The sequence below is a fragment of the Aquila chrysaetos genome, chromosome 17 (genome assembly GCF_900496995.4).
Source record: "Aquila chrysaetos chrysaetos chromosome 17, bAquChr1.4, whole genome shotgun sequence".
NCBI lineage: Eukaryota > Metazoa > Chordata > Aves > Accipitriformes > Accipitridae > Aquila > Aquila chrysaetos.
In genome coordinates, this window is record NC_044020.1 from 22,346,864 (window position 1) to 22,449,331 (window position 102,468).

General features: G+C 40.1%; 3 protein-coding genes across 10 annotated transcripts; 1 reads left to right on the forward strand and 2 right to left on the reverse strand.

Annotated features, from left to right (window-relative positions):
- Positions 1-344: 344 nt before the first annotated feature.
- On the reverse strand, positions 345-42,047 carry DYRK4 (dual specificity tyrosine phosphorylation regulated kinase 4). Of its 4 annotated transcripts, XM_041129511.1 has the most exons (15): positions 41,995-42,047; positions 41,802-41,904; positions 22,783-22,866; positions 21,287-21,436; positions 16,090-16,225; positions 14,725-14,888; positions 14,205-14,341; positions 13,146-13,286; positions 11,297-11,435; positions 8,912-8,993; positions 6,943-7,115; positions 5,721-5,781; positions 5,029-5,158; positions 1,280-1,434; positions 345-828 (listed from the first exon to the last, which is right to left on the reverse strand). In XM_041129511.1, exons 2-15 carry the CDS (start codon positions 41,820-41,822, stop codon positions 593-595), a joined length of 1,809 nt encoding a protein of 602 aa, XP_040985445.1. In that variant the 5' UTR covers positions 41,823-41,904; positions 41,995-42,047; the 3' UTR covers positions 345-592. The 4 variants fall into 4 exon arrangements, with proteins under 4 accessions (XP_040985445.1, XP_029896356.2, XP_029896358.1 ...); XM_030040496.2 differs by lacking the exons at positions 41,802-41,904; positions 41,995-42,047 and adding an exon at positions 31,499-31,543; XM_030040498.2 differs by lacking the exons at positions 41,802-41,904; positions 41,995-42,047 and adding an exon at positions 26,743-26,901.
- A 5,172-nt stretch (positions 42,048-47,219) lies between these two features.
- On the reverse strand, positions 47,220-55,468 carry RAD51AP1 (RAD51 associated protein 1). 3 transcript variants are annotated; one of them, XR_003927133.2, is made up of 10 exons: positions 55,378-55,465; positions 54,673-54,722; positions 53,135-53,276; positions 52,239-52,348; positions 51,836-51,910; positions 51,020-51,169; positions 49,712-49,867; positions 48,791-48,934; positions 48,087-48,265; positions 47,809-47,923 (listed from the first exon to the last, which is right to left on the reverse strand). XR_003927133.2 is itself a non-coding variant. In XM_041129514.1 (9 exons), exons 1-9 carry the CDS (start codon positions 55,395-55,397, stop codon positions 47,796-47,798), a joined length of 963 nt encoding a protein of 320 aa, XP_040985448.1. In that variant the 5' UTR covers positions 55,398-55,468; the 3' UTR covers positions 47,220-47,795. The 3 variants fall into 3 exon arrangements, 2 of the variants coding, with proteins under 2 accessions (XP_040985448.1, XP_029896373.1); XM_041129514.1 differs by lacking the exon at positions 48,087-48,265 and having other exon boundaries at positions 47,220-47,923; positions 48,791-48,922; positions 55,378-55,468; XM_030040513.2 differs by lacking the exon at positions 48,087-48,265 and having other exon boundaries at positions 47,220-47,923; positions 55,378-55,463.
- A 34-nt stretch (positions 55,469-55,502) lies between these two features.
- C17H12orf4 (chromosome 17 C12orf4 homolog) lies at positions 55,503-78,352 on the forward strand. Of its 3 annotated transcripts, none has more exons than XM_030040502.2 (14): positions 55,503-55,612; positions 57,046-57,240; positions 57,518-57,663; positions 59,048-59,229; positions 60,878-60,977; positions 61,067-61,188; positions 63,438-63,544; positions 64,289-64,486; positions 67,664-67,792; positions 68,895-68,963; positions 70,528-70,730; positions 75,770-75,827; positions 77,051-77,118; positions 78,102-78,352. In XM_030040502.2, the coding sequence occupies exons 2-14, from the start codon at positions 57,063-57,065 to the stop codon at positions 78,192-78,194; spliced, it is 1,653 nt and encodes a 550-aa protein (XP_029896362.1). In that variant the 5' UTR covers positions 55,503-55,612; positions 57,046-57,062; the 3' UTR covers positions 78,195-78,352. The 3 variants fall into 3 exon arrangements, with proteins under 3 accessions (XP_029896362.1, XP_029896363.1, XP_040985446.1); XM_030040503.2 differs by having other exon boundaries at positions 67,664-67,771; XM_041129512.1 differs by lacking the exons at positions 55,503-55,612; positions 57,518-57,663; positions 59,048-59,229 and having other exon boundaries at positions 57,044-57,240.
- Positions 78,353-102,468: the final 24,116 nt, after the last annotated feature.

Below are 102,468 nucleotides of genomic sequence, written 5' to 3' on the forward strand. Positions count from 1 at the left end.
AAGTGGGCCCAGAATACCACTCTTCTCTGTTGCTGCTAAAGAGCTAAAGAACATAATTTACATTTCTAAATCTGCTAGAAGGTGTGACAATGGTTTCCATCTAGTGCTTCACTATAAAGAAGAGGGAGATAGAGAAGGAGGAAAGTGAAGATGCTGGGTTTGATTTCTCTTATTTTTTATACAGAAATAAATCCAGTAATCCTATCCATGAATTATTCCTGATTTGTGCTGATATAAGTGAAAGGATTCAGATTCTTCAGTCAGTGCATTTGTTCTTTTAGATCCAGGAAAATCTACAATTCAGAAGTCTATTATAACATCAAGAATAAGTCACTCTCCACCTCTACAGTCTCCATTTTATTGCTGCTGGTTGTGAAGGATCTCTGATCACAAGGATGTAGGTGAGGCAAAGGAATGGTTTACATATTCTGTTTTGGTTGCCTGGACTATTTCAGGGTAAAATGAAAATTAAATATACTTACAATGTGCACAGCCCAAGTACAGACAGATAGAGCTTATATTCCTGAGTACAAATAATACCTACAAAATATACCAGGTATGTAACTGAATCAATCATCGCTTGTGCTCTGTATTACTTAATTGGTGGGAAAAAAAGAGAATTTTTTGGAAGACCTGTTTCACCACTGTGTTCTGCTTGATCATTTTTTATAGGCTTTTCCATTTGGGTTTCCAAATGTTTCTCTGGAATAACATGTTTCCTTGTGTTCTGCACATCATTTTCTGTTGTGCCTGTGGAGGGCACAGTGGGAGTCAGTCTTTCAGCCAGTTCGCTTTTCACTTTGTCAGCCGTATCTTTCCAGATATTTTCTGCAATAATAAATAAATAAAATGATACGGTAAGACTGCAGACTCTTAGCAGCAGATAAACACATGATGACCACAAATTCACAAAATATCAGTTGAAAATTTTGTCTGGGATCTTACAACCACCATTGATGCATTATTTTGCTCTGAAAGGGAAGTGCACTATGGCCTGGTGTCAGACACCATAACTATTTTGCTGTCAGTAGGGAAAAGATATTTCTATGTGAATCTTTACTACTGCCAGTCTTCTTGCTGGCAGCTGCTATAAAACACAAGTAATGCATTTCTAGAGAAGTGAGAAATAGTGGCTCTATCCAGCACATTCCAGTGACCATCCGTTATCTGCACACTGTGTACTATCACCTCACCTTACTTCAGACAGATGATATTAAATATAAAGAAATACCAAACACTGATATAACTGCACTTAGTTCTCCGGGTAGCACATGCTTACGAATATTCTCTTTTTTCTTTTCTGGTGTAGATAAAAAGCCATCACTCAGCTTCCTTGAAGTCTGTGTTTTCTGTTTTGCTCTGTATATTTTTGGTTCCTGGATCCATGCATGCTTCATTGCTTCATCGGGAGTCATGCGCAGGGCAGGTTCCCACCTTAAATCCATGGTAGACAAATAGTTATTCAACTGTTTCTAGCTGAAAATTAGTTTAAGTCAAAAGTTTCAGTATTGTCTTCTGAAAGTCAGGTCATGAGGATATTTTTTGAAACAAAAGAATTTTAATTGAAAGCAAGGAAAAATCTTACGTGATCTTCTCCTTCCTTCAAAACTTTTTATTTACTTCAGCACTGTGTGCTTTGCTGATCAAACCCTCTGCAGCATCAAACCATTTTTAATATGCAGTTCACGGTGTTATTTGAATATTTGTTTCAAGGTTTTCACATTCTGACAATGCAAGCTCCAAGAAAAGAAACATAAATGGGACATAGGGTAATTCACTAAAAGATATGTCTTCCCTAATTTAACTGCACCTGAAACTACTGTAGAGACTTTGTGTAACAAAACTCAAGTGAGATCTTATTATGGAAATGAAAGGTGATTTTTTTTTTTTTTTTTTTTTTTTTTTGCAAAATCTCTACAATGACTTTATCCTCTCACAGGTTTCATTCACTCAGTTCTCGCACCCACATACTAACAAGTACCAAGTGTTCTGGCCAAGACCACTTGTGTGTCATGCAAAGGACAAGGGTTGTCAGCTACTGAGTCATCATCACATCTCTGGAGTTCGTCTTGATCGGTGATGACATACTAGTCTTTGGACAGATCTTTTACATCCTTTAGGAGTCACCTGCTGTTTGGGCACGGTTCTTCAGATCAGAACCTTGCTGACTTCAGCCTCCATAAACGTTAGGCAAGGTAGCTATTCATGGTCTGGTTTAACTTGTATTTTGGAATATATGTTTGTTTTCCTTTCAGGCTAACAGGAAACTGAAGGGCATATGTGATATTCTGCAACCTTGTTGCCATGCAATTGAGATTTTTCAGTGCTGGTCACCTGTGCTGAGGTCTCACCAGTGTACAGCTTTCCTGGCTGTGACGCAGACAACACACTCCCCGGTTTTACAGGTGGAAGCAGTGCCCTTTGTTACCAATACGTACCGTTCCTTCCACCCCTGTTCTGCTTTGTCTTTCAGTGCTCAAACACACGTACATTTCCATTCGTACTGCATTCATATCAAACCTAGTATTTCTGTTACTAATTTCTATATCAGTTGCAGACTATTTCATTCTGATTTGTCTAATCTCAGTGCTGTCCAGGAATAATGTAGGAAAACAAGCAGATTCTTGTCACCACAAGAGCGGAGTGAATTATTTTTTTGTCTGATGTTTTCATCCACAAAACAGGTCTCTACAAGTTGAACAAAACTATTTGTGACATCATGGCAAACATATCAGGCTGCTTTGGACAGACACAGATTGGCAAATGAAAAAGACAAAATTCTTTTTGTCTCAAAATGAGTTTTCATTTCAAACCTTACTTCATTCCTTTGAAAATTTAAACAATCCCAACATAAAACATTTTTTCCTGTGTGACCTGAAATGACTTGTTTACATTTTTTTTTTGCTTCACTGAAATTATTTTCTAAATGTTCTGATTCAGCCAGTGAACCAAAATGGATCAATGGTTCATACAGATTTAGCAAGCAGAGAACATTAAAAGCAACCTTCTTGTGAAACAGAGAGGGGTGATTTTTTTTTTTTTTTTTTTCATGTAACTACAAGTTAGCATGGATTTCTTTAGGAAAGTACTACTGAACTGTTAGAAAGAAACTTACAGTCAGCTCTAAATAAGACACAAAATATTAGCCTTGCATAAGATACAGGTAACACTGGAAAAAGTATGGAACCAGCTTCTGCTGCCATAACATGGTACACATTAGGATCCAAGCTCACCCCGACAGCATTACTGCACCTATTGAAGAGTATTAAAGTATTTCAAGCAACCAGACAAAAGTTTGTTCCTGCATGCTCAGTCTCTTAGTTTCATGGATGAATAAAACCTCTTTAGTAACCATCTCCCAAGCAAAAAGACCTATTAGTAAAACAACACCTCACATCAGCAGGGTCCATGGAGTCCCACCCTGTAAAATCCTTAGTGACCTGACCGCCTTGGAAAAGACATATGATCATGTTTGAGCCATGAAATAGTTTGCTTCTCCCACAGTACTTCATTTATTAAAAAGTGCCATTTACTTTGTGATCACAGATGATACGCTGGTGACACTAAATCACGTCTGTCTTCCCCCACACAAACACACAGACACTTTGCCGCTGACGCTCTCACCGTGAGTGTGGTTTGCTGTTGGACCAGGTTGTCCCAAGAGGCTGTGGATCTTCCTCTTTGGAGATACTCAGAACCCGACCAGACAAGGTCCTGAGTAATCTGCTCCAAGTTTGCTCTGCTTTGAGTGGGAGGGTGTGCTAGATGACTTCCAGAGGTCCCTTCCAACCTAAATTATTCTGTGATACTAGGTAAAAAGTTCCTGGCATAGAGGAACTGTGGGTTTTCTACCTTGTGTGAAGACAGTTAACAATTACATGTTATTTGCATTTAGCAGTTTACAAAAAACGTGCAAATCATCAATTTCCTTTAAGAAAACAGCTGTGGGCCACTTGTCATGATAGCAAAATCCTTGACTGGAGTAAAGTCAACAATTTATCCTAGAAATGACAGGATCTGAGACATATTAGACCCTTCTGGCCTTCTGATGTCCGGTGATTTATAAAAATCTATTCCAATCAAGAAAAATACTGTCTATCAAATAATTCTTGAAATGTGCAATGTGACTGCTGTCAATGAAAAATAAGTATAACTATGATAAAGAGAAAAAGGGCTTAAATCAGCATGTAATCTACAAGGTAACACTCTGGTAACTGTGCTAAGTAATTCTCCATGCTAACCACCACAGTCAAGGAGAAGCAAGGAAACAATACCATTGGTTCTGGGGTGGAGACATGGCTGAACGTACTTTGCCTTTTCATCCTCTGCTAAGGGGGAGGCGTATGGTGTATTGGAACTAAAAAGAGCCTAATCTCATCCGAGGGAATGTGCATGCAGAGAGCAAATCTTTGTAAGCAGATATCCAAATAAGCAGAACTGTTTTCATACATATACCACAGTGTATTGCCTGTTTCCCATTTCCAAGGCCTAGCACAGAAAATACACTCAAGACATTCAAGCCAGCTAAGTCAGCTCCAAATACAACTCCTGCTGGAGGAAATTGGAAGACTTTCTTCCCACCAGAGTGGGAGTTAGATTTAAGTACAAAACCAAACTTTGATCTCCAGATATGCACTGCCTTGGGACAGTGCATTGCCATTACCTATGTTATCTGAATGAACCTTTATCTGATAAAACAGGAAGGATTTCATACAAAGGCCTCAATGGGTAAAAAACATTTAGAGTTTAGTCTCCAGCATCAGAAGAAGATCTGGTTTTAGATATGATGATGTCAGCTTTCTTTTGTACCTTGGACTAATCCCATATAGTCTTTCTGTGCATTGATTTCTACCTGCAATAAGCTATGAATAATAGTAATAGTTATCCAAGTGCTATCATGTGGAAAAAACAAACAAACAAACAAACTAAAAAAAAAACCCCAACAGATACAAAGATTTTAAAGGCACAAGAGAATGAAAGCAAAGCCCAAACTAGCCTGCTGCATATAAGTCAAAACTATGAACTCACATTAGACATCCTTTCAGAAAGTCCAAGAAACCAGCATCATGGGTTTTCAGCACTGTGCTTAGATCCTTGGAGTCTGGGCATCTCTTTTTTCCCTTGCTGTTAGTTATGGATTTAGGAAAACCTTTGGAATCTTAAAAAAAAGAAAGATATGCTCAAAAAATTACTTTAAAAATCCTCACCAAATATTTAAGAGAATTGCAAAACCAGTACCATATCCATCCCACTAACTCCGGTTTTGCCCTGTTGGACTGATAGTCTGCCAGCGTTGTGGCAAACAATATTGGTTACATCCTGGCGACTGCATCCTACACTGTGTTTTTTTGTTCATTTTGTGTAATTTCCAAAACCACATTATACACAGAGGAATGAACTTAATGTAAATTAGTTCCCAAAGCCCACTGCGTCACTTTTAGCAATAATATTTTTTAAGAAGTGACGGTGGAATGGATTTCCCAATCCCTTTGCTATCACCTTGGCAATGAGAGGCCCATAAGATATGAAGAGCATAGCACCAGGTTCATTTGTAGGCCTCATGTCACCCTTCTGCTTCTCCTCAATACCTCTTCCTGAAAGAAGTTTTGTCAGCTAAGAAGCAGCTAAGGTTCTCTGGCCCTACTCTCTACCAGTGCTATTAACTAGTGATTAACTAGCAGGAAGGAATCCGGCAAGGACAAACAATCTGAAGCAGTTACCAAAGAATGTTCGCTTCCTTGATGCAGCCTGGATAAAATCAGCTGGTGGAAGACCCAATACCTTCAACATAGAAAATGAATTCATGGAGTTACTCCTCATTTCATAAACATACATAACAACTATCAGGAGATCTGTGGTATTTCACCCTCCATTTGAAAAGAAGTTGAATGTCGCAATTCACTGTGAAATGTCTACAAACCATTTCCTCTTGTGCTATTTATTGTGGAAGGAATGGAGGGATTCCTTAGAGCTGTCTGCACACACAAAATGTGATCTTATAAAGGATGACACGGGGATCTTCTTCACTACCACAGAAGCCTCTAAGAACAAGCATCTCTGTTAATGACAGCTGTTTAGGAGGTCACACGGAGAGATTCTGACTTTGAAAAATCTTATACAAACTAGCATGGCACTAGAAGGATCAGAACCTGGGCCTGAGTTCAACGTCAGGTTGCAGTTTAGTGATTGGTATGGAGTGAGTAAGTAACTTGCTTTCATAGGTCAGTTTTGCACCTACTCTAACATTTGCACTGGGTAGATGATCCAGGGCTGGCGATATCACAGTACATTCCCAAAACTCTTTGAAAAACATTTACAAAGATGATAGAGCCAAACTCTTTTGTAGGGGCAGACAGTATAAGAAGGGGCAACATCCACAAGTTGTGGCTTGAGAAGCGCAGGGTGACTATTAGGAAAAACTTTTTCACCAGGAGAGTAGAGCAGCACTTGAGCAGGTCACCCAGTGGGTTTGTACTCAAGCCTTTGAGGTTTTCCAGATTTGCTGGACAAAGCCACAGCTGACTCCTCAAATGTTAGAAAAATCTCTCTCTCAGCAAGAGTTTGGACTAAAGAGAACCAATTTGACCAACGCATATTTGATTTCTAAGAGAAGAGGAGCCTGTTATAATTTGGATTGTTTTTCCTTCCCCTTAGACATGCTTCTGTTCTAACTTCTCTATACAAATTCTGACCAGTTTAAAATATGTTTCCTTCAGAAGGCAGACAGTGAGTGTACAAAGCAGTGTTTGGCACATAAAATGAAAATAACATTTTTGCATTAGGACCCATCCTCTCAAAGAGTCCTTTGGCTGTAATAAACCTCCCTCTAAAAAGCCAGCCCATAGCCAATTATATTTCATTATCTCTTGAGATTTCTCTTTGTTGCTGGCAGTGTAGTTTATCAAATGAGTATGCAATTCAAAAGACAATCCCCAAAGTTACCTCCATGATGCAGGCAAGTTGGTCAACTTCATTTTCCCCTGGAAACAGTGGGTAGCCTGTGTAAAGCTCAGCTATGATACAGCCTAAGCTCCACATATCAACAGCCATAGCATAAGGATGACCAAGAATCACTTCAGGAGAGCGATAAAACCGGCTCTGAACATAGGTGTACACTATATCAAAAGAGAAAATTAGACAAGAAACAAAATATCATAATTGGGACAGAAATGTGGATTCCAGATTTCACAGAAAAGTGAAATACATGTTCAGGCATCATATATCTACTCTATCCATTAGCTGACATTAAGGGATTGCTCACAGAGGCTCTGAAAACCTTTTCTAATCCCATCCTAAAATCAATGGGTGATATGCTTTCCACTATTCCATTTGGAAATTGTTCTTCAACAAGCTTCCCTGAAAGAAATAATTCTACTAAAGCTGTGATTCAGCTTACTCCATGTTCATTTTCCGATTTGGAGGGCTTCCCCTTGCATCAGTCAATAGTTCTTCATTATCACAGGCTTGCACTGTAGGAAATACTGGTTTCACTGACACCTAGGGAAAATCTCCTACTGCCTTCCGATTTCCCTGTTAATGCATTATAGCCCCACAGCAGATGTCAAAAGATCTCAGTCCAAGATTGGGACTTAGCATAGTGAGTAGACAAATTCTTTCACCTCTTGTCATTCAGACAACTGAACAAGGTTACAGCATGCAAGCTCTTTTATTTTCTTATTCCTTATCTCTCTGATGGTCACTTTGTTTATATTTCTGCACTTCTTTGCATCCCCACATATTCAACATCTTTCTGGAAGGAAAGTGCCCTGAAAACTAAAAGTGCTGCACAGTATGTGATCTCACCAAATCTGTACAGTTAGAGTACCGTGGTGGCAATCTGTGCCCTTGTGCATTTGACCAACTGCATAACTGTTGTCTGCTTTTTGTCATTCTTGTCACAAATAAATAGCTGACTTCTTGTTTTCTACTCTCTAATCCTGTACCACTTTAAGGATTGTACCAATTCTTGTTTCAGCTGACAGACTCTCCTCAGTCATGCTCCATCTTTCTTTTCACTTGTTTTGTGTTTCAATTTGTTATTCTCCGCAAATATTTCAGGCTGCATCTCAGATTACATTCTATTCAAACATGGGCAAACCTAAAGTGATTATGCACTCCTACAAAACTAGGATGTAAATCTAATAGTCTGAATCCCAAAATGTAGATGAACAGGTTTGGCTCAGCTTAAATAACAATCTTCCATAGGAAAAATATGAGCCATTTAAGACTAGTTTTGTTTTTCTAAGTTAATAAAATGTAGTGCAGGTTTCTTTCTTGCTTTTTGGTTTTTTGTTGTTGTGTTTGGGTTTTTTAACAGATGATATTTATGTTCCTGATGATGATATCATTCTTGCTTTACAATATGTCTATTAATGTTAAGTTTTATTGTTAGGTGGATTTTTATACATTCATTTCTCCTTTACAAATTTTGTTCTTGTTATCTCCTGCACATTCTACTTAAATCCTCAATAGAAAAAAAATAAAACTGACCTTAGACTTTCTAAACTAGAAGCATAGTTCCCATTTCCCCTGTTGTAGTCAACCAAAAAGTACCTATTATAATTTAACCATCCCACTGAGAAAGGCTCTCTGGACCAGATAAACCCCTTGTTAAGTGAAGTATTGGGATTATTCTCATAGGCCTACTTCAGCTAACCACTCTTGCAAACGCAATTCTGATTTCAACAGGAGTAGAGGAGCTGATCAGGCTTGGGACAAAGAAAAAGCACGGTAATACCTTACTTGTCTCCTACCAGTATTTGTTCCACAACCAGTGGCTGAACAGTTCGTCAGATTCTAATTAGGGGCATAGGTCACTATATTAGCTCAATCAAAGAAATAGTTTTTCCACATTATTTAAAATTAAGAAAGCTTATTAAGAAAATTACATCAACTTGACTTTTCTGCAAACCTCTTTGGTGTTCATAGCAGCTTGATCCAAAATCAATAACTTTAACTGAACCTTGGCCTTTGTGGTATAATAATATGTTCTCCTAAAGAGAAAAAAAAAAAAATCACAGGGAAAAAAGGGGTTTAACACCACATTAGGTTAGCGAACACTTTGGAAAACAAGCAATGCATAACAACATTGGGTTTACAATTATCTGCATAATAAAAGCTTCAAAATACAACTTCCTTGGGAATGCATTTGCTAACACGAGTAGGCATCCGATAATGTGCAATTAACCAAAGCAGAGGGGAGATTTGTAAAGACACCCAGTTTGAAGGTTAGCTAGACAGGGACACCAGCGCCTCACATACAAGCCAAGCCACTGCGCTGGGCAGCGTGTGGTGCTGTCAAGGCAGCAGCCAGTGAGAACTCGTGCCGTGTGAGCGGAGCGAGTTCCCCGTACTCATTGTGGTTAAGCTAGTAAAAGGCAAACTGCATCTGGTTGCATGCTCTGCTAAATTAACCAGAACCATCCTTTTGCAACCACAGAAAGCCCCTGCCTCACGAGCGAGTCGTACTTCACAGTTCCTCCTTCCACTGCTTTCAACTCTCTCCAGACTGTCTGTAAGCATCTACCTCTCTCCACCTCACAGCTGTGCGATGCAGAGATCCCAAGGTAGTGATGAACAGAAATGGTAGGGTCCTATGGATTATTAGCTGGGTGCAGATGGGCACAGCACTGTGTGCCTACAATTCCAGCTTGAGAAGTGATCCTTAAACAGCTCGTTCAGGCATATTTGCACTGATGAGTAAACATAGACTATTAGCTCTCTTCTGCAGAGTTGTATCCTCATTAAAAATCTATCTAAATCAAAGATTTCCTTTGATTTCCTTTCTGATCATACAGTCTTCTCTACTTCTCAGCAGAGAGATGGCTACCTTTATCAACCAGTTTTAAAGTGATTATACATCAAAGCTTTGAAGGACTGGGCAGTTCCCAGGTTGATGCCAGATAATGACAAAGTAGTTTCTTGGGTAATTAGTGGACTCAAAAGGAAATACTGTGCGTGACAGGAGGGAGAAGCTGCTGCTGCTGAAAGTCAAGGCAAGGTCTGACTTCCACTACCCAGGTGCTCTTGGTTCTGTTATGGGAAGAAACATCCTCTCTCTGCAGCTAGCTATCCCTTCATGCTCAAGATAGGACTCTGTCACTAATACCGAATCTCTCACAATGCAAGGGAGCGAATTAACTGCAAAACCAGGTGCTGGGGGTAGTGATTACCTAGCATTAAGTCCAGACAAACTCCATACTCTACCTTATGTTGAGAAATATCATAGGAGGCAGATGGAATAATAGATGCAAGTTTCAGGCAACATAAATTAAATTCATGAAACTGTACAATTGTAGAATGAGAACAAAATTCTCTCTTAGTTAACTCACTAAATGTTCACTAATACGTTACTCCATTTAAATACAGACTGCACTCATTCATCTTGCCAACCTCATTCCTTGTCAGTGGCTGCCTGGAAACAGATTTCCCATTGGGCTAATTGTTTCTGATTAAGATATTTTGATTATCTGGCAAACCTCACTTCTCACTGCAAATTGGTCTGGCAAAGATGTTGGCAAGACAATAGGTACAGACAGTATGTGACTCTTCAGACTTCTGAGTCAAGATACATTACACAGTCAGAGCAGAATTTCATCCTTAGCATTTTTATTTGAGAGCTTATTTATTTATTGGTTCATTTGCAGTTTTGAAAAAGAAATCAAGAGAAACATTCACCTGAAATGAAAACAGAATTAAAATACTTCAGAAATCTCAGAAAATTGCAAAAAAAATTAATACCGGGGCTTAAGGAGAATGGAAATATTTCACCTAGCATGAATGATTAGCAGATATAGCAGCAGGAACTGGATCACATGTGTTCCTCCAGAAACAGGTGAGCACCCTAAATACTGTACTATAGAATTGCTTTGTCATTTGTTAGGCTACTTAAGTTTATCGTTATGCATATGAAATTAGATAGACTTAACAGGATAACCTGAAACAGGCTGCCTTGTGAATATCTCCTTGCATTATAATGCCCCCCATATTGAAATACTTAATTTCACAAGTACTTTTTTCTTTCTCTAAGCAAAAAGTCATTACCTGAAATTGATTCATACTTGCATAGGTTTTGGCAACCAGATAATCTCGTATAATACTGCAGTGAATGAACTGAATCAATGGAAAGAATCACTCGACTCTAGTACTGACACAGTCTGAAATAAATGATAGCTTCTGTACAAATACCCCACTGGGTTTTAAGGATTCTTCTGAGAGTTCCTCTCAATCAATAAAAAATAGGATGAAGCTAATGTATTCTGTACAGAATAACAGGTTATGAAATGACTGTACTTACAGGCTTCAGATCACAGTGAATGATTCTTTCCTGGTAGAGCACTTGTAAACATCTGAGCACACACTGAGTGAAGTGTCGAATTAAAGACAAACTGAAACCTTGGAAATTGTTCTTTTTGATCAACTCATACAAATTTATTCTGCGGGGGTTGTGGGGGTGGAAGAAGAAGAAGACAGAATGCAAAAAAGAGATTAGGGAACTTACTTTTAAAGGCATGATTAGTTTATAGTGTATTTAGCCTGTCTTCCTACATGAGGGAGGACGCATGCAGAAGAAAATGACTTAGCCGTTTTCCTCCTTGAGAATGCCGTTCTGCATGTAATCTGCACAAACATCTCCCCGAGCCTCCAGATCTAAAGAAGTCGTACCGTCAGTGGACGTGCTTGCTTGCTAAACTCTGTGCTATGTTACGCAGCTGTGCTGATTTTCACCAAGAACAACTATCATCCAGGAACTGCGAGAAATAAATGTTCTTCAGTCTCCTTTCGCTCTCGTTTGCCTTTGCTTTGGCACCTTGTGTAAATCCTTTTCATCTAAAGAGTCTTTAATCAGCAGTAAGTCTTTCTAGATAAACACCCCCACAAATTCAGGTCTCGTTAGGTTTTTATGTCCCTCCTGCCACCATCGCCTCCTACCTCCTCCCAGCAGGGCATTACCCCACGTTGCTAACTTCTGCCAAGCGCCGCTGGCAACACGCGAACGCTGCCCTGAGACCCCCAGGGACCCCCATCTACCCACGGCCCAGCACCCCACCTCAGCCCCCCCAGGGCTTCAGCCCCCCCAGGCCAGTGCCGAGCGCGGTCGTTCTTCGGAGGAGGGAAGGGCCACGGAAGGGACGCACGCGCGCGTCCTCAGCGGCGCGACCTCAGGTGTCCTCGGCAGGACCGCAGGCGCCTGCGAGGACACGGACGACGGCAGCTTTCTGCCCTCGCTGCTTGTGCGGCCGCTGCTGTCAGGCACGGCCCATTCCTTCAGAAGTAAATGAAGTTACCAGGACTTGATGGGGAAGAGAGTTCACAAATTAAGGGGTTTTCACTGTATTTTAGAAGCAATGCAAATTTCACCAGGCAATGAACTTTATATGACAACCTGTCTTCAACCCTTCTGTAAAGAGCTGAACACGGTGGCTATCCCGTGAACATTTTCCTATGAGTTTCCATAGAGGCTTTCTGAAAAGACTGGTCTGTGCCTTCTCTGGAGAGGAGTCAACTCTTATCCCTGTGTGTCTGTGAGCGACAGACTCACGTGCAGCAACACGATGAATTTAGGTCTCTTTGAGGTCAAGCCTTCCATATGATGATGAATCTTCGGCAAGGGCTACAACACGTGCAGCAGCAGGGGGCTTTACTTTAAAGGATGGGGAACTGTGGGTAACCTCCATAATTCCAGTTTGATGCCCTGATTACAAGGAGGCTGGTGAATAAAATGATCTGACTTCTATAAAATTTCTCCAAAATTCCTCCTAAGATGTGTCCTGCAGCACAGGTTCATAGAAAGCAAGAAGAAGCTATCTTTTTAAGTTATTTAATATTATTCGTATTTATATACCCTGAAGTTGACCAGTCCTGAATACATTGTTTTACTCTTTTCCCCATAGGTCTTTGACTTCAACACAAAGCACAGAAAATAAGGGTGGATCATGTCATTGTCTGTGTGAAGTCTGAATGGGGCCCTTTTCAGTTCACCTTTGCTGATCAAAAGCTAAGTTATGCAGTCTTTATTTAGACAGTATTCCTTTCTTCTAACATTGAGCTGCAAATTCTTCCGAAGAAGACATAAAAATTAAAGCTTGTAAGGCACAAGATCTACAATGCTCCTTAAGATTTGTGTAAAGGAAAATATACTTTACCCCAGCAGTTCAAAGGAAATACAGAAGTGATTGCGAAAGTAGAAGTATTCCTTCATGTGGATGATATTGTGAGTGTCGTCTTTGTCCTTCTTCAGGAGAGCATCAAGGATCTTCACTTCTACCAAAGCCTGGCTGTGAAATCTAAAACATCACATGACGTAGGAATAGTAACATTAACACAGTCTAGCGTTTGTAGAAATGCAAATGCTATAAACACCACAATCTTACTGTAAACTCACCATGTGGTACAACGATTAAAAATTTACCATTCACCCCTGTTAGCTACTGTAACTTTGATTCATTATGTTGTTTCCTAGTCTAAATATACTGGCCTTACATAACTCTTAAGAGTATAATTTTGACTTGTCTGAAAAAACGTTTTAATGAAAAAGTTTCAAATGAGAATCCAGAGTAAAATCCTAGTGCTCTCAAAGTCCATAGGAGTGCTTCTGTTTACTCAAACAGGGCCATATTTCACAACTACCACAGTAAGACAGTCAGTTTTGAAGAGCATCTTTACATTTAGCGTTCACTGAGGGGAAAACTGAACAGCTGAAACTCTGTTTCTGGAGTCAACAGCATCATTCTCATCTGCTTCATTGACTCTGGTTCAAACTAAACTCAACTGAAAATTTGTAACCGGTCACATAACAAGAAGAGGTTGCTTAGGACCATAGCGTAGAATTTTTCATGTTAAAATGAGAGACTGGAGCCTCCCAGCATATTCCTGTGGTTTTGGAGTCTTGTGGGGGAATGTAGGCTCTCAGCTCTCAGTCATGCAGGGCTGGTTACCAGGGCTGTGTATTATCGGTGTCGCTGATACAGAGACCTCCTTGGAAGTCCGGAAAAACTGCGCCTGCTTTCATAGACTGTGTCTCCACTGGGTCCAGGCCAATTCTGAGTCCCTGACATCACCTTTCCTCACTCTGTTCCCACTGTGTTTAATGAAAGTCTGACGTACAGGGGCTTTGATTTTGCTTTGTTCACGTTATCCCAGATTGTCACTGCCTATATAACAAAGAGCTGACTGTACTGCTTTAAAGTCAACAGATGTCTTACCTTTTCTTATTTCTTATTATTTTCAGTGCCACTAATTCATTGGTTTTATGATCCAAGCATTTAGCCACCTGCCCAAATGACCCTTTCCCAATGACCTCCAACACTTCATATCGGTATGCAATATGGTCATGTAAAACCTTCAAAAGGAAACAAATAGGTCAGATTCAAATAGTACAACAACGATCAGGCTTTGAAGCAGTTCATGTGAGTGTGAGTTTACTGTCTATGAAAGATGTTGGACTGGTAGCAAGTGAAGTCCACATTAAACAAGGGCGACAGAAAACAACAAGTGCTTGCTTCATTAATCCACCTACCTTGCATCAGTCCTGAATGAGATGCAGAATGGGTCTCCCTTTAGGATTCTCTGCTGAGCTTTAAAGTGATTGGTACTAATGTTTTCACCATGTGAATATTTATCTTCTAGAAACAACATTTATCTCACATAGATCACTTAAGAGTTGGCAGACAGTCACTACAAACTTATTGAGCTGAAAATGAATACCATAATTTTTCCACTTACCTTTAAGTAGGAGCCATGCTCATCATCGTAACAATTATTATTCTGGGTTTCAGGCAAACCTTCAATCTTTTTAGCTTCCAGCCCAAGAAACCATAGCTCTGTATAATTGAAAATTTCTTTTTGCTCATAGACTGTTAACTGGTTTCTAAAATTTTTCAAGGCTTCTAAATCAGAAAACAAGAATATAAAACCAAAAATCAATAAAATGTCAGAAACCTGATGGCGGACTGCTTTTACAATGGAACATTTTACAGTAGACCATGCCACTTCAAGCAGGAGACCGAGTAGCTGGCTGTTAGAGGTCCCTTCCAACCAACACTTCTGTGATTCTACAATGTTGACATTTTGCACACATTTATGTTTCTTCTTTCTTTCTCTGACTTACAGTATTATGTTCAACAAAGCATTCATCATCTGTTAGCAAGACTTTTAAGAGAGCTTAGGTAAAAATTATTTCATTCTGAGCAAAGTTATGTACCTAGATGTTTTTGAAAATCCCATCTGTTGTCTATCTGCTTCAGCAAGCTTCATAGCTTACATAAAAAAATTGTATGTTTTAATTGGTTTGATTGTCATGTTTATAAAATGGCAGTAATCTTTAGTTAACCAAAGCTTTCAAGTACTTGTTTTTCTGATAGAAAATGTCAAGTTTAGATGCATGAGATTAGGAATTAAATGGGGCCCAAATCTGCTGTTCTCCTAGTTCTGATTCTTCCTGCATAGAAATATTTCAGCTACCCTAACACCTCCACTTATATCATTTAAATCTAGATAAATAATCAGACGGTAGCATTACAAATCAACGTGTTCTCTAGGCGCACATGTGGGTGTTTTGTTGAGCGGTGGCAGATCTTCATCCACTAATGCAGGGATGCTAAATCACTTCAAAGCAAAAGGCCACTACTTTTTTTTTTTTTCCTAGACTCCTTCTAAAAATAGATTAACTCTGCCAGAAACTTTCTAGATCTGAGAACTCCCAAAATGCAATTTAGCCCACATAGATAAAATGTGACACAGCTACAAGCAAGTGGGAAAAGTGTTTTATCACTGTAATAGAATATTGCTGTCACCTACCTAACCTGTCACAAGTCTTAGACAAATATACATTCTTTTGTATAAGGCATACTTCTCTTATTTATACATTTGTGTTAGTCTGTTCATTCTCCTATTGCGTACGTCCCCAAGTAGGACTTTTAGAAATCACTGAGCCCATCCATATTGCTGTCCTCCAAATTGTTTGTTAAATGTTTCAGTGACCATTTAGCATGGGACCTCTGGTCACCGAGTATCCTGACTGCATACACTCCTTATCTGTGCAGGCAGCCTGTCACTCCAGTCTTTTCAGCATGTTCTGTTATATTCTACCTGAAGCTGTCATAGGCAGTTTGACACTGATGCTGGTGCTTTCCAGTTCTGATGGTTTTGTCTGGGCTCTGCTATCACTTTCAGGAAGACTGTCTGGAAGGTTAAATCGGGAAAAATTGCCTTGAGTTCCGTTTTCCTGCCAAGCAAAAAAAAAAAAAAAAAAAAAAAAAAAAAAAAAAGGTAAGTTTTGTTTCCAGGTATTTTCATGAACATTCAGCTGACCTGCAATTATATAAATATATACAAAAAATATATTAAAAAATGCTACATTCCCAAAGACAAAGCTGCAAGATATTGATTTTGGATTTCTTGAGTAATCTCTATGTCAATTATGTGCTGAGACAGAACAAGCATGCTTGGGGACTAGAATGCCCTACTTACCCAGAGAGCAAATTCTGCCAATAGCACTAGATGCTATTGGACCATGGAAAGATAAATCTCTAAATAAGAAAAGGAAGTTCATCTTCCAGGTTCATACAATACATGGGCTCTCACTTTCTATAAATGCTACAAACTGCCATGGTTTGGTTAAGTTGCAGTAACTCGCATGAGCTAGTACAGAGGGCAGGAAGGATAGTATAATAGGCATTATCTATCTCGGACTTCTACATGGGCACATCGCTGGAGAGTTGTGCTAGAAACCTTGAGATTGCTTGTGCAGCCTGCAGAACTGCAGGGACACCAGCTTGGGTCTGCACACATACACATGTACAACAGAAACATCAAGTTTGCTATGAATGGGGAATGAATAAGCCTATGTGGGTGCAGACGCACTAGAAGGAAGAAATTGCAGAAGAAAGGATATAAAGATGTCACCTATATCAGCAGGTGATCAAGATCCCAGCACATGTAGATTCTGAGCGCTCCCAGAATGGGAAAACAAAGGACAGAGCACAGAATCAAGCCATGAAGACATGATGGAGGGTTGGAGATAAAAAAGCACCAGCTAAGGAGACAGAAGACAATGTGCTCTGGGATAAGGATGTAGAGTGTGGGGGCCCAGGCCATGTTCTCCTCAATCCCTTCATTGAGGGGAAAAGACTCAGCTGGAGATGATGCATCCAGTGGATCCATACCTGGCTGAAGCTACAGAGTGAGCTACGGCTTCTACGAGTGTAGGATGAGGAACAAGAACTGCTGAGCAGAAACAGGATCCATCTGATGAAGCAGCGCAAAAGTGTTTGCAAAGAGCTTTGCTAACGTAGTGAAGAGGGGTTTTAATTAGGTACAGCAGAGAAGAGTCATCATAACCTGATACTCATGGGGTAATTCAGTCACCTCAGCACCTGTTGAAGTGGCAAAAGCATTCTGGAAGATTTCTGGACTGTGTTCTTAATGCAGGTGATCTGAGATGCGCCGCTGGACCTGTTACTCACACACAAGGAACAATTGGTTGAGGATGTGAAGGTCAAGGAGAGGGCAGCTTTGGCTGCAGTGACCATGTGACTGTTGGGTTTAAAATCCTCACAGAAGTGAGTGAGACAAGCAGAGTTACAAACCCCAGTCTTCAGGAAAGCACCTTTTGGCTTGTTCAGGATCTTCTCATCATAAACCCACGGAAGACTGCCCTGGAGGGCAAAGGAAATCAGGAGAGCTCATAGAGCTTCAAAGTCAATCTCCTGAAAGCACAAGAATAGTCCATTCTGACATGCAGAAAGTTGAGCAAACATTGCTGAAGTCCAGCATGGATGAAAAGGGAACTTCTGACCGGGCGCAAACACAGTAAGGAGCACAAAAAAGGTAGAAGCAGGGATGGGTTATTTGGGCAAGAGACACTACCTGAACATGCAGGCATGATTGGGAAAGCCAAAGCTCAGCTGGAATTGCAGCTAGCAAGGGATATGAAAGTCAGTAAGAAGAGTTTCTATGAGTACATCACCAGCAAAAAGGGAAGGCTAAGGGAAATGTGAACCCACTGCCCAGTGGCGTTTGGGACCTAGTGACCAAGGATTTGGAAAAGAACCAAGGTACTCAGTGCTTTTCATTGGTAAGTTTTGCCCTCAGGCTTCCCAAGTCCCTGAGTCTGGAAGTAGCGTTTGTGCAAAGAAGCATCACCTGCAGTACACAAAGATAGTTAGGGACCGCTTAAGTAGCTGGATGTACCTCAGTCTGCAGGACCAGATGGGTGTGGAAGGAGCTGGCCAATGTCATTGCAAGGCAGGTCTCTATCATCTTTGAAAGTCGACGGCAATCAGGAGCAGTTCCTGACCATTCTGAAAAGGCAAACATCACACCTACCTTCAAAAAGGGCAAGAAAAAGGCTTCAGGGAACTACAGGCTGTTCAGCCTTAGCTCAGTCCCTGGCAGAGCTATGGAACAATTCCTCTTGGAAACCATTTCCAACCAAATGAAAGACAAGAGGTTGATTTGGAACAGCCGGTATGGATTTGCCAACATAAGTTGTGAGCAAATGGTGTCTGAACAACTCAATTGCCTTCTCTGATGAAGTGATTTGCTTGGCCAATGAGAGAAAAGCGGTGGACATTGAATACTTTGACTTCAGCAGGGCCTGTGACACTGTCTCCCACTGTATGCTCGAAGCCCAAAGAGTGAGACATGAACTGGATAAATGGATCAGAATGTGAGTGGAAAATCGGCTGGATGGTCAGGTTCCAAGGACTGTGATCAGTGGCAACTGGTTACTAGTGACATCCCTCAGGGATCAGTACTAAGGCCAGTACAGTTTAGTGTCTTTATTAATGACACGGACAATGGATGAGTTCACTCTCTCAAATTTGCAGACCACAGCAGGGTTGCTGTCCGAAGGGACTTCAGCAGCCTGGAAAAATGGGCTACGGGTATCTTCTAAAGTTGAATGAAGACAAATGTTAAGTCCTGCACCTGGAACAGTATATACCCGTGCAACAGGACAGGTTGGGGCACAACTGAGAGGATGCAGCTTTGCAGGGAAGGGCCTGACAACAACCTGAACGTTACGGATGCACGCAGGTCGGCGCGGGGGGGGTGTACTGCCACACCGATGTAGCAGCGTGCTCTTACAGTAAACACAACCCGGGTTGTACTAGCAAGAGGAAAGCCAGCAGGGTGGGAGAAGTGATCTCCCCCTCTGTTCAGCATTTGTTAGACCACACTGGGAGTACTGTGTCTAGTCTGGGGTTTCCCAGTACAAGAAAGACATTGACCAACTGGAGAGAATTCAGGGGAGAGGTCAGGGGATGGTCAGGAGCCTGGAGCCCGTGATGTGCAAGGAGAGGCTGCAGGAGGTACATTTGTTCAGCCTGCAGAAGAGGAAGCTTTAGGAGTGATCTTACTGAGCTGTAGTTACTTGGCAGGATGGTATAGAGAAAGCAAAGCCAGACTGTTCTCAGAGGTGCATGGTTCTTGGACAAGATGGGTATGTGGCTAATGGATACAAGTTGCAGCACAGGAAATGCTGATTAGATATTAGGAGAGACATTTTCTACCATGAGAGTGGTTCACTAGTGCAACAGGTTGCCCTGAGAAGCTGTGGACTCTCCAACATTTGAGATATTCAGAACCCAGCTGGACAAGGCCCTGAGCAACCTGCTCCAAGTTTGCTCCGCTTGTAGTGGGAGGTTGGGCTAGATGTCTTCCAAAGTCCCTTCCAACCTAAATTATTCCTTAATTTCTTTATAATTTCTCATGCCTTGAGAAAGTCCTGATGACTCACAGAAGTGGGACAGGATGGAGACACAAAAGATCAGTCTCTTTCAGTGTCAGAAGGGTACAAAAGCCATATTCAATAACCAGCACATGGTTGCCAAGACAAGAACCTAGGTGATGTGATATGGACTAACCAGTGGGCAATCCCAGTCCACCATGTCCTTGCAAGAAGTCCTGTCTGGTACCACTTGGATACATGCATCTTGGTGCTTGTGAGTTTTGGGTTAAGAATACGTTAGCACGAGTGAAAATAGGTCTGTTTTAAAATGAAATCGTCTTCCCATACCTGCCTCTAACCTTGCTACCTTTTTTTGCAATATTAACTGCTACAAAAGCAGGGCAAACAGGTGTGAGGGGCACTACTTGAACAGCTCAAGTACAGGTCTGTGCTGACACAGGTCAGACCTACTGCTATCCTGCTGAGCCCCAGCTTGAGAACTCGGCTCTGCCTATCCCAATACACACTCCCTCCATTCAGCAGTGCTGTGTTATTTCTAAGGAAGGGTAAACGAAGAAGGTCTCCAAAACAGACAGCACATAATCATGCTTTCTAGATTGAAATATTTATTGTCCCCTGGCATTTCTAAGCCAAGCAAAAGGCTTTCTTATCGGTGTTTACACAGCTTCTTATATAAGTATATACATTACATTTAAAGAATAATAATAATAATAAAAAAACCCTCTGTAAAATGCTTGGCTTTAATCTTTTCACAGAAAATAAAACAGAGGGATGGTTCATTTTCAGATGCAAAGCTTAATCATTGGCTTTTGTAGGAGTCGAGTGCAGGTTTGACTTATGAAGGCCACAGAATTAAGCTTTAAAGAAAATTTAAATTATTTTGGGGACTAACCCATTCCACCTCATCATTCATGCTATTTTGCATCTTGTAGCTTTGCCCAATGATACACCCCTCACCCAAATTAAATAATTTGTAGTAGTAGCAAGCTGCCAATTTCAAAGTCAAAGTACTTGAGAAGACTCTTGACTTCCCAAATAAAATGCTTTAGGTGGGGACTGCCAGCGCAAGAGATCTGAAAAGACTTCATATCAGAGCCCTATAGAACCTGTCAAATCTCTCAATAAAGCAATTTCATTGAAGAAGAAGAAAGGCGAAAAAGGCAGTGATCAGAGTAGTGGTGGTGAGTAGTGTAGGTCCCTCATTTGTTGGGGAGAGAAACAGCAAAGGAAGAAGAGTACAGACAGGGGATGGACACAGGATTTGGGAAAAAATGAGAAAGAAGGAATGCCAGAAGTGAAGATGACTTCAAAAACTTCCTGTGATGTTGGGTGTCCATTAAAATATCTGGAGATATACACAACCATGCTGGTAAGTAATTTGTCTATTTAACTGCTTACAGTTCTTCCTATTTTTTTTTCTCTTTAACTATGGCAGAAAACAGAAACTGATGCAAATGCTGACACTAAATTATTTCTCTCTTCCCACACACAAACACACTCGTGACACTTTGCCACTGACACTCTCTTAGCAGTGCTTAGAGAGAAGCTGATTAACCAGGCAAAAATGAGATGTCTAAGAGCTTTATAACTCACCTGAAGAGAGGGGAGGACATTCTGCAAGCTCTTATTTGTTATCTGAGGCAGGCTGCTTTCAAGGGGGAGAGGGTTTGCAGCATCTGCAACCAAACCATGCTTTGCTTGACCTTCCAGAGGTGGGAGGGAAAGAACACCACGACTGACTTTCTAAATAGAAAGCACAAGCAAATATTACGTAACGACCTAGCAAGCAATTCTGTGTAACACCTTCGAAAAACAGAGGGATTGAAAACCTTGGAAAATGTGTATGCTTCACTTCTGACACCTAATGGCGAAGGGGAAAAGAGCAGATACTCAACGGCAGCTCCTAGTTGTACTAATGGGCAGGAGGAGTTTGTCCAGGCAATCGGGCAGCCGGGCACATTTCAGGGCATGAAAGTTTCCCCACAAGAACACCTCCATCCAGCATGAGGGCACTGACTGCTTCAGCTGGAAAAGGTGGATGGGCTTGGAAACCAAACAGCCGTTCCAGGCAGCAGGACTCCTTTGAGTGGGGAAAATAAAGCATATGTAGGGTAATAAGCAGGCAGGAATTATAAATGGCAGGGAACATCATTAGCTATTCCCAGTGGTAGAAGAGAAATTGGGACTGGGCTGCTGCCAAACACCAGGGGTGGAGGCAGTGGGAGGGTCTTCCCTGCACTGGTTTCCCAATATCCCTCCCCATTTCCCATGGAGTTCACTTTGACCGGGGCCCTTTTTGCACTCCGTGTTAATGAGGAAAAGGCAAGCTCTGTGCAAATGTTACTGAAAAATAAATGCTTATACTCATTTGAAAACTCCAGGATTATTAGTCCTTTCTTTAGACTTCTCCCATTTGTTATTTGAAAAACATTTCTGTGCCACTCAAACTCAGTCATTTAAGGATGTGGTTTTATGAATGTTTGGACCTCTAATATTCTTGGATATCTAAAGTGAGAGAAATCACACTCTTAGCAGCAAAGAAAATTTTCAAGGTAGACTATTTCTTTGGCAAATAATAAAAAAATTATTTGAAATAGATCAACTATGCACTATCAATTGCAGAACAAGGTCCAGACAGTTAAGGCTGCAACCCATAGAAGCCTGTGAAATTTTTGTCATGGGGGAAGGATAGAAACATATTTGTCAAGCTTTTGACAACAAAGGAAAGGTTTGATATTTTCTCAAAAAGTAAAGAAGCAAAGCTCTCAATCCAGCCAACTTGACTGAATAAGTTTTCTTTTCCAATACTACGGAAAAGTCTTTAAAACCTTAGAACAGAGATTCCAGTGGACTTTCTATGAAAGCTTCAGGAAAGAAAAGTGGCTAGGCAGAAGAAATGCCTCAAATGCTACTGAAGAGCTAGCAAAAACAAAATACTCGCAGGCACTTGGGACAGTCATACAGCTACAGTGGAAATGGAAGAAGACAGGGAGTAAAGGACTTCCCTCTGCTCAGGTTCATTTATTATAAGGGGTCTCTTAGAAGACAAACATTCAGATATTTTTAAAGTCAGCTAAAGAGTCACGTACCTGATGGAAGACTCTGTTGGATCCCAGATGATCTCTCTCTTGAACAGTCAGTTGAGACTGAGAAAATGCATCCACGTGGGAAGACTGCAAACATGAAATGATGCTTTAATAAAAATTATTCTGAAAAAAAAAAAATCCTGAAATCTCTGTATGGTTTCTGTGTTTCTTTCCTTTGCAGCAACGTCTGTGCCAACACGGCGTATGAGAGGGGACCACAAAAGCTGTTGAAAATGCGCTACGCTCTAGCAATTCCTCTCCCAGTTGAACAGCTGTTTTGTGGGCAGGTGCAGAGAGAGCTTGCTTTGCCTATTATGCCTCTCAGCATGCTTGATATGCCCATGTGGTCAGCGGAGGGGAAGGGGGGGCCTTTGCTCTCCCTAAATATGTGCTCGAAAGCTGACAGTGAGTGTGCTTGGAAGGACAGCTTTAAACTGCCTCATGCGGTAGATTGAGAGCCCATCCATTGTTAATAGCAGCATTAAACTGGTTCAACTTGTGGCACAGACTTTATAAAAACACAAATCAATGTTTAACTTTTTACTGAGATACAGAAAAAAATCCATTGGTTCCAGTGGACAGATAATATTAGCAACAAATACAAAAAAAGAAACATGGGGAAAGTGCTAAAGGGCTCATAATTTTTAGGATTTTGCTGGTGCTTTCAGCAGTTTTTTTATAAAGATAAACATGATAAGTAGCACTGTACATTTCTGTCCAAAAACAGACCTTAGGGAATTCCAGCAATCTTTACAATAATTTAGATACTGAAAACTCTGTGGCTAAAGCAGCTTGGAGCTCTGCTCTATAGGCTGGAGTGAACCCCACTGGGTTTGGTCAAAAGTGCTCCCTGGTCCCTGGGCTCTGAGACACAGTGTCGTTCCACTCGTAGTCAAAAAAATTCTTTATCCAAGTGGAGACATCAGTTCCACTATAGAAGTTCTGAAGTTGTAGAACAGCGATATTTTTCTCTAGAAGCAGAGGAACTTGGAGCAGGGAATTTCAGAGTTTCAAAATAACAAATTTGCAGCCAAAATTATCTTATGGATGTGAGCTGCAGATTAAAAATACTTAAATAAAGCAGCATGGCGTTCCTCATTATCTGTTTTGCAGCCAGGGCTTCCATGGCCTGTACGTATCACACAGTCTTAAACGGGCAGAGCACCTGCTGATGGTAAAGTCTTTGCTCTTTGCAATGACTTTTAGCCTATGTAGTGTCAGTATCAGTGCCAGGGGAATCACTTTTTAAAGGCCTTCATCATGGACTTCAGTTAGTCCACATGAAAATATGTCTGCATACTGGAGGAGTATGCTTAATGTGTTTTGTACTGGCTAGTGCCATAAAAATCTGCCGGGATGCAGCCTAGCCGCACTGGAAGGGCCTCTCTCCGCGCCTGGAAGAAGGGACAACTCAGATTAGACTGCTGCCTCTGTGCCCATACACTGCATATATATGGAGGAGCTGTAGTGGGTGAGGTTTGTGTACAAACTGCTCCATGCATATATAGTGACCTCGATATATCCAGGGCACATCGGCATTGCTACAAAGGTGCAGCTCAAGCTGAAGATACCTGTACAATGGCTCTGAGACATTCTGCTCTGTGAGTGTGGAATAGGTGCTCAGGGAGGCTGTGGGATCTCCATCCTTGGAGGTGAGGTTACATTAGAGACCTCTAGAAGACACTTCCAATCTAAAGATGGAGAGAAAACTCTATGTGCAAATCTACCTGATCACATGAAGGAAATGCTGCCCTTTTGACATACAGGTTCAACTGTCCCACCGTCAACCATGAAGACACCCTAAAGCTGGGCAGACCAGCTACAAACTGCCCGTTGGACAACTGTGCTGTTAGTGCCCATGGCAGGTATTTTCTCTTTCTTTTCATTTGAAAAGTCGGGAGAAAAAAAAACCCCACAAATAAATAAGTCCTTCTGCAAGCTTAAAGGGTAAACTTCAGATTCAGAACAAGCTGAGAACAACAGCTCTAGGTTTAGCCTTATTATGCTAATTGGGTGCAGTTTCAGAGGAAAGGTCATGGATATCTGTGGAGCAGAGGACAATATTAGGAAAGGGAAAGGTACTAAGACCTGTCTTTGCAGGACATAGTAATTCCCATCTTTGGAACTGGAGATCAGCTGCCTAGGGGTAAGGGATTATGTGCTGTAAATCCAAAACATCCCCAGAGCCACCACAACAAATGCTCCCAGAAGACAACCACTGGATTACTTCATGTTACACATGACTGTCCTAAAGCGTGATGTACTTTGCCCAGTGCACCATATATCCTTGTGGTCACTGTCCTTCAGTATGAATTTGCATAGATGATCTATGGAAAACCCAGTGCCAGAGTATTTTTGCAGACAAACACTTCACATGTAAACTATGTATCCTGCATTTCAAGGGAGAATCACGTTTGTTATGAAGGTGAGTCTGGGATCCACATTCGTAACTCTACTAGATATATCAACCCAGCTCTTAATAAGACTATTAATTTTAGTGCATGCTATACTTTTTCTCACACTTCATCTACACTTTACTCCCAGCTACTTCTATTTTTCAGTTTCTGAAACAGATTAAAACATTATACTCCATTTAAAGGCAGTTTCTTAACCACTTTGTGCTTTTCTAACCACAAGCCAATATAAAGCCGGGATTTTAGAGACAGCTATCACTGAAAACCAATGAAACAGTGGACTTCCCATACCTGTACAGACGGCAGTCTTCACTCCAAAATGTCGTTTTCTTAGCAATACTTTTAAAAGGCTATGCAATGATGTTTATATTACTAAATATCAATTTCAAAATATATTGTATTTGCTAATAGAGTATGGACCATTCCCCATATGTCTTTAAAACTCAGCAAGACCTAAGGAAGCAGGTGAGTGAGCTCCACGATGTGCTGCCAGAATCTGGAATCCATTTAATTTCCATTCACTGGGGAAAGATTAACAAGATTCTGAGATGGGCATTTCTCCTTTTACACTGCAAAAGCAAAATCAGTCCACCAGCCCATGGCTGTGCCTTTTTTTAATCACGGAAATTTGTGATTCTCTTTGTCTCTCTTTCTAATAACCTACTTATTAAGGGTTTATAGTTCTTCAGTGGTCTTTGGGAAATTTATTCAAAACACCTTAAAATCAATAACTGATCAACCCTCATAACATTCCCCCAAATAGGTAGATACCATAATCTGTTGTCCATGAAAAATGATCTGTGCCTACAACAGTCCTGCTGGTGGCTGAATGGGGAGCAGGTGGACTGATCAGTTAGTCCACAACAGTGACTTATTTGACGGTCTTGATCCAGATGACCCATCAGCTGCTACTCTAGCAAAATCCTGTACATCTAGTATGGGAACTACAGCTGAGCTGTTGTGACTGGTTTAATTCTGGCAGATGCACTCTAAAGAAAAACTGCAGCAACTGTTACTATTCCACTCCATCTCACTCCTGGCTGTCCCACTCCTATAGCACTCAGCCTGTCCTACAGCTCCAATATTGCACTTCAATCCCAAACTATCATGTCCTGCTATTCCAGCCCTTCGAATCATGCATTACCTTGCTAATTCCCATTATCACTCAAGAAACAGAGCAATGTCCTCATTTACTACCTGGTCTGCAGTCATAAGGAGTTTTAGATACTGAGCATACAGCATTCTGCAAAATCAGAAATTGTGACACATTTTCACAATTCCCCAAATGTCAGCTTATTTTTTTCCAGTTCCCATAGGAATCAGAAATGAGTTAGAATTTTAGAAATGACAAAATACACAACTATATAACACATAGATTCCATTGTCTCCTCATTTAAATGGGCACTTTCTTCTCTCTCTCCTCTATCAAAACTGAATAAAGCCTGTAGAATGCAATGTAGGTGTTAAATCATGCAATATATTAAAAAGCCATAGCAAATGCAGTCTCACTCTCTCAAAATACAGTAGGAACATAAAACATTTTCCCCACCTTGTCAACTATTTCTGTCAGCATAACTGCAAGAGCCGTTAACTGCAGGATGAAGGTTGTTTATTCCATTCGGTGAATGCATTTCAGGAAGCCCACCTTCATCTAGTCAGAGCATAGCAGGATCAGTTTCATACACAGTACCCTGATCAGAAAAAAATGGATAACCCTTCTGCTTGGCTTCAGATTTAAATTTTTATCCCGGAAATATGCCAGTGACTATTAGCTGCTCTAGTATTCTTTTGGTGGCCATCTGTTCCCTTTCTCAGCCTCCTTCTAGCCAAATATAATTTTCCATATTTATCATGGCAAGTCAGTAATAAGAAAGACAAATATAACAGGATTGGCTGTTCTCCTTGCCGGCTCAGTCTGTTCTTTCTCACTGAGCTCATGTGCTTGTGAAACCAAAAAACACTTGAACTTGTATTTTTTCAAAACCTGTCACGCTGACCTTGCTATACAGTGAGTAAAATCTATTCACCAAGACTGCCCGCCTGGAAAATGAAAATAAATTACTACCTCAAGGGTTGATTTCTCATTGGACATTACGTGTCATTTACTGAGAACCAAACTGTGGCACCTTGGTCTGTGGTTCTTGTTGGCAGGAGTGCAGAGCTGCTCTGCCCTGTGAGATACTGAGGCTTTCTTTTTGGTGAGGATAGCGAGAGAGAGCTTAGCTGCCGGCCTCTCTTTCCTTTTCCTCTTCTGGGTGTTGTGCATGTGTGGTGGAGCACTGATGGAGGCGTCCCTATCCCCCCACCATCTTAGGGGAATATCTAAAACCGAAAATAAAGTGTGCTCTCCTCCTTCATACAGCCAAGGAATGGCATGTTCCTGCTGGTCTTAAATCTGTCGACAACCCAGAATAGTTCTACTTTCACTCAGAAACCAGGGTTTTCAAAGAAGAAATACACGCTCACCCCCAGAAGCTATTCTAGAAGGCCATCACTTTTACTGATGCTCCTGGAATGAGCACCACTTTTCACAGTGTGGTCACAGGACAAACAGCCATTCTTTGGCATTCATGCTGGGCCACGCAATAGGTCCCTTGCCTAATATAATTGCCGAGGCGCACCATCCAAAAAGGCACATCACTCCCATTTCCATCACTCCCCCTTTTCCATTCTTTCAAGCGTGGCAACTCTCTAGTCAACAAATCCTCCCCAGTATTACACCTCACATACAAGAGGAACTTCTCATTTTCTAGCCAAATAACCACTCAGGCTGTCATGCCAGCAGGGCTGGTTCAGCCCTGGGAATGCATGGAGATGCCGTGTGCATCTCCATGCAATTTAATACAAATTAAACAGCACAAACACGCATCAATTGTATTTAAGTTAAATCACTCCCCCACAAACATATACAGACAAATGAGCATGTGCGAGCACATACAGCTAGTTACACTCCAACTCTTCTCTCCTACAAGTATATTAAGCATTTCTGAGCAATCTTCACCAAGGTCCACAAGAAGGGATTTAACTAAGGTAGTGCGTGGCATATATTCTAACTGTGAATATCTAGATTTGTGATACTGGAAATTATCAGCGCAGTTCACTCTTGATATTACATTTATGTACTACATAGATGAGGAAGGACTGCGATCACTACTGGCACTTGCTAATAGCACTCAGCGTTCTTCTTTCGACCAGCTGTGCTAGGTATATGAGGTGGGGTACGTGACAGAAAGCTGCACGCTGCATTCCCTCTGGCTTGTTGTCATGCAGCCATTCTTTTAATTAGAAGCTTTATAATACAGCTTTATGTAGCTCCACAAGCCTCTGGGCCATACCTTTCCTTCTCAGGTTTTGACTCTTGTTGAGAAACTATTAGCATTCCCAGGACAGCCTACACAGAAAGGAGCGAAGGACAGATCTGACCACGCACTCAGCTGTCCTCTACTTTTTTTTCTTTGATTTATTTCTGTTCTTTGTAATGATATCTGTTCTCCTCATTTTATTTTATTACATTCTTGTAAGCATATTCAAATTTGCTGTGCTAAGTCATGCAGGAATAAAAACAATCTTCAGGATGATTCTTTTCTCATACCTGAAGAGGACCAACTAATTTTTGACAACACAAGAAACTGTATAAAGTTTTCTCCTACATTTCTCAACAATAGTCTCAAGGCAAGAGAAATCTGCCAGGATTACTACTAAGTTTCAGTCATGATACACTGAAGTAAAAAGCAGTGCATAAAATGTTTCAGCTATAAATTACAAAGCAGTTTTGTTAAGTTTGTTAAGTTTGAAGGAAATATTTATGGTCTTTGTAACTGTTTTTTAAAAAAATACCTGTTTCTGAAAGATATTTAATTAAAGGAGCTAAGTGCAATGGTAGATAAATTCCTCGTGGATGTGATCACTGGCTGTGATCATCACATAGACAAAAACTTAATTACAAATATATTGAGTTTGGCAACATCTCTGTGAAGTAGAATAGTATTAGAAGTAAAGGAAGTTAAAGAACTTCCCCTGCAAAGGAAAAGGCATTCTGGAGTGGGAAGAGGATTCATTCCACCTTAGCCTAAATCTTCAAAGTAAACAGATTTCCCTGTGGAAGTGCCCCTGTCTTTTTATCGGTTTGGCCTGAGAAGGAGCCTATGCAAATAATGTAGACTAGCTATCCCAAATTTTTATATCCCTAAAATTAGATTAGATTAATTCTACTCTTTATACCATTTACTGTGCTCTTCCTGCACTTCAGCCCTCTTGATTTGAGCGAGGACAAAAGACACAGAGGAACAATGAACTGAACACTGTCTCCAGCCCTGTGGCATACGTACAGGCTTGACTAGTGCCATGGAGAGAGTCAAATGCTGCCACTGCAGGCTGAAGCAGGGAAGGTGAATACCAAAAGCCCCTAAAGAATAACGTGAGTGCAGTTGCCAGAAAACTTCTTAAATCACTCCTGCTCTATTTGCTGTAATAAAGCATATGAACTATGTCAATAAGACTATTGCAAAATCCCTGCAAAAGGAATGGGTAATTTAAGGTTTTGCATACATTTACTTGGGCAAAGATCCCACCAGATGAACCAATTAGTCCAAGTCTGCTGGAAATGGAAAAGCCAGTCACACAGTTTCTGACTTCTTTAGAATGTGTCTTCCACAGAAGACTGCAAAAGCTTGGGATATGATAAAGTCGAGTTTCTAACATTTAAATTATCTGCTAGCAAGTTGGCTTTTTAAAGTTTATTAACAATTCCTATCACGGTTAGGATCTGCTCTTTCTCCTAGCAAACAAGAAAAGCAAATTAATAATGCTGTTCAGTTCTAAAAGGGCTCAAAAGCTAGATAAGAGTCATGAATGTCATTTTACATAGGAGGAAATCAAGGCATTGTGTAGCTAAGGATGCAATTACCATAACCTTGGGAGCTAATTCCTAATGTCTGAGCAAGGGTCCATGACTGAATTCAAATAGAATTTGGGTACATGGGGATTTTCCAAACAGCTGTTTGACTGTATAAAGCCAGCACGACCTTAGCAGCAGCATCATTTCTAGGAAACAGACTGGGCAAACAAAGGACAGCCTAGAAATCAGTGCTCAAACAGGTTTTTCTAAAGCATCAATCTGTTCTTAGGACTATTCCAAGAACAGACAATATGGTTATTCCTGGACTTACAAACTGAAGAGGAATCACATGAGAAGGAGGAATTGGACATGGACCAGATAAGCTGATTTAAATCGAGTGGGGTGCACAGATGAAACATAGCTTTAGATATGTTGAAAAGTCATAGGCAAAAAAAAGTTGATAGGCAAATAAGATCATTATCATGATGGAAAAGAATTTTTAGCTTTCCTATCAAGCCCTGAAAGCCTTGCAAGATCCTCCTTTCAAGAAAGAACTCCAGATGTTTCTACCAATCTGCAGGTCAAACTTGGGAAACGCCTGGGTCACCCCCGTGATGACTGGAAGTGGAAGCTGGAGAGGCTAGTCCAGAAGAACCAAGGCCTCCCAGTCCTTGTAGAGTTCATAACTACACTTACTAAATACCTTCACAAATACTACTGACATCAGACATTCACCTGTGCATTCAGATAGACTTCCTAAATAGTGCCATCTGGGGAGGAAAACCAGGGGCATCATTTCACAACTTCATTACTTCAGAGGGGTTATACTAGTATAAAAGTAGCAGCTCATCAAGAAATGACCCCTCACATTGAGTTTCCTGTAGAAGGTCAGTTTAAACAAAATGATCAAATGTCAGGTTTAAACTTAGAAACACACATTTTTAAAAAGGCAGAACTTTTGATTTCAGATTGATACAACTCACTGGGATTTCTATAGAGCATCTTTTTTTTCTCTAAAATAAAAAATAGACCAGCTGTCTACAAGATACATATATTTTTAATAAACCACAAAGCCTCTCACATAAACCTAAAGGTCAATCTGAAACCTTTTGCAGAACCCTAGGTACTCTGGGATTCTACAAATTAATTATTTGCTCACCATTTATGCAGAAACCTATAAGATACTCCTGTAACTTAAAAATGTTAACAGTTCTTAACTTTGCAGCATTAATAATGTTAATGTTTTCATTAAAAATTGTCATCTTAATTCCACTTCTCCAAACAAATTTAAACAATGATTAATCCCATAAAAATATCATATGGAATTGATGGTAGATGGTACAACTGATCAAACTGTCTTCTTTCTGTTTTCTCGTAGTTATTTTCCATTCCTCACAACAGGTATGTCATAAGCCTAATACAGACATTTGTACATCAAACAATAAAAAAAAATACCAACCACTATTACCTTAGGCTGGATTCTTCTATTTCTTCTCATTCGTAAACAAGAGCTATTGAAGAAGCTGAAATCACAGCAGCTCTCGCTGCGTCTTTCTTTCCCCATAATGACAAAGCTCCATGTTTTAAATCTGCCTCCATTAAATTGTTCTCCTCGTAATTGAAACCTGACACTACTGTTCACCTCATCCAACCCGGCCACACAGGTGCCCCTCTATGAATAACAGCATGGGCTGATTGATGATTTTGATGGGGGAGCGGGCTGGAATCCAATCTCACATGTTTTACCACAGTTCCCCAGCACTGACACAAACCAAGTAACATCAAACCGAACTGCGAATAGTAGCATATTTGCTGACGTGCTATGAAATCTTTGAGGACTTAGCGCAAGCACAACATGTTCGTCAATTAGGCTCAGCGTGATTGCAAAACCCTCCCTCGAGGCACCACAAGGTGCATCATTTGCTTTCCTTTTCTTTCTTTTTTTTTTTTTTTTTCTTTTTCAAAGACACAGCCATAGCTTTAGCTCCCCTGCTACAAACATAAACTGTCTAATGAAGGTAATTCAAAGGTAATTCAGAGTTTTACTGAGAGTGCCCCCAAGCATTTCACTCACAGCTTCCTCTTAGCCCTCAAAACTACTTGCAGTCTTGGAATGACTGTTTCTAGGTAGTCCTGCCTCTGCTTAAATTTTAATCCTCTATGCGCCCTGACAGCCTTTTAGATATTCCATCAGCAAAACAAATGCTTGCAGAAGGAGCAGCCTTAGCTTGGAATATTAAGGGAACAGACTTCAGTGATCTTTTATTCAGCACGCCATAATCTATTTTTGTACTCCTGACAGGCTCCAAGGGGGAATAGCTAACACTTAGTCTCAATTCATTATTTTCTTTACTTTTCTTCTGAGAACGGTAAAGCAATTCACGTTTCATAAAAAGCAGAAAAATGCAGACACAATCTTTGTCAAAGTGAAAGAAAGATTTAAAAAAGCAGAAGAGCAACACAAGCTTTATGACAATAAAGCCATAGTGGGTTTGGAATAAAAAAAGAGAAAAGAAATCTCCAGATAGGCTTTTTGGAAAAGACTGAAATTAATACCAGTTAAATTTCTTATATTTTTAATGTTAAAAAAACATTTTACAAACACTAACATTATTTGATCCTTATTTCAAAATGTTTTCATGGAAAAAAAAAAGATTCAGGACCTCACAGACATTGAAATTATATTCTCTCATTATTCACTTTTTATTTCCTTTGGAAATCTGAAAAAAAAAATGGGAGGGAAGGAAAGAGAAGGATGAGAAAAAAGACAATTGGATGACAAAATAGAAATGCCAAGAAGTCAAAACCCAAAACTGTTTTAATTTTAAAAACCCAAAGAAACAAACAATAAAATCTGAAGACCACAACTTTTCTTACAAAACAAATAGAATCTCAAAGCTTGAGAAAGACTTTAGAGAATCAGAAAAGAGTTTGTTCCACATGGCAGGAGATACAGCAATAAATTAATAAATGGGAGGGCTTGCGCTATAATGTCTATAACGAAAAATTTCTGCCTTTGCCTTCATATCCTGCTCCAATTCACATCAGTGAAGTGTTCCTCTGTTTCTGGGAATCAAATTTAGAGCTTGAAAGGAGGCAAGGGAAGTGATGGAAAATGGAGAAACTGTAAGTCAAATAAGTTTTTTGTGAAGTCTAGTGGAAGATGGATCATTCCGCAGATCCTGAACTACAGCTGCTATGAACTGAGCAAGTCAACATGAGAAATGTGAGCTTTCATTCAAGCATTGAGAAACCTGTCATGACTCCCCTAGTTTTCACAAACACAATGCTTATGAACCTGACAAACAAAAGGTGCCAAATAACTCTGAACATTTTAGTGTAGCTTACGATACATGCCAAATTAATTTGGAGGTGTTGGGAGGGGCCAAAGGGACTCTCTTCTCAGATACTTGAAAAAGTTAAGTCGATTTGAGGGAAAAGACAGCTAAATGAATCTGCACCAGCTTCTTTTAGAGCTCAAAAAGTGCCAGTGCACGGCAGTGACTTAACATCAGTATACGGCTAGAGCAAATATTATTGACGTGTGCAAAATAACAGATATTAAGAGGTTTAAATACCATCCCTCGAGGTATTTAAAAGATGTGTAGATGTGGCGCTTAAGGACATCATTTAGTGGTAGACTTGGCAATGTTAGGTTTATGGTTGGACTTGATGATCTCAAGGGTCTTTTCTAACCTAAATGATTCTGTAGCTCCACGATTCCCAGTTTCCCAGTGCGGATCTCCCAACCAGGCACATCCCAGACCCTTGAGAGCTGAACCACCCTCCTGCAAGTTCAAACTCACAGTGCTCTCTGCCATCGCAGCTTCTACTTCAGTGGTTACTTGTTTGCCCACCCTACTGCAGATATCTCCTGCCTCTGCTGAATAGACCTCAGGCCTCTTCAAGCAACAATGCCACTGACATTACTTGTCTTCCCCTAATTTTCCCATTTACATTACACTAAAATTTTCTTGTCAGTCTTGCAAATCGTTTCCTGTTGTATTTCCCTAAAAGTTTCTAGAGACCTGCTGCTAATCATAGGCCACGTCTCTTCTACTGTCATCAGATAGAATCACTTCATTTCTTCATAGAGCGCTCAAAGTAAAATAAAATCATTGGTTTATTAAAACCATACATGTAACAGTTCAAGACCCTCCTCTACGCTTGCACACAGCTTCACTACACCTCTGATTCTCGCAGCTACCTGTATGGAGCAAGACTCTTTGCTACACGCAACAACCCTATATACAAAAACTACAAAGCAAATTAATGCATACTAATCAATATAGATGCCTGTAATTAATTACATTTGTTTGCTGCCCAGGTTTGGTGTTCCTTGAGGAATTTTTATTTAATGAATCTTTTTTGGTTAATGTTTTTATAGATTATTTGACTGGAGTTATCAGTCAGGCGTCAGGACAACTTTGTGCTGTTAATGATATATAACACTGCTAGGTGGGGACTGACCCACAAAATGTGGTCTCAGGTAAAGCTGACATCAGTGGTCATAGCCCACGGGAAGGTAGAAAAGGAGGAAAGATGATCAGATCACTGCAGAACAATGAAGTGTTACACGCAGAGAGGCAATCAATCACAGGCGTCTGCAGCTAAATAGCAGAGGTTGATAGTAGGTAATCTGGGAAGACTGTTGGAAGAAGGGACAATTTAAGAAAAAGAGAAAACACTTTCAAAACTGGACAGTTCAATTCTGAATGCAAAATACAAGTAAAGCAGATAACTGAATTAAAAAAAAAAATAAAAAAAATAAGGGCAGCTGTATATGCAATCACCTGAAAATCTTCTATGACTCCTAAACTGAGAGAAATCAAGTCCCAGTCAACAAAATAGATGGCCACAGTTTTTATGGGCAACTGCATCATGGCTGCCAATGAACGGTTTGATGGAAAAAGTGTATGGCAAATGTAATCTGAACGAGTGGATAAGCACAGGAACAAACTTCGGCTCTGCAGATGAACTGTCTAATTATTATCAGAAAACAGAACCCAAATTAAAAAGGAAAAAAACCCCAAACAATAACAACAACCAAAAAAAGAAGTGTGACTTTCCAACATTCTCAATTAGGCTGATGAAGGAAATTACCTCTCTCTCCAAACCTTACTTCACTTATATACTTAGTCATCACAATTGCAATTACAAAGGTCCTACTAAAAAATAAAGACAGCCTTGTTCATATATTTTTGATTAGGAATAAAAACAGATCTAATGATCAGGTGGAAGTATGTAAAGGCAGGATGAAACTTCCAGGCACATCCCTCTGCCTACATTTTGCTTTTGACTAGCTCTGGGTGACTTTTCTGGGTGTTTTGAATGGTTCTGCCTTCCTGCAAGGGCTGTCTGTGAAGCCCAGGGACCTTATTTAGGGAGGCTGGACCGTCTACTGCTGGTATCTACTTTTAGCTATTGCAAGAAGTCTACATTTAGCCGCACCGGTTCCAGTGGCCAAAAGCCACTTTTCAGAAATGCCGTAGGCACTTAGGCATATCCGAAATGCAGGTGCATGCTGAGTGCAGGGGTTCGCTGGTGTCCACCCCCTCCTGCCCCCATCCAGTGCTCGCCTCATTAGGGGGTCCATGCCCACCTCCCTCCCCAGAGCCGCAGCAACGCTGAGCCCCCGCAGAGGCACGGTGCTACGGCTGCAGCCAGCGCTACAGACGTGCTGTAGCATCAGGAGGAAGGGGCTCCAGACACGAGAAGGGTCCGAACCGCCTGCCGTACTAGCAGCACCGCCGTCCTCGCTGCAGCCCGCTCAGGGTGTTAACAGCTCCCGGCAGCGCTGCGTTCGGCTGCGGGGCCAAGTGAGCGAGCCTGGCAGACCTCCTTGACTCCCCTCTGATGTTGGTGTGCGTCACCGACTGGCGACCGCTGGCCTAGCGAGATGTTTCTCAGTGCCTGGACACCACGAGAAACCCCTGGGATTCAGACTGCAGTCTGCATTTCACGTGCTGTCATTGAACCGAGCCGTCGACTATGACTCGAGTAACACGTGGTTAAGGCAACACCTCTCTGGGGGAGATGTGAGTTAATTAACAGTCTGAGGCACTGAGTCGGTAAGATATTTCAGCACACAGTTAATTTGAAGTATGCAAGCGCTTCTATGAACTTCAAAGGTGACTTCTTACAGTCTTTGCTGGATCCAGGTACTGACGCAATCTCAGCACACATGCTGGATTTTAATACATTAATCTCACTGTATTAAAGACAGATGTGCCAAAAAGTCTATGCCTGGCACACGAGTGTTGCTACCGTTAATTTAAATAAAAGATTTTAAGTATATGTTTTGCCTCAGTTTCTCTTTGGAGAGGAGGAAAGTGTTACAAATCATGCCCCAGTGGGATTCCAGGAGAAATATGTATTTAATAAAGGAGCTTTCCTATTATTTCGGGAAAATACTTTAATAATACTCTCTTCACATGAATTATAAATACACAGAATATTAGGGAGTTTTCAGACGAGAACTATTTCCTTAACCATTACGTATTATTGTACAAAGAATAATTGGGGTTGAAGTAGATGATCTCAAGAGGTGCCTTCCAACCTAAACAGCTCTGTGACGGTAATACTGCAGTATCACTGCTCACCATACACACAAAGGCTGTATTGACCTGTCTTTTCACTGGTCTTACCATAGTCTTGTCTCACACTTTGGACAATAACAGTCATTTTCTTACCCTGTGTCAAAGACAGCCCCTGCATTTCAACTACAGAGTGTAAAATGTCATAATCAGACCAGTAATAAATCATATCACATGTTAACGAAAACAAAGTTTGCTCACAAATCCTTTTTCCCTTTCAGGGAGATGCACAGAAAGCATGAAGAGCATACAGAGGAGCTACTGCAGTATGTACTGGGTAACATGGCTCAGGAATGACAGCGATCAAAATTTGGGAGTTAGGCAGAGTTCCTGCTTAGAAACAGGCTGGCTGTGATGTGTGGAGGACAGAATGCTTCACGTCACTTTAATAACATACTTCCCCACTCTTTCAGGAGCAGCTGGAAAAATCTGCCTCCAAATTTCTTTGGCAAGAAAGATGAATCAAAGCAAATGAAAAAAGGGGAAGCAGGAGCCGATCTCATGAGACAAGCTCACTCATGTTCCAAAGTATACACAGTTCAGCAGAGAACATAGACTCTATTATCACTTATTTTTTATTACAACCTCACTAGGGCTAATGAAGATACAGTGCACAAAGGTGATAAATGAGGAGAATCAGACCTTCTATATACAACTGCATAATTAAAGGTGGAAAATATATCCCATACAGACCATGATTTTTCTTTAAATGATGGTCTCAAAACTATTCAGTGCTATATCTATATCTTGCTGATTTAAATGTTCCCAGGAACTTTGGCAGCTCTCCACTTCACATTTACAGTTCCTTTGCAGGTAGCCTAAATTCAGCCAGCTCTTAGTAAATATATCTCATCTGCCTTTGCTTTGTGGGCACACTTCAACTTTCCTAGAAAAGGCTTTGGGCCATCGTGTCTGCCCAACGCTGGCTGCGGGGATCTGTCAGAAGGGCAGATGGAACGGGTGGGGGCAGCCAGGCAAGGCACAAGAGCACCAAGACCCATCCGCACAGCAGGAAAATGAGCTCCGAAGTGTTCACTTAGGGATCTTTTTCTCAAGCATACCAGCTGGGCTGCTTCTCCAAAGCTGGCAGTGGCTTCATGGTTACTTCTGCACAGCCTTGTGAACACAGCCAAAGAGAACATCTTTGTTCTCTTGTTGGGAACTGAGTTCTACCTAAAACCACTACAGAACTACTAGATATTATTAAGATTATTATGACAAACCTGCTATGTCTTCATATACGTGGACACAGAGCTTTAGCATACATCATGTCCTGCAGAAAATCAATGCCTTTGATGTAAGATACACCCAAATTCAATGAATGCTGGAGTGGTCACGGAGAAGTAGAATTTTAAAACTCTAAAGGTTACAGATTATATAAACCTATCATGACGATTTCCATCTTATCTTCAATTTCCTGAAAAGGTTATAACCTTTAACAAGCACTACTCAAAGATTTGTTAAAGCCAGAGTAACCCATAATCAAGCAAACTGTACACTGGAGGCAGTGAATGTAATCAATTTCAGTAGAATTTCTATGGATGAGGTTCTAATATTTTACTATAATTCAAAAACCACTTAAAAGATTTCAGAATATAAGCATTTCCATTGGAGCTCTCCAGCTTATGGGATTGAAATAGAGGTCTGGGAAAGGAAAGATTATTACCAAAATTGTTCTTTTTTAACTTTGGAATCTTATGACCAAGCATAACTAAGTATGAATTGTCACTATAAATGGAAAACGGGGAAACAGAAATGCCTGTGAGTCTTCAACTACTAGTCCTTACGGGCACTATAACAATACTATTTGGACACCGGTACAGGAAGCAAGAAACTCAGCACCTTAAATTGGTATAATTCTATTGTCTTGCTACATTTGAGACTAAAGCAGTTTTCAGTGCTGAAAGCCCTTGTGTCCTCTTGCCATAACCTGATTAAATAAAGACATATTTAATACTCAGCCAAACTCTTGTACATTGAAGAATATATGGCTCAGCCACCCTAAAAGGCAACTCTCTCATTACCTTGGCTCCCTCTTAAAAAGAGATACCCCCCCATACCAGTAGAAATTATCCACCTTGTTAAAAAAAAAAAAGCGACCAAGCGCAAAAGATCACAGGTAAAATTAAGTCTCTATATGCCAAGCAGTGAGCACACAATGATGCCTTTAAGTTCTTCCTAGGGTATCCACCACAGGTCAACTTAGAATTGCTCCATGCAGTGAATTCTGCTGGGCTTTTCCAAGGTCACCAGGAAATAATTTATTAAAAAAAAAAAAAAAAAAAAGAAAAAATTTATTATCTTAGTTATTACTGGGTATTATCCTCAAAAGACCTGACCAAAAGCCTCCTGAAATCATGACTGATCACAGTTTCAGTTGGCTTTGAAGCAAACTTCAAAGTTCTGGACCTGGCGGCCTAAATGATGTTGCTGTTGTTAAGAATGGATTTCCTGAACTGTGTTACTTGAAATTCAAGGTCATATTCTGAGAGGATAAAATGTAGGTAATTAACAGATATCCCTCACATACCATATCTTTTCCTACTGAGATGTGTCATCACAGATAAAATGCCAAATACAGAAGAAAATGCATATATCTAACATTGCTATTGTCTGCCCCCCCCCGGTTTAATTAACACACATTTCAAAAAACATTACTTTTTCATACACAAACCTAAGATTTAGAATTAATAACAGCAGTCTGGATAGGTCCTGACCAAGAACAATTGAGAACTACAAGGAGATGTCCAAGATGTCTTTTCCCGCAGACTGAGACAGAGTACAGCAGGACAGAGAAGAGCACCGTAGTTTCATGAGCATTTCAAACCAACACTGTTGCTAAAAGGGGGCTGGCGAGGCAGGGGGAGAAGTCTGCTTCTCCCTTTGCTATTTATTCTTAATCCTCAGCTGTCCCCTTCTTCATGCCAGCACAAATGTTTCTGAAGTCTTACAATAAATTGGATCAAAAAATAACTCAGGTTAAAATTAAACCAGCAAAGCAAACTCAGCTTAGTTTCAACCTGCATTAGTCCTCTTCCAATTCACCGTACAGTGGCAGAAACATTCCTTGTGGTTAAGGACAAGTGATCAGGGTCAGGGAGGTATTTGAGTGCCTATTTCAGCAGTGGTTGTCAGTTCATGCTGCCTCACCCTGCCCATGGAACTACCCATGTAGCATCTCTGTTGTGCTTTGACACTGCCATTACTGTCTGGCATTTAAACTGGAAGCACAGAAATATCTCAGCAAGCTGTGGCCTCTTTTGCTGGGATTTTTAAAAGTAGAACAATTGATATTTTCAATTAGTAAGAGTTCATGGTCTCAAAGGCAGCCCTACCAGGTGAGAAAAATAGATGTCAGGAGGAAAAGAGAAAAAGAGATGCTGTCTTACAGCTTGTGAATAATTCTTAGCCATGAATTCTGTGTCAACCTAAAAACTTTGTCCACTTTATTATTTTAAAATGGACTTTTATTAAATATTGAAGTGCTATCCCTCTTGTGATTACATTTGAAAGAAAGTAAAAGTGTGTGTCCCTCCTCCACAGAGCTGTGAAACATTAGCTGAGGCAGTGTTAACAATCTTCAGTCTTACTTAATTTTGAAATGACTGTACAGCATGTTATATATAGCAGGAACTTGTTTAACGTCTAGTTTCTTACGTTTTGTTCTTTTCATATTCCATGAAGCGTAGCTATTGAATAGGAAGGTCCACACAAGCATTAATATTTCCAGCAGTCAGTTCTTTGGATCACTGATTTTCCTTGGTAGCACCAAAATAACAGATCAAAATCTATGCCAAAATGTTGATGATAATTAAAAGAATCATTGTCAACACTCAAGCAGAGGTTATTTTTATTGACAAGAATCAACATCATCAGAATTTGAATAATTAATCAGGACTTGACTAATCCAGCCAAAGTGAAAATCACAAGCAGCACCCGAAAGAAATCACAATATCATGAAATCAGCTATGAATTCCACATTTAATGACTAATTATTGAGACTGAATTGACAACATCAGGAGTACTGCAATTACTTGAGTTCATGTACGAGCCAGGCAGCTATTCTGCAGTCTGAGTCTTTCAGACACCTGTGAAACGCTTGATACATGGAAGTTGTCCCTTATGTCAAATTTGATTGGAACAAACATTTAATACAAAAAAGATATGATTTCGAATTTTTTTCTCATTCTTATTCTGTTGCTATCACCACGAGTCTCTCAGTGACTGATTCCCTCACTTTCGTTGATGTCTAGAAGAAAAAAAAAAGACTACTTTCCTCATGTTGCATATGGATTATCACTCCACTCATGGTCCTCCAGGAAAACACAATCCTTCCAATCCTCTTTATAATAAACCAAGACGTGTAACACATGGCACAATATGGCTCGCTTACTAGTGTAGGTTAAAATAGATAAATGATTGTGTAGAGCAACAAATTTATTTTTCTATTATTTGTGCAGCCCTGAGTTAGAAAAAAATATCAATTTTGGAAGAGAAGATTATTTGAGAATTTTGCATTATCACTATCACTTTTTGTTTTCACACAGGGAACCCACAGTTAGCAGTTCCCCCAGTCAATAGACCTCTGGGTCTCCTTCAGCCATCAAGGAGACAGATCAACACATCTTTGAAAACTTTGGACTATCTTTGGGCAACAACGGTAGAAGGTGGTCAAGAATACGTTGGCTGTGTGACAGAGGAAGCTGGGAGGTGCAATGCGCTGAAGAACACGGGGTGCCAGGCTGTGAAGGGGGGTGAGAGCCACCTACTGTGCTCTTCTGAACACCCTACACAGGCAAAATCAGGAGAGAAGTGCCTTCTTGAGACAGCAATCAAATGCATAAGTGGAAAGGAGCAAGGCAAGGTAAGACATGGTCTACCCTGCCACTGTAGGGGCCTTGTTCCTCTCCGACTCCTTAAGAGAGTGGTTTGTCTTAAGGCACAAGAAGACAGATTTCCCTGTACTGCTTCAAGTAAAAGTTCACAATTGCAGCCAGCCTTTGTGAGAGGAGCATAGAGAATGAAGGGGGATTTGAATGACTATATACCATCTGGACCTGGACAAGAGCTGCCAATTGCCACCTAATTTCAATACAGGCAAGCACTATGGCATTCTGAATTACTGGTAAGTTAAATGTATGCCTCCAACTTCTGAGGTCTATGCAGTTCTCTTACCTTTGGTTGCGCTGAATGCATCCCTTTTGCCGACTTAGCTATGCTGGGGAAGATGACAGATCTGCTTATTCTTACATTTTCTGACTTGTAGGTAACTTTGTTCCTATGACATGGTGACAGAGAAACTGAATCAGCTGGACCATACTCACAAAATACATCAATATGATTTTTACCCAGGTAGGGGTTGACTTACCATGCTTGAGAAAAATGATAGCAAACATCTGGAAAAGAACTATACGTTAAAGCTTATAAGTGAATGAAATAATGCAGGAAATACCTACTAACATTATTACTCATTTCATCTATGAAAATGTATTAGAGTAAAACTGTGTTGTTGATATACTTTGACAAAAGGTAAGATGGTTAATACTTATTAAATTTCTATTTGTTTTTCTATTCTAGATATTTTGCATTCAAAAGAAATAGTTCAAAAATAGTCAGAATGCCTTCTGGGTATTTTTTTTCCTGTTCAGCAAACCATATTAGGTGTTTAAAGCTGCAAGATACATTAGGGCACTAGTACTGTAATATAATGTAATATTTTATTTATTAAGTGATAATTGCATTTTTTATAACACACTTGTGTTCAAGGAATCATAGGCATCAAATATGGAAAAAATTTGTAAGTTCATCCTCAAATCAGTGTGTATTTTTTTTTCTATAGGAATTAGAGTCAAATCTTACTTTTCTAAGACTCCCTGTCACTGAATAATCAAATGCTAGGCTGTTGATAACTGAGAAGTGCCAGTCACTCCCGGTGCAAGTACAGTATAGGTATCTGAATGTCTTCATTCTTATTTTGCCTTCTGCCAAAATACTACATACATTCAAAAAATCTACAGCAGACCTGAGGAACAGCTAACTACACTGGCAACTACCACCTAATAGTCCCACTGTCTGTTTTTATCTCTTTTTCCTAATGTCATTGTAGTGCATTATTGCTATTTACATCCTCTAATGCTCACATACGTCATCCAACTCTTTGATATGTGTACACTTTGCAAATACAAATGTTAACCATATAGCTCTACTCTCTGGAATAACAACTTAATGTACTGCCCTCTAATGTTGATTTCCTACATAGTTACAAGCTTCTGTTTGCATTCTAAGAAATGTGCACCTATCTTCTAATGTTTCTGCTGAGATGGGGTTCACAAGGTACTTCTAAAAGAATTACCTGATTATAACTCTTTAGAATCCTTCAGTTTAATGAATCCTGCAAAATTAACAGAATGAAAGCAAGATTTACACAGATTTACTGGAAGTAAAAAAACATGAAATACCCAAGTAAGATCTCTCATCTGTTCAAGGAGGCAAACAGAAAGATAATCTGTCGTCTTTGGCTCTACTTTAAAAGATGGTCTATCTCCAAGCAGATAAATATCATCTGTCTTTTATGTTTGATCAGTTCTATTGTCTCACATGTCAGATGATTTCTTTGTTCGTCAGTCTTATAATTTTTAATGACACCATAAATATGATTGCCTTGGCCCCAAGGACTGTAATTATGAAAAAGAATTTGGTGAGAGAATTGAGATGCCTGAGCATTAAATAGATTGCAGCTTAAATACACTAAGGAACATGTAGATCCTGTCTTTTACACACAGTCCTTTTGTGCTCTTATTCAATCAAGGCTAGGGAAAACTAATCTTTAACTTTTTAGAGATTAGTTATATTCAAAAGCAATTAAAATAAACGGTGGCAAAAAACCCCACAAGATAAGAAACTGAAATTTCAGATTTTCAATATCCCAAATGTATGTGAACAGCGCATGCTCAAAGTCTTTGTTTAAAATGTACATAAGTGTCATGAATATTGGGTGTGTGAGGACTGAAAGATTCAGCACAGCAGAAACAGCCTTAATTCAAATAAGATCTGGTTTTTTTCACAGCTTTTTGGCTATCTCTCAAGAGAACATTGCCACACATGAGTGGAGACAGACCAATAATTCATTGAAGTAGCAGGACAAAGCATTTTAAAATGCAAAGAGCAGTTTCTGAACAGAGGATCACAGGAAGTGGTAACATTGGTTTTTCATCTTTGTGGTTTGCACTGATATGTTACCGGTCTGTTGGGTAAAAGAAAGTTGAGACTACAAAAGTGATCAAATATGAAAGAGAGATTACATTTATCTGCTTAGAGATAGTGCATCTTGTAAATTACACCCAACCCCTCTGTCGAAAATTGAAGAGCAGTTTATGGAATTCCTGATGCAATTGATCTCAGGAAATGGCATTTGGGCATTTTTTTTCCTATTATAAAAATAATGGGAAAAGGTTTGTTTCCTTTATTAAATCCCATGGCTCTGAGTAAGCATTAAGTTACACCTGTATTATTTAGCTACTCAAAAGATACAGAATTTCACATTAACAGAATATCTGAGAATAACTAATACAGACCAGGGAAATGAGGGCTGGGTTCCAGACCTTTTGAATCGTATAATGAATTATTCACAAGCTGAGAACTTCTGAATCAAAAGTAAATTCAGGGTTTTTTTCAGAAATAATGGAAGTTGAAATAGTGGTTTTTGTCTTACGATGGTAGCATGACTGATAATATGTCAACAGCAAATAAACAACAAAATCTGCAAGCAAAAGAGTGAAGCCATTAATGGAACGCTTTGCAAAGGCATGGATTAAGGATGATGGTAGTAGCACATGTATTTGACCAAGTATTTAGTGGCAGCTAGTGATTTTTCATATTTCATAGAGATTTGACACATATCATGCCCTGCACATACCATATTCTATAAGATAATGCTAAAGAACGGAAGTGATTGCTCAGTAAGAATTGCTAGTCAGTTAAGTTGCATTCATTTCTCAGCTGCAAAATTTTGATATTCTTACATGTTGCTTCCCAGACGTGTTACCTGAAACAAGAGGACAAGACGGAGAAAAACAAAGGAAAAACTCAAGACTGATAAAACTGTATTAAGACAATATCCATGAGTTGGTTAACAACGTTTTGAGGAAGAGGAAGAATAATACTTCGTAGAGAGATTCAAACAATGTGACAACATGTCAGCATTAGCATTAACTGTCATTCACGGATCTTAGTGCAGAGACATGTTTTCTCTGAAACTCCCAATCACTATTCTCTAGAGGGGCACAGAGAGTGAAGAGGTGCTGTAGGTGTCCCCAGACACACAGATTGATCCCACCAATCTGCAGTACTTCATTTTAACTTTTGCTTTCTAGGTTTCTGCTGGTCTTGTTTGTCTGGCGATTTTCTCCTCTCTTTTTGTGGCATTATCAGTACTCTCAAAGAGGGTAGGAAGTGAGAGATGCTCCGATGACACTGAATGTCTGGAGGTACGTACATCTGCTTTATGAATATTCAAAGCAATTTCACACTGCTGTGTCCCTGAATTTTAGCCATTTTTCACAGTTTTTTTTAAGCTTGTCTCAGACCAAGCCTATGTATCAGTCTTGGAGCACGGTGTCTTCAGGCTGGTGGAATTCTGCAGTGTTTTTGTGATGCAGCCCTGCTCTGTATAACCAACCTGAGTCCCCGTGGGCATAGCAAACGAACCACTCACACAGCTGCACAAAGGCAGCTTTCAACTACCTCACAGTTGACTCCATCACGAGGAATACTGCATATCCGGAGTGGCAATCAGCACTGGAAAAACCCTCTGCTGTTCTGAAGCAAGAGGTGATCTCTAGATCGGACAGGGCACCTACTAACTGTTGCGACTTTGATGAGTTGGCAGCAAAGTTTGCATCTACAAGTAGTGATCTCTTCTTTAACAATCTTGTTCTTACTTTTTTACTAATACAGGTGCAGTTCTAAAACAGCAACTATGCGAAAACTGTAAACTCTGACATGCAAATCAACACGCTTTCTGATTGCTTTACAAATTGAAATCAAAACACATTTCATGTCGTACCATTGTGCAAGCAGTGGAGAAACAGTGCACGGACAGTTCTATGTAGCGTTGTTTAAAATTAAGAGCAATGACGGATCTGTAAATGTTATTTTCAGCAAAAAAATAATTTTCCAAGGTTGAAGGCAGCTGGAATAACACAGACAACCTCTGTTACTAACAGAAAAAAAAAACCCCTAACAATTACAGCCCCTAAATCAATTTGGCTGCTTTTGACCATGTCCTTTAATGACTTGGGACACAAAAGAAGTCGTCTTTTATAAAAATAATCTCCACCTACCAGCAAGACCTGTTTTCTGCAGGTCAGGTACACAGTAGCTTTGAAACATACAATCAAGAACATTTACAACTTCCCTTTCAAAGACATTTTTTCTAATTGCCTATGTGGAATTTTCACTCAGAAAAAAAAAAGCAGAGAAATACTAGAAAATCCTCATGAACTGGAAACCCATACAGACTTAAGGAGGGGCTCAAGTACAGGTGACGGACTGAAAATTGTGTAAGCCCAAGGCTCTCTGTGCTTCCCGTTTTGCTGCAGCCGCTTATCCACTGTACACTTCAGAAAGGGGCTACGTAAGTAAGCACAAAGAAAGGGAATCAAGGAGAGGAATAATGTAACATATGCATTACAAACTAGTTGTCACAAGCATTATTCTTGGACACCTACCTTTCCTCCTGTGGGTACTCCTGCTTCACCTGTGTTTGGGAGCAGTTTCAAGCTCATCTGATGGCAACATGCTACAAACTTCTGTTTTTTCGACGTGCTGTTTTAGCAAGCTAAGACAACTCACGACCAAGTCAGGCAAGCGCTAGAGGCTGCAGGCACGTGCCTTCTCTCCTCAACTCACTTAGCCCAGCTCACTGGATCACACTTCACTCAGGGCTATGTGATTCCATGCCAGGAATCCCAAATGCGGATGATGTGAGATTATATGTCACAATGCCCATGTTTCCTTGATTCTGAAAAACATTTTCATCCACAGATTTCTTCTCATTCCTTCCATAAGGTAATATGCATATTGTTTTTAATAAACATGCATCTATTAGTATCTTGTTTTAATAATGTAACTACTATACAGTTAAAAAGTAATTTGCCATACCATAGTTTTACTTTAGGCAGCACCATGCTTTTGTCTATGTAATTACTCTCAATAGGGCTATACATTCCTTTGTTAAGGCAGTTCACTCAGTCATGACCAGATCCCTTGAGTAATACAGGGAGAAATGCACCTTCTGTGTCATCTGACATCATCAATATGCTTAGATAAATTATTTACGTTGTGGACTAATAAGTTTGAAAGCTCAGTCTCGTTACTCAGTAACTTACCACTTCAACGCTTTACAAAATCCACTAACTGTACATGGTACCATTGTCTTCAATGAAGACCAAAGAGCTCAAAGCAAAATCCTCACTGTCTGAGCCTGACTAATGCTGCTGACTTCCAGCAACAGTGTGCGCATGCAAAAATATTTGCTGGACTGTAGCCAAAATTTAGAAGTGATTTTCAAAATTAATAAAGTCAATTAATATGACTGATTATATAAAGTATTTTATTTTAGTTTTTTTAAAAATACAACACTCTAAAAAACATTTATACCTATAATACATAAAACTTCATTAAAATACACATACAAGACATGCAAACATTAACAGATTTTGAGAGAGTGGTGACAAATTTTCCATGAAGGGGGTGGAAAGTGATAACTTAACTCTTCCAAGAAATATTTTTTAAACTGTGACTTTCACTTGTGTTAAGAATCCATCTGAGATATCAAATTCTGTAGCTGACATAGTGCTGTCTAGACTATTTTAATGCCAAGAGTTTAGATTATCAGAGAATTAAAATTATCACAAACCCACACCTCTATCATACATCAAAGAGCTGGTGACCCAGATGTCACCTTGATTAAATAATATTATTATTCAGTAGCACTTAAGGATGCCTAGCATTTTGCAGAATAAAAACTCATTCTAGTATTTGACATGTACATAAACAACAGTCCTCCAAAATGGATGATGCCACGAAGCTTTTGGTGCCCACCCTCTATTTACAAGCAAAACACTTTCCATAGTCTTTTCCTTCACGTGGCACCTTGTCACTGACCACTTAACTGCTGGTAGCACTGGGATGCAGTGGTTTGACTCTTGCTAGTCTGGAGAGGCCAAGTCTAAGACACTGAGTAGGTGACTTAACAGAAACATATTTCATAGAGTTATTACTGCTTCCTGATGCAGCTGAAAAAAATTTTAAAACAAAAAAGAAGGTGTAAGAGGTTTAAAGGGGGAAAAAAAAAATCATATATTGTTTTCTTTTTATAGTTTTCATCGCAGAACAAAAACATTCGCAAAAAGGTCTCAACAACATACCACAGAGGCACATGAAAATCAGCACACTCACCGGGAATCAATCTATTTGGGAGCCAATGCAGCAGGTAAGGTGCACAGTTTTAATTAACCAGCAGCACACTGGAGTGACTCTGGACAAGCACATAAAAACTGTTCCCACTGTACTATGCCTTTTCAGGTGCTCCACAGAGAATTACACAACTGAACACAATTCCAAGTGGGAAAATAAGGCTTCAGAGAAAGGAGCCAACAGAAAGAACATGTACAGAAAAGAAGAGTAAATATGAAGGAAAATCAAAGTAAGAGGCAGGAGTCAGCAGCAGCATGCTCAAACACCTTAAGAAAATAAAGCTTCTAAGTATTTGCTTCACTAGAGCAGTTAAAACGCTCCAACATTTTTCTAATATTGTTTAGAATAGATAATAATGCGGCATGTACTAGAGATAAAGAAAGCTCTTAATAAGAGAGAAATGGCCACAAAACAATCTCTTGATTAAGACTTGATCCACACTCTGGAAAATATTTTATTAATGCCCCCACATAAAGGAATTAAGGATAATGCTGTAAGAGGAAAAGAAGCACGGATATAGCTTTGCTTTCTTTTTTTTAAAATCTAAGGTCAAAAGAATTCCTTTCATTATAAGGGGGCAGTCATTTTTCTGAAATACTGTTTATTTGTTTGTTTGCTCTTAGGAGAGTTTGCTAAAAACTTAAGTCAACTAATGTATCCATTTATAGTTATAATCTTACAGGTACCTGGTGGTATCCATTTAGGCTTCTTCTGTGTTACAGGACTTGATGTATGTAGAGGCTTCCCAACTGGTTCTGAAGAACTGGACATCTTTTGTGTTAGATCAGACTTTTCTTCTGTAATCCGTGAAGGAGAAACTACAGGCGATACTTAGTTGGAAAATAAAAGCGACCTTAGAAAGATACTCTTTAGCAGAGAAATCATTACACTGCATAAGATGATAGATCATTGTACAGCACAAGCTCTCTGCGTTAAGTGAAAGGATTAGTTTGTTACTAGATTGTCACATCTTTAACAGTATATACTTAGACAGTCAGTCCTGTTCTACTCCAGAATTTCAATCCTGGTTTGAAAGTAAGCAATGTAACAATTTCTTCTTGAAGACCTATCAAATTTCTAAGAGGGAAGATTCTTCTGTCAGCTACGCAGAGCAAACCACTCCTTGTCATAACTAAAACTAATTTTAAACTAAATTACACATTGTAAACTCAGGCCTGAAATTAAAACACATTACCAAGTCAGACACAAGATTAACACCATGATAAGCATCTTCTTAAGCTATTTAAATAAACTGTGTTAGCAAGACAGTGAACAATTAACTCTGAAGGGCATGCACATTTCATGTTTTTTGCAAAGTGGTTAGTAGAACTAGCATTGTTTAGCTATCCTTGGATTAAAAACTCATAAATGCAACTGCAAGAGGAGGCTCTGAGATTATAATTTTTTTTAAATCCTCAGATCACTCATTGTTATTTAACCTTTTCTTAAAAGCCAGATATAGTTACATACAAAGAAGTGAACTCTGCTTATTTTCATCACAGCCCTGCACAGTCAGTCTGTCAGCCAAATTTATCTATGCCTTCAGTGTAAATAAAAGGGACTTTTATCATAAAGAAGCCTATTTCAAATTCATAGTCCAAACTTACCTGTAGTATTAATCTTGGATTTGGGAGTTAACTTCTCTCTTTCAGCTGGCATCTTTTGTTTGGTTTTCTTTTTATTTCCTTTAGCTTTCTTCTTTTCTATAGCAAAGTCTTCATCATCACCTTCACTATAATCTGAATCTTCTTCTGATTCCTCACCTACAGCAAGGAAAAGGGATGTCATCTCTTTACAGGAAATACAATTTACAATTACTCCAGGGCCTTCTAATCACATTCTGGACATAAAAAACCAGGATAACTTAAGGATACAGTAAACCAAATTTGCATATATTTATATGCTGAACTGAGAAAGAAGTAGCCTCCATAAAACATTCTGTATTTACAGAATTCTTGCTCTGTACTTTAATAACGGAATGTCCTGGTATAAACTCCATACAATAATGATTTTAACAGCAGAATTACCAATATTCCATGTATGCAAGATGAAAAAGTTAAAGTTATTTGACTAAAGTTATTGGCAGGGCTTCCAATTTTTACATATTCTTAGTCATGACTATTTAAAGTGGAAAAACACTATGTCTAATTTCAGCTGTAAGAAAGATTTTATAGATCTATTGTTAAAAAAGCCAGACATTAGCGAATCTTAAAAATAGTTCTCTATCAACAGGAATATCTGGATTATTCCCTTTAAACTTTATTTCACTGACAATTCTAGAAGTATTTTCCAATAAACCTTGCAGTAAGGAATAAAGGAAAGGATACAGACACATCAACCATTGCGGAATGAGAGACGTCTATCATATTCTGCAGACATTCAATACTGGGCTGCTACCAGAAGCAGAGTGTAAGGCTAGACTGACCTCCAATTGGATGCAGCATGGTTTCTGAGTTGAGAATTGGAGGAAGGAAAGAATGGAGGCTGCCTACTTTTTTAAATAAGCTTAAACAAAGCCAATACTGAAAGCACCAACACCTGACGCTACTCCAGAGTCACTGTTTTGATGCAAACCCCAGACAACAACTGGAAAAATGAACGGAGGCTCTTTAAAAGAGAAGAAACTTTCCTAGACAAAGAGGTTAGAAGAAACCTGTTCTGACAGACTGCGGCAAATGCAGAGAAACAGTATCATTTTTGCCAGTTTGGGGAATGTGTATGAATAAGCTTCTGTGTTTAGATTTAGTGTCAAAGTGCAACTGAGATGCCACTAGTATTAAAAGATAATGCTTCAGTAAGGGAGGGAGGGAAGATACAGTAGAAGCAGTATGCATTTAACTGAAAATATAAATTAAATGGAAGGCATCACATTCAAAGCACATCTAAGGAGAGGGTTTTTATAGAGAAGAACTTACTGGGTACACACTCCGGCTCAGAGTCAGTAGCATGCCCTCCGTCATCGCTGTCAACGGTCAGTAACTTCTGATGTGCTGGAACTTTAGATGCTGCTGTCCTTTGCCTACCGTCACCCCTAGGTACGTTATCATCCATAACCTGATTGAGACCTAGAAAGCGGAAGGTGGTCTAATTAATTAAAATTCACAGTAAGTCTATTCTTCTTCTCAAAAAGAAGCAGGTATTTGACTCCCAGAATTCATTTTTGTGACTTTGAAGTATACTATACAGAAGCGTATCATCAGCACTTGTTTTCATGTGATTCTCATTTTACTTTTAACTGACCAAACTGCACTTTTTGGTTGTGAAAGTTATCAACATTCATGTGTAATCAAACTAACAAAAGGGCAGAAGACCAAAAATAAAACTGGAAAAATGAAAAAGTTTCCAATGGCACAGCAAATATTCTGGTCATGTTTATTTGATGCTTAGGCATTACGGACCCATTAAGGAGTTGAGGGTAAGTGTAGCTTCTTGAAGAAGTAAATAAACTCAGCATCTAAAAACATCACGTGTCTGTTGCTTTTTCCAACTAACTTTTAGTGATCTGTAACAATCTCATTCAGCAATCCACAGGTTTTCTCATTTTAAGACTGGGACTGAATTTTTAATGAAAAAATTAATGCATCCTTCATCCTTCAGTCTTTATTTAAGATAAAGACTCTTTTTTCCATGTAAGTGAAAAACAGAAACCAATAGAAACAAAGGAGAGATAAGCTACTTAAATGTATCTTGAAACACTACTTCTGAAAAGACAGAATATGAGAACAACTTACCTAAAAGTTCACTGTCTACACTGCAGTTGGAAAAAAGGGGTCTCCTATGTACATTTTCTGATTCAGTATGCTTACCTGTTTCAGGATCCAGAAAACAAACAAAAAATAATATTAGTATTCAAAACCCACATTACAAAAAGTCAAGATATTAAGAAATGAAAACAGCTAACATTTTTAGCTGTCTCTAATCAAACTATATGTTTGGGAGATCTTACAGAAAGTTATTTTTCTCACAGAAAAAAACAAGAATGTAAGACAACAGGCACTACTTAGAAATTCTCATTTCATTATGACATCTTGAAATAAAACATGACTTTCAACCTATTTCACTGTAAAATAAATTAAGTCATGTTTGAATTCACTACATATAAATAAAGAATGTTGCATTGAACTGAAAAATAACCTTGTTCTTCTGAATTTTGCACATCAAGGATATTTGCAGAATTTTCTTTGACAGATAAGGCTAAGGCAACTTCCAAATCTCTTTGATAAAGTTTGTCATCCAAGGATATCCTGGAAAAAGAAAACAACAAACATGCTAAATAATAAAACAATGACATGAGCGTTACAGATCTACTTCTGACTTGCTGAACTTCTTTAAATTCAAATACTTGTAAAGATATTAATATTTCAATACATACTTTATAGCATATCATGTTATGAATACTACTTCCTGAAAAGACTTAGACAAAGTACGCACTAATATTTAAAGCACACTATACTTAAAAGCATTATAATTGCAAAACATTGTATATATATATGCACTAATAACTGGCATTATCACAGGAAAAGGTGATTAAGTTTATTTGAAATACCACACTGAGATGTGATATTTATACACAACTTTACCACCAAAATAATCAGATTTCTTTTTTCATTGACTTTGTATTTTCTATCAAGCTTTTTCTTCTTCAAGGAGTCAAAGTTGTCTTTATGTTTCTCAGTTTTAGGAGTACATAAGTAACTCAGAACTGTTAGTTATTTTGCACTGTAGAGATATCAAGACAATATCAGACACGCAAACCTGTTTCTGCACCTATGCAGGCCACTTGCCGGCGTTTTTTAGAGGTCTAACAAAAGAGACATAGCTCACTACCGAACTCAGGCAAATTTTCTTGACTCTATGCATAATCACATTATCCCTGATTTACAACAATACCAATAAAGCTGAAAATTGTTATCACATTGCTATGTTAGTTGTTTTTTCTTAGCTGCTTAAAACTCTAGGAAAAAAAACCCCAAATACTATTATTGAAATCCAGCTTTGCACAGAGTTGACCACATTTCAACATTTCTTACCTTTTACTAGGTGTCTGCTTTTGTGATAGAGTCAATTCTTTGTGTGGCTTTTTTTGCTTCTCTTTTTTCTCCTTCTTTGGATCCTTGAGCTGTGTTCTGGATTTTTTGCTTGAATGTACAGCTATACATGCAAAGTCTTCATCTGTTTGGGAAACAGCAACAAGCTTTAATGAGTTTTCATATATTCTTCCATATGGCCAAAAGAAGTCATTCAACTTCATTTCATCACACACTGAAAATGTGCCAAAGATAACCTTTTTGAAATTAATTCTATTTTTAAAGAACACAACAACTATACTATTCTTAAATGTATTTTAAATTAAAATTTAACAAGACCTCTTTTGCATATATTTTTATTCAAGAGGTAATTATTTTAATTTTTATTACCAGCATGGCAATAAAGCTTCAATGTCCAATGTGTTACCAGATTTTCAATAACTAGAAGTTCACGTTCTGATATGCCGAACAGCAATCAATTATAACAGTAATCCCTGTCATTAAACAGTTTTTAGAGCTCTTGGTGTTTCGGGAATTGTTCCCCTTCTTAAAAAATGTCAGCTGCTCCCCTTTTTCTATCATTTTCATATTGCCTCTTACCAAATATAATGCATTTCTCCAATTTTCAAAGAAAATTAGAAGGCATGAAAACTGCCTTTCTTCCAACTGAAGACATTGCAGATCACGGTGTAAAATAAGGAATAAAATAATAATCTTCAGTATTCTCTAAATGATGCAGAACCTTAGATAATCACTAATGTTTCTGAGAATTTACACTTTTCTTTAGTATTACAAGTGGTCACTTGTAAACTGAAAAAAGTCATGTACCACATTTAAATTCCTGAAACCAAGAATCTCCATTAATCCACAAGATTCACAAGAGACCTTCAGTATTATTTACTTTTGCCCTCCCCTTCCCACCAATTCAAACTGTTGCCCGGATCCTGCAAACAGCATTAAAAACCACAAAAAAACAAAAAAACAACCAACCCACCAAAACCCAAGAGAGCAACCAAATTCTGTAAGAAAAATGCGTAACACCCATAGAAGTAAAGGAGGGCTGTCGTGAAAACAAATAGCCTGCAATCTATTTTCCTTATCAATGGAACTCAAAAGTTGAATCCTATGTCCTTAATCCAAAACCCATCAAGATACAGAGCTGTAGGAGAAACACTAGATCTAGGTACAGATGATTCACATCTCCTTTATACTCCCATTTACAACCCTGTGAACTGATAGGCATGTTGGACATGGAGCAACCAATTACCACTGAAAACTGAGGCAGGGAGAGAAATATTCAATTTTCCTGCAACAAGACACAGCGTATTCACCAGTTTCCTGCCATACTGTTGTTATACTCTGGCTTACAGCCATCATGTTCTTGTTGTATTAGGATATTTAACAGTGTGCCCAGATTACATCCCGAGAAAATATTTAACAGCCTTTTCAATGAACTAATTCATTAAAGATACTCTGACGATATTTTGGGTGGTTACATTAGTGTTTGGCACTTTTGTTACGTACAAGAACATGCCACTCACCGTCGTCTTCCAAATCCCCAAACTGAGAATAATCAACTATTTTCTTGTTCCTGTGGCAAAAAACATACACTGTTAATCCTTCCAGATTGAGCACCTTGACTTGCTAACACTCGATTTTGGGGCGACTCATGTTTTACAACAATAAAGCAACACGTGTTCAAACGTAGGTATAACCAGCGCTACTGCATACAATGCAGTCATTAGGAAGAGCTTCTAGGGTTTTTTTTTAAATCTTGAAGTAACAGTGCTTTTTGTTGCGCTCGTTGTGGGAGCACTGTATTCTCCTTACGTACCCACCCCCTCAGAGCCGCTACCGTTCAAGGGAAATTATCTCCTGGGTCACTCTTCGGCACTCGAAACGTGTGTTCCGTGCACTTTCCAGGCCGTTCCCCACCCCTCAGCCAGGGATCCACCCGAGGGTCCCCGTCACCCGCCGCGGCAGCTCTCCGCGGCAGGCACCCGCCCCAGGGGGAGGCCCCAGCTGGAAGGGAAACGGCGCGGGCCCGTCCTCAAGCCCGGCGTTACAACGGCCCGCGGAGAAGCCCGCTGAGGGGAGGCGCGGGGCTCTGCCGGGGCCCGCCGAGAACGGCGGCCGTGAGGGGCGGCGGGGAGCCCGCCCGCTCCCTCAGCGGGTAACGGCCGCCGGCGCTCGCGCGCGAGGCCTTTCTAGGAAACGTCACGCAGCGCCGCCGCCGCCGCACGTACCTCCTCGCCGGCCGCGCCATCCCCGCGCCGGTCCGCGGGGGGGGGGCACGCGGGCCGCTGACGACAGCGCTGCGCCCTCCTCCCCCCGCCCCCGCCCCGGCACATTCGCCACAAAGCGGGCGGGTGCCGAATCTGCGGCTCCGGACGCGAAGGTTCTAACGGGGAGGCGGGAACCGCCCGGCGTCGCCGCCTCCCTCAGCCGCCGCGCCCCGTCACCTGCCCGCCCGGGACCCAGGTGAGCGAACAGGGAGGAGGAGGACGCCGCCGCTCGCTCCGCTCCTGCCCTTCGCGGCGGGGGAAGCGGCTCCGGTCCCTGCGGGCGCTGCCCCATCCGAGCTGAGGGGCTGCGTTTGCCCCGGGGTTTTGGAGCCTTCTGGCGGGGGGTTAAAGGTAGATGGGATCCTGCAGGCCTTTCCCTCCCGCCGCCAGCTTTGCTTCTGCTTTTTCAGTAACGGGAGCTACCGTCGTCTCTCTTGGCGTGGGCCGCCGGTCTGGCGCCCCGCAGCCTGTGGTGGAGCTGAGGGAAGAAGCGCCGGTTTCGGGGAGGGGGTTTGGGCCGCTCTGCCGGGGCTGCGCGGCTGCCGTCCCCTCGTCCCGCCCTTTTCCTCCCCGCTAAACCTTGGTTTGTTGGGGGGTAGCAGAAAGGCGTTCGTCGCTTTCGCGTTTCTGCCTGGTGCCGTTTAAATCCCGCTCCGTGACGGGCCAGGAGACGGCCTCGGTTCAGCTTTGGTTGCCCTGAGATTTTTGTTGTTGTTGTTATCGTGAAGCGATTTGTAACCGATTTGTTTAATCTGTTTCCAAGATGTAGGTTTGTTCACAAAAACAAACAAACCACCCCCAAAAACTATAAACTGGTCCCATGAATCTTGCTGCGGAAAATATACTTCTTTTCCTTTCGTTTTCGGCTTTTTTTCTCCTTGGACTGTGGTTTTTAGCACTGGGGAGGTTTCACTGGGGAGATTTCAGCTGGAGTAATGTGTCCAGCTTTGCAGGTAGTGCTCAAAAAAGAGGAGTGTAAATGAGTGGAGGAGCCCTCACCGAGGGAAAAATTACTGACAGGTATACGTTCCCATCCCGTATTTTCATCCTGTAGACAGTTCTCTTGCTTTCCTTTGGGCTTATTTTTGTTGGTCTTATTTAAATATAATGACAATCTATCCTAAAGCAGGTTACAAAAATGACAAAATAAGTTTTTTCTAAAAATGATTGCAGACTTCCGCCCCCCTCCTCCCCCAAGTCTACCACCTGCAGAAAGGAGGAAGTAAAATCCTAATGCACCGTGAAGGATCTCAGATTTTGAGGCATGCATGGCAGCAGTTCCAGTGTCTCAGTTAAAGTTTGCTATTTATGAGGATTCCTTCTGTCCTGGTTCTGCCTTTAAGTCAGAAGGCTTATACTGTAATTTGTAAGCGTAATTAACCAAATTCATATACCGATACACTCCATTACAGTTTAGAAGCATTCAGTGGTTTGGAAACTGTTATTTACGCTTCAGTTCCAACCTGTGTATTTGGAAGTAAAAATTGAGATGAGTATCTATGAAAAATTTGGGGGGTTAAGTTTTCTTGCCAGAAGCTGTTAATTATTAACAAGCCATGGTTTTAGTTAGGGTTTTTTACTTAGGATTTTACAAGAATATAACTCATGTTATTTTCATTTCTAATGCAGGAAATCAACTCAAGAAGATGAAGCCTAATAAAGGAAAAACCTGCACTAGGGAGCGAGACTATGTTTACAAATTCAATGCTGGAAATCAACATTTAGTGCTTACAGTGCCTCTCAAATTCCCTGTGCAAGAGAATATTAGTCATTTGCATGGACGTCTAATGCTTCTGCACAATCTGCCATGCTTTATAGAAAATGGTAAGGATTGATTTCTTAAATTAGTGTCATATATTCATGTTCACAAGTGTCTTACAACCTGCTTTAAGAAACCAAACGAAGGGTATTTACTACAACAGTCTTAAAAAATTTGGTTTTAAAACAGCAAAACATTAAAGAAAATTACTGTCAGTACTAGCAAGTGAGGTGCCCAAGTAAATGGTCTTCAGAAAAACTTTATTTGTATGTTTCCTAGATGATTACTGATACTTCCACTGACATTTTCTGTTGATGGACCATTCTCTTCTTGTTATAATAGACCTGAAGCAATCTCTTAATAAGTTCATAGAAGAGGAAACTATAAAAGATTATGATAGAGAAGCTGAAATGGCTCTGGAAGCAGTGAAATCAGGAAAAGTAGACATAAACCAGCTGGCAGATACTTGGGCTAAAGCTTATAAAGAGGTAAGATTAAGGCTGAAAAGTTAATATTCAGGACTTGCTTTGTGAGAGTGTGTGTGCATGTACAGACAGAATCACATCTGTGAAGATGCAAAATTACACTGAAATTCACTTTTACTGATCAGTTCTTACAATTTTTTCTTTTTATCTGAAAGTAGTTAAGTCTTCATCCTACAAGTTCTCAGTTAGGTTCTTCCTGAATTTAGTAGTCAGAATATACAAAATTGAGAGGTAGATAGCTAGTGATATTAAAAAAAAATAGATATAAGGGTTACAGTGAGTTAGAATCAAAGCAAGAGATAGTAAAGTGGTACTTCTACCTTAAATCTCAATGATAGCAATGAAGACTCCAAAGAGAAAGCGTATAGTTGGGAGAGACTTTTCAGCTCATGTGACTATTTTACATTATTTAGTGATGATGAGGCTTTAGCTGGAGTAATGTGTCCAGTTTTTCACGTGATCTTCAAAACAGAGGAATGCAAAAGAACTGGAGGAGTCCTAGCGAAGGCAAAAAAAGAATGACAAACTGCAGCATTTGAGGAGAAGTTTATAGGAATTGAATTTGCTTATTGTGGAATATAGAAGAATGTTGTGAAAAATCCCAAAACATGTCAGTTATAAAGAGAATTCGAAACAAATCATCTGCCTTAATGAATGTCAACAAAATGAATTTAGCTTTACCTCTAAGAAGGAAAAATCTGTATTGGGTGAGCATGGGAATGTGATAAAACACTGAAGGAGTTTACAGTCTTCTATGCTACCGGTTTCTGTGAATGGGTTAGCCTGAGTGCAAGGGTTAGGATTAGATCATTTCTTGACACTTCTAACCTACACTTCAACGGTACAGTCTCAGTTCATCAGCTGAATCTGTTAGGAATGTTTGCAAATTTAAGGAGTGTTTCAGTATGAAGGAGCTTGCAAAACTGGCATCTTTGGGCCATTCTTTTTTCAATAAAAATGGCTTTTCTTAAATCAGCGTTGTTGAATAAATTCTAGTGACATCAGAGATTAGTCATCCTTTCTAGCAAAAAGTTTTTGTTTGCACAGCTGGTGTTTTGGGCCCTATCTAAAATTCATCAGTTGCAAATATTGTTGTAGATGTTATTGTTCTTTCCAAGTTGGTGATTGCTGAAAACCAGTAATTCCTCACTGTAGTCAAAACCTTAATGTTTCTGCTGTTAGTTGCTTTGAAAGAGAAAGAATATGGGAAGGGAGAAAATGTTAAAGCAGAATACCAAAAGCTCAAATGAGGAACTGCATGAGGAATTCATGTATGTCGAAGGTTGTGCAACAGTGTGCATGCCGAGTTGGTTTGCCCCACCGTTATGAGTGATCGTTATATGTCCTAAAAGGTACCATATGCTTTAAAATCTCTTATAATTTTTAGACAACATTAGAATATGCAAAACCTGAAGAAACCAGCTGGGATGAAGATTTTGCAGATGTTTATCATGATCTGATACATTCTCCAGCTTCTGAAATGCTGTTAAACCTGGAACACAATTATTTTGTTAGTATCTCAGAATTAATAAGTGAAAGAGATGTGGAACTGAAGAAACTACGGGAAAGGTATTCCTTTTTTTTTTTTTTTTTTTTTTGTCCTATCTTATTAAATAGGGGTGCATGCCACTGGGTGTATACAACTTGCAGGACAACATGTGTCAACTTGTATTTGTCTATGTAAGGCCTATTTTAGTTTTATGTTTCCCTCTTTAAAGTCACATAATACTTAGCTTATATTGTTAGGGTCAGCTATCTTATAATCTCCTCAGTCACTGAAAATAATAAAAGCTAAGGCCATCAAAGTAATATAAGGTTTGACTTCCACTGTTCTATCCATGTTGTAAGTGGTATAGCCTTGTAAAGTGCTTAGGATATCTAGAAAGTAGAGTATATGTACGTACCATGTTTTGCCTTTGTTATGATGTACTTCAAATAAAAAAATGGAAGTTCCATGGGGTGAAAAGGCGAGCAAAAGCTTTGAACCAACTTTAAATCAGAAACTGTTGAATTTGAAGTTTAGGGAAGTCTATGTGGGATCCTGAGTTTCTGACTAAGCTTGAATAGCTGCAGGTGGCTGCTTTGCCCACAAGAGGGAACACATACGATGTGGAGTTTTCTGTTCCCTTTCGAGACTAAATAGGTTAAGGACAATGAATGCGCACAAATACAGGTATAGTATAGGTTCTAAATACTAGGGAATCTTGTGAGATGCCAGAGTATTCTAAGTAGGTCTGTTTTAGCATTCTGAGTGGCAATATTCCTTGAGTTGTGTTTGTTTAAGCTCACATTATACAATGCATACCTGTTTATATAGTTTCTTCTAGAATGAATCTTATATATCTCTAATTTGGGGATAAATGTTGCCAATAATGTGTTAGCAAAACTTTTTGCTGCTTATTGACTCTTCTCAAGTACTCATCTAGAAGAAAGAGCACTTAATCTTAAGAGCAGTAATGTTGTAGAGATCTAGTGTGGTATAGCTGTTTATTTACTCCGGTGGAATTTATCATATCTATTTGTCATAATCAAGAAACTCCATATGTTGGTGGCAGCTGAGACTGTCCCAGATGAGCATAGGTGTTGTTCTATTTACATAGGAGCTGACTTGGAATCCCTGATCCTCAACTCAGATTTGTTTTGTGGATATTCACTGCTAAATCTGTGCTAGGGTAAATTGATGCCTTGCTGAAGAAGGGGCTGACTAAAGAGGGATGAGTTATTGGATGAACTGATGATAGCAGGGCAGCCCTTTAACTCCAGGTGCCCTTGTTGAATGAGCTGGAAGCTCATCTGACTACTAAAAATAGGTGTGTTTAGCCTACTTCCTGGTGTTTACCTGTCTGCATCAACTGTGGTTGGGGTGGGAGGAAGGCAAGAGACCGAGTAGGTCCATTTCAAAAACTCTTCTAACGATAAGCATAGTGAAGTGCTGTATTAGTGTATCTGGAGATACTGTTGTACCTTCGTTTGAGTATCTGTGAGGGCAGACTTTGAATGTATGAATTCCAATTCCAAAATGACCAGGTGGACAAAGTACTGCATGGTGTATCTTTCAGCAATGTGTTCAGTTGTATCTCTGCCTGTGATGAACATTGACCAGCTGACTGGTACAACTGGTCACTGTATCAGTAACTGTATCAACAACAATGGGTGTTCTTTTGCCAGTTTTTTGAAAGTGTTGCTTGTTGTAAATCTACGTTTGCTTCCCTTTCAGACAAGGAGCTGAAATGGATAAGGTGATGCAGGAGCTAGGGAAATCGCTAACGGACCAGGATGTAAATTCATTAGCAGCTCAGCATTTTGAATCTCAGCAGGTAAACTAAGTTCAGTGAACTAGAATATGTTACGCAAATAATTGTCTTAAAAAGAAAATCCAAAACACTCAAATTATCGCTGTCGTTAGGATTTGGAGAACAAATGGACCAATGAATTAAAACAGTCTACTGCTATCCAGAAGCAGGAATATCAGGAATGGGTGATAAAGCTTCATCAGGACCTAAAGAATCCCAACAACAGCTCAATCAGGTATTTAATTCTTCTGTGATACTTACTTCCATCTGTAATAGTTCAAAGGACTTGCTTTTTTATAATCTTTTTCAGATTAGCCATTTAAATAGGGTAATCAAAGCAAATGAAAGACAAATAAACCATCATAATTAAATATTTGCATTTTAGGAGTTTCTTCATTGTGCAACATTATAACGTTTCTGTACCAGAAAGTGTTGTAATGCACTAAACTACACCTTGAGCTGAATGGGGTTTCCTCCTGTTTTGCCTTAATTTACAACATCTGTCTTTTAACACTATTTCACAAAGCTTTCTGTTACCTCTTAAGGATGTTCTGCAGAATAATTGTAGCTTAATAAATGTTAACAGTATCACATGTTTTGAATTAATAAGCCTTTTTTTTATGTACACATCACTGGACAGCTAAAAAAAGTGGAATTTCTTAGTGTGAACACTTGTGGTGAGGGTTGGATGAAAAGCTTTCTGATTGAGGAAATAGCAGGGAAATCAGAATTTGTAACTTGGGGAGATCCTTATTCTTTATCATTAGTAACCACCACCTTTGCTACTAATAGGAAAATAGGAGAAGTAAAACCTGATGCTTTCTCATGCTTCACATTAGTAGAAGAGCCTGTGTGAGTAGATTTAGGCAGCTGCAGTAAGCAATTTATGGGAAACACAACACCTTTGAACAGAGTGGATGCCAGTGATAAGAGGAGACAGGCATGGGTTATAATGCGTGAAATACTTTATCACTTTCTCTTAAGTGTTTCCTGTTGGGATAAGGAAGCTGAGTGTATGGAGCATGAAGGAAGAGAGAGAGGAGGGGAAGTATATTGGAAGATGATGCTGTATTTAGATTTCTCACTACTTTCCTCAGGATTTTGTTGTCTGTGAATTTATGTTTTGGAAGTCTCTTGCAGTTCTCGGGTTAGTCCCAGAAAGTCCTAGGACTGCATAGCTCACAAGCAAGCTGGCTTGTTTCTAACATAGTGACCAGGTAAAACATCACTGCAGTAGTGACAGTAGTAGAGCTCAAGCTCTAAGCCCAATCCTAAAATATTTTTCCACAGAATTTTCATGTTAGCTTTGTTGATTATTTCCGTGAGGCTTTAAAGAGTGAAAGTACAAAGGCTATTCATACTTATCACTTGAACCTCTTCCCATGTTCTGGCCTTCTACTGCTGTAAAATAAGACCAAAGTGAAGTTGATTAGAGCTGAAAGCTGGAAGAAAAGGACTGCTGGAGGTCCAGAGGCAAGGACCTCAGAGAGAGTGAGGATGTTTTGGCTTCATAATCTTGGATGCTTATAACAGATGTAAAGTGATAGTATTTTAATCATTGAGCTCACATACACGAGCAGAAAGTGTCATCTCTCTGTGTTAAATTCTGAAAACTATAGGTCCCTAATGCATTTGAAAATAATGCATAGGAAGCCTATAGTAGGGCAACTAGAAGCTTAAAGAGAGAGAGAGAAAAATGTGTGTTACACATGTATACAGACATAAAAGAGTGATATATACACACACACACATATATCTTTATGCATCTAGTTGCTTATATGTGTGTGTATATATATTTATTAATGGTATATCTCAGTTTTACCTCATCACTAGATGTTTGCAATTAGTGGAATTGTTTGCAAGTTTATAAAACAACTTCGAAGATTAGGCACTTTGAAAACAAATAAACTTTTCATTAATGCAGAAGCAAATTGGAGAGATGTTCATGTTTAAACATGTTACATAAGTAACAAAGTACTTATATCACTTACTACTAGACAGTTGAAGTTAGGAAAAAAATTAAAACTACTATCTGAAATATTTCCTGCTAGTTTGAACACTGTGGAGCATTTTATTTGGCTTTTTCTAACCTCCCATTTTGGGGGGGGGCGGGGGGGAAGAAATGTTTTATCTAGCAACTTCATAAATAAGGTTTTGGCTATTATAAATAGGCTGAGAAGAATTTTTTTTTCCTTTTATTCCAATGTTCTTATTATAACTATGTTATTTCTCAATCTCAAAATGCTTTACAAATGAGCTAGGTAATGTAAATCTAACAGTGGAGTCTACTCTTCCTGCTGGCATGCACCTGGAGTATTGTATGCCAGAAAAGTAAAACCTCAGATGAGTGGAGTTCATTCAAATAGGTTTAGTCTCTTGGTTTCCACAGACTAGCTGAGAAAACTTTGGATAGCTTTAACAAAATATTGTTGGTCTTGAACAAAAATTAGGATAAACTTTTCAGTACATTTCTCATTATTTTAGTGATGAAATTAAGGTTCAGCCCAGCCAACTGAGAGAATCTGTAGAAGGAAATGGAAGAATTTATGAAGAGCAAAGGCTGTTGGAAGAAAGTTTTACTATTCACTTGGGTAAGTAAAGTAAACTGACACCAAACCCAAACATAATAACAGATGCTAATAAATAATGTATCTAAGTCAGGTATCATTTACAGTATTTAACTGTCAATGTATACAATATATAGTTTGTAATTGTTTTGTATTTGTTCTTTACATATGTAAGAGAAGTACAGTATGGTATAAACTGTATCGAACAGTATCTAGCTACCTGAAGTATACTTAATGGAAGACATTGTAGAAGCAAGTTTTTATCCACTCTAGCAAGGTGACTAGTGTAGAAAAGGACACTAACATCAAAACACATAGAGGTTAAAAATTATATTTTAACTTTTCTTATGTTTGGTAAGAAAATGTGGGTATTAAATTCAATTCCCATGATCAATTAACAGAAAAATAGATACTTAAAATTATTTTTACTTTTGTTTATGCAATGGAGACTTCTTACGCTGTCTGTTTTGACTGCATTAGTATTTCATCCATAGCCTTAGAGTAGGGAGCAAGCAATTCAGGTATAGATAAGCCTTGCTTCGTGACAGTATGTGAAAATGTTGCATTTTTCTTCTTACTTTGTAAATTGCTGATATGTATGTAAAACTGAATTTATGGTTAAGAACTTTCTTTTGAGGATTATTGATTGTATTTCCCTTAGATCTTTTTCACAAAACTTAGAGGAGCACTTTGATACCTTGCATTTTAATAACAATGCTGAGTTTGCTCTTTTACTGTATGTATTAAAATCGCTTATATTCTGTACAGGAGCTCAGCTGAAGACCATGCATAACTTGAGATTACTGAGAGCTGATATGCTGGATTTCTGTAAACATAAGCGCAATCATCGAAGTGGAGTAAAACTTCACAGGCTTCAAACTGCAATGTCTCTCTATTCAACTTCTCTCTGTGGCCTGGTTTTGTTGGTAGATAACCGTATCAGTTCGTATAGTGGCATCAAGAGAGGTGAGTCCTCTAATGGGGTATATCGTGTCAGTGAAAACAAGTCTCACTTAAACTTGTTGTCTTCTCTCACAAAAACTATTCTCTGTAAAATTAAAATTTACTGGAGACCCTAATGGTTTGGACATGGTATTGCAAAAGGGTAACAAATGCAAGAGAGATATGGATAAGGATGGGGGACAGACTTGTGCTCTGATATGGTGTTATCCCTCTCATCTCTTTTCTAGGTTTTGTGTTTGAGTAAGCAACATGTTAAAGCGAACGCTTCAGTGTTGATTTACCTGCCTTATACTGACTTGTTACAGGGTCTTCTAACTTTCTGATGTCAGATCAGCATACTGAAACCTATTTGCAAAGATGGAAATGAAATATGCTAGGATTTTAAATTGATAAGTAAATGTATAAAAATACCATGTGCTTTAGATATCTGCAGCACTATGAATTCCATTAAAAATGAACAATAGGAATATTACTTGACTACTCCTGGAAAGCTTGATTAGTAGCCATTTTAAGTACCTGTCTTTTGAGTAACTGGACGCTATGATGAAGGTGTTTTTTATCAAGGTTAACCAATGAAATGTGTGTTTGTTCCTGTTCCAGTTTTGGTCACTGAGGTTTTCTCTGAACCACATTACTGACTCTTGGCTATTGACCAAAATATTTGCACTTGAAATGTTGTTTTGTCGGGAGCCACTATTGTTATTGTTCTAGTGTGCTGTAAAAACAAACAAACAAAAAACTTTGGTGGTTGATATTCTCTGAAAACAGTGTGGAATCAGGCTTGTAGCAAGAAGGAAAGGGAAGTGTACCAGTAAAAATAGCAGTTGCATTTGTCCTGTTTATGGTTTCCAAGTTACTTAATTCTGACAGTATTATTTCATACTTGTACTCATTTTCAGTTACTTTTTTTTTTTTTTTACTGCTTAAATATTTAAATTAATAACAAATAGAGAAGATTTGGTTTTATGCTAAATCTTAGGTGATAAGAGAAGATGGACATTTAAGTAATACTGTTAAACACAAAATTGCATCTTCTAGCCACCAATTAGATCTCGCAGCCACAGCAGAGGGGAAAATAAGGGGCTGTATCACTATCTGTAGAACATAATCCTCAATAAATTTTGATTTCTTTGAGTTCCAAAGGGACTTCGGCGAACTTAACTATGGGCACATCCCACAGCTGTCTGCACCACCATTCTTTTTAAAAATCTTGCACAAATTAATGTGTCTCATGCCTTAGCTCCTCTGACCTAGTCGGATATATTACTTTAAACCATCTGTGAACGTCTGGTTGTACTGAGACCCCAAACCACTATAGGTGGCAACTGGGGTTTGGGCACACTTCTTTAAATCCACTCTGTGGTGACAGTGGTAGCTTCTGGCAGAAGGGTAGTAATAAACACCTTTGAGAGGAGACTTTTGCTCTTAAACTGTTAAAGCTGTTTGTTGCAAGAGCGTTAGCTGGAACCAATTCTCCTTCCTAAAAGGCTCTTTAAGGAATAAATACACTAGGGGTTCAAAGGCTCATAAAATTGCTGTATAGAAGACCTTTAAATGATACATTGATGCTACTGTTTAAATAGAGAGATCCTGGGTTGTGCAGTCTAAATTTCTGCGTTATAAAAGTGCAGAAACAATTTTTAGTGTATTTTGTTAGTTCTGTTGTCTGGCAAACATTTTGATGTTGCATCTTTTGGTAAATCTGTTATGCAAAAATGGTTCCATTTGTCTCAAAATTCAGGATGCACATGAGGTATTTGCAAGACTGGAAACCATGACTGCAATTTTTAATGTGTTTCTTACAATGTGTAAACAGCAACTAACAAAATGTAGCTTTGAAATCAGATTTGGACGCACTTGTAGGAAACAGCCTTGAACAGAAAGCCTTGAACTTTATGTGTGAACTTTCAAGGTGCTAATTCCATTCAGACTATTTTTTCTAAGCTAGATGAATAGTTTCTTTATATACTTTATATTTATGCATTGCCTACCTCAAGTCTCTAATATTAGGACTTTGTAGGGCTACTGTGACTCAGATTTTGAGTAGGTGTAGCACACTCAGACAAACGATAAACTAAAATTAAAGTTAATTTTAATTTAAATAGAAGAGATTTTTCATTTGTTTGTTTCAAATAAAATGTCTTGTGACCTTATTTTATCTTGATACACACAGAAGACACAATCTTTTGGAATATGAGCTTCTTCCTCCCTTGGTGTTGGACACCAGAATTTAATAAAGCCTTTTGAAAATGGATTTTATGATGGAGAGTTTATGTAAAATGATAAAATACATAAAGATTTTTCTCTCTACCCTGCCTGTTCCAGTTGCAGCCTGTTCACAGGAGTATACGGTGCTGTCCAGATAGGCGATCAGAGTACATTAAGAACTTTAAGGAGGATTAGAGCAGGTACCTCAAAACAGGAAGTAAGTAGTAATTGCGTAGTATAGTCCAGCTCCTTGCTAATAGCTTGTTTTGGCTCCCATTGACTTACTTGGAGAGATGGCTGGACATTAGGATGAGGAGCTTAGAATACCAGTCACAGAGGCAGTATTTTATGATCCTAATTATCAGTATAATATTTCCAAGCCTGACATAATACTTCCTTATCAGGAAAAAGAACTTGCAGCTCTTTTCAGCTGATGACACTTTTCCTTAGCTTTCCGATCTATGTTTTGAGAACTAAAAGGAAAGAACTGCAATTCCAGCTTTCCAGATACACTGTTTATGAATGTCATTAGCTCTCATTTTTCAAAACGAACTGGAACACTGTTGTTGCTGTTGGAAGTATCTATTATGTATGTTTTAATAAAGTATCACAGGCTGAAGGACTGTTAGTAATAAGACATCATTTTTAAAGCACAGTTACATTTAATGCACATATACTATTGCTGTTATTCTGGGTTTTTTTTTTTTTTGGTCTGAGTGGTTTTGTTTGAAGAGCAACAACACTCAAGGGCTTTGTTTGGTTTTTTTTTTTCCCAGGCAATTAATTTCTTTCAAAAAATGTTTTGTCTCTGCCATAAATTTTTTAGAATTTAAAGAGGAGTACTGCAAGGTTTTGTCTGGTTTTGCGGGGGGTTGCCTTTGTAACTGGCCTTGCTTGAAGAGTAGAGCAGAATTATGTAATGTTACTAGGCACAGCCTTATGACGTGGATTTTAATCTTATTTTTTTCCTAGATTTTGCAACTGTTTGCCAAGAATGCACAGATTTCCATTTTCCTGGAATTCAAGAACAGCTTGAAATTGTCCAGAAGGTTGTACTTAAGGCCAGAGCACAGCGTAGCAGTAAGTCGAAAAGACATCACGGTCAGTGACAACCAAAATTACTTTCCTTGAAATAGAATAGTGGTCAGCTGAATGTTTATGGTTACGGGCAAGTTGATTTCGCTCTTCTTCAGTTACCTGATCTATAAAATGGAATGTTTCAGTTTATCGATAAACTCTGAGACGTCTGCATGAAACTCTCTCTTCACAGGCAGCATGTTCTCATGATGTCTTTGCTGCCGTAACAGACAGACCTTACCAAAAAAACCCTAGGTCCTTAGGTTCTGATCACACTTCAGCAGCATGAGAAGTGTATAGGGCCATCGTGCTTTTTCCTCTGCAGTTTAAACTGCTTGTAGCAACACAGACTTTATCTGACTTTGCTTTTTTACTTCTATTTAAAGTTTGCAGAAGAGGAGCTATGACTTTTTACCTTCCTTAAAAGTGAATGCTAAAAACTGAATAATAAATTGACTAAATGTGTATACTTTTTTAGTGCTGACCAAATCCCTGTGAGTGGTTTAGTTTGCAGTTATGTTTACAAAAGGCTGTGAAATTTTCTGACCACATGGTGTTAAGGCAGTACTTGTACATGATGAAACTTTGTTTTTCTTGCGGAGAACTACTTATGTGATTTAAATACGTCAGTAACATGAATAGATTCGTAAGAGTACATAGAGAAACAAGTTTTCTTGGGAACCTGCATATTGCTGTAGTCTTAAAGAAAATACTGAAAGCTGTTTTTGTACCGCTGATTTATGTAAATATCTTTAAAATTTTTCTTGTAATACTAGGAACAACTTTGTTTTAAATAGTTACATTGTTTAAAAAGCAATAGCAAGGTACTGTGTAGTTGTGGGCGCAATTTGGAAAGTTTAGTATTATGTCTGAGAATATTATGTTTTCTCCAAATGAAGAGGTATCGTAGGATGATTAAGTAAGAAAGCTAGTGATTTGAGATAGAATTCAGTTCGGTGTCTACTGAAGACGGCAAAAACACTTCCTGTCCATCCTCCTGCTTTTTGGGAACTTTATGGTAACTTTATGGTAAAAATTTGAGCCAAGATATCATCTTAGTATATTCATGCGAAAGCATAATTAATAGATGATATATTTAATATTTGTGCTATGTATTTATATACAGAAAACAAAAGTAGTGGAAATGAAGATAAATTAAAGAATATTGAACGAAACCAGTCAAATATTTTGCCGGGTGAGTTCTGTTGCATTTTCCCCCTCTTCTTAAAGCAAATTGTGTTTTATAGATGCACATTTTTAGCTCTAAAGTCAGAACATAAATTATAAACTAAACCCGAGTTGACCTCAATCAGAGGAGAAGGATGTTCTTGTGGCTAAGGCAGAGAACTGGGTGTTAGGACATCTGGTTTCTATTCCCAGCTTTGCCACTGCATCATGTGACTTGGGGCAAATCACTTAACTTCTCTATGCCTAAAACTTCTTTTCAGAATTTGAGGGTGGAAAAAAAGACCTCTGAGCATCTTGGGAAAAGGTGAAACTTAAATACTAGCAATTAATTTTATTTTTGAAAATAATTATATCTATGTCACTGTTAAGATACAGCAAAGCATTTTAGAATGTATATTTTAACTCTGAAAATGTACAAATCCATTCCTTTCAAAGAGGAAGTATCTTCTGTGTATATTGTGATTCCTAGTAAGGAAAGCTTCTGTGGAATTTGAAGATGAATACACAGTTGGGGGGCGGAGGAGTTAAATCCATGCAACCCATGATTGAATAAGAGGGCTTCTTAAAATTGCTTTCATGATGGTCTTTGATCTTGTTAGTGTAAGTGGATTATAAAATCAAATTGGGTCCTTAACAGATAAATCCAGGCGAATCTTGCTGCAGTGGCTTGTGTATTACTTAGATGGTCATTGCTGGGGATTACTACCTCCTTAGCAGTTATCAGAAAGGAGTACATACCTGTTCTTCAGCTGTCCCAGTACAAAGGTAGTATCTTAACTTAAATGACCAGTGAGAATAGGTTTGAAGAAAGATGTTTATCTGTTGACTGTAACAGTAGGGGTATTGCATACCTGCTTTTCTGTTGACTGTAGTATAAACACTTGATCTCCAGCAGAGAGGTAAGATGGAGAGACTTGCATTTCACTGCCCCTTACTCTTTCTTGACCTTTGGTAAATGAATAACAAGTCTAAAAATACCCCCAATGAGATGTCTTGGTGACATCTTTTTGCAAACAACTGTAACTAATCTTCCCATTACTATGAATTATTTTAAATTCTAATGATCATTGATACCTTTGTCTTCTAGTACGTATCTCGGTTGTTACATAACCTGCTATCTTTTTCCACAGACTTTCTGCATCCTTTATTTTAACCCATCCATTTTTGGTATTTCCGCCTCCCACATCTGTCTGCAATTCAGTGCTTACGTTATATATTTTGAGTATTACACCTCCTCTGTGTTTGTTTTTCTGTTTCGTGCTATATATAGATCATATCCGCCTGTACTGGCACTGTTACGTCTTATTACACCAGGTGTCTGTGATGCCAGTGAAACCCATCAAAGCAGGGAAGTGAGTGTAGGATGAATGTAAAACAATGATATTCCAAGAGATTTTAGATCAGTTGGTTTCTAACTTTTTTTTTCTCTTATGAATGTTTTCTGATCTCTGTTGTGTATTTGTATTTGCCTTTTGTCTTAACTGACCCTATCCTTACATTGCCTAACAATGGTATTTCAGTACAGATCACTACCATAATATCTTGACTTCTTGGTTTATATTATTCTGTAGGAGAATTCTACATCACACGCCATTCAAATCTTTCTGAAATTCATGTTGCTTTTCACCTCTGTGTGGATGATAATGTAAGATCTGGTAATGTAACTGCTCGGGATCCTGCAATCATGGGACTCAGAAACATTCTCAAAGTTTGTTGCACGCACGACATTACTACCATTAGTATTCCTCTGCTGTTGGTGCACGATATGTCAGAAGTAAGTAAATGTAAAGATTTGGTTTGTTTTTCTCTCCTAGGGTGCAACAAAAGTGATTTTTGCAAAGGGTATGTTTCATGCTGGTTTAAGCCAAATGGGACAGTTTATCCCAGTCACACGCTCCTGCTACATCATTGCACCAGCTCCTGCCACATCATTGTGCTGTTACTCGTATCTGTATGGTGACCCAAATTAAGGAACTGAACCAGTTAAAAACATTTCAGCCAGCTCAATCGCTTTTGGTTTTTATTCCCACCCCTCATTTTGGACACTTCACTTCCTTGCTCCAGCTCATTGCACAGTTGTACAAGCATTAATGAAAGATGGAACTACATGCCTGGAAGTCTTCTGGCAACAGCTCTTGCTTAGAAACTGTATCTTCAGTCTCGCTGATGCGATAGTGATACCAAATCCCCAGTTTTAATTGTTGCTAGCTAGAAAACTTTAAAACTAAGTTTTATGAGTGGCAGAACTAGCAAAGCTTAGCTTAGAGTTCTGTATCCCTAAACATCACTCTTTATCACCTCAGCCCTACACAGCAGCAAGCAAATTTCACCTTTGCTCTGAACTGTTTCCTTTTTCACTGCCTAATCCCTTGCACCCCTAATTTCTGTCCCTGTTTTCTCTCTAAGTCCCCCAAATATCAGCTGGGCAAGCAGCAGCATATTGCTGAGGCTCTTTGTAGATGTAAGTATGCTTACTTACTGTGCTGAACTTTTATGTTCTCTTCCTCAGTGGGACACTAATATAGAGCTTGTCTCTTGCTCAACTGTAACTTTTCAGAGTGCATAGTGATTTAATACTGTTGACAAGCTCTTTTCTCTGTCACATCTGGCTCACAAGATACTAGCAGAGAAGAAAAGGGGGTGGGGAGACAGGAAGAGAAGTGGTGGACAGGAAGTACAGCCATGTGCCTCGCCTCCATAGGAGGTGAAAAGTCTACAAACCTAAAGAAATGGGAAAAGTAAGATAATGCTGCCATTATTGATACTCTTGCATGGATAATTATAGTCTGTTGTGGGTTTTTTAAGTAACCCTTTGATTTTTCACTTATAAATTTCAGTACTGCCTTTCCTTCTTTGAAAGTGCCTGACTCATAGCAAGATAAAGGCTCACCAGTGGATTACGTGTAACAGTGACTTTTTTTTATGGCAGAATTTGATTGGAGCAGAGTGTAGACATGGCCCCCTTTTGCAAAATCAGGGTCTTTTACTGGGAAATTGCAAGCAATGCAGAAGTTAAAAATGTCCAATAATGAAGCTTCTAAAGGATATACTTCCATGTATAAAAGTAGACTGTTAGGAACAGATGATATTATTTCTGAAATTTTTCATCTCTGGTATCAAAACCTTTTTTTGGGGCACAAATGCAAGTAATCAACTTGCAGGACAGCAGCCTGGGTTACTCATGGGATCCAGTTACTGTGTTTCTTAAATTCATTGACCTTTTTTCTCAATCAAGTTGCATCTAATGATATTTTTTTTCCTCCTCTTTTTTTTCTTTAAACCTTGTTAATTTTAGCTTTCATTTGCATACCTGTATTTGAAAATACAAATAAAGCACAAGACCAAGTGTTCAATGTGCTTTGAGAGTGTGTGGTTGCTTGGATGTGTGAAACTGAAGAATTATCTTCTTGTCTAGCGCTGGATTCTTAAAAGGTTCTGGTAAAACAATTTATGTTTTGTATTAAGTTTTAAGTCTTTGCAGAGGAAGCAGAAAGTGACCCATATGATAAGTGTATGTTTAGCCAAAACTGCATTGTGTGAATTGCATTAACAGCATTGCTTATTACAGTGCTTTGCAACTGGCTGACCTCATTTGAAACACACATATGTAACTTGTTGAGGGAAAAGTGAATAATAACAGGTTTCTGAAAGTTAACTTGAACTTGGTGCCTTCAGCAGCCCCAGTTTTGAATCTGCATTTACCACCTACGTAAAAACATTTTTGTAAAGTGGTTAACCAGGAGCACAGCTGCAGAGATGTTTGCATGCTTCACTGTGACAGGCATTCATCATGAGTGTTCTCTGCTTTTCCCAAAGGTTTTCTTCTTTTATGGATGGGAAGAGTGGTGTTTATAATCTCACAGAAGTAATAAGCGTATCAGTCCCAATGAAGCCATTACATTTCATTATAATTTCTGTGAAAAAAAGTTAGGAATTCTGTTTTCCTTAGTTTTTCTTACGACAAGAACAACAAAATCACATTTATCTGTTCTGATCATTAAGTTAAACAAGGGAAAGAAACTGGGTTTGATACTTGAGAAAGGCAAAAGCAGACAAGTTCAAATTCAGGACAACGGAGGCGTTACTGTCTGATCACTGTTCTGAATCTAATATAAACTGATATATGAACTGGGGAATGAAATGGCTCTAATAGCATGGCATCGCTAAAAATGCCAGAGCTGGCATGCTTCCTTGGTACTTTCAACATAGGAGCCATTGCTGCTGTCCACACAGCAACACTGAGAAAAATGTGACTCTTCAGGGACCTCGGGCAGCTGTCTCTATTACCATAAGTTAAGACAAAAATGTTTTGAAAAAAAGTAGAAATGAAGGGAGTATAAGCTGTGTAACAAATATTTATGAACATGATTTATATAGAGAGAGAGATTATTGATGGGTGCATTAACCTCAAATATTTCTTGTCTGAGTTTCCTGCCTTTAAATGTATAGCTGATTATACAGTGTTTAGGATTTGCATAGATATACTTTGAGTAAACATCTTGCTAATTCTTAACTTCCTAAAACTAACCATTGAAAGTTGGTTTGAAATCTTTGTCCCACAAGACGTTTATGGACTTTAGTTTTTCATTACCTCGTTATGACATGGTTCTGCAAAGACATAAACCCTTAGCTTTATAAAACGAGCAGTCCCATGTAGTGAGTCTGTCACAAATTTGTTTGAATAAAAAGGTTTGCAGCATATCTTTCTAATCTGTGAAGCTGCCACCCCCTCCCCCCCCCTTTTTTTTTTTTAAATGAGGAGAAGAAATCTTAATTTGACAACAGATCACTGCATCCTAAAAAGGAGTGACGTATAGTCTCTGCTAGTGAACGAAACCAAAAGGCCCAGGTGTTTTACTTGCTTGAATGCTATTAACCAAAACTTGCTGTAGGAGATGGGGTGTTAGCTTGCTTTTTTTTTTCCTGTCCCCTGCACTGTATTTTGAATTGGTACTTAAGCGATCCTTTATCATTTCCACAACTGTTACTTAGTTTGCATACAGAGAAAAATCCTGATAACATGGCAAAATCATGAGAACTTATGTTTTTAAAGATGGATTAGAATTAAACCACTACTGCATCATTTTCAGGTTTTGTGGCTTGTATGGAGTGACATTCTGGATTCAACTTGTTATTTCCCTGAGTGCCCACAAGATTTAACATTTTTCTCCTCTGAAATAGTCCAAGGAATAGTGTCATATCCTGCTGTTTCAATCAGTCCTTTTAAGGCTTAGTTCCCTTTATTGATTACACAAGGTACTCCAGAGTTGCCTTCAGAGTAACAGGACCTTTCTTTTTAGACACTTATTCTTTAACTTAAACCAAAACAGTTATCAAAACTAACAATAAATGCCTATGTTACTTGTGACAGAAAGCACACATAGGCAGATAAACAGTAACAAAGATCCAAGTAGTTCTGGAAGATAGCTTAGAAATTAAAAAAAACATTTTATTTTATTTTATTTTATTATCCAGCATTGTTCTGTCTGATTAATGTGTTGTATACCCTAAAAGCTGCATCTGTTGATGCAGTGATTTACATAATGAAGGAAAGTTTTCTGAAAAGATATTTCTAGCTTATGCTGTTTTTAACATATGTATTTTGGGGATGGCAGGAGATACTCCTACCTAAGGAGGAACTTTGGCTTTCTGTAGCTGTTTAATGCAGCCACGTTCAGTATACTGTTTCAGTGTTATCATTTGGCATTCTTGGATAACCTGGCTTCTCAAATAACTTCTTTTAATCCTGAAATTAAACCTTTTTGATAATGACAGATTGCACAGTGTTTGGCACTGCAAAATAAAGGCTGGCTTTACTGAATAGAAAATTATGTAAAGCTTAAATTTGAAAAGGTACATAGAATGATAAATTTGTTTCCACATCTATGTTCCTGTATTCAGACTAGAAAGTACTCATTTTCATGTTGAAGAGTGCATCAGAACAAATAGGTACTTTTTTCTCCCTGAGAAGTGTTTAGTGACAGTCATTCTGTCTCTGACTAGGAATATTCATCTTGATATAATTCACTTCGTAGCATACAGCCAAAGAATGTTTAATGTACTAAAGCATTTAAACTGTTACTTAAATTATTTAGACCAGTGCTTGTAGCCGTATCTTAAGATATCTTAAACCACTGTAGTTTTCATATCCCATCTTGGTATTTAACTTTAGGTAAGGATTTGTTGTCTGTTTATATCTGAAACTCCTCCATCAGGTGAAGATGGATTTTGTTTGTTTTCACTCTTAGCATAAATGCATCTTTAGGGGAGAAGGGCTTCTTCCAGTTCCAGTATTAGAGAGAAGCTTTTTACTGAAGGCATCGGGTATGCTAATAGACCTTAACCAGAATCATCAAGAATACCTAGGAATCATCAATTACTGCTGTTAAGGTGTGGTCAGGAGCCTGTCTTTGGCTAGCTGAAGCACAAGTATGACAGTTACCCATTGGATATTATACCTTTTTCTGAAGCTCCACGGGGGAATTAAATAGCCCTATATCCAATGACATTAATAAGATTTGTCAACAGTATTTTATTCAACATCTCAGCTTAAAAATGTATAGATTGTTCTGACACTGGGCTTTCCTACCAATAAGCAGTGGCATTGCTTTTATGGTTATCTATATAGTTATATATCACCTGCTTAGAATACTGTGGAAAACTGAATCCCTCTTCATGGCCTGTAATGCTGCTTGAACACCTGCTGGGAAAATGGGGTTCTATGGCAAAAATGTATTATCGTTAATAACTTTCCTGCTACTCTTGTTGGTTAGATTCATCAGGCATTGAGGCTTTTCATTTATTGATTTTTAGGAAATGACCATTCCATGGTGCTTGAAGAGGGCAGAGCTTGTGTTCAAGTGTGTCAAAGGTATGTTAGTGAATGCTTCAGCTGGTTTTTTGTGTGCTCTATCTGGTGACATCCAGCTTTAGCTCAGGCTGTGTATTTAAAAAAAAAAAAAAAAAAAAAAGTGTTTTTCAATAATTTATTGCTTGTTAAAGCATACACTTATATCTTCTCTTTAATATTATTAATCGTCATACCAATAGATAGTCTCAGACACTTAGAACAGAGACTAAAAATGTTTCTTGAAAGTATCTTTACAACTTAAACATAGACAGTAGAAGAAGAAGCCCTTACTGCTGCTTTGAGCAATCTCTGAAGGAGAGCAAGAGCTGGTGGTTCTCTACTGTATAATCTCCAGCATCGTTTGCATTTTGATTGCCTCAAACAATGAGGACTCGCTGCATTTTTCCAAGAGTAGTTTATACGCTAATTCATCTCTTTGCTGGAAAGTCCTCATGACTCAGCTTGGTTTACTGTCTTTCCAAGTGGTGTTATTACTTAACTGCGTTCTTGTGTGCTGCACTTAAATACATGAACCAGTCATTTAGAGTATTTAAAATGTTAGTAGTGTTGATGTTCTTTCCAGCACCTACTTGAGGAACCTTTCTCTTGTGACCTTTAGTAATTCACAATGGAATATCATCTGTGTAGCCACTTCATTAAACAATTTTTTTCTGATTATCTTTATTTGTCACGAGTGTGCTCCTGTGGACCTTGTAGTTCCTTTGTAAGAAAGTGCTAGCATAAAAATACCATATTGTAACTTGAGCAATAAATGAGTGCTGAGCTTTTTCCATATAAGTAGGTCCAGGTAGTTTCTGTTGCTGCCAGATTGTCAGTGTACATTTGGCAACAGGCTTGTACTCCTGAACGTGGATGTGGTCACATGAGAGCTAAAGGAAAGAGCTACTTCTCAATGAAAGCAAGCTATTGAAAGAACTCATAACATGCATATTTGGGGAAACCTCTCACTTCCGCTGGCTAGCACTGTGCTGTACAGTAGGACTGGTTATTCTGCTCTTCAAGGGTATATTGATTTTCTCTGTAACTCTTCATTAGATTTTCCAGTTAAAGCAGATTTCAGTCAGGAGATTGGCCAAGTCCGATTTAAATGCAATTAATGGCATCCCTAGTTAAGGCAGTTAAAATCCTAATTGTAAGTGAAACCTCCCTCGCTGCTTGATAACGGTGTAATTGATAGGGAGGGTTGCATAGGTAGTGCATATAGTATGAATGCTGTTTTTTAGGTTTCATGATGGAAATGGCTTCATGGGATGGAGGAATTTCACGGACTGTACAATTCTTGGTACCACAGGTAGGTTAAATCAAGTTCACGTCCGACCTAGGAGACTGTTGGAACAAGAAGTTAAATGTCAGCAGATCTAGTTTTTTATTTCTTTGCTATGCCCTGCTCTTCTTGTGTGAGCTTAAATTAATCACTGTGGTTTTGGTTCCTTGCCTATAAAACAGGAATAAAAGGGGTTTATATTTTTTGATATCTTGTAGTATCTTCTCAGGATGCTAAAATTTTAAACTGGGAAGTTCAGCTTTACAAACAGTGAATACATCACCTTTGAAAAAGATACTTTTTTGCTATTATTTACTCTGAAGAGGTGGGCTAACCTTGCATTACATAATATTAGTCACATTGTCTAAGGACTTAGAAAACTGCAATGCACTGAGTTCAGTCATACTTCCACAAAGTCATTAATGACTCCAGGTATTTGAAGTTAATTGTAATTAAGATTCTGAAATAATTTAATTTGGAGTTCTAGCTGATCTTCAGAAACAGGAAGTTTTCAAAAGGTGGCCAGCACTAAGTTTTATTTGTTCTAAAATGCGGTAGTGGAAGCAATATAAAAATCAGAGTTATATTAGGAAAGAAATAACATTCATTTCTTGACAAAGTAGTGAACTGCTGAGCAAGGACGAAGCCAAGAATAAACTGAGTACTGAAGTTGAATCTAATCCTGGAATTCAGAGAGCAGGAGTCCTGTAGATAACAAACAGCACTGTCCTGCTTATGCTGGGCAGAAATAATCAATTACTGGAACAAGGAATCTACTGGAAATAGTTATGTCACATAAATACACAAACAGTATTTTTAGGTCAATCTTTTCCCTTTGATTGAATTAAAAGAATTACAACACATAGTTTGAAAATTGTCTTCATGGTCTTCTGAAAAACAGCAGTTCTCTTAAATGTCAAGAAACAAAGCTGAGAGAGACTTAATTCTTCCAAACTACAGCAAAAAGCCAAAGCTTACTGGTGTATTTTTTTTATTATTTTTTTCCCCAGACAATTTCTGAGGAAATGTTTTACCAACTGAGCAATATGCTTCCACAAATCTTCAGAGTATCTTCTACATTGACTCTGACCTCCAAGCACTGAATTTTGTGCAGCAGTAAGATGTATACTGTTGACAAAGGATGAGATTACAGAGATTGTGGACCGGAATGTCTCTTTTCTGAGGGATGATGACCATGAAGTGGTATTTGTTGCAATTTCAAGAATCATGTTGTCATAATAAAAGACAAATGCTGTCTGTACTTGGGTGTTGGCAGTTGATTTTTGCCTCTTGCTTTGTTTCAGCACAGTATTAATGTTGAATTCCTCACCTTTATCTGAAAGACATTCAATGTAACTTACTGATGTAATCTACAGAAATATATATGTGATTATCATACTGAAGTAGTAGGAGTAAGAGCTTATGGTAGGAATAGGATCTTCTGGGTGGGTTTCAGGTTGTTGAGTTTTTAAAACATTTTCTGAATTTGCTCAGTGACATTTTAAAAAAATGTGAACAATGTCAGGTGTCTCCTGAGAATAACTTTGATGTAATTTGTCACAGTTGTCTTTCCAGCATCACGGTGACCACAAAATAAAACCTATTACTGCCTCATTTTACTGTTACAAAATGAAAGACATGAAACAAGCATTTAACCTGCTGCATTTTTTAAATCACAGAAGTGTTTAAAAAAAAAAATCAAAACAATATACCTGTGACAATAATTAGAATTTTTAATTATTATTTCTTCCTTTTTTTTTTAGCATGTTAGCTTTTTGCTTTTATTTCAAGATTTCACATTGACAAGTCTGTCACATGAACAACTTAATAGGAACACTATAGCATTCTAGACTTTGTACAGGTGTATTTTGCTGCTTATTAATGTTTTATGACTAAACAATCTAATTGGAATTGCTGGGGAGACAGCTCAAGAGGCAGCTGTAAAATTTCTTGGGATAAACTTGAATCCAGTCAAAAAAAAAAAAAAAAACCCCAAAAAGCCCACAGCCCCTTGCCTCCCCATGATGGGGAGCACGGGGGAGGAAGCAATCCTTCTGTGCAGAGACTGGCCACGGGGAATTTCCTGCCCAAAACTGGGATTCTTGGGGCTGCCGGAAGAGTCAGGCTCACAGCGAAGCAGCTGGGGTGGTGAAGGTCCCAGGTGGCTTTTTGAAGTCCACAGTCCTGCTTATGTAGGAAGCACGGGGATCCTGGCGGAGCTGGCTTTCAGTCTGAGATCTCTTTCTGTGTATTGCTGAAATTCTGCTCTTGAAGACTGGAGATCCTGGAAGCCAACTAAAACCAAATTATTTTCTATTTTCATTGTGATTTTTTCCAGAAAAATTAGTATTATTTAGTTTGATGAATGTGAAGATTGCAAAGCTCTGTTCTGGGGAAACTGCATAAGTTAAAATTCTTGCAGAGAATCAAAGGAATATTAATCAGTTTGTGATGTTTATAAAGTCACTATGTAATTAACGAACTTAGCTTAGTATTTTTATCGAGTCCTGCATGCTGTACAGAAGCCATGTAAGTGACCCAGCAAACATCTATTGCTGAACTGTCAGATGCTTTCTTCTCCTCTGCCAGCAACTTCTAAAGAAGAATCATGCAAGTACTGTCACCTAATTTGGTGTTCTAGAAAAGAAGGATGTAAATTCATCTAGAAGGAGCTGGATTAATCCTGTTAGAGCTCATTTTACATTGCTGGCCTTAAGCTGAAATCAAACTCTAGTCCCAGAAAAGCAAATGCTCTAACCACTATTCTGTTTGTGAAAGGTGCGGCAGCAGAAGTATTCCTTTTTGTAAGTTGTAAGACTTATCTATGTTGTGGAAAAGATCTGTGTTACATACTTGGTACTTCTATTATTTTTATTTTTTTTCTTCAGTCAGTACATCTACTGAGAAGTAGCCTGTGGAACACCAAAAATTCTTGAGCAAATCATCTTGCTTATACTTTTAGACTTTTGTTAAGAGGAGAATTCAGGCATAATTTTTATTATTTTGCCAAAACACGAAGACACCTTTTAATTTAGTACCACTTGTGTAAAACTGCCAGTAATTTCTAAGGAAATAATTAAGATTTTTTGCCCTTCTTTTTTTGAATCTGTACGTTTTCAGTCCTCAGCGGATTACATGTAAACTTTTCAGCATAATAACCAATTGTTCTCTGACACCAAAATGAACAAACAAGCTCTAGTGGTGAGGTTTTGGAAAATCAAAGTGGTAGGAATGGTACAGGAAAACTATTAGTTCTGCTTAAAATTGTACTGAAGCCTGGCCCTTGTAAATGCTGAATTGGCCTGCCAAACTGAATCTTTGTCTAAAGGATTCTTGATACAACAACTACTCTTCCCCTTTTTCACATCTATTCCCAAGGAAGTAGTGCCAACAGCAGGTTTTTAGCTGTCTTTGTAGAAAAACAGAATATAGGGATGGGATGACCTAAACTGTACTTTCTGTTTGATCTGTACCTGGCAGCTGTACAGAACGGTAGCATACAGACCGCAATGTATGGCGTAAAGCCACGTGAGAAATCCTGTTTGGGTCATGAGAAGCTATTTGAGATTCAGAGGAAAATGACTCAATAGGCATGAGGCTTTCTATTTGTATATGCAGTGCAGCATTCCTTGGAAGGATGGCCATATTTAATGCCTTGAAAATGTTATGTAAAATTGTACCTGTGGCTTGTATTGAATAAATTGTTCTTGCCACGGAGAGAAATGAGGAGCGAATGCCATTGTTGAGCTTTTTAACCTGCTCATGGTGACCAGTATAAACTGCAGGTGCCCTTTACAGAATCTGAACTGAGGTTATTACAAGGAAAAAGAACTGTAGAGAGGCTCAGTTTGTCAAGGACATAGCTAACTGACCTTCAGCCTATTGTCTTCAGCTACATGATCTGTGTCCGTTCGCTCGCATGGTGATGGATGACAGACAGGAGGAGAAGAGTGCAGACAGTTGAGAAACAGATTTACAGACCTCGTCCTGACCAGACTGCTTTTACCCTGTCGTAGTTCCAGAAATTTCACTGCTAGTAGATGTCACTGCCTGGAGAGGTAAGAATCACATCTGAGGTCTTTCCTTCTGCAGTAGTCCTCTTTGGGTAGCAGAATCTAAGTTAGTGAAGCACTGCTGCTTAAAGATGTTATTTTATAACTTCTCCCATTGTATGAGAGATGAGTGAAGCCACAGAAGGTGATGATGGAGAGGGGATATAATTTAAAGGAGGAAATTATGACTAAGGTTACATGTTCTAACCCAGTTCTGTTATTTCTGTGAGCTTAAGAGTTAATTTATTTGATCTGTACCTCATTTTCCCCTCATTAGAGGAAAGTTTAATTTATGCTTGTGCAGTATTTCGAGCATTAGTCTTGCATGCCACATTTACTCTTATTTCTGGCCTGTACTATATCCAAAAATACGGTGCTGTTCCCTGGTATTCACACCAGGTCAGAAGTGTAAAGAGATGCCTACCCTCTTCTTGTATCTTTGCCTCACTGAGGTATCAGGACAGACCATCAGTGCTGCATAAAAATAAATTTATTACTTCATACTGTATGCTGGATGTGGCAGAAGTCAGTAGCAACCACAGAATTGTGGTCCTATGGGACCACAGAATTAGAAGAATATACTCTTATGCAGAAGTACAAACAACCTTATTTCTGGTTGTGAAGTTGAAGGGCTTGACTTTCTGCTATAATAGTGTTCAAACACTAAGTTATAATCTTACCCCAACATTTAGAAGCAAGCGGAACAAAGCAAACGTGCATCACAAGTAGCAGCACTCGGAGACCAGCCATGACAGTCATCAGAAGCAAGACAGTGATGACCTGAATGAGTACCCTGGTAAAACTTGTTACACTTCCGAGAAAGAAGGGTTTTCAGAGAAAGCAAGAGGATGGTATTCTGTACATGGAGTCCTTAGCAAAGCATAGTCTGTCCCACTAATGGCTTAAGCTGTTTGTTAGCAAAATTACTTTGGAACGCTGGACTAAACCCAGAAGGGAAAGAAGTCTAGTGGTTACAGGTAGCACAGCCAGCAGATGGGATCAGTTCATCTGTCATCAGCTGTCCTCCCCATCGTGCTTGCTGGCAAAACAGGCACCGGACAGCTCCGACAAGCAGAATGGGGTGGTACCCCTCGATCGGCAAAGCCTGTAGCTCGATAGCAAACGTGGCTTTGGATCCTCTCATAGAAAAGCAAATTGAACTGTGGTGCTGCTGAGCAAATACTCCAATGGGCAGGCCTGTGTATTAAGCGGGGACCTTCGTACGATGGCAGCGTTTGCCAGGATGCGTGTCACAGGCTCGGCACGTCTACCAGGCTGAGTCACAGAGAGCATGTATAGTGAAGACAACCTAACCGATAATCTGAATGAGTTCAGGCATAGCCAGTTGCTGATGTGCTTGTCATTCTTGAAATGGAGATGAATTTATGAATACTCAGAAGCAGAGCATTTAAATGCCTGGGAAAATTTTCGTTCCCGTGCTGCAGTACCAAGCACTTCCATAGGTGGGTACTGGCTAAGCATGGGTGGCAGGCTCACGGTGTCTGAAATAGGCATATAAATTGCATCTTTATTCCCATTTGGAATGCACTAACTTCCTTCTTTGCACATTATCCAGGCTGTCCTGGTGATTTTAAGCTATAGAGGAAGCCATAAGAAGCCTGCAAAGCTCTTTTCAAGATTATTTCTTGGAGATTAGGCCAGATTATGGGAAAAGAAACGTGGTTCATCGTTCTTTATTTCCATTCCCACATCTGTCAGAATAACCTGCAAAGGGAGAAAAACAGGGTTCACGCTTTATTATAAAGGCTCCAAAAGAGAAAAGCCATTGAAACTAGTCTATGTAAGATGTGAAGTCTCGCAAGCTCTGCCTTGTTATATAAACTGCCCCAGGATGTCTTATATGGACAAAGTGCCATGTCCAAAGTCCATTGCTTAGGAGGAGCCACCAACAGTATCACTACAGAGGATGCTGTAGACAGCCGGAGTAGAAGAATACAGCAGGAGTGACCCACTCGTCAGCTCAGACAGCTCCATCAGTGTGCCCTGGGTAAGGAAAAAGATGTTTAGCCTGTTGCCTGTGTCCCATTGAATAAGCACAAGGAAGGCAGCTGCTGTCTGTGGAAGAGGAGAGAACCTCTACCAGTCTCCCGGGAGGCAATGTCTGTCATTAGGCCCGTGGGAAAACTGGGAATGTAGGTGACCTGCAGAGGTGACGGCAGTTCATACAGCAAGAGGCATCATACCTGGAATAGCTTGGCTGAGTGGACGAGAAATGGAGGGCACCCTTTAATCCTATCTAATTAAGGGTATTAGGGGGCAAAGCATAAGGAAAATAAACTGAGTGGAAGAATGCAGTGTAAAACAGCCCAGAGAAACTTCTTGTCAGTGAATAGTCAGCTCTTTTTTTTGCTAAATTTTATAATGCCTTTCAACCAGGAAAAACATTGACCGCATTAACAGTCTCTAATGCGACTGTGAGAGAAGGAAGAGTGGCAGTACAAGGAAGTCAGCTGGAACAGCAACGCGATTTAAACAAGGCCAAGGGATGTGGCTGGGAAATAACTGGTATAATTTTGCAGACCATGAAACGTTCACTATATCTTTAGCAGAATATAGCAGAATGGACTGAGCAGGTCACAGAAAAGACTACAGAGGGGGTAGAAGAATGTATAAAGAGTGGGGTGGCAAGGGCAGCTTGGGGAAGATGAGATAGCTTTAGCAAGCAAAGCTTCCTTTGGGCACTTTCTTCCCACATGAAATTTTTTGGGGGGTTGGAAAATGCACTATGGACTTAAGTACATGATGCATAGTTGTTGTCTCACTGATCAGTTTTGCTGCTTTCAGAACTGACATGGAACAGTGCTTTCAACCAGGCCTATATGCAGGGCTGAGAAAAGGCAGAGAAATTTTCTCTAGTGGGGAGAATTATCAATACCCATAATGATGAATAAGCCACAGAACAAAACAAGGTTCTTGTGTCACGTTTGTAACACAGTCGTATGAATATGAAGTACCTAGTATCAAATATTCTACGTAACGTAGAAAAAACCCCAAAGCTAACAGTGTTAAATCATAAAAGAACTTGGCATGGACTAGCGCGTAATGATGTGCTATACCTGCACTTCTCAGAAGAGCCATGATAGATACTGAGATGTTTTAGATGGCTGTTGCAGTTCACAGTGTCTTATAAATCTTTGCTCCAGTCACTGGGAATACAGCAAAAGGTACTGTGATACTTGTGCCTTCCAGGGCCCGGAGGATGTGATGCTGGTTTTAGATTGTCTTCCTAGGGTTTATTTAGCAGTCACCTTTATTCTGGAGTCACCTTTTGCTCTGCGTTTTGCTGCTGTAAATTCAAAGTCTAAAGTTCACTGACTTACTCCAAAATTACACAGATGTAAGTGAGAGCAGAATTTGGCCTTGTGTGCCCTTCCAAGGGTGCTAAGTTTGAAGAGATACAGAGTAACACTGGCTAAATGACTACTGAAGGGGAATATGAAAACCATCTGTAAATATTTTAAGGATGCAAAGATTAAAGAGGAGGCGCGTTGGTACTGCATGTTCCAAGAAGGTTTTTAACTTAACTAACAGGGATAAAACTGAGCAAAGAAAAATATGTAAGAATTGGAGAAGCAATATTTCTAAAAACTCAGAAATCAATCTCTTAATGTACAAAGATTTCTCTGAGAATGGAGAGATACCCACTGTGTAATTTACAAAATGACATGAGGATACAGCTATGCCTTTGTGTTATAAAGTACTCTTAAGCTGCCTGGGAGATGCCAAGACAGGGCTTCAGGTCTGCCTTTCTGATTGCTCAGCTGAAACAGATTGATTTCTCCCTCCTTCTGTTCCATCTTTGGGAAGCACATGCATGACCATCTGGGTCCAGACAGACATGGTTTGTCCCCTCTTGGCTTAATAAATTGATCTGTTTTAAATCTGCACGAAGGAGCATACCATGGAGAAAAACTCTCCGTTCCTTCAAGACATACTGTCTGTGACAGACAAAGCCTTGGGGGAAGAAATCCTTTAGTTAAATTAATTCAGGTTTGGATAAGAAGTATAGGGAGTCATATGCTACCTGACTTTGTCAGCTCTTTCCTAACGGGCATTGGTTCATTTAGAACAGTGCCAAATATCATCAGAGCATCTTTGGGACCTGGTGGTTTCAACAGGGGTTCAAGGCCCTTGGCCCCATGCAGGAATGGACCCTGTACACACAAATTTAGGAGTGTCTTGAACTGGGAAGTTACCAGAGTTGAAGCTGGTTTGGTTGTCTCCCAAAAGTCTTATTTTAAGTGCTTTAAACTGAACCATAACAGCTCCTGCCCGGCATAAATTATAATCCTCCAAAATGCTCTGTACTCACTCATGCAAGTCATTTATAGTGACTGTTTCAACTTTGTTCCAAAGAATGCTTTTAAATCCCGGCAGAAATAGCATCATTCCATAAACAGGGGCCTGCTTCCTTCCGCCACTCCTCGTGTGTGCAGCATCCACGTTATCAGTCTTCTGCGTGCCTATTTCCGCAGCGGAAATCCTACCAGCGCAAGCCAGCCAAGCCTCCTTTTTTGAGAAATGAATCTTTCCTCGCTCACCAATAAAAGGTGGAAATTGCAGTGGGTCAGTGACAGGAGCTTGGCCTCAAGCTTGACCAGCTACACAAGAGGATGTGAGTGCTTCTGTTGAGTAGTTGTTTGGAAACCGCTGCCTGACCACCAGTTGTTATCTCGGATATGTTTTTAGCCATTTTGGGCAATTCTCCCTGCCCATGGAAGTGGTTCTTTCTTTCAAGCAGTCCATAAATCATGGGCAAGTATTGCAAGCTGATGTTATTACATGCAAAATGGTACACGCCACTCTTGTGTTGATAGCTAGTCCTTCTCTGCTCTCTTTATGGAGCCTTCCTGTTAAGAAATATGAACTGCAGATAAAAATACATTGTTGGCATCCTTCTGAAGTTCACTTGATTTCTAAACCTTCAAAATAATTCAGGGAAGCGCTGCCTAACCATGAGGGATATTGTGCTTTCCTTGGTGCAGATGCTTTTACTAGCGCCAGTTTCTGCTGTTTCAGTAGATGGAATTTGCTGTGCAGATTGGGCCACTGTTTCTTCAGTTCTGCCTTTAATAATGGACGCGCTCTGGAGTACTCAAGGAAGACAAAGTTTCCCTGTAGCACATTTCCTACTTGTGTTTCTGAATCACTTGGTAGCTGGCAGTTATCATGAGTGCCCACAGAGATGGCGGTGTGCAGCCAAGGCTAAGTGATGGATGTAGCACTCAACATGAGTAACACAAAACCTCTGGGTGTCCAGCTCATGGCACATGAGTGACCACAGTAGTACGGAAGGCAATGCTTTATGGTCTGATTAGCGTAGCCCTAATGGGAATTCACTGCCTCACTCTGAAGTACCCAATACCCAACAAAGCCAAACTCCCTATGTTCCAAATTATCCAGTCCTTTTAAAACGCCTGTCGTTGCACCGAACAGTTTATTCTACAAAGTTGACGTAGAAGCTGAAGGACTCAAGTGATTGAACAATACATGGTTGACAGTCATACAGCAGACTTTAAGGGTTTGTTGTTGTTAGCACTGAAGCTACATACTGTCGGCCAGATAATGGTGGGATAAATTACGAAGAGGCAAAATGTAGTTGATCAGGAAAACTTTACTGACTGGGATCATTATCAGGCTATAGAAAAGTTAAAATCATTTAAAATCTCCTGGGCATTAAAAACCACCTGGACAGCGGACGGTGTGTTCTGTCGCGCAGAGGTGGGAGCGACCTGTGAAACACAGAGGCCCCTCTTCATTCCTATAGCTTTCTCTCCAGCCTTAGGCTCACGTCAGCCCCACCACAGGCACCTTGAGCAGGAAGGAAGCTTGCTTGTTGCTTTTGTGTTTCTTGGTTTGTTGTTTTTAATGTTTCATTCACTATTTGCAGAACACAAAGTGCTGTGAGATGAGAGTCCATTACATACTCCAGGACACCAAAATCCTAACTCAAAGGCTACTGGAATTAGTGAAAATGAAAAGCCAGTGACTTGAGAGCACCGGAGATCTCCAGATCAAATCCTAGGAGATTTGATAGCTTTATTATTAAATGGATTTCTGTCTGGCCAGACTTTCCTCACGACCTTGGCCTTTTATGCCTCTGTCGCCAAAAGCACAAGCAGTCAGGGGTGTTCAGACCCTTGTGGTCTGCGGTGGGGTAAGTAACATGCCCAAACTCTGATAGAACCTCAGAAGAAAATACCAGCACCCACAGGTCAATTGAAGCTAATTACTTATAATTGCAGGTCTATACCAGAAAAAAGACCATTACAAGAGTCTTCCAACCAGACCAATGTACGTAAGCAGCCATGCTCTCTCCCCCTGAAAACAGCAGGGTTTGAACTGGAATGGCTCAGTTGTTCTGCCATGACTGTTATCTCTGAGCTATCAGATTAAATACAGTTCAGTCCATAGCCTGCCTTAATTCTTACATATGTAAAATACTATATAGGGAAATTTAACAGGCTTTTCCCTCTCAAAAAAATAGAAAAACATAGTGAAGACAAGAAAATTCTCTGCTGATCAACTGAATGATGCAGATAAAAATAAAATACTATGTTCAAGAGGATGATTCAAACCAACGCTAAGAGAATACTTTCAAGTAAGTTTTACTTAATGTGGTGCAAGTGAGTAATGCAGAGAGATTAATCTTTCCAGACATTTACTAGAAAATCTCTGCCCATCTGTTTAAATTTCTTTGCTCTGTAAAGAGCACCATTAAGGCTGCTTACACTGAAACTACAGAATTTGAAAACTAAAGCACAAAGCCTTCATACGGTGAATCTTTGCTGGATGCCATTATACAGGCTGACTTTACAGTCAGTCTCCTCCACTCAGTTGCATGCCTAAGCCAAATTCAAGCCTTTTTATGACAAAGTAATGTTAAATACTGGCCTTACTAAACTTTGTGGGAGTTTTGCTATTGGCTGTAGTGGGCCCAAGATTTCACTTCCTAGCATATCTCTAGCAGTATGTAATGGTTAAATAAGAAGATGAATGCGTGCAAAATATGCAAGGCATCAAATCTTTGCAACTCTTCTAAACAAAGGATTGTCTAACAGCCAGATCTAAAGGCTCAAAATCCAGACTGGGCATGAGAAGAACAAATGCCTTGGTGTCACCAAATCCTCATGGCATCTTTAGCCAACACATCCCTTTCGGCTACTTCATTTGACAGCCATGGGTTATGAAACTCACCCTTGCAAAACTGAGATATACAGTATGAGCGTGCTGGATAAATGCCATAATATACTTAAACCACTGGTGAGCAGGTAGTTTTCCAGTAATAATATATCCAGCTCCTCACCATGCAAACATATACTTCCCAAAGCCCCCTTGTTAGCAGTGTGTCAGTGCAGGTCATGTAAATCTCAAGAAAAAGGAAACAAATTAATAGACACACGTTTCACTCACACCAGTAACGCTATTCAGGTGCTTATGTTTTCACAATATCTAGTTCCTTGCAGAAAAAGGGAAAGCTCTGAACATTTAACTTGCAGTTAAAAAAACCCAGACAGACAGACAGAAAGACAAAAATCCATTGCAAAAGGTCTTTGCAATAAATTTAATCAGATACCATCCAGTGTATTCAAAAGATCACCCTAGTCAGAGGATTATTCTTAGCCCTATAGTAAGCATCATATGTTAAGTTAGATGGCTATCTCTCTATGGCTGGAAATATGGCATGAAGGTCAGCCACAGCTTGATCTTTTCTAGAGTTGGCAAGAGTCCCACTTCAAGTGGGAGGTTAGACCAGGTGACTTCCAGAGGTCCCTTCCAACCAACATTTCTATGATAGCATGATCTCACGCCTATATTGCAGTTAAAGGGACCGTGTTAATTCTTAAAAAATCTTTGGGATGTGCAGAGGTCATTAAGGGTATTCATATATAAAGAGTTTAAAGGAAGGGGCTTTCAGTCGCGTTGATTCTTTATCTGTGTACACCACACTTTAGACATCAGTATGTCTTAGTTTTACTTACAGTGGGAAATAATTTGCTGAAAGTGGACACCATTTTCTAGTTTTCCTTCTCCCCATATTTATTTTACAGTAAGTAGGTATCTATTGACGGGGACGATCAGCCCCGTTGTCGGTGTGTGAGACCCAGCAGGTGAGTAAGCCGGTGAGGTTCTCCCCACGTCACTTTACAGACCGAGGCGGGTTACTGCCTGCAGGGGTGTGGGACTCTGCAGGGCACGCCGGGGAAAAAGCATTTGGGGATTGAACCAGACATATTATGGGATGTTTAGGGAAAGGACCAGAGGTGGGGAAGGAGGGATCAAGGTGGACTGGGAAGGAACAAGTGTGGGAAAACAGAGGGGTAAGGGGTGAAAAGGGGATGGTTGCATGCACACAGGTTGCTGGTCAGTATGCTTGTCTGGTCACCGCAGTGTCTCCTGTCTTCTTATTAATCTCTGTTCCTGACTGTTTTCCTGGGTGAGGGGCTCTCTGTTCTGTGTGCACGTGTGCGTATGGAGGTCTGAGTGCCAGCCACTGGTCAGGAGCGAATGGGTTAAAAGGGGCCATGAGTCCGAGGTGCCAGCAACCAGGGAGACTAGAGAGTGTGCCTATTGTGTGGGTGTGGGTGTGTGTACTTACTAGTGTGTGTACTTACTAGTGACTATCACGCTGGACTACCCACGAGTAGGATAAGAAGCTTGGCGGCCAGGTGTTGGAGCGGCCGTAAGCAACCAGAGGGTCTGGGAGTCGGCTACTGGAGGGACCGTGGTGACTGGGAGTCAGCTGCTGGAAGGCTAGTGGAGAGACCTGTGTGTGTATGGCTGTGCACAGGTGATGGGGAGGCCAGGGATCCAGGGACCAGATACTGGAGAGACCCAACAGCTCAGTCCAGTTATGGGGAGGATCCGTAGGGCACGTGTATGTCTGTGTAGGTATGCAAGGAGGGCTGAGTACCAGCAACAAGGCTTGCGGCACTCAGGGGCTCATATGTCCAAGTGTCAGCAGCAGGGGAGATCAAAGATCGGGGGAGTTACTGGACAGACTGTCTGAAAGCACTTCAGCTACTGGAGGGACAGTGTGTGTGTGTATATATATGTGTGTGTGTGTGTATGTATATGTACACATACATGCATACGCACACATCTGTTTTCCACTACTGGGCTTTCATCCCGATCAGTCAGAGAAGGTACCAGGATGAGGCCATTGGTGCTGTTTGTGTTTGGTTGAGTGCTGTGTTGTCTCCCTGTGTTGATCTGTAGGACCAGCCACATAGATATGTATGTACATATTGTGTGCATGTGTGGCTACTGGGAATACATGCGTCGCTACTGGGGGGACCTGGGGGTATGGAGCTGCAGCAGCCTCAGCTGGATTTGGGCTGGATTCAGGTTGGTTTCGGCAACACCCAGCACTCTGGAATCCTTTGAGTTCCAAAAGCTCTGACTTCTTTTTTTGCTGTTGGAGGACTTATAGCTCATCTGTCTCACAGCCAAAATAGATCAGACCCACTGTGTATACAAAACGCAAACTCGAGGTGGAGAACTGATTTACTTATGACTACAATTCTGCAGAAATTTGTAGGGCCCTAATTCAGAAAACAAATATTTGTCTAACTGCAGACATATGAAGCATACCCAGACTTAAAGTTATGCTCATATTTAAGCACCTGTTTAATAAGGTTTTATGACAACGGGGAGTCATTTTCCTGGTTGAGTTGACAGTCAAGGGTGGTGTTGTTCCTAACTCTACTCTCCACAATAGCCTCAGCATTCAGTAGTGTTTCCAACCCAGGTTAGACATCTTTTCGAGTGTACGGACTAAGCTTCACACAAGGCTTTCGGATAGACTGGTAACACACCTGCCATGCAGTGAGAACACATGCCCCATCCACATGTTCCCTGGCTTTGAGGACACGTGCTGGGTGGTGGTTTCTTTCTCATTCATCCCTTATTCCAGCCAAGCCTGGTTTCTTAACATACTCTTTTCCCTTGTTGGTCAAGCCATTCTCAGGAGAGAGCTGGATTTGATCATCTTCAGGCCAAAGTTGGCCTGTAATCTGAGTTTCCTGCTTCAAAGAGATTCATATAGTCTTACATACTGGCAAATATTTACAAATATAGGACATCCTTGCCAGGACAGAAAAAAGCAGGCTGACCTTCCTTCCTCTTTGGTGCCTAACCTCAAAAAAGGGTTTGGGGTTACAAATCCAGACTTGAGAGAAGGGGCTGAATCCAGTGGCCTTTGGAGGCACCCTTTAGTATTCCCTTACAACTACAGTAGACTGTGCTTCTATAGCCTGCTGGCTGCTGTCATTCCCGGGTGACTAACGCTCCTCTGCTGCTCTCCGGGAGCCCGAGGGGTCTCTGGATTCAGCTGGCAGCAAAGACAGTGCTACAGTGCTGAGCGTGTGTGTGGGACCAAACACATCGGGAAGGGCAAGGGGGCTTTACCTAGGGAGGCTGGAAAATTGGAGGAGCTCCAAACCCCAATTACCCGAAGAGGGTAATTGCCTGCTGTTGGTCACTCTGGCTGACTCCCCCTCTGCTGCAGGTTGCCACCTCCATTGGGTGAAATGCTCCCTGAAATGCTCCCTGGGCCTCTGGAAGCAAAAAGAGGTGGGTCAGAAGAGCTCCTCAGTTGCTCTGTATAAACTGACGCACCTCTGTTTGAAAGGCAGCAGCAACGAGCAGCAGTAGGTGATAATCTTTCAGCTGATGTCATGGCAGTGGGAAGAAAACTCGATCGAGGCCGAGGTATTTATTTGAGCAGGGCAGTGGAGACAGCACCCTAATTCCTATGAGAGGATTGAAAAAAAGAAAGAGCCTTTGGATCTTTCCTGACTGCCCTTCCCATTCACCAGGGTTCTCATCTTCCCCCCCGCAAAAAGGCATCAAGAATGTGGCAGTGCAGGCTGTATACGATACACGCTGGATCCATGTCATTTGTGTATTTTCTGCATTTTTATGGGGAAAGATGCACTCAGTTGTGACTCTTGGGAAGCTCAGGCACAGTAAAGGAAAGCTCTCTCAACATCAAGCGAAGTCTTCATTTTTGAGTGTCTAAACTAAGGCAGCTTAAGCAGGGTGGCTTTCAGATGGGGGATATTCAGCACTTTCTGAAAGCCAAGCCCTCATGTCTGAAGTTTAATACATCTCAGAAATAGGGGTACTTGGAATCGCAAGCCGTCTGAGAACACCTTGGTCTATACGCAGTGCACTGCTGCAGTATAAGGGCACAATCTGGCTGTTTCCCTGTGGTCTGCTCGCACTGATGACAGTGCTTGCTATCACGAGTATAGCGCTGTAAAGAAGCATTCTGCCCAGTAATAACTGCCTGCCAGATCACCTACTTGCTGCATAAACCATCTTAATTTTTACCATGGAGTCCTACACAGGCCAGACCTGTCAGACACTTAGAAAAACAAAGCAGAACAAGAACAAAGGTGGCAAACACAAAGCAACCAAAGAGAGGTAAGGATGGGTCAAGCTCGAGATGGCAACGGGACTCAGCAGGAGATGGTGTAAGAGGCTTTCACCTCCTGTATTTGTGTCAACCAGACAGTAATAAAGTACAACAATCCAGGACCCATTAACACGCGTTCCTGTGGCCAGTTCTTAATCTGGTTTCTCAAGGTGGATTTTATTGTGCCATGAGCACAATTATTTTTCGCAACATTATGTTCATGAGAGGTTATTACACATTAAATTACAGCATTCCCATGCCTTCAGGCTTTTTGTAACAGTAGGAGAAATGGTGGGCTGGAGAAGACAGCTGGGTTTGCACGCGGTATATGTCAGTTTACTTAAGCAGAACCATTTTACTGCTGCTGGAGGAATGCAGCAAAAGGTCAGTGTTGAAACTCCACTAAAGTAAGTTGAGCACACATTCCAGCTGTGAACATATGCTCACTACTTGCTTGATCAAAAAGGAAATTTCAGAGCTCTGCTACATGCTTGCCTTGACCCTGCTCCATACCGCCTGTCTAGTGTGCATCAGACAAACTATTCTTTAATCCTGCATGGAATACGCATTCTGGTTAAAGGATGCTTGGAATAGTTGCATATCATCGTTAGCAGCGTAATCTTAAACTGGGCCCATGCATGTGGAGGAGTGCACAGTAGTATGGAGGGGGATGTCAAGAGAAGTGTTACATGAATACGTGAAATGGGTGGCTTTACTTCTTAGTCCTGCATGCCCATCACAGCCTGACCCTGTCCAAATGAGACTCATCTTTACAGGGGAAAAATAAACTCAGTGTTATTATCCAGCTCTTGCATTTTCCTTGCCTGTGTCTTCTTCAAATGTTTCATCGTCTAGATTCTGCCTGATCTGGTCAGTGTCAGAGGAAGAATTCTGTGCTAACAAAATGCACAAAGAGGCCACACCAACTTAATTGGGCTGTTAAAAATTGCAGAAGCGAAGCTTTTATAGCTACAAGAGCTTTTGGCTGATTTAGAACATGCCCTCATAACATCACTTGATAAAAATAAGACTCTGACTTTTTAATAGAACAAATTACTTAGGTTTTATATTTAACCACAGTCACTGTTAAAGCTATAACTGGTTTTCAGAATATTTTAGGAATCTGATCTTGATCGTCCATATGTTAAAAGCCATCACAACAAATACCTTACATTGCGGTTCTTGATGAAGAAATAACAAGGGGGCTGCAGCCTTAAATACAAAGTGTTTATTTTGTGCTCAGATTTGCTACTCTTAAATGAGAGTGTATTGGATTTGTGTGGCGGGCTTTTGGTAAACCGGCTGGGCGTAAACCACTTCACAGAGTAAGTATCAGAAATTAAAATTTCAAGGCAAGGAAGGAGGCAGTCTTGAACCAGAGAAACTTGCAGACCTGCATGCTATTTGGAGAGAGTGCACTAATGTTCTAGTTACTCACAGCCAGCTCTTCGGCAGCTCCCAGACTCCAGTGTGAAAAATGGCACCACTATTGAGGACCCCTCCGTGCACTGGGAGTAGAGGAAATTTTGACACAGAGAAGTGGGTTCCTTTCCAAAAATGGGACTTGCAAGATTTAAAAATATTACTCAAAGACCATTGTAATCAACCAGATTAAAACTCTGGGTTTACTGGTCTCACCTTGTCTCTGGGTTGTGCCTTGGTGAGGGGAAGCTTCAGTCAGTTTAACTGTATTGTACAGTCATGGATTAGTAGCAAAACATCTAATCATACACAGATTAAAAAGAGCCTGTTAAAAATATGAGGTTAAAGAATGAGGTCTTTTCTGGCAGAAATCCAACCCCTTTTTTTTACTTTGTTTTTTACTATGGGTACTATGTGGGATGTCCACATAGTACAAAATCACAATGAATAATAATTTGGAGAGTGGAAACAACATGCTGCATAAACGTAGTAGGCATTTGAAGAAGAATCCATTGCTAGCACCAGATTAGTTTATTTTCACTGACTCAGGAAATTTGCAATTGGCAACAACAAATTGTAGGAAAAGCTGACACAATGAGGGTAGGGCTGGCATCCAGCTGGACTCTGAAAAGCTGGAGGAATGGGTTGACAGAACTCTCATGCAATCTGGCATTAAAAAATGCAAAGCCCGAGCCCCGGGAGGACGTTATTCCTGGCAATAGTACAGGCTGGGCGCTGGCTGGTGGGGGAGCAGCTTTGCTTTTATAAGAGGCTGGGCATCCTGGTGGAGAGTAAGCTGAACCTAAACCAGTAGTTGTGGTGAGGAAGGTCAACCACATACTGGGCTGCATTAGCAAGAATGTGGCCAGGAGGTCAAGGGTTGAGGGAAGTGGTTATTTCCCCGTAACTGGCACTGGTGAGGCCACATCTGCTGTGCTATGTCCAGTTTAGGCCACCCCAGCACAAAAGAGAGGTCAACAAATTGGAGGAAGTCCAGTGGAGAGTCACTAGGATGCACAGGGAGGGTGCTGAAGGTGTTCAAGGAGAGGCTGAAGGTGCTTTCAGCAACTTACTGAGGATCAAGGTACTGCTAAGCTGTTTGTAGCATTTTTTACCAGAGAAAAAAATGCTTCTATTTGTCATGGAAAGATGTCTTTTGAACAAGGTCCTGGATATCATCAGGGAAGTCATTCTGTCATCCTTCCATGGAGAATTCACAAAATTTGACCATGCAAGTGTGTCATAAATGTATCCCTTCTTCAAGCACAGATGCCAACAGGATGCAAGCCTAACAGCTCTCTGCAGGAACTCTACAGGTCTCATAGAATGAAAAGCTCAAATTATGGTTCAGTTCCACTTTTTTAATGCCATATTTTACATTTTTCCATGCTTCTTTTTAGAATTTCTTTACGAATCCTGTTATACCACTGAGATACAGGCCGTCTCACTCCTTCACCTCTTCTCTAATACTGATACTAAAAAGAGGTTCACTAACTCTGCTTATTTTGCACCCTCTGCTCCCTAATGCTCTGATTTTAAAACTACTTCTACCTTGTACATGTGCCTATCTTTACTGCTGTTAAGTCAGGCCAGTTCAGCAATCTGCAGCAGCATGTGCCTAATTTTGAGTGTGTGAACAGTCCCAGGATCCACAGGAGCTAACAACCACAGATTCCAAAAGTGCAGCTTGCTAACAGTCAGGTACTGGTTGATCCCAGCCACCTGCCACATATCTTTTGTCCTTGGTGATGTAAGCCACAATACTTACTAGCTGTGTATTCTCCGTATATTTTTTAGTGTTTGCTCTGTACTTTAACTGTTTCTATTTTTTTCCTGTATGCCCCTGCAGATCTGATGTGCTCCTCACAATTTCCAAGATAAATTTCCACACACATGCCTGCAAAATCCCTTCCAGTCTCTTTTGGTATCTTTGAATACCACATCATCACCTTTCTGTCTCAAAATTATGTGGTTTTGCTATCCTTCTCCCTTTTTCTCCATTTCCTGGACAGACTTCTTTCCTTAATCTTTTTTTGCAGAACTAAGTCTTATCAGTTATATTGCCTTAAACAGCTCACCTGTCTTGCATTCCTGGTTCCTTGCAAGGTCTATACAAATCTGGAGCTCCTCAATAAGCTATGGCATAGCTTGAGCCCCCTTTGCTGTATTACTCATCCTGCTGGAGCTAAAAATGACCCTATTCTCTTTCCCCTATTCAGAAAAGGAGCTATAGGAACAAAACCTGAATTACTGCATTATATATGAAAACTCATCCTGTTTGCTTTAGCCTGTAAACCTGACCAGAATGTAGATCACTTCTGAAATGGCCCCATTTCTTCATTTAGCCAATGAACTTTCTCTTTGGATGAATTTCTGGCGGCTAACTGAGCTTTAGCCACCCATCTAGATAGCTTTCTGAAAATGCAACTGCAGCTTTACTAGACCTCTGGTGATGAGAACAGAATAGTTTTATACGCACATTTTCAAAGAGGGAATGAAAAATCTACTGTTACTCCTATAGATCCAGTTTAATCTCAGGTCCCATTTAATCAGTCCCAGGAATCAACTTATTTATACTAAATAACAAAGAAAAAACTCCCTTGCCCTCCCACCTTTGTTTGCCTATTTATAAAGGTTCACATAAAGAGCAACACGAAAGGAAAACACCAGCTCCAATTTTAAGCTAAAATGACATTTTGGAGCCATCAAAAAGTTCAAGCTGACAGATGTCTGATTTATGCTCCCAGGGACTGAAGGCAGAGCATTTGATCTTTTGGACAATTTGAATACAAAGTTCTATAAGGAAAAAAATATTCACCATTAAAAGTGGTGCAGCACTGGAATGGGCAGCCAGAGAGGGTAGGGAGTCTGCTGTCTTTGAGAATACTTTTTCAGAGCCTTGAGTGCGTCAGGAGGCTGTAACTGCTTTGTACGCCTATGCCCTCCAAACTGCACCCTCTGCCCATTGCTCCAGGTGCTCCCTTTAAGCTCAGAGCTGCACCTTCAGTCCTGGCCTAAGCTACAGCATAGCTGTTCCCTTTCCCAGTCCGGTTCCTGGGGGCTCCTGCGCTGTTATTTGGATTTCCTGGTTTGAACTGGGACCTATCTTGCCTTTCTGTCCTGAGCAGTGGGCTGTCAATGGGACCTGTTAGTATCAGCACCCCTGCTCCGCTCACCCAGTTTGGGTGCTGGTGAGGACCTGGGACCGTGCCCTGGCTGAAGGCACTGTCCCTGCCCGTGCTGCGGTCACCCTCGGCGGATGGCTTGCCTTCCTTTGTGGAGCAGCCCTGTTCTTGCCGCTGCCTGATGAGGTTAAGGATTTGACTGGGCATCCTGCTCTTGCTCTGGAGTTAGCATTGCTTGGAGCAGGAGGTGGAACTTGACGAACTCCCCAGGTCCCTTCTAATGTAAATCTTTCTGTGACTCTGACTCACTCATTACTCAGGGAGTTAAGGAATCAGAGAGAAGATTAATGGGGAAGGGCAGGAGAAGACATGATGAGTTCTTCAGTAATATCATTGACTGTCTAAATTTCCTCCCTGTATGAGCTGTTACATAGTCGCTCTTTTTGTACATGCAATACCATGATGGGCACGTTGCAGAACAATGTTGAAACCAAATAAATGAAATACCCAAGGAAGAAACAAGGTATTTCTGCAATGGGCAGAATAAGGCTGAGTCTGAGAAACCTGCCATGGCATGACAGCAGCAGCTATAGGGAGCTGGAATCCCATGACTCCTGCAATTTAATTTCAGCATCATAAACAATTTGGAGAATCTATTTTTCTTGCTCTGGTTCTACAAATTATTCAGAGCATGACCCAACATTTGGGAAGTGGCTGGTGAGACTTGTGTCCCTGAAGTTGTGCTAGCTAGGTAGCCCTACGGGGCTTAATCACATGGAAAGCACATGCAGCCGATGACAGAAGCCAGGGGTTTTCAAAACCCTGCATGGGTCACTCAGCTCAGTCTGGAGTTCTGATGCCCTTTAAAACGTTCTCCCAAGTGCAGATCTGGATGCAGGCAGGGTGAGGATGAGGCACATTGTGCAGCCACTCTCCACTCACTCTTATGTAGCTGGGAATGTGCAAATGCTCTAGCACAAAACAAAGGAACATGGTCTTTGAAACACCCACCACCTCTGAAATCATCCAGGATACTGCAGCCGGGAATACTGAGACACCCGCCTGATACAAGTATGTGTGAAGAGCCTGCAGGGCTTCAGATTATGGACTTGAGATGAGATTGCTTTTCAGACTTTGAGAAACATGTCTGTGCCACTGGGAGAGGTGCAAGAGGTTTCCAAGCAGACACTGTCACTGCAGATGCTGCTGGATCCAACACCAGCTCACATACCTTTACCTGCAGTCTGTTTGCTGTTCTGTTCCCAGGTAGGCTGCTGGGTGCCGAGGAAGGGATTCATCCCCAGAGTAAAATACTTCCATTTAGGTGTCTCCATATGTCTCAGCTCCTGTGAAACACAGACCTTGTCAATGAAGGTAGTGGAGTCCCAAGAGTGCCTCAGCTCACCCTGAAGAAGACACCTACTGGGTGGTGAGGTCTGTCACTTACTGGGCTCCTTGACTCTATTAACTAGATCCCCACTGACTGAACTGCAAGCTTAGACCCTCAGTGCACATGGACCCACACACTGGTGTCTGAATACAAAGCAGTTTCCCACCCCAAGTGGCCTAAGGACTCTTTTCCTAGCACCATGCTCTACTCTTCTCTTGTGGTGGGAGGCCCTGCATATAGACCCCTTCCCTTTCTTCTCACCCTCCAGTAACTCATTCAGCCTTCCTCTGTGGAAGAGCAACATGACAACAAGGTTTACACACTTGTCTGCCTTACGGGATTTTGAAGACTTCAGATGCAGTGAGTGCAGCCAAAACATGAAGTACTGTTGCTTTCCCTCACCTCCTTGGGACCAGTGGGCGATCCAGTTGTGCACCAGAAACATCCATTATGCTTTGGTTCAAGTCTTGTATTCCATTTAAAAACTGAACCATACTCCCTAAGTACCAGGGATCTGAGGAGTTTCACTTCCACCCCTCAGGTAGCTGTGGTCAGGACTCAGGGATGCAGTATCTATCCACCCAGCATCTTCTTACCTTCTGTTCCCCACCAACACAGCAGGGGGAATGGGAAAAGGGTGGTGGAAGAGGGCAGAAGGATATGTCAAAGGCAGGATCCTTTCTATGGAATTTAAACAACAAATCACAACTGCTATCAAAGCTGGATTACAAGCATCAGACCCTCAGTGTTGCCCGCCCTGCAGGAAAAAAACTTGGTAAAACCAGGAAAGAGTTCAGATGACTGCACAAAAGGCCCAGGATTCAGACTTCTCCTCTGAAATTTGAGGAGGTACCCAGACCAACAGATAAAGAACTGACATGCAAGAGAAAGTCCTCAAATGAGCTAATGGTACACAACATGAGAAGACACAGTTACCTGGCAAATGGCGGAAATTGCCTTTAACCTTCTATACTGGATTACAGCATATCATCTGAATGGCTTGCACCATCAGGAATTACCCAGAGATCAGGCCAGTTGGCCTCCTGGACAAAACCTCATCATCACCACCAACAAAAACAAGTTACTTTTGCTTTCCCATTAATAATGCTGCCTAAATGGGGCATTTAGCATCCCTGTTCCTGTAGTGTCCCTGTTCCTGCTGTAATGAGAAAACCATACACGTAACCACTAAAACCAAATTAAACATGTTCCACATCATTCCACTCTTCTAATAAATAACACCGAACAGATCTCTGTGGGGGCTGGCGGCTGTCACTTCTTTTTATAAGCTCAACATTTTGCCCTTGGACTGCCTGTCCTTGCAGAGTGGGAACAGCTGAGGAGGTGATGAGAGAGGCAGTGTGGGCTGGTGTGCAGAACACCAGCTTGGGAACCTGCAGGTTTGCCATGGAGTCACTGCTCTGTCTTATGACAGTCATTTCAATCCCTATAAGATATTTGGAGGCAGACACGGCTACTGTTCTTGGTGGGATTTTATTATGCCACGAATGGAGAAGGACCAGAAAGCCAGCTGCACTAAAATACATCTCTTGCTGACAGCTCTGCACCACAGAAGGATTTTTCTACACTTCCAGAGAGCTCCAAATCTCCAAGTCTCCTTCAACTTGCACTGGCAAGAGCTTCACAGGGGAGTCAGTGCAATCACCAGCAACTTTGACTGTTTCCCTTCTGACTCAATGCCAGCTGCTTCTGCAGGCTATGTGGGCTACCTTCTTCTCCAAGACCCTAGAATAGAAGAGAATTTAAAACACAATTTCCTTTCCCGGAGGGCTTCCTGCCTCTGGGTTTCTATGCCAAGCTTTAAACAGGCATAAACCTAGGAAAGATTTTGTACAGAAAATGGTAAAGATAAAGGATGCAAGTTCTGCCCTGTTACATCATGGTACATTGAGAATAGCTCTACTGCAAGAAGGGATTTGTGATTGTATCATAAAGAGCAAGATTCGCCCATAACCCTGTCTATGTGCAAGCACAGCAAAGTTACTCTGTGCCCCTAGGAACTAGCTTCTGTGGTAACACCTCAGGAGAAAAAGATGGGTATGTTTGACTGTATCTGTGCTTGACATACCCTCTTCAGAATGTGAATTTAGCATGAATAAGCAGTAAACCAAGATTTTCTTCCAAGCAAGCTAGCATCCATCTAGTCCTAAATCCTACACAGCTTCCTTTGGGAGTGAATCCTTTTTCCCTCTTGCCCTCCAAAAAATAGCAGGAAGCTGTTCTGTCATTTGTGTCTGCCTGTAGGAAATCAGCATGTGGAAACCCAGCGAGAGCCGTTGTGGCAAAATGAGAAAACAATTATTTTAGATGACTTTCTAAGTTGTTTAACTTACCCACTCTCTTACCCAGGTACTCTCATGCACCAAGATGCATGTGCCCAAGTGGCCTACCCAGGATTGCTGTGTGTGTGACATGAAGGACGAGGTAGGTCCCCTGTTAAGTCTTCACTACATACCTTGGGTTCCTTTTGACTGGTGATGACAAACTGGGTTTGACCAGGTCTTTTATATGCTTTAGGAGTCAGCAGTTGTAATGAGGTGATACTTTTGCTTCAGAAGCTTGCTTGCTTCAGCCTCCAAGCGCCTTAGGCAAGGTTGCTCTCTGTTGTCTTGTTTATTCATTTTGGGTATCTGTATGGCTACAAATCTGCCTCTCTGTTGGATAACAGGAAGAGAAATAACAAATATAACCCTTTTTGTGATCCTCCTGCTACCAGAGCTCAGGTCTTTTGCTGATTAATCACCTACACTGTGGCCCTATCCAGTCTAGTCTTGATGACAACACCACACCCCTCAGTGTTTACTAGTTTTATGGCTCTCAGTCAGGTCCTTGGATATCAATACAGCTCATCCCTGCAACCCTTGTTCTATTATTTTTTTCTGCTGCTTTCATACTGTGATTCGTATTTCATTCATAATAGTCCTAGTACTTGTGTTACAAATCTCTACATGCTGGCCAACAAACCCTATTAGCTTAAAGATGGTCTGATGGGGCTCCATGGTCAAATTTGGGCTAACAAAGTCTTATGCAAGTTATCCAAAGCCTGCAATACTTGCCCTGCCACAACAGTTAGGTTTGTCACCTGGAAATCTCCCTTCCCTGTTCCACCACCAGCCTGGGTCTTCAACACGAACAATTTTAGTCTGTCCTTCTGTGTTTGAATGAGGGATTGCTCTTTCCAGGCCTTAAAATAGGGAGAGACTTTCAAGAGATTTGAAAATGGAACTTAGGACCCTAAGTCATCATGCATTTTTGAAAGATGTGCTCTGCACTCATATCATGTTACTGCTCAGCTGCGTGGCTTTTCCTAGACTATCTGAAAGTGGATCCGTACTGCTGTGTTCCAAAGGGGGTTATTTTAATATTGTACTAAAATACTGACAATGAAAACTTGTTACTTTAATTAGGCAGTAAGCACTGTTATCCTGGGTCTTAGATTTTGAGTAAGCAGAGGTTGATTGCTGAAGTAAACTTTAACCATTTTGGAGTTCACAGGATTTATTTTACTGCAAATGCTATTGGTGTCTCTCTTGATGCCTTCCAAATTTCACTGGGCACATGAAGCCAGGACAACATGCTACCCGAAAATCAAAAGGCTACTCTCACTGAGTTTTCTGGAAACAGCTACTTCATGGGCCAAGAGGACAAGTTTAACCAGAATGAGACATCTTTTAGAGGAGACGAGGCTCGCCTAATTGAATCAGAAGCTCCAGAATTTACATGGCAGTTCATCTTCAGACCACTTTGCTAATACACAGAAACTCAGCAACCTGCTGGCCCCAGATCAGACTACAGAATGGTTTAAGGCTCATTTCAGCTCCAATGCAGAATTGCTGAGCAGTACAAGACTACAGTAGACACTTCATCTCCCAGCTGCACACCATTTGGTCTTAGGCCAGATGCCAAGAGTCTTGGTCTTATGAG

Excerpts from the sequence above, each read along its gene's own strand:
- DYRK4 (XM_030040496.2), bottom strand. The coding sequence starts at position 31,528 with ATGAGAAGAAATAGAAGAATCCAGCCTAAG. Across the intron at positions 11,436-13,145 it reads ATTTCCTTTGAACTGCTGGG|AATAAATTTGTATGAGTTGA; the intron begins GTAAAGTATATT and ends CAACCCCCGCAG. Across the intron at positions 1,435-5,028 it reads TTTCTGAAAGGATGTCTAAT|GTGGGAACCTGCCCTGCGCA; the intron begins GTGAGTTCATAG and ends CATGGATTTAAG.
- C17H12orf4 (XM_030040502.2), top strand. The coding sequence starts at position 57,063 with ATGAAGCCTAATAAAGGAAAAACCTGCACTAGGGAGCGAGACTATGTT. Across the intron at positions 61,189-63,437 it reads CCCAACAACAGCTCAATCAG|TGATGAAATTAAGGTTCAGC; the intron begins GTATTTAATTCT and ends TCATTATTTTAG. Across the intron at positions 77,119-78,101 it reads TACAATTCTTGGTACCACAG|ACAATTTCTGAGGAAATGTT; the intron begins GTAGGTTAAATC and ends TTTTTTCCCCAG.
- RAD51AP1 (XM_030040513.2), bottom strand. The coding sequence starts at position 55,397 with ATGGCGCGGCCGGCGAGGAG. Across the intron at positions 51,170-51,835 it reads TGTAGACAGTGAACTTTTAG|GTCTCAATCAGGTTATGGAT; the intron begins GTAAGTTGTTCT and ends TCCGCTTTCTAG. Across the intron at positions 47,924-48,790 it reads GCCTAAATGGATACCACCAG|CTGCATCAGGAAGCAGTAAT; the intron begins GTACCTGTAAGA and ends AATTTTTTTCAG.